The 142246-nt window shown below is 47.9% G+C and overlaps 2 protein-coding genes across 3 annotated transcripts; one reads left to right on the plus strand and one right to left on the minus strand.

Annotated features, from left to right (window-relative positions):
* Positions 1–6034: 6034 nt before the first annotated feature.
* IGFBP2 (insulin like growth factor binding protein 2) lies at positions 6035–65841 on the plus strand. Of its 2 annotated transcripts, none has more exons than XM_065841329.2 (4): positions 6035–6452; positions 61205–61428; positions 62918–63058; positions 65216–65841. In XM_065841329.2, the coding sequence occupies exons 1-4, from the start codon at positions 6050–6052 to the stop codon at positions 65381–65383; spliced, it is 936 nt and encodes a 311-aa protein (XP_065697401.1). In that variant the 5' UTR covers positions 6035–6049; the 3' UTR covers positions 65384–65841. The 2 variants fall into 2 exon arrangements, with proteins under 2 accessions (XP_065697401.1, XP_071666996.1); XM_071810895.1 differs by lacking the exon at positions 6035–6452 and adding an exon at positions 6594–6614.
* Positions 65842–69826: 3985 nt separating this feature from the next.
* On the minus strand, positions 69827–94687 carry IGFBP5 (insulin like growth factor binding protein 5). The gene is made up of 4 exons (XM_065841330.2): positions 93393–94687; positions 74963–75189; positions 74674–74793; positions 69827–74262 (listed from the first exon to the last, which is right to left on the minus strand). The coding sequence occupies exons 1-4, from the start codon at positions 93721–93723 to the stop codon at positions 74131–74133; spliced, it is 810 nt and encodes a 269-aa protein (XP_065697402.1). The 5' UTR covers positions 93724–94687; the 3' UTR covers positions 69827–74130.
* Between the last annotated feature and the right edge of the window lie 47559 nt (positions 94688–142246).

The raw sequence follows: 142246 nt of genomic DNA on the forward strand, positions 1-142246 counted from the left end.
GAGTATTAATCCCTGCTCTTGACAGGTTAGGGCTGGGACTTTGTGAGGTCTGAGAAGGTGCTGAATTTTTAGGGTCTTTGCAAAGAGGTCACCTTCTGCTCATATCCTGAAGGCTGCGACTGGGAAACTGTAATACAGAAGCTGTGGATAGTACCAGGTCCTTTAGTCACCCAAGGCCCACTTCAAACAGAGATTTGTTTAAAGTACGAATATCTCTGCAAAGACCTTCTGCTACCTTGGATTGAGATAAAGACTCTTCCTTCCCTTTCTTCAGCTACATCTCCTTTGTCCTTGCTGGGTCCTCTTCCAACAGCAATTCACCCTAGTACCTGCTGAAGTCAAGGACATTCTCCACACAAATCCTCTCTGCTCTTGTTTTATCATCCCTATAAGCTAAGTCACTGTGCCTGGCCGGCCTAGGTCAATATTTAACACTTTTTGCACCACCTCTTCCAGGTCAGCTGCTTGGTTTCAAACTGCTTTGTACACTTGAGACAAGTGAAGGCATTTTTGAGGGCTGCTTAGGGATGAGTGAGGAGTTTGGCTACCATAGTGTCCAAATCCACAAGTCTCTGCTATGTATGGCAACTGTAGACCAGACAAATTGGTGGAACCCTGCCTCCTTCCCCTGCACCGTGACCAGAGAGTATCAGTGCCTGGGAGGTGGGCAGGCATGTGAAGCACCTGGCCCTTGAGCCTGAAAACCACCACTGCTTCAAGCCTTCCAGCTAAATGGGTGGTTTTAGCACTGCTAATCTCTAATCAGTGCTGCAGAAACCTAAACAAAGTAGTTTGGACTCCACTCCAAAGCATTTGCAATTACTGGATCAGGCTTATAGATGATGCATTTAGGGCTGCTCTAAAAACATCTCAGATAGGGTAAATGTAAAGAAAGTGGCCTATAACTGACCCTTCTGTTGACATCTGAACTCTGGCCAGGATGATGCACCTGGGGAAAACAATCTGAGGATAGAGAGAAAGGCCTGAGGTGTCATGCAGGTTCAGACCTACTTCTGAGCACGACCTGTGGGGCAGCAGAAATGAGGGAGGGGATTGGAGCCAGAGGACCTCGGGGGGGTTCCTGTGCCACTCGCACTGGAACTGACCAAGTTCCAGAGAGCAAGTGCTGAGGGGAGCATGAAATGTTTGTGTGGGGGAAGAAGAACAGGAGGCTGAGGTGTAACCACAGGGCAAATAGAACAGTCGCCGTGAGGAGTGAAGGCTGAAGGGCAGGGACAGGCAGCGGCTCTGCTGGGGAGAGCCTGCAACAGCCCAGAGCTGCAGCTCTGCCCCTGCCTCCTGCGGGAGCCCAGTGAGTGCTCCGAGTCTGCTGATTCCTTCCAGTATGAGATCCTGAGCTTCATTTCAGAGAACTGTTCCCACTTCCACGTTCAACCCTTTCTGCTGACCGAGTCTGGTGGATGGGCAAAATCTGATCTTGCACCACTTAAACTTTGCTCCCTCCTGTCTGCCCTGGCAGCACAGGTAAGGTTTGCCCTAAGCTGCTGGGCACCTAACCCTGAGGAGGAAAAAGAGGTGATGCTGGCATAGTGTCAACAGAAACAACTTATTTCTGGGCCATTCTTTTATTTCCTTGAAAGCTTGCTATTTTTGGTGTGATTACCTTAGGAAGCAGCTGGCACTGTGGGCAGGCTGGATCAAGAGGGTCTCACAGTGCCTCCCTACTGTGCCCTGCTCAGCTCACTCCCACCACCTCGATTCAGTGGGCAAAGCTGCTGAATTGTGGTGTCTGAAGGCAGGTGAAGTTTCACTCTCACTTCTCCTGTGGCCAGGGGGTAAGGCAGCGTGGGGCTGGAGTATTGGGGACCTACTGTCCTAGGGGGTGTGTAGTGAGGGGACAGGGGCGCATTTCCCAAATGCCAGCACAGGGAAGGAGAGCTGTGTCTGTGTGTGAGGTGGGATTTCCCCCCAAGCTCCAGCAGCATGCTTGACCTGCTGCTGAGGGGAAAAACTTGCTGTCCGCAAGGACAGGGCATCACCCGAGACCACAAATGCACACGTCTTGTGAAGAGACTTGGCATCTCCGTAATTTGGTTTTATGTCTATTTTGATAGAGGACAGGGATCAGGGCAGAGCTCCTTCTGCTCCCCCTACCGACTCACCCTGACCTTGGGCACGTTCCCCTGCCACCCCCAGGGGGATGGATGGGGATGAGGGATGGCAGACTCCTTGCTGTCCCATTCTGATGCACTTTGCTGTGAGTTGGTGGCAATTCCCAGGTCTCAGAAACTTTGCAATCCTTTACTATGGCCAAGGTTTGCCAAATCTGCAGTGAGAAAGCAGGATGCTGCCCACCAAATATTCACATCAGGCCCAGCATGCATCCTCGTAGCCTTCCTCCTTGCAGCATTCCCTTCCTCATCACCTGCCCCTCACCATGCCAGCTCTGGGACACAGGAGGCTTTCTGCAGCACTCATCATAAAGTACTTCATGTCAGTCTATTGAAAAGGAGGCCTTCAAAAATAATCTTATTTGTTTATTCTTCTCCCTCCTTCCCCCCCCCTTTTCTTCCTTCCTCCACCTCCCTATTACCCACTGAGCTAAAAATGAGGGAAAGAAAAACGCAGGAGGACACATTGTTTTCTCCCCCTCACACCCGGAGCTGTAAAATACTTCTTAATCATTGGGAGCAAGAGGATCTCTGTGCTGGGCCTCCACTTTTTGTTTGCGAGTTTATTTTTCCTAATTCATCCTTGACAAAGGACAGAGCCATAAAAGAATCAAGCAGCACGTCTGTGGGAAAAAACTGCCCTGAAAAGGGTCAGAGCAATACTGTAGCATTTCCAAACAATTCCAAGAGCTAAAGCCTCTGTGAGATGCAGCTTCAGCTTTAACTTGCCTTTCTAGGAACAAGCCTACATCTGTTTGGCAATGCCATATTTTGTAGGGTAAAATAAACCCTTGAGAACAAACAGACCAGCTTATCCAGAGGGGTAAATGCTTGGGAACAGAGCTCACTTGTTAATCCTAAAACTGTCAGCAAAGACCCACTGGAGAAATTATGGCTGGCCACGGGCACTCAAGCTGTTTTCCCTTTGACTCCCCGCCTCCTCCCATCCCCACAACAGCTGTAAAATCATCTTTATTGTTCTGCTGGAGTTGGAGAGCGGGACAGAGAGGTCTCTCGGCCGAGGGCTGCAGCAGCCAGGGCAGGGGGAACATCTGATCCTTTGTATCTGCACCGGCGTTATTGCTTCGGTGGCGGACAAAGAAAATGACGGCTATAAAAGAAGAACAGCCCGAGCACCTACTAAAGAGGCATATGCACAGGAAATCCTGGCTCGTTCCCACATCTGAGCTGCGTAGGGTTTCTTTCCCTCCAGGATCATTATGTTAAATGTCCTCTTGCAATTCAGGCAGCTGAGCCGACAGAGCCCCTTCCCTCCCCCTCTTCTCTCCCTTCTCTCATCAGGTTTCGAGCCCTCCCTGTGGAAAAATGGTTTGTGCACAAGCAGCCTACACAACGGTGCTCACAAGGAATTTGCCCCTGCCAGGAGTTATTAATGGCACCTCAGTAAATGCCCCCAGCAAAATGGGCCACTGCAAGCATCAAGTGCGTGTTGAAAAATCGAGTTTAAATTGTCCCTTGGGGAATGACCTATTGGCCACCTAAAAAATGCAGTATTGGTTCGCTGTATAATTAAGTTCAGGCCATCTCTTGTGCTTACACACGCAAAAACCCAGATGTCAGCTTGGTACGAGTCGAAGTGCTGGGCTGCTTTTAAAGCACCAGCAGAAGACAGACCGTGGGGGCATAACATTTGCCACTGGAAGAAAACCTACTTTGAATACTTGGAATATTTAACTGACTGCAACAGATAATTAGCCAAACCCTCTTATGCTTCCAAATATAGATTCATTAGTCATATGAAAATATCTCATTGGAACCAAATGTGAGTCATTAGTGAAGTCAATGGCAGATCATAAAAAAGGTACCAAGAGCCTCCTTCCCTCCATCCCCAAGAAGCCGTGAGTGTGCGGTGAAAATAATTTGCTCCATTTTCTATTGAACATCTGCTGGCAAATCTGTTTTAAAGGGAGGCTTTTGAGGGGTTGCTTCTGTGCAGAGCTGTGCATCCCATTTTTCCCACTCTGTGATTTGTGTGAGTAACAAATGCAAGGTCTGTAATGGGCTTTTTCTACCTTTTTTTTTTTTTTGGTCTTCTTGAGAGAACTTTCTTAAGTCACTCAGGCTGAAATTCTGTAATACAGAAGAGGATTTTTTAACGTGAAGTGGAATAAACATACCTTTGTTATTTGCTTCTAATTTCAGGGAAACATTTTGTTGGCTTTGAGTTTTAGTGTCCCCTACACTCAGAGCAATGAGTGCTGCAAGCAGCAGTGAGTGCTGCTGCCAAAGGGACCCCAAAACTAGCTAGATTCCTCCAGGAGTGAAATAAGGATGGGTCAAATCACCACCCAGCTTGAGCAAGGTGCAAACAAACAGTGGTAAATGGTAAAGCAAATGGGCAGCTCCTCCACTATGAGGTATCTGCAGCACGAGAGCCAGCCAGAGAAAGGGACCATGCTTGATTAAACCTCTCTAAAACCCAAGTTATTGCTTGGGAAGACACAGGAACCAAGATGGGACCAGGTGCTTGGTGGGATTTCACAGATCATGCTGAACACTCCAGACCGTCTTCCCACCCTGTGCTCATCGATCCCACAAACGAACATATTGTTGTATAACTCCAGGGCCATGAGTAATCCTGAGCTTAAAGTTGTGCTGCACGAGATATCAACAGCAGCATTTTGCATTTTTCTTTATTTGAAAAAACAAACAATCTCAAACCAAAACACCAAAAACTACAGCAGCAAATGTTATAGTGCCCCAAAGGTGATATTCCTTTGGGTAAGGGAACTCAGACTGCCTCAGTGCTTGACTTTAACCATACAATCCCACAACGATACTAACCAAGTTTTCCAGCTTAATTAGCTCGGTTACATTCCCTTGGCTTTATTGTTATTATTTTTTATTAGTGAAAAAAAAATCACCTCTGTGTAATACCCCTTGTACTTAAATTCCCCTGTGTAGCCTGTGACAGTCAGGCAGCAGGGAGAGGACTGTGATTTCACCTGAAAACCCCAAAGCCCAGAGACCTCTGCCTCTGCACCCCTGGCTTTCAGGCACCCTCACAGGGCAGTGCCGCAGGAAAGGCGCTGAACCTGCTGCACATGGCTTTGATCTGGGGGTGTAAATGCCCTGTGGGGAGCCAGGCTGCAGCCCTATGGGTATGTAGCCCTGTGTCTCCAAGGGGGCTCACCTGACCTCAGGGTCCTGTTCCCATGGAGGCAGGTGGTCCCAGGCCCAGTGTTTGGTGGAGGGCTGGATGGTGGGACTGTCCCTGAGCTCAGGTTTTGCGCCCTCATCCCCATGGTGGGACCTGACCCAAAATGTGGCTGCTGATACCTGGCCTGGCTGGAGTCTCTGGGGCAGCAGGGTACAGGTGGGTGGGGGTTTCCTGGCTCTATATGGGGGTGTGGAGATCACCCAGTGTGGAGATTACTTCCAGCACTGGGTATCCCTGTGGGGCAGCATCTCCATCCTTCCCTGTATTAGGTGTCTCTGTGGGGCAGGCCCCAATTCCCCCTGTGGGGCAGATCTCGCTTCCCTCTGGGTTTGGCCCCACTTCTCCCAGCCGGGCAGACCCTGATAACCCGTGGGGCAGATCCTGACTCCCACTGCGGCAGGCTCTCACCCCGTGTTGGTCAGACCCCCCATCTCCCCTTTGGGCCATCTCAAACCTCCTCTGGGGTAGCCTCTGACCCCCTCGGGGGCTGAACCCCTCTTCCCTTTGGGGCAGCCCCACCTCTCCCCTCCACGGCAGCCCTGACCACAACCGGGGGGGCGGGCGTGGGGGCGGCTCTAGGACCCGGCGGCGCCGCGGCGCGCCCGGCCCCGCTCCGCGCTGTGCCGTGCCGTGCTGTGCCGTGCCGCTCGGCTCCGCTCCTCTCCGCACCGCGCCGCGCCGCCGGGGGGCCGAGCGGCGTGTCCACCTGCCGGCCCCGCCGCCCGTCAGTCCCGCCATGGCGCTCGGCGGGGTCGGTCGCGGCGGCGCGGCGCGGGCCGCCTGGCCGCGGCTGCTGGTGGCGGCGGCGGCGGCGGCGCTGGCGCTGGCGGGGCCGGCGCTGCCCGAGGTGCTGTTCCGCTGCCCTCCGTGCACGGCGGAGCGCCTGGCCGCCTGCCCCGCGGCCGCCCGCCCGCCCTGCCCCGAGCTGGTGCGGGAGCCGGGCTGCGGCTGCTGCCCGGTGTGCGCCCGCCTGGAGGCCGAGGCGTGCGGCGTCTACACGCCGCGCTGCGCCGCCGGCTTGCGCTGCTACCCCGACCCCGGCGCCGAGCTGCCCCTCCAAGCCCTGGTGCAGGGGCAGGGCACCTGCGCCCGCCGCCGCGACACGGCCGAGTACGGCGCCAGCGCCGAGCGCCCGGCAGGTGAGCAGCGCCCGGCACCGCGCACCCCGCGCAGCCGGCACCGGGGACCGCGGGTCAAGCACGGCGCACGGAGAGCCGTGCACCGAGGACGGGGCACCGAGCGCCCTGCGCTGCATGCGAGAGACCGGGTGCCGCGCACCGGGACCCGCCGTCTGCCACCAGGTGCAGGGGCAGGGCACTGTGCGCCGGGCTTCGGATGCTGGGGCTTGTGCACTGCGCACCGGGCACTACGGACCCGAGCGCTGGACACGGGATACCGGGCACCGGGCGGGCTTGGAGGGCAGTGGCGGGGCAGCGGGGCGTCGGCACGTCCAGGGGACAAAGGGATCCTAAAGAGTGTCCTAAAGGGGATTCTCCCGGAGCAGAGGGACTCCTCTGGAGGGAAGGGGGATCCATGCGGGAGAGAGTGCAGCGTGGGACAAAGAGGGCAGAAGGGAGTGGCGGGGGGAGGAAGGAGAGGATTGCATCCCTGGGAATGTGGGGAAAAAGGAGATTTTGAGGGTGCTGCTATTCCCGGGAGTAAGGCGCGAGTTTTCCTTGGCATGGGGCAGGAACCCCAAGGTTGGGGTCCGGGGGGGGGGGGGGGATGTGGGGATTGCCTTATGGGATCAGAGTGGAGGTTGGGGTCCTCTAGAGAAGAAAACCCATGGGGGCAGATAAGTGGGAAGTTTTGAGAGATAGAGCTGAGGAGGAGTCCTTCGAGGAGCAGAAGGAGGTGGAAGCGCAGGTTTGGCTTTGGTGGGGGAGTAAAAGCACCCTGGAGGGTGACGGCTGCCCCAACGATATGGGAGAGGCCTCGTGGGAAGACCATGTACTGCCTGGGAAGGGGGCTAGCTGGTGGGCTGCGGGGGCCCTGCAGTGTGGGGAGCCCCTTCCCTACGGTCGCTCTCCCAGCAGAGCCCATCTTGTAGCTGCTGCCGTGGGCGTCCTGGCCCCCTCTGACTTCCCCCGGCCCAGGCACTGGGTGCCAGGGAAAAAGGAGCGTCCCCCGAGGACACAGCCCGGAGTACGGGGAGGGGCGCCAACAGGCTCCTGACCTGTTGCTGCGGTTGCTGTGGGAGGCTCCTGGGGATGCCGATACAGCAGAGCTTGGTTTTAATAATGCCTGCTGTCCCTTGTGATCAGCTGCAAGCTCTTTCGTTTCCGTGGGATGTTGAAAATTTCCGAATCGAGTCTGGGAGTAGAAACCAACATTTTCTCCTTTGAAATCACCCCTACTTGACTTATGCCTCCTTGCTGGTTTTGCCCCTCTGTCTGTGACTGGGTCTCTGACCCTGTTTGCCTAACTAGTTCAGCAGCACGGCTTAGAATTCCCTTCCTTCCTTCTTGCTGAGGCTTTATTTAAAAGTACTCCTGGCTTGGGCTGTACCTCTCAACTTTGCTGCCCTGGAGGATGAGCGTGCAGCCGGGTACCTTCCCACACTGCTCTGGGTACCCGCACACGCTGCCTCAGGTACTGGAAGACACTGCTCCAGGTACCAGCAAATGCTGCTGCAGGTACCAGTGGACATTGCTCTGGTTGTGGGGAGAGATGTGGAGAGGGGGGGCGAAGAAAAGCTGGCAGCAGGGAAAACTTTTGCACCTTGCAGGCTGCTGCCTCCCTGTAGCCAGGCTGTGACTCCTGTGGTCCCTGCTCCTATGCCCCCGCCTGTCCCCCCCTTTTGCTCAGCTGTGAAATGCTGTAGAGAGCTGGGAGTCTGGAGAACACGTTGATGTGAAATCTTGCTTGACTACAGAATATGAGTGTCAAGGGAGTGAGTTTTACACTCTCCAGAAGAAGCCAAGGGCATTTAGATTTAAGGAATCTGGTGCTGACTTCCAGGCTTATGCTTTTACAAGAAGTTGGGGGGGTAGGGGGGAGACTATTGCAGTGATGGGTTGAGAAGTGATTTTCTGAGTTAATGCTGAAATTTTTTTCTTTTATGGACTTTATTTCAGAATTTTTATGTTACTTCACTGGGTTATTTTGCTTGATTTCATTATCCTTATTTCTTTACAATGCATGTGATTTACGTGACTCTATCTCTGTGTAACACAAACACACGCAAATAGCACAGTTTAAGGACACTTTAATGTACGTGGTGCTCTGTAATGTCCATAGGGGTGAATAATAAAATAACTGGCACATCCTTAACCAGTGTTATGTGAAACATGCAGCTGGAATATTCACAGTCAAGCATATCTTGGCAGAGGAGCTTGGACATCCAGAAAAGGGTTTGCTCTCTTCAGATTACAAAATTTTTAACAGGTTGTTGTAGCCATCAGGAAAAACAAACAAATGAAGGAAACAAAACAAAACCCCAAAACAAACAAAAAAACCCCGCCAAAACCAGCCCAGACCAAACCAAACCTACAACCAAAACCAAGACATGAATTTGCCAGCTTTGCTTGATACTCCTCTGCTCAGACTCACATCCTTGCTTCCCTTTGCAGCATGCCTGCAAAACATATACGAGGATTTGCTTTTCTTTTAAAGCAGTGACAATGAAAGCAGTCTGGCACTGGAAGAGCAGGGATTGGAATTCCCTTTCAAATGCTGATGTCAAGCTAGTTTCATGAGTACCCTGAGAGCAGGTTTTTGCCTGCAAAAGCAGGTGTTGAGGCTTTTTTTTTTTTTTTTTTAAGTGCTTAAAGGTATTTGCCCTTTTTCCCCTTTCCAGTTTGAAAAGGCTCCTTTGGCCGATTCAGGGCTGGAGTGCAGAGCTCGTGCTATTCCTAAATTAAGAGGCTGGCAAGTTTTTTTGTCCCTGATGAGAGGCAGAAGGATTGCCCAAATGAAACAAGGAATAAAACTCTGCAAATTCTCCTGCTGTGGCTCCAGCATTGTTTAGTCTTCTGCTTAGGTCTGTAAAGCCAATCCTGAAATGGTTGTAGGTGGAAAGTAACATAAACCACCACGTAGCTAGGAAGCAAGGGATGTTGCTCATTGCACAAGAGGCCTTGGGTATTTTGAAGATGTTGGGAATGTTGGAACAAAATAGCAGCAGTCTGTGGAAATCAGGCTGAGAACCCCCAGGGAGGTGAGTGCACGAACTCCCACCGATGGTGGGAGTGAGACGAAGGCTCAGCACCTCCAGGGATCAGGGCCTCTGAAATAGTTTCAGTGCCATCGGACCACACTCTTTTACAGTTTATTTCAGGTCATTGCATAACAAACTTTACGTACTGCTGACTGGAACCGCCTGAACTGGGGACAGAAGGTTGTTATTGTGCGTTGAAGCTCGCACAGAGTTCATGCCAGCCTGGAGTGTGTTTATTCTCTCAGCACCTCAGCGACATCGGCATGCTGTTTTGCAGATGGACTAAATGATGTGCCGTAGGTACACTGGGACACACAGAGCAGCAAGGACTGTCTGTACATCATGTTAGCAGTTTGTGTCCTGGCAGATAATGTCCCACTCCCCAATAGCTATCTTCTCATCAAGCAGGTCTGGGGTGGCCCAGAACCAAATGAGTCCTGGAGATCCAATGTACTTTGAGAGGCGTTTCAGGTACCATTGGGGTCTCGTAACCTCTCCAAGTCTCAGCTGGAGGGTGGAGATGCTGCCTTCTGCTTTGGCCATTATGAACTGCAATCAGGGGCTTGTGTGGTCTTGTCCAGCTCTCAGTGCACCATCCCTCTCCCTTCCTTCTGCTGGGTTTAGCTGTCACCTTGTGTCAGAGTAGGCTGGTTCAGGAGCTAATCCTTCAGAAAGCTAGCCCCAGGAAACAAGGCAGTGGTTTTCTGTCAGATCAAGGTGCAGCAGGGTGACAGTACTGCTCCAAGGTGGGAACTTGTGCTAGGAGGTGGAGCAGGGCAGATCTGAGTGATGCCAGCAACTGCCCTAAACTCTCTTGCCTGAGGTATGAAAATAGCTGAAGAATATTTATTTACTGCTAATGGAGAGAAGGTCCTAGGAATAAAAGTTGTTCCACTCTGAAAAAATGCCCTTGAGCCATTGTTCAAAGCTGACCTGTTAAGGGATTTTTTTTTTTCCCCTTTTGCCAGCACAGTTCAGTGGGGTTTTTGTAGTATTGTTTTATTTTGTAGTGGGGTATTTGTACTAATTCAGTGGGATGTGCCTCTGAACCCACTGCTAAATATTGAATTCTGCTTTGGAAACTCGCTTTTTTCTTAAAACAAATGTGTTTTTTTAGTCTGTGCCAGTGCAAGATAATCTTTCCAAATGGAAAGATAGCTGTGCAAAGAATGTAGCCCCAGGCAAACTTGAACCTGCAGGGCTGGGGTTGTCTCATTCACCTAGTCAGGGACTCCACTTTGAACTCCCCCCATATGAAAACAGCGTCAAAAGAGTTAACTGTTAAAAACGCAGCTCGTTTTAGCATCCAACTAAAATCCTTATTTGGGTAGCCCCAAATGCCACACATCCTTTCTTATGGGTCAAATGTCAAAACCTCCATTTCCCCTTGGCAGGCAGCTGCTAAAAGACAAGTTTAATGTATTGCTCCAAACGCAGACGACTCTGAGGTTGGAGGTAGCATAATGTAAGTGGAATTTTAACAGCAACTTGAAAACCATGCCAGTAATGCTATTGAGTGCATTTTTCACATCCACTGAATTGCCAGGAAGACTTCTGCTTTTCTCCTGCTTTTATAAAGAAATGAAGCATCCATCATGATCTGCCATGTGCATGTGTGGATCTGTCCTTCTGCCCGCACAACTTCTGACCCTGTCAGTCAAGGTGGCCAGATCTAGCACAGCAGTGGAGGTCCTGAAGGCACCATGTTGCTAAAAAGTGGGCGAGGGGTAGAGGACAGCCAGGCTGAGTGTCCCCTTGTCCTCTGCTAGATGCCTTTTGGGGCAGAAGCCCACAAGCAACAGGAAGGTTAGTTAAGAGTGCTGCAACCAGGTGTTCAGCCTAGGTTATACAAGCTTGAACATTAGTAGGCACCAGAGACGCCGACTGCAAGAACCAAATCCACAAGGGCGTGTTAATATGTCCACATCTACTATAGCAGCTCTGCCCAGGCTAAACTGAATATCTGCAGAGCTCCTTGCATCGGAAGAAATTATTGTAAGTGTAATGCAATTAATAACAGCTCTAAGGATGACATGTGAATGAAAAAAGCCCACAGAGCTCATCTGTCCTTGCTGCCTCTGGGGCTTTGCCAGTAGGTGCACCAGGTGTCCAGGCTCCTTCATTGCAGCTGTGTCTGGTCAAGAGCTAATCAGGTCAGGCCATGAGCTGGCTGTCGTTGTTAAGCATTAAGACAATGAATAACACCTTGTGGAGCAGCTTCTTGAAAATAATGCTACCCTCTACCCCAGTCTCCCTTGAGTTTACTGTGATGGTCATATGAAAATGGTGGTTTAGAGGGAGGGGGAAGCCTGGGAAGATTTTGAGGCTCTGGCCCAAAGGAGAAATGTGTTTTCATGCTATCCCTTGGCAAATGACCTGTTTCCTTCTTGCCCTTTGCAGTTGTTTCCTTTCCCCTGGGTTTCAGGATCATACTCGCTGAGCATAGTGTTTGTCAAGGGAACAGCAAGAAGCCCCGTCTGTGAGAAAGTCCATGTCGTTTGTTTTATCCACATCCAGGAATTGAGCTGAGGTAAACAATTAAGGAGGCAAAACAGTGAAAACTGGAATGCAAGAGGTGTGTTTGTGTATGGCTCTGTGCTAGACCTGGTTCCATAATTTATCTGCCCGATGAGCAGCTGTCACTGTTACCCACAAACACGGCTGGGTTTGTGAAGACAGGGTTTCATCCTGCCGGTCAGCAGCACTCCTGTATCTGCTTTTCCTGGTCTTGTGTTCAGCACTGGTGACCTTGGAGAATCAGCAGTTTCCTTGGTGGATTTTTTGCATTTCTGTTCAGATTGGGCAATTCCAGCTTTCCGAGCATGGTCACAGCTGCCTTCCCTGCTGGGGCTCTGATTCCTTCAGGAAGGGTCTTTTGGTTTAAGCAGACAAAGAGGAAGGCCAAGGTAAAAGGTAAAGATGATTTCAAAGCCCTTCTGTTACAGAAGGAGGGCTGAGCTTGGTGGTGTACTGAGTTTCCAGGTGTAAGAATTCCTGGTTTCTTTCCTTGACTCGGCACAATATGTAACTCCAATCCAGTGGCTGCTTAGCAAACCCCTTCTGTATCAGAGGGATGCAAACCCATGGTCATTGTGTGTACATCCAGTATTGCTTCCAGCCAGCATCACCCCTGGCTCTTCCTTAGGGAGGTGCTGCCTAAATCAGTGCATGTGTGACCACTTTTGAGGGTGTCCTTTAGCAGCACACAGTTAACATGTTTGGCTTGGCTTTCTAATGTGTCCTTGCTGTTTGCATCTTCCAGAAGAAGGAGGTTTGTCCTCTGTGGAAAAGCAAGGCTTTAGCAGATGGCATTAGCCTTGTGGAGAAAGCTGTTTTAGTGTCCATGTCTGCCTGGGGGAGTTGTGTTGTAGGTGTCCCTTTGCTGTGTGCCATGCAACAACATGCTGCTTCATGGGTGCCAAGTGTGCTATGGGATTTGGAGGCTCACCACGGTGCATGATCCTGTTGCGGACTCAGGAGAGAAGGAAAAATCCTTGCTAGGGGTCATAACATGTTGTGCAGATTCTTTTTCGCTGCCTTTTCATCCCTGCTGAGCTGATCTCGTGACAGTTGTGCCCCATTCTCTCCCTGTCCTACTGCATATCCTCATGGTCCATCATACAGGTCTTGGTCCTTGTCTGGAAACTGGGTAGGCTATTATAGGGAGTTAACCCAACCAAATCTTCACTTTTTGGGAAGAATGAGTTTTCTGCCAGTTCAGCAGATTGCAAATCCTATCCTATTATTATTTCCACAAAGACAAGCTACCTTCGGCAGATGTGGTCTACCTTGACTTCAGTAAAGCGTTTGACACAGTCTCCCACATCATCCTTGCTGCTAAACTGAGGAAGTGTGGTTTGGATGATCAGGTAGTGAGGTGGACTGTGAACTGGCTGAAGGAAAGAAGCTAGAGAGTCGTGGTCAATGGGGCAGAGTCCAGCTGGAGGCCTGTATCTAGTGGAGTGCCTCAGGGGTCCAGTACTGGGACGAGTACTATTCAATATATTCATCAACAACTTGGATGAGGGACTAGAGTGCACTGTCAGCAAGTTTGCTGATGACACCAAGCTGGGAGGAGTGGCTGACACGCCAGAAGGCTGTGCTGCCATCCAGCGGGACCTGGGCAGGCTGGAGAGTTGGGTGGGGAAAAATTTAATGAAATATAACAAGGATAAGTGTAGAGTCTTACATCTGGGCAGGAACAACCCCAGGTTCCAGTATAAGTTGGGGAATGACCTATTAGAGAGCAGCGTAGGGGAAAGGGACCTGGGGATCCTGGTACACAGCAGGATGACCATGAGCCAGCACTGTGCCCTTGTGGCCAAGAAGGCCAAGAGCATCTCCCATATGAGGAAAGGCTGAGGGAACTGGGTCTCTTTAGTTTGGAGAGAGGGTAAAGGGTGAGTGTCACGAGGATGGAGCCAGGCTCTTCTCGGTGACAACCAATGATAGGACAAGGGTCAGTGGGTACAAACTGGAATACAGGAGGTTCCACTTAAATATGAGAAGAAACTTCTCAGTGAGGGTGACAGACACCGGACCAGGCTGCCCAGGGGGGTTGTAGAGTCTCCTTCTCTGGAGACATTCAAAACCCGCCTGGACACATTCCTGTGTAACCTCATCTGGGTGTTCCTGCTCCAGCAGGTGGATTGAACTAGATGATTTTTTGAAGTCCCTCCCAGTTCCTAACTTTCTGTGATTCTGTGACCAAATTGTCGACTAAAATATCTTTACTCACCTTCAGCAGTCACTGCCAGCAAGCTGGGAGGTGTTTCTTATTCATGAACTGGCCACGTGTGACCTCATTAAACATACGAGTTGACATCTAATTACAAGTGAACATGATGTGGTAGTTATCCCGTGCAAAGGCTTAAGAGAAAGGGTTTGTGCACAGTTACCGAAGCTTTGCTGCAGCTGAGCATTTGACAGCTCATTGTAACTGCATTATTGATTGTCTTCTGTTCAGTGTTTTGTCCCTCACGTAATTTAGCTAGATACCAGGAGAAAATAAAGTCTCCTGCTGCATCAGCTTATGGTAGAAATAAATTGTTTTAGAAAGGAAAGGGTCAGTAATCACATGCCTTTCTTATGGACTGGAATACTGGGAAACATCAGGTCACTTTTATAAGCCTTAAACTATCCTTTGACATTGCAGCTTTTATTCTGAAGAAAGCTGCACTGTGCCTCTTGGCTGGTAAGGGAACAAGTTCACTGCCTGGTGCTCTCTGTAGTCAAAGATCCCATTAATTCTGCCGGCTGTGAGGAATGATTTCTTGGTATTTCATTCTGGACTGTAATTGAGAGTGACACAAAGCACTGGTGGGAATTGGACCATGTTTAAATCTCTGCTTTTCTTTACAGTTTCTGCAGATAAACCAGCTTAGTTGGGATGAGGGGTTTTCTAATGCTCTGCCCTTGAAATTAATAATGCCTCCAACACCTTACTGGCTGGAGGTGACTTTGGAGAGGAGTTTTTGTGCCTCCTTGCAGCTTGTCCTTATAGCCAGGTGATGCAGGATACCTACAACAGTGATATGCTGTTGCAGTCACTTGCATGGAGTTGTCTATGGGAGAGTCCTGTAGTCCAATAACATAGAGAAAAATCATGAAGCCTTGCTCAGTATATCTGCTTGAGACCACAGCAAGATTTCCCTGAAGGATCTTGCCTTTCAGACTTCAGCCAGGGCAGCATATTCACAGCTCTTCTGGCTAGTTGTGGAAGACAAGGTCCATGCTGATGGACTTCTCTTGGCTTGGTGAGGAAGTTGTCTGATAACCCTCGCACATTTTCCTCTTGCTGTTTTCAAACTGGAAAAGGGTGGGCACCTGATGCCACATCCCAAGAGTTCTTGCTGTTCAGTCTGTGGGAAGTGGTGGATGCAGTGAGTTGTTGAAGGCATTTCTGTGGTTTTGAATGTCCTCCAAGACCTTTTTGGTACCTCCAAAGATCAGGTGCGTGTCCCTCAGTGTGACCTGTTGCCTATAGGGTAGGGAGTGCCCTGTAGTTCAGAAGTCCCAAATTTTTCTCTTGAGGGGAGCATGACAGGTCCTGCCTGACCCCAGTGAAGGCAGAAGATCAGAATCAGTGAAACTGTCCAGAATCCGGCCATTTTTCACCTGGGAAGTTGCTTGGGGGTCATTTCCTGTTTGAGTCCAGGAGGTTTTGTCTGTGGTGCTCAGCATGTGGTTCAGCTGTGAGCTGAACTGTTGGGGAGACACAGGGTTTGCGACTGGCGCGATCGCAGCCCTCCCACGCACCTCGTGTGGAGATACTTTTTTCCTGTGGCTTTCAGCAGGTGAGTGGTTCATCTCCATCTGGTGCTGTTTCATCTGGCACTTCAAAAACCAAGCAGAAAGGGGAGGGGATCTGAGTGTGGGGCTCCATCCTCCTGTGCTGTTGGAGCCCAGAGCTGGTGCAGGGGCTCTGCCCTTTAGCCCGGGCAGGGATGTGGAGCTGCCAAGACTGTGGATAATCCAAGGTGACTGGCTTGGAGGCTCCCTAGGATGCCTGGATTGTGTCCTCTGGGTCCTGGCTGCTGGGAGAGTTTGGTATGGAGGTTGTAGGGTCAGGGTGGATGGCCACCATGGTGTTTCTGTTAGCAGTGAGGCTAACTCAAGAACCCAAGGGCTTTCCATATTTGTTTTTTGTTCTTCCTGGTCATCCTTGCTCACCCTGCAGTGCTTCTGCTGAAGACAAACTCCAGTACACTGGTCAATAATGTCTTGCTTCCTAGGGATTCTTGTCAGGGGTGCTGCAATCCACTCTCTACATGGCAGTTATTTTGCTCTTCTAGGTTTGCAGCTGAACTAGCATGAGGAAAATACTGAGTGACAACACTATAATTAATCTTACCACTGCTTTCTGAAGGCTGGCATACTTGCTCCAGGCTCGATCCCAGGCTCTGGCAAGACACCTCCTAGTCCAGCTGGTCAAGGACAACATCGTTATGGCGGAACCTTCTCCCTGTCTCCACTCTCTGGCTCCAAGAGCATTTTTTTCTGTACCATAGTGCCCACCACTAACCAAGGACCATGAGTTTGATACATCCCTCATATGTAGACAGCATTCTTGCTTCTGAACATCATACGAACCAAATTGATGTAATGGCAGGGAAGTCACTGCAGCACCATTTTGATCTGACTGTGGTGTGAATGGACAGCTAAATCATCTGCCATGATGGAAACTGGGTTGAGGAGGCCTAAAGCATTGGGTATCCCTGGAAGGGGAGCTTTTCCTTTGGCCATGGTGAACAGTGCTTTTCCATGGTTTGTGCAGAGGTGGTTTTGGGAGGATTTTGTTCAGACTGTTAAAAATCCAGGTTGTTATAGGCAGTCCATTACACAGGACATTTTGGGCAAATCTGGGTTTCTGGTGGTGTTCAGAGAATATGACCATTCCTGGGACTGGATGTTGAGACAGCATCAGAGGTACTATTTACAGGCTAACCCTCTAACCTATCACTGAATTTAAAGAGGAATCCAGAATTGGGGGAGAAAAACGAGACTATGGCAAAATAGTACCTTACACAATAGGTCATCTCCCTGTGGGTATTCTGACTCATTTTGTTGTTGTTGATTTTAGTGACTAAAGTAAGTTTATTCCATACTTCTTTTCCCTGCCAGGCCCCACAGATCCTATAACCCCCAGCTTGAAGGAGTGAGACAGATTCCATTAATTCTTTTGCATTATTGAGGGATTTTGGTTGATGAGATTTTTGCCTGGAATTTGTCTGTGGAGGAGCCCAGCTTCCCACTGCCTGCAGATGGGACCTGGAAAGCTCAGCCTCCTAGCTGGGTGGTGGGAATACAACTTCTGATGTCTCCAGGACAGATTTGGTACCCTACTCCCTTCAGAACACCTGTCACTGAGAGCATGGCCAAGGCTGGGCAGGTGTAAACGGTTGGCCTGCAGAGCTTTGAATAATGCTGAACTGCCTGTTTTGGGCTGATTTTGGAGATCTAGACCTCTGTGCACATGCTTGGTCTGGGGGCACTGGGAGGAATTTGGCATGGAGCCCTCTGAGGCAACTGTCTTGTTTAGTAAAACTTGGGCTGTGGGTGTTGGTGTGAGGAAATAACAACATCCACTTTGGTTTCTGCAGTCTCTGTCCTGGGGGCTGGCTGGATGTTGCAGGAGGCCGCAGGAATCCTGCTCGTGACCACAGCCAGATTAATGTCCATTTTGGCAGCTTTTCAAGAGTGAGGAATTTGGCCACTTTCACAACAATGGCTAGAAATTCCACATGAATTAATTAGTTTTATTACAGGACGTGTCCTTCCTGTTCCTCCAGGGCTCCCTGGAACACTGAACTCATTACATGAAGAAATGAAAATAGTCCTAAAAATAAGAACTGGTATCCCAAGCCTTTATGAGGAAGCTCGCGGAGTATACCGGCATCCTCCACCAAATGTGCTTCCCAAGCTGTGGCTTTTGGCCAGATGAGATCTAAACTCAAGTTTAGATCAGTTGGAGCCATTAAAACCGCCCAGCCTGTTCCTCAAGGGTGTCTTCTCTCAGCCTCTTGGCCCCTGTTCAGCTTAAGCCATTCATCTGGGCTTCTTAATTACTCCCACAGTTTCAGTTTGATGCTGTGTTCAGATCTGACTCTTGGATGTTGCACAGTGGAGGCTGCATACCTTCAGCCTTCTGTGTCCATGGGATGGGTTTCCATAGCCCTTGTCCTGCCTTGCAAGGACACCATTTGCTTCTGTGGTAGTAAAGTTCTTGGAAATACTCTTGGGAAAGGGTGCTCTGCATTTGAATTTTGGTCAAGGGCATGCCATAAAAATGTCAGCATGGGACTTTGGAAAGGTCAACTTGAGAGTAGTCAGAATAAGGTTAGATTGAGTAAATATTTTGGGAGCCCAGAGCCGATAACTTTCCCTTGCTTACATTTGTGGGGAGTCAGCCTGTAGAAACTTACTGCCTCTCACGTGGCTTTTTAAACAAAGGTTGTCCATGGACTCAGTGTATTTGTATTTTAATCCCATTTTAGAAGTGCTGATGTCTTGAGCTTCATGTACTGCTAAGAGGCAACTGTACGAAAGACATGCTGTTTGCCAGTTGTTCCAGTGTTTGCTTTAAGATTACTTCAGACACTTATGTTTGGAAAGGGGGTTCTCCATTTGAGTCTAAGCCATACTTTCTGCTCAGCCCCACCTTTGTGGAGCAAAGCTGGACTTGTTTGCCTTTCCTCCCCCCCCCCCTCCGCTCTTGTTTTGGATGAAATGAGTTCAACATGAGAAAACTGACCAGGGAGGTGGTAAAGTTCCTGCAGATCCCACTGAACAGAATGTGGTTCAGCTGGTGCTCAGCCCTCCTGGGAAATGTGACCCCCCACCCTACAGGAGATTAACGCCAGCTAAGCTGACGAAGGGCTGCAACACAATTTTTTCTGCATTAACAACATATGCCTGATAGAAGAGTATAAAATGATAATGTAGACATAGATTTCTTCTAAAGTCAGACAGTTGGAAAGCTTCTGTCTTTCTAGTAATGTTTGTTATTGATTTCAGTCATTCCTTTCTTCCAATTTTCTGTTTATTCTGTCCTTTTATCAGGCTGGTTTCAAGGATTTGTTACCTTAACCCCTAGCCATTAGGCTGGTCCCGCATATGCTGAAACCACCCTTTGCAGATTCAGACCATGCTGAAAATGCTTGGGCAGTGCAGATATAAGCAGGCAGGAGACCAGCCTGGCCAAAGGTCCGTCAAGCCCATAATCCTGCCTTAGATGGTAACCAGTGGTACACAAATTGGGAATTTATGAAAGGAGTATGCAGTGAGCCTTGCAAGAGTAGGAACAGTGCTCTGGAAACCCATCATGCTGCTGATGCTGCTCAGGTCATGATGTCAGGGATTTCCAACGCATAGCCCAGTCTGCCAGCTGCTCACAGAGGTACCTTCTTAATTGTGTGAGCTGCCCTCCTGACTTCTAGCAGTGGGGCTTCAAGCACCGGGGGTGGCATGCACACCATTGTCTGCATACATCTCTGCAGTGACTTGAGGCTTCGGGATAGGAAGATCTCCATGTACGAGGCCAATTTGGGGTTGCTGTTAACAAATACAGTTTGCCACCTGTTCCCATCTACTGCCTCATGCATCTGGGAGCAGCAGCCGTGGGAGAAGGAAGGTCCCATCACTTGGGCTGTGCTCAGTGGAAGCACAACCCTGCCCCCAGGTCTGTTTTTTTCCTGAGTTACATGCTAAGAGAGTTCAGCCTCTGGGTGGTGGTTGTCAGCAGTGCCCTGTTCCTTGGAACTGATGTGCCCGAGCACAGCTGAAATGGCCCAGCTGACCTAAAAACCTGCTTATGATTGAAATGCAGCGGCCCCCTATAAATATTTAACTGAGTCTATGTTTGTGGGTTTTTCTTCTTCCCCCCCATTTCTTCTCTTTTATTGTGCCTGCCTATGTAGAGACTGAATGTATATCCCCTCCGTGGCATCCTGTGATGAAGCTGCATTTTTGGCACTTACATTATGCATCTTACTTGGCCCCTGTCATCAGTACCCATGTTCAAGGTTGACACTGAGCTCAGTGTCACACGTGTGAAGACTCCTGTGGGTGTCTTTACAACTCACTGTGGGTGGCCTGCTGCCATGAAAATTACATCCTGAGATACTGCCAAGTCTGTGGTATGGTTTTGCAGTTCTTCTCTTGAAGCGGTGGACTCCCATCAGATTTAGGAAACTTTTTTAATGGAGAGAGTTCCCAAAATTTTGTCTGTGAAAGAGCTGTGAATGGGTGGGACTTCAGGCTGTGTGGCAGAAAGTGTCTGCAAAGCAAGACCGCTGTTAGTGCGGTAACACAATGAAGAAGGTGCCTCTGTGAGTGGCTGGCAGACGAGGCTGTTCTTTGGAAACCCCTGAAACTGTGGGCTGAGTGGTGCCAGCAGCGTGTCCTGAGCAGGACTCACTGCCTGATGCCAATACCTAGGGCTTGTGAAAGATGTGCAGTCTGCCCGGCACTGGAATAACCCTGAGCCTGGTTGCTCTCTTCTCTCTCCAACCATGGAAGCATGCATGGTGCCTGGAGGACATGCAGTCACAGTCTTGACAGGGACTGGGACATGGTAGACCATGTATTGTCACCATGATGGAGCTGGGAGGTTTGGCTAGGGCTGCTAGCTTCATTGCAGGAGCAATGCCATGGGGTAGGGTCACTCACCATTGCAGCTCAATGAGGAGCAAATGCAATTTCCTCATTGTGACCGTGGTGAGCAGCTGCATTTTGGAGCCGGAGGCATGGCTTTGGTTCCCCTCCAAACGCGGCCTCGTGCAGCATGGGGCTAGTGCAGTGCCATCGTGTCCTGGCTTGCGTGGCATGGGGAGAACTGGGCTTTGGTGGTGTCAGCTGGTTAGTCAGACCCTGAGCAGTCTTAGGCCAGGCTTACAGGCTTGCTCTTTTTCCAGCTAGAAACATGTATCTGTTTTAAGGCAGCCAGGGCACAGAGTAGGCAAGACTGAACCTCCCTGAAAGCTTCATAGCTCCCCAAGGAGCTGGCTCAGGGACAAGTCTTAGACACCAAAATTTGGGCAAACATATGTTGCAGTGCTGCCTGGAGACTTCTGTCCAGGGTCTTTCCTGTAGAGAGACATACCCAGGAAGCAGAAATAGCAAGCAACTAAACGTCATGGTTACATCCCTGCCATCTGAAAAGAACTCCCTATTTTCTTTTGGCTGCGAAAATTAACTTCTCTTTTTTCCTCCCGGAGCCGGCGAGCTGGCTCCAGGCGGCCGTGCCCTCGTGGCGGATGCGCAGGACAGTCCAGGTCAGGCTGAAAGAAAAACTCTCCTACTGGGGGCTTTTCACTGTTGTGTTCCTTTCTAAATAAAATGTGCAGGACTTTTTGTGAAGGCCAAGATGCAGGTCTGTAGCTGGAATAGGGTAAGACTGGCCTCATTTGGGAGCTTGTCTGGGTTTTGAGCTGTTCATTTCCCTCCTGTATCCCCTGAGCTGCATGGGATGGAGGCTGGCATCCGGCTTTTTGTTATTCTTGTAATTAATCTCATCCCTCCCCAAACGTACATCTCCTGCCCTCAGGGACAGACTGGCCATGGGCACCTGTGTTTGGCCTCTATTTGGTACCATGGAAAGCCCCACCTGGAAGTCGAGGAAACTGAGGCAGGTACCACTGGGTATATTGTTCTTGGGGATACTTATCCTTTGGTCCTGGAAGACCCAGTGATGGGATTGTAATCTCAGGAGAACAAGTTTCTTAACTGGACAGCTTGCTACTTGCTACGGTGATGAACACTACAGAAACCATGATGGTGCCATGTGTCACCTATTTTGAAGATGCCAGGCTAAGGAAAACACTGAAAAGGGCCCAATGCAAAATCCCGTGGGATTTTTTGGAGTTTATGTTAATATTCTTTTCAACAGCAGAAGCCTGGACTTTTGTGGGATGAGAGCCCAATGGATAAGGAATGATCCAGCAGTTGCTGAATCCAGGAGCAGTCAAGAGATTGGTCTTCATTTGCAGAAGGCTTTTGAGGGCCTTCTGGGACTTCCTTGGTGCCGAGAAGAAAATACGCACCATTATACCCATGCTGACCACATGCATTCAGGCCATGGTGTTCATCCCAGTCCCTCTTACCTTCTTCCTTTGCTGCTGTTTTTTTTTCCCCTAGGGCCCTGTACATTTTTACCATTTCATTTTTCTGATCAGCAGGTTAATTTTCTTCCTGCTCTCTTTCTTCCTCATGTTTTCTCTTGCTGCATTTCTGCCAGCCTCACCTTCCCTCCCCATGCCTGCTCTCAGATTTACTTTACGTATTTTCAGCAAGGTTCCAGCAGGCTTATTTGGACCTGTCTGGCTTGACGAAGACCTGCTGAAACCCGCCGTTGCAGCAGAGAGGGCAACCGTCAGGGGTATCCTGCCGGGGTGGGAGGGTCAGGTGTAGGGCTCTGCGTGAGCATGTCTGGTAGCTGTGGAGGTGACACGCTCTGGGCTTGGGGTATGATGAAGTCCACATGTTGGTTCCTGCTTGGGGCTGATCATTTTCGTTTGGTTGCCAAACCATTAAAAAAAAAAAAAGGCAAAATCTATAAGGTTTTATTCAGGTAACTCTGAAATATTGGCATTTTCTTCTTGGGAGCACAAAGCAACCTCAAAACAAGCTTGCAAATGGAGAGCAGCAAAAAGAGTTTACCATTTGATGTGTTCGGGGAAGAGCCTGGAAGAGCACAGTGATCGTGTTTGGCTTAGTGAACCTTCTGAGCAGCAGCTGCAGGAGCCCCAGGATCTCTGGATCAGCAGGTGTGGAAGAGTTTAGTCCTAAATGGCTGGGCTCTTGCTGGGTTGTGTTTTCATTGCCGATTTCTGAAATTATGCCATAAACGTACCTCCTTGGTGGAACTACTCGTATGCAGGCTCACCTCCACACAACTGTCCCCAGTACTGACTACATACAGTCTTATATTTCTTTCCCTCCTAAAAGGGCCAAAAAGAAACCTTGGGTTTGACCATAAACAGATCATTTTAACTTGGTTGCTGTTATTGGTGTGATCAAACCCAAACAAAACCCAAACCTGGAACATTTTCTGTATGTCTGGTTTTATTTCCTTTCATCCAGGTCATCAGCCAAACCAAAAGGCCCTAAACAGACCCCAGGTGTTCGCTCTGTCCTGTTTTTCATGCAAACCCACAGTTGCTTTATAAAAACGTGTGCAAGAATTTGAACTACTTTGGGGTTTTCCTATTCACTCTCTTTCTCACAGGCATTTGGAGAGAGCTTCCTTTTCTGTTGCAGCTGTTCTGAGATGTTTTAGTCCTGGCACTCTCCTTCCAGGATGGGGTAAGGAGGAGGCCATCAAGACAGTACAGAGAGTGTAGTGTGACTGTGAACCCGTGAGGCCCTTGGAGGTGCTGGAGCAAAGCCCTACAATGATGTTTTCCTGAGGGACTCATTGACCCTCTGGATGGGGTAAATGTCTGCATCTGTAGCCACCCCTTTTTGCCCCTCCTGCAAACTGAACAGGGCTTTCCTGGAAGCTCATCCCAAAGCTGGGGCTGGTGGCTTGCTGTCATGTGAAGCAGTGCAAATCCAGGGTCTGGACCGTGCTTGGATGGGTGCTCACCCAGTTTCAGAGGGTAGGGGAGCAACTCCGCAAGGGAAGTTTTCCCAGGTTTCGGCGAGTCAAGTGACCATCAGGGCATGTGGGCTGAGAAGGCAGTGGACCTTCATCTCTTAGCTCCTCTTTTCCGGTTACCTGAGGCCCTGTCTCCTCAACATGCAAATTCCTCTCTGCTTTGCATTACCCATAATTCAAACCGGTGCAAATTGCTTTCCTTCACCGCTGATATCTGTTTTCTGACTTAGCATTTCTGCTGTTGTTGAGTTTTGGCCTTCACCCTTTGGGGGCTGGCACCCACTGAACCCAGCTGAGAATGTGGCCTTTTGTGCTGGAGCTGTTTGCAGGAGCCGGGGAGCTTTGCCTTCCCCGCTGCGAGCCGTTTTGGCTGGTGAATGTGTGTCCTTTTCTGGTGGGGAGGGATTTAGGGGTGAGGGGGAGGTGAGAGCGCTTCTTGTGCTGGAGGAAAAATGATGAATGACTCTCTTGTGCTTCTGAACAAAACCAGGAAATCGGGGGGGGAGGCAAGCAAAAAAGGAGGAAATGAGAAACAGTAAAGAGGCCTCCCCCACCTTCATATAAGCAATCACTCCACAGCATCTGGAGCCCAGTAAAAGGGCCGTTCCCAGGAGACCTTGCACTCACCGGCCACACAGATCTCCGTTATTGCAAAGGAGCCTGGGGCTTGCACCCCCACCTCCCCTGTGCCGGCACCCCAAACCAGCATAACTAGGGCAGACCAAAGCTTGGTTTCTGTGGCCATCAGTACCAGAGGTGCATGTGTCCAGCTTGGCTGGGGGGCCATGGTCTGGATCCGGCCTGAGGACATGGTTGCCTTGCTGTTGAACCACCCGGAGCACTCGACACAGTGTTTTGCTGGCACGCTGCCTTGCAGCGTCACGTTACAGCCGTGCAGACGATGCGATACTCTATCTGGTGTGAAATCTGCTGGAGCAGAGTCACCCCTCCTGCCCTCTTCCCCCAAACTGTTTTGGATGCATTAGATGTAGCAGGGATGAGTGCAGAGCAGGTCACTGGTCATTGTGGTTTCTGTCTGATTTTAAGGATGCTCAGAATGGAGTTAGTGTCTCGAGAAACCCTGACGTAAGTTATTTAGTTAAAATGATGCAGGAATACACAACTCTGGTGGCGCTGGAGGTGATGGCACTTCAGCACGAGCCATGGCTTATAAGGTCACCATGCAGAGCGTGGTCCAGCAAAGCTCTGCTGAGGCTTGTTCTCGCATAGCCACATCCACCTCTATCCCTGCAAGGTGTTCAAGGCAGGTGGCTCAGTCTCAAGAAGCTCCTTCACTATTAAAAACTGTATCTGGTAGAGACCTTAACAAGCCAAACACTTCCTTGCTGTAACCTCACTGGTGTTACTGGTTTACTCATTGTGGAAGGGGCTTGTTGGCTATGGGAAAACTGTTCCTGAATGTTGCTTTAAAACCATAATATAGGTTTTGAAAGTAGAGACACTGTGAGGGGAGCAACTCTCATTCACTTTCAGCTGGAGCTGACTATAGTGTAAGTAGCTGAGAATCCTCATCATGCTGGCCCAAACACCAGCTGCTAATTTGGTTCTAGCTTTTATCCCTCTGTTGTCTCCGTCAAGTCCCACCTGAGTTTAAATGTTAGGTGGGGACAAGCAGGGAGCCTGGCTGTTTCTCCTTTTCAGGCTGAGGCTGCAGAGGAGCTCTTCTTTGCCTGCATGTAGATCTGTTAGGTGTGGTTTGCCAGCTGTTGTCCTTTGTGGTGAGGATGATGACATGGCATTTGGGTCCTGCTTGGCGATTTTCAGTATTCAGGTGTCTGTAGGAGAATTGTTAGTAACAGTATTAATGCAGGTACTGTGGACCCTCTATCCTGCTTTTATTTCTTGTATTCAGAGAGTATATTTTCAACCAGACTTTAGTTCAGTGCTTCTGTGGCCCTGTTCTCATTCTTGTGAATCTGGAGGGTATGATGCATCTCTGAAGGATATATTTGCTGTCCTGTGTGAGCATAAGGAGAGAAAGTTTCCTCTCATGAAAAGATCAGTCTAAATCAGCACTTTGGATATTTGCAGTTGCTTCGAAGTTCCCACTAATCACCTTGTGAGCAGAAGGGGATCCTCATCCTGTTTCACAAATGGAGTGTCCTCAATATGTAACTCTGCTTGATATGTTCCCAAAGGACCTTCCTTTTGAGGGGCTAGGGACAGGGATGGCTGGACTTGTGGAAGGGGTTGTGAGTGCTCACGTGGAGGAAAAACAGAAACACTCTAGTTGCAGAGGAGGTACAGACACCATGCTGTTGTGGGAGAAGACAAAGAATAAAATGAGGTTGTATCCTTGCAAAGTGGTATCTTCAGTTTTTCCCTAATTAGTTAATGGTGGTGTTGGAGGCAATGCTAGGGATTTGGGCTGTTCAGCTGGGCTCAAGAGGAAAAGCAACATTGCTCTTAAGCTGAGAGCAGCTCTCAGGGTTGTGCAGTCTCTAGAGGGAAGTGCCAAGAGGGACAGCACTGCAAAAAGTCTCAGGTCTTCTTTCCACAACCCACAGGTTAGTGCCAGCAGTGCCCATAGGAGCCTGGTGAGGAGTGTCTGGTCCTTGAAGGAGGGCAGTGTACGATTTCCCCCATACCTCCTTTTAGATTTATACCAGTGATGCTTTTAAAGCAGGGTCCTTGGGTGGCCACGGAGGGGGATGTGCTGAGTCAGCAGTCGCTGCTGCTGGATCAGACCCTGGGCAGGTATGTGAAGTTTTGGGGAAGCTCTGGAGCATCACAGCCTCCTCTGCTGGCCACCCCTGTGTGAGTGGGACCTTTCACTCTTATTTGTGCTGCCACAAATGGGCAGTATTTGAGCCTGGTGAGCTTACTTTCTCTGGAAGTGACTTGATCGGAAACCCTGGATGACTGCTGCATTTTGGTCCCAAGCCCTTCAAACTAGCTGGGTCCGCTCAAAGGGAGAGAAATCTCTGCGCTTGTGTTCCTTGGGAAGAGCTCCTGGGGGAAGTCTGACTCCTCTGTGGTTTACGTAACACCATGCTGAGGTGTCTGTGTGTCCTGATGTCTTACTAATTTGCCAGGGATGATTTTTTGAGGTTATTTTTAACAGATGCATTGTGCAACTAATGAGCTTTTTTATTGGTGGCAAACAAGCTGAGCCAGGCAGGAATGCTGCTGAGGCTAGGTGGGCAGACTTATCTCTCAGTGCTGTAGAAATAACTTGTTCAGTTTTTGCTTTAAAAAAAAAAAAGAGAGAGAGAAGACCTATGTTTCTCCTGTGGCCTGATGTTATTACTCCCCTGTGGAAGTGGCGGCAGAGTGGCTGAGGTGCACGCACTGCATCTCATGGCCTGATTTTTGGGTCTAAAGTTACTCTCTTGCCGGGAGGTAATGGCTTTGCCCAGTGTAGCTGGGTTGTACAGGGCCCATCCTGCCCTGGTACGAACAGCTGCTCCCTGCAAAGCTGTGGGATGCTCGGGGCTAAATGCAGGGACCTGGTGAGTTTTGATGAAGGCTGTGGAAACTGGTGTTTCTTATACTTCTTGCTTGATAAGCTCAAAACTGGCTGTGGACACACTGCATTACAAAATGTTTTCACAACCCTTCTGGGACATGAGCAAGGTCGTATCAGAAACCTGTACAATTAAGGGACATGTGGGTACCGCTGCAGAGTGTGTGGCAGCTGCCTCGAGCGTGCCTAGAGTTGCTCAGTGTCTGAGCCCTGACCCATCACCGTGGGGCTGAGGCCGGGTCAGCTCCCAGTTTGGTACAAGCCCCAGCACCCCAAGCTCAGCCCCTGTCCCTGCAGAGTGTGTGCCACCACCGTCCAGCCTACACTCAAGTGAAAAGTATCAAACTTCAGCAGCCAAGAAAAGAGTGCTGACCTATTTTGGACACTTATTTATATTCAAGTTGCTTCTCTCTGTCTCTGTGAAAAAGTTTTTGTGACTCCAGTACTTTTAAAAAGGTTTTCACCCTCCCATAGCTTTTGTTTTTAAGAGGATATAATCTTAGACTAACATCTGCATTTTCCAGTATTCAGAATAAATGTCTTATTATTTCTTTTAGTTTTCTTGCTGAAACAACACTTTTACAGAGCAAAGCCAGCTCGGTAATACAGAGAAGCCTTTGGTTGTATTGTCTCAATTTTTACAGGTCCTCTTTTTATTTAAAGTCTTTGCTACAATCCAAAGCATTCAGACCAAAAGAGGAAAAAATGTTGAAAATATGTCACTGCTGTCTCTGACATGAGCCACAATGAAAATACATCTCATGTGTAGTCACAAAAATTATGGAAGGCTGTTGTTTTTAGTTTCTGGGTTTTTTGTCACTAACTCACTGTCTATCACTTTGCTGAAATCTTGATCATCTTCTCTTGGGAGGTCTTATCGGTGAAAATGGTAGGCTGGTGGTCGTGGGTTTTTTTGTTTGTTTGTTTTTGTTTTCTTTTTTTAGAAAGTTTTCGTTGTTTGTTTGCTTTGTGTTTTTTTTTTTTTTGGGGGGGTGGTGGTGTTTGTCAGCTAGCTATTGTCTTAAGTTTATATGCTGCAGTTCAGAGTTAACTTCTGATGTCTTTTAGATGGAAACTGTAGTGTCTATGACAAAATTGTATCATTGGAATAACAATGAAATTTGAACTGGTCTCAGTGCTGCTGTGTGCATTGACATTAGCTGTATACTTGTTACCCTGCATATTTTAGGACTTTCATTTATTACTGTGAACAGCAGGAATCTAAGTTAGGCACTTAACCACCAGGAAAAACAAAGGCAAATGCTGAGGGTATGGTATCCATGTGAATGAGTGACAGTTGTTATAGTCCATTGTATTCCGTGATTTTTCTTACTTTAATGTAGGAGCTTGATGCAGTGACATGGCAGTTGTAAACAACATCTGTCCTGAGCATAAGGAATTTCCCTGGAGGTGACTTCCCTGGAGCCAGCTGCCCCTGGCTGGCAACTTTAGCAGAGCTGGGGATGGAGAGCACTTTGGGGAACACATATCCTATGCATCATATACCAGGTCTGAAGCCTCAATTTTCCTGTACTGGAAGAACATGAAGAGATTTTTTTTTTTCTTTTTCCTTGAGTCCCTTAGAATTCAGCCCCTTGTACTTTTGCTTAATTGTCTTCACGGCACTGTTGGTGTTGTGTACACGTGTTGGCTCCACACTTTACACACCAGAATGTCATCTGGGAAAACTTCTGATAAAGTTACTGGGGGACACTTTTAGTTTCTGGGTTGTCGGTTTCTTGGAGAGGTTTGGATCCAAATCTGAGGATTGGGTGTTCTTCTTTCCCTGTATGGCTGCCACCATATTTGCCTCTAAGTAGGAAGACTGATTAAATTACAGTGCACCTCTGTTAATGTGCATGTATGGCAGTTCCCTTAAGTTTCATATGAGGGTGTTGGTTTTTTTTTCCTGTGGTGAGTAATCATGCTCATACATCTAGAGGGTTGAGCAAAGAGCAGTGCACAGCAATTGCTAGATATGCATTTCAAAATTCCCCATGGAAGACTGTCTAATTAGATTTAATGAGCTGGCTGGTGAGCGTGCACATGCGTGTGTGCTTTTCACCACCTCTCTCTAGCTAACAGGATCAGAAGTGCTCTTGTGTGAGTACGTGGGAGAGATGTTTTTGCACTTGCAGAGTGCAGGATTGAAGCAGACTTTTACCTGTGTTTCTCATGTCTGTGCTGTAATAAGAGACTTCCATTGTGGAGGTGGAACATTTGGTAATGCGGGTGGTAAATTGGAAGTGAGGTTTGCTGTGGTTTCAGTTGCTTAGGTGAGGAGGGATGGGAGCAGAGAATCTTTGATAGCTGATATTCCACCCTCCATAATACACTCCCAAGACCCGTTGGTGTGGGGGACAGCAGAGATACAGTAGGTCATGGGACCTGTGCCACTAGAGGTCTTAAGGTTTCCCACCCCTCCATTGCTGGTGACAGCCCTGAGTTGTGTAATCTGGCGTTTTTGCAGGGGTCACAGCTATGGGTCAGTGCTCTGTTTCCAGGAAGGACCAGTCTGGGTAGAGAGCTGTGCTGAGAGGGTGGCCATTTTAATGAGGGATTTCTCTTTGTGTTTTTGCTTTTTTTTTATTAATTAACCTTTGTTTTCTGTCAAGAAAGCTGTCCCCAGGCACAACTTAGTGAGGCAAACATGCTTGGACAAAGGGAGCATTAAGCTTGCACAGAGGGAGGGGAGAGGGTTACACCTCTAATTACTTTGTGTGCATGTAATTTTTTTTTTCTTTTCTTTCGCCTCTGGTGACTGATGGGTCTTGAAAGGACTTGCCGGGGTTGCTGTGTGACTCACCGGGGCAGAGCGTGTTCTGGGCTGAAGCTGTGGGCTGTCTGGGCCCTGGTGACGAGGGCAGGCAATGCCCTTGTGCTGGTGTTGCTCACGCCTGAGTCAGCGCTTGTGCAGCACGGCTGCTCCCAAGCTGGGGGCCAGGCTGTGGGTTTTGCTGCTCGTGCCCCGGCCGAGCTGAACGGGAGGATGGAGAGGTTTGGTTCTGCCATGTGAGCGCTGTCTTGAGTGGGGTGGTTTGGAAGCACCTGGAATGGCACCTTCTGGTAGCAATGTACCTTTGTGGGTGCTCAGAGCCATCCTGAGCAGAAGATCTGAAGTATGGAGCTGCAAAACTGCATCTGCCAACCAAGGGGCAAGAGAAGGAGACAGTCCTGAACCTCTGCATCTCTATCCCTAAATAGGGACACAAGCAGAGAAAAAGGGTTCGGTGCTCTCCCACTCTTCTAATTAACAGCAGACTCCAGACCACCCAACCTACTGTCTTGTCCCTTTCTCTGTCTTCATGCCTGGTCCTGGAGCTCATGATAGACACGCAGGCTCTCCTGAACAAAATGAGACCTGGGTTTGGCTGGGAGGGAGTTAGGGCTCATGATGTTCATGTGGAAAGCAAGAAGAGGGAGGAAGGGAAACTGGGGTGGAGGTGGAAAATGGTGAATAAGCTGGTGTTCAGGGAAGAGGAAGAGAAACTGAGGATGCCCAGGAGAGGGGAGAAGGAACTTGTGGAGTGGGCTGCAGTCCTGGCCCTTGAAGCCAGTGGGTTAGGAGGGGTTGGCAGGGAGTTGGGGATCTGGTTTTAGGCAAGTAGTGTAAAATATGGTGTGGAGTTCAAGGAAGGAAACTCCAAAGCCAGTGAGCTTGAGTCCTAAAGATGCCACTGGAGGGAATGCATTTTAGCCCGTTTTCTATAAAGGGTTTTCCCTTTCCCACTAATTTTTGGATCCATTGACCAACTTCCTGCAGGTGGCTTGGTGCAGAGGACTGACTGATGATTTCCGTCCTAAAGGTTTGGTGGAAATCACTGGCCAGGTAGAGGAGGAAGGGCCCTGCTAATACCCGCTTGGAGAAGAAGGCAGTAATGTGGGTTCAACTACTCTATTAGACATCAGCGCAACTACGTGGGTGCTAGTGCCCAAGATGCACTCATGGGTAGCACTGCTCCTGAGGTGGCTCGCTCTCCCTCTGGTTAAACAATGCACTTTCTGCACCAAAATCATAAAATCATTTAGGTTGGAAAAGATCCTTAAGATCACTGAGTTCAACCATAAACCTGGTGACTCAACCACTTCCCTGGGCGGCCTTATCTGATGCTTGACAACCCTTGCAGTGAAGAAATTTTTCCTAATATCCAATCTAAACCTCCCTGGTGCAATTTGAGGCTGTTTCCTCTTGTCTTATCACTTTTTTGGAGAAGAGACCAACCCCCACCTCTCCACAACCTCCTTTCAGGTAGCTATAGAGAGGGATAAGATCTCCCCTCAGTTCAGGAGTGGCTTCCACCCCCTTCTTCTACCTTCCACTTTCCTGTTCTCACCAGGTGAAATACTTCAGACACACTCTCCTGGTCTTTTGGGGACTGCTGCCTTTGAGGAAGGGTCATTTTGGCTGTTGTTGAGAGGATACTGTCAGCCCCAGGAGTTTGGAGTGGCTGTTGGTCCTGCAGGGTATGAACACCCTCCTGTGCATCTCAGTTGGCCCTGGTAGGAGACAGGATACAGGGCAAAAATGGGCCTTTGGTCTGTGTCCGTTTGGCTACTTTTAGGGTTGTCTTGGAATATAGTGAGACCAGTATGTCTTGGAGGCAATGTGGCCAGAGAAGATTCTTGCAGAGTTAGGTTTTGCATATGGAAAAAGCCTAGCCCTGCCATGGCAGCTGGGAAATGCAGGGGATGGGGCCCTTCCTCATGCTTAGGTGGTTCCAGGTTTGTGTCCTATAGATTGAGAGATTGGGCTTTCCCACTTCTGGCCATGCCACTCAAAAACTCGAGTAGATCTTAACTATTGAGACTTCCCCCCCTCCCCCTCCGCTTTTCCAGCCTTCCCTTCTTCATTTCACCAATTCCTCTTTCCTGCTCGGAGGTGATCCCATGCTTTAATAAAGCTCAGTGTTTCCGAGAAAATACTTGTCAGTGGATTTCCCCCCCCGCCCCCTCCTATGAATATCTCCTACACTGGGTTCATTAGTGAAAAATTGTCTCTAGCAAAAGGGAATGAGCATGTTTGCCATTTCAAGCAAATTTCTAGTCTAGCTGGGGTGGGGAAATCTGTCTCCCGTGTTGCCTGTTTGGTTCCCTCAGGTCTTCTCTGCTGATGGAAGATCAGTTGCATCTTACAGCTTGCAACAGGGTTATAAACTCTTCCTTTAAAACACAAAAACAAAAAAAAAACCCCAACCCACACCCTCCCAACTGTCTGGGGGTTCTTTCATTAAGTGGAGCTGAGGGACTGCAGCAAACTACCTCTTCTGCAGGAATCCCTTTTGGCTGAAAGGAATTATTCATGTAGTTATGCAATCCATGTTGAATTTTAAATTTGTCAGAGTTTTCCCCTGCCCCCTCCCTTCTGTCCACCAGCCCAACTTGGCTCCTGCGGAGTCTCTTCATCGACTGGCAGGCTTTAGAAAGAGTCCTAATGTGTAAGTGCAGTCCTGGTCCTGCAGCCCTCCGTGCTCCAAGATCTTTGCTTGCAGCAAGTGGCTGTGGTGCAGAATGTGAGTCTATAATCTCTCCCAGTTTAAGGTTACCCCTGCCAGGAGGGAAAACCATCATTTTTCATCACAAATTCTTTTCTGAGAGGCTGCGGTTGCCTGGTGTCTTGGCTTGCCTCCCTGCATCCATGTGGGAAAACTGCTAGTGTTTCTGAGCAGTTTTATTCCTTGCAGGAAGAAATTTCAGAAGCAGAGGACTGCGTGATCCTCTGCAGCCATGGCATGAACATGGTCCCAGCACAAAGGTATTGGGAAAAGTTCATGAGCCTTTACTTCAGTAATATTGGCTCAGATGGGTGGTGGCTGAGCTCAGTGTTTTATTTTGCTTCAACAATTTCAGCTGTGGGATGGAGGTGTTCACTTCTTATCCTGACGTAGGAGAGCTCTGCATTTGCAATAGGTACCTGAGCTGCTGCTGGCACCTTATGAATCTCAAATAGGAGCCTACCTGTGCTACGCATCGGTTTAAAGTCATAGTTTGGCACAGATTATTGCTTCATGACTTTTGTGTAAAAAATAATCCTCCCCTTCCAGGGAACCTATAAGGGGTTTGAGTATATGTAGGCATGAGCAGTTCTGTTTGATGTATTTATCAATAATCTGGATAAGGGGATTGAGTGCACCCTTGATCTTGCCACAGGACACAATGGTTGCAGAGTATCTGCAATGTGAATATGGGGAGGGGGTTCTCTTGAGAAAATGGTGAGTGTGGCTCCTGACTGCCTTCACTCCCATGTGTTTCCCCCTGGAAGAGAGGGGTCTGAGCCGTGGGGTGGCCTCGTGCTGAAGGAGCCGTGTGGTGGGTGATGCCTGGGCAGCACCAGCACACATGTTGGCTCTGAGTCATGTCTGTGGGATGTGGGCTGGAGCTGAACTGCTCTGAGATGGAGTGATGTGGAGTATTTTTTTCATTTTACTCCTTCCATTCAGTACTTTGCAAAGATCAGTGGAAGGGGCTACAGATAACAAAGCTAGCTGTTGCTATTCACAAAAGCATCTTATTTCAACTCCCTAGAAGCTCCAGCAGAAAATGTATTAATAATGAAAGTTAACTTGCTGTTCTCATTCCCAGGGTGCTCATGCCTTAGAGATTCACCAAAATGGTGGAATAGGAAGATCTAAGGAAGGGTGTACATCTCCTGGGGCTGTGGTCAGGAGTCTGCAGAACTCTTTAAAAGAAATATGGAACAAAGCCAATAAACCCTTCCCTAAAGACCACTTTTGCTGCTCTCCCTTGGTGCAGCACAGGCCTTGAACCTGACACCCCCATCTTTCCCTGTGCTTGTTTCTGTTACTAATTTCTCTTGCTGCAACAAGTGTTAAAATCCCAGCTGGTAAGCAGCAGACCTGGGCTGTGTTTCAACCCTCCTTCCCCCCCCCTTTCCCAGGGGCTGTCGACGTGCCTGTGCTTGCATCCTTTATGCTGTGTCTGCCATCCTGACGCAGCTTTTGCCTTTCTTTCTCATTTTTGAAGGGTGCTGGCTGGGGATGTGATGTGATGTGTGGTGCAGTTTTTCAGGGGTATGTCAGCCTCGACAATGTTCCTTGAAAACTCCCAACCTGAGGAGAGCAGAAAACTTGTGAGAGTATTTGAATTGCTGACTAGTTTGGTGGCCTCTTGGGTGATGTGGCACAGGGGCGAATGCTGCTCCTTGCTGACATGAGTTGAGAGGTGTCTCACTTGCAGAAGGTCCTCCTGAATTCCTCAGTTGCAGTGTGGTCAGCCCATCCAGCTAGCAGGCTCCCCCTGACCTGCTGTATTTTGTTTGGATCATAAAGTTGCTTTAAATGAATTCAAACTTAATTCCTCATGCTCGATCCAGCTTTGTCCCTGGGTTTCCTCCACATGGGATGTGCTGAAGTCACAGACATATGGGAACACCTCCAGGCCTGGATGGTGTTTGGGGCATCCAGTCTTTGGCCTTTCCCTGGTGTGCTGCCCGCTGGCATCGTGCACGCAGGGACCACATCTGTTTGCTGCAGCAGCTGGGGACAGGTGGCGAGCAAGCCTTGCCACAGGCATTGTGAGGCGAGCAACTGGCTTTCTGCTTCCCTTGCGGGCTGCTCTACAACACATCTGTCCCTGCTCGTTCCTGCCACCGCCTGAGCCCCAGGGATGGGGAGGGTGGGCGGGATCCCTGGTGCTGCTCGAGGGCCTGACGCCGAAGTTCTCAGCATCTTCACTTAGCACAGGCAAGTGCGTGCATGTGTCTTGTGAGGCTGGGTTCACTGTGCCAGTTCTTTGCCTCTCCCCCACACCTTAAAATTCCCAAATCTTATGGTTTTGATCCCTGCCATGTACATGCATGCTTCATTCAGAGTGCTCATTACAGTCAGAGGGCAGATCCTTCCCCCTTAACATCTCTGCAGTGTGCCATGACATATTAACTCTGTAGGGAGGGTATCTGGGTGACAAAGTGCAAACATCATCCTTGTTTAGCTCTTGCACTCAGTAAAGACTTGCCTTTCTTGTTTTAAAGCAATGTACTGGCTGTCCCATTTTGAACCTGGGTTTCTTCCAAATGAGCCTTGTGCGTGGGCACGTGTGGATTATCTTTGTCTCTATGGCTACCCTGAAAACTTTTGAACCAGAAAATTCACTAGAGGGATTGTGCTCTCAGATACTTGTTTTCTATAGCTTTTATGAAAATCGTTGCTGGGTGGTGGGATTGTGCCTTGTTCATGTCTCCTGATGGGTTGTAGCAGAAACTCAGCCAGTATTAGATATTGGAGAACAACCAACCAACTCTCAAGCACAACCTCAGGAAAAAGCTACATTAAAAAAACCCTTTAAAAATCAAGCTTTGTTAGGTCTATCACTCCAGTGTATTAATACTAATTAGGTCATTTTACTAATTACCTGTTCATCTTTACGTAAGGAACAATTGATAGCTTACTGATGGGTCCCAGCTGGAACTGTAGATCATGAGAAACAGACCTTGAGAGTCACGTGTGGGCAAGAGAGGACTGATTATCACCTCCAAAAGCTCTTGTTTTCTAGGGTTTTAAATAATTTTGGCAAGCCCTAAGGCCAAACATGGAATGGAGAAGTGTGCTCTCTGATGAGGGTAAAATGTGCTTTTTAAGAGAGAATTAGTGCATATAAGCTATTCATGGATGCGTGCTTGCTAAGAGCTGTTGTCAACATTTTGAGAAGATAACAAGTAACAGCAGTTACAAATATCATCATCATTATTATGTTTTGGCTTATTTCAGGCACCTTCCCAGTTGGGGATTTGAAGATGTTTCTAATTAGTCAGCATTTCTGGCACTGGGAGATGGATTGCTGATACTCCTGTTGCAGTGATGTCTGTCTTCTGGGCCTCTCTGGAGCTTCTCCCAGGGTGAGCATCGTCTTCTGCTCTCCTCAGGAAAGTCACATGCTCTGTGATGAGCATGAGGAGCTAAGGCAGAGGACTGGAAGGGGAACCTCATGAACCACCCTGCACTATCACATTTCCTGTGGGTGTTAGGTCTCTTAGAAGGGAGACATTCGTTGGAGACTCATTGGCTTGTCTTACACCATCAGTTGGATGTACCAAAACCTTTTTCTTTCTCTGCCTTGTCCAGCCATCATGGCACAGAGCTACTGTCTGGCACCAGGACTTCTTCCGGCTTTGTATTGACTCTAGGTGCTTCCATGGTAGGCTGGACTTTGGGGATGGATAAAGCTCAGGAAGGAAGGATTTGATGGTAAGCAAACATAGAGCCTCTTGTCAGTCTTTCTGCACTCACTGTGAGAGTCAGGTCCTATGGGTGACTTCTCAGCCTGTTTTTAAACATAAGTGGTGACATTCCCCATGTTGCAGTTGTTCCATTGCATGCCTGCTGTAATAATCTTTGAAGCTGTTTAATCTATTTGTTGTTAGTTCTGTGAAAATTGACAGAGATTAGACCATTTTAATACTTTGAATTTGACGTCAGAGGACTGCATGGAAAGCATTCATCCATGCTCGTCCCTTGGACAGCTGGTCTCCTTGGTTCTGCTCCCTGGAGCACCCACCATCTTGGGCAGAAGAGGTGCTGAAACTGGCCTTATCCTTTCCCAACCCTGGAGTATTCTGGTAGAATTCTGGCCATTTTAAGGCAATTGTTTTTTTTTTTCTGGCCTGTCAAACCGTTTCTTTCCTATTCTCTGTGTCTTCCTGAGAACTGCTTCTGCTGATGGCAGATTGATGTCTATCGGACCTTCCTGGTTCCTTCCTCAGCTCCCTGAGCCAAATTCCCTTTCTCCAAGTGTTTCTTGGTCATGCAGCACAGCACAACACTCAAGTTCAGAGTAAGCTGCTACAGAAACTGCTGTAGTCCTCAGAGGTTCATCCAGGTGGGAATCCTCATTATGGAATGGGTTTGAACTAGTGCTTCTTTGGCATCAGAGCAGAAGGAGGGACAGGGTCACAACTAATGTTGCTCTCAGAAGAGGGGCAGCGAAGGCTTGGTCCAAGGTGTGGAAACATGAAGGGGAAACAAAAAGAAGAGGGAAGAGTGTCCCTCCCTTAAAAAGCTGTTGTTGCTCAAAGCAGGGAGTGAAATAACATTAGATATAATTGTTGTGGCATGAGTGGTGGAGACAAGACAACAGAAACCATGGAGTTAGCTGCCTCTGGACATCTGTACATGAGTGAACACCTGTCTCAGGAAGAAATTCATTTGCCCTGGGAAGAAATTAATCTGTATGGGAACTGGTTAGGGCAGGCTTATTTCAGCATAAGGTTGCATCATGCAGCCTTTTTTCCCTCCCCTTAGGCCATCTGGGGATTTCCTGGAGGATGTTGTTCATGCTGCTTTCTCTGTGTGCTTGAGATATCTCTAGTAGGTGCTTGTGAGCAGCTGTGTTGGAGGAGCAGAGAGCTGGCCAGCTCATTAAGGGAAAGTAGGTTCAGAGCTACTGAAGTGATTTGGGGGCATTAATCAGTGGAAGATAAGGGTTGTGTTTTTTTCTTTTCATTGCAGCAGCCTATTGAAGGCTCAGTGTCGTCTGGTGGGATAGGAAAATGGCTGCTGGATTCATGGAAGTGATGAAATGAGATTCCTCACTGCCATTGGCAAGGGTCCTTTGCCCTGCTGTGTTGCTTCAGCCAGGTGCTGTCATCCTCTTGTTATTTCATTTTGTGGAAGTGTCTATGACCAGCTGAGGAGACAGGGGAACATGAGAGACCAGGCTGCCATCTTATACTGCTGTATTTTTCCTTTCTCTTTGCCTTGTCCTCCTTCAAAACCCATGGCCATTGAGATCATGCAATGGAGAGCAGGCAAGAGCATTCCTTATGGTGAGAGGAACAGCCAGTCTGGACTTGCACAAGTCAAGTTGCCTGACCCTGGAGGTATGCTGTCCATTGCATTGGGGAAAATAAAAAAACCAAAGGCAGGGGTCCAGAGCCTGGGACTGTATTCCCAGTTCTTCCACTGATGCCCACATGATATTGAGCAGGTGACCCTCAGTTGCTGCAGCTTCCATGTTTACTGTATGTAAGCATTGCAATGATGCAGTGGTGATTTTTGGAGAACTTAAAAACCTTGATGCATTCAATTAGAGTGAAGGATCTGGCCTGGAGGACTTCCCCATAATGTGGCTGGTTACTGCAGCCTTTAAGTCAGCCAGGCAGCAGGAGCAGGTGGATTTGAGGAAGCTCAGCTTCATGACCTGAACCTGAAGATCCATATTAGTTAATCCAGTTATGAAGCAATGAGATTAGGGGTGCTCAGCTCTTCCCTTAAAGCCTGACTGTTTCTCTTTGAAGAAGTCTTTAGGAGACAAGATTATCTCTAAATGGGTTTGTTCAGCAAATTTTGTGCTGGGACTTTGTCCTGAAGGGACCTCTGGTCAACACATTCATCTTAAGTGATAACAATAGCATTTGATGAAGTGGCTCAGGTGTAGAATTAGATTTATCACTTCTAGGAGGCAGTCTGACCTTAGCCTCCAAGGTCTTATGGTTCTTTCAAACCTTGGTCCGTCTAAAGATGTTTGCTGACTGGAAGCAACTTGCTCCCACTTAATAAATAGCTCATTACTGCCTGACTTTTCTCAAGGGCAAGTTGGAAAATACTGTTGCCTCTTACGTGCCTAGGTTCACGTGCATTTTGGCATGTACACCTTTTTGATATGAAAAACAACTGCATTGAGAAAATGCAAATTACTTCTGCGAAATTGCTGATTCCTGTTTTATGGGAGGAAAAAAAAAAACACACAAGACACACCCAAATCTTTCCTGAAAGTCCTGAGTTTGAAGAGTGTCCAACCTCAGCCACACTAGGTAATCACAGTGCCTTGTGCCAAGCAAGAATAGGAGTTTTTCAACAGGTAACAAGGTGGTATGTTTAGGTGGATTGTGCTTGGTGCTGTGGGGAAACAGCTGTGTTTATCCCACCCTGCTGGGTGGTTTGGGGTGGGAGCCAGGTCAGGGTAAGCATCCAGAGAGAGCTGTTTTTCCTGGGTTTCTATATGGGGTCAGCTTTGCTTCATCTGCATAGCCTGAGATAAAAAGCAAGTCAGGTGCACAGCTCAGGGTTAATGCCTGGGGTTGTCTCAGTTGCATGAGTTTTTTTTTTGTGAAGAGGCAATCTTTAGAATGGGGCAGCTGAGGTCATTACCATGGTCCTTTTCCTCTCAAATTTCAATAAACAGCTCAAGCCTTTACAGGGCTGAAGAGAGAAAGAAACTTGACTTTTTTTTTTCTCCCCCTTTTCACTTTAACCTGTATGTGCAGGTATAATAGTGTGTCAAAATAAAGTGAGATTATTTATGTGGCACTAAAACCACAGTCAGTGTCAGAGCAAGGGACCTGCACATAAATATCTATTCAATGTGGCTATATGGCTGTCCTTGCCATAGTTACAAGGACTTCCTTCTATCTGTTGGCTTGATGCTAACAGTCATGCTGTCAAGGATGGGATTTTTATGATCTCTTTTTTATAGATGTGTGCTGCTGGATAGAGTGATAAAATTACTTTCTCAAGGTCTCTTAAGGAAGGGGAAGCAGGGTTGGAGGGCTCGAATCCAATTCTCTTGAATCCCTGTTCATGAACTTGGCCCTGAGACTGTTCATGGGACCTTTCTGGTGTCAGATTGACTTCCCTGAAGTCAGCTATGTTGCACCAGAGTAAACTGACTTAAACAGATTATGACGAGGGCTACATTAGCTGCTTTCAGTGGGTTAATACTGCGAAACACAGTACACAAAAATTGGAGAGGGAGGAGGAGCAAAGACGGTCCTGAAAGCAAAGCTCTTTGGCCTCACAGTCAGTAACAGAATGGACACTGGGACTTTCTTAGTCTACCAGAACCCACTTTTGTTTCAGTCTAATTCATCCTCTTTCATTTGGATTTCCGCTTTTTTCGGATAACATTGATTTTGGTGAAGAAATGTGCCAGAGCCCCTAACTTCCATGACAAGTCCATTCACAGTCCCTCACATTGAGACAACACTCCTGACTCCATCTCAGACCAAAGATGAGGACACCAATAGCAAAGACTTAAATGATTTTCAGTGAAAGGTTTCTGTGGTGGTGTTTTTGTGTGGTGGTGTGTTGCTTTCTTTAATAGTATCCTCAGAAAGCAGGAGGATCTGGGTGGCTGTGGTCAGAAGTCGAGGGCCGCAGAGTTGATGACAGCAGGAGCGCTAACATGTAGACTATATGGACTGGTAGTGGTACTGTTCGAGCTGTTGTAGTCTAAAGACGTAGGCAAGAGAAGATTCGTATTAGGCTGGTGGCCAGGCTTTTGGGTACACAACTTGAAGTCTGGAACAGAGACAGCAGTTTTCAAAGCTACATTCAGTTTGAGAGCAAATACTCAGAGCTTAATGAGGTAGGCTGATCGGGCAGGTTGTTGGAGAGAGCGGTAACTCATACCTGCATATGAGAGGGGTGTTAGCAAAAAAAAAAAAATTACCTTCTATGTGAAAGAGAATTTATGATCGGTTGAACATAGGATTAGCTGGAAGAAGGCAGGACAGAACTTACAGCAGGCAATAAAGCCAATTTCCCTGTTGAAACCAGGATTTCTAATATCTACCAGAGTTATAAATGCTTGTTTTCAAGTTTGCCTTTTGAAGGTGTTTTATGGGTCTCTTTTGAGGAGAGGCTGCCCAAATAGAGATGTACCTTTCCGTAGCATCAGTAGCTGAGTTGTGGGACTACTTTCCAGAGGATGCTCTGGACAGTCAACATTTCTGGGTGCTCATGGAGAGACTGGGAAAGTTAATGGGGGTTAAAATCCCCTTAACAATCTTCTGTTGTGGGGGATGAGCCTATGTGGACCTGTGGCCTGAGCTGGTACAATTGTTCCTGTGATGGGCTGGTTGTTTTGAGAGACATCCTGGTGATATGACCACTTGAAGGTATTTGCAAAATACCTTAGGAGACTGCAGTTCTTTTAAGTACCTTGGGAAATAGCCATGGAAGGATAGATAGACCTGTGGACTGTGAAATGAGGGGTGGCAGAGGTTGTGTGGATGGATGTCTCTGTAATGTTATTAGAAAGATAAACGTTACCAAAATAATATTGCTGTGGGAACTTAGGAATGTATCTTAATATCTAGGAATACACATTGGCAAACACATTGTATTAACAAGGTAAAACATAGATATTCCTGGATGTGATAGCCTAGATTTTTCCATTAAATAGTAACAGCACCAGCAAATGGAGGTGCTATTTTAGGTTTTGTTTTGGTAACTAGTGTTGATGTTACAGGAGGGCCTGATTGTACAAAGGAATCTTGGACTTAGTGCTCATAAAATGGATTCCTTTTAAATTAAATGGAAGCCTAAACAAAAGTAGGTCTGGAACTAGGATACTTGTCTTTGAAAGGGCAAACTTTGAAAAATGAAAAAATCTGGTGGATGAAGTCATCCGGGCAGAGAAGCATGAGAACCTGGATGCAGAGGATGTAGAGCCTCTCTCTAATTCAGAGGTGCAGAAACTATCTGGACCAGGGATCCCAAGCCAAGGAGGAAAACATGACAGGAAAGGGCTCCAGGCTGAAGCTGGTAAATAGCCTCCTTAAAAAGGATAGTTGGGATTAAACAGACAGTCTGTAAGGAATTGAAAAAAGACTAATCGGCAGAAAAGCAATGTCTTAGAGGTCAGGAAGGGTAGGGATAAAATGAGAATTGCCAAAAGTCAAGCTGTGTTAGGCCTGGCAAAGGAAACTAAAACAAATAGCAACAGGTTTCTCAGCTATATAAATAAAAAGAGACTTGAAGCTGCTGTGCAGAGAGGAGCAACTGGAGATTAAAGATGATCTAGGTATGGCTCCAGTATTAACTGAACTTTGCTTCAATGTTCAGTACAGTTGGAGGGGATGAGTACATGGAAACCTTGAAAACTGAGGGGAAAAACCAAAGTGAAAAAATTGTTTGAAACTGGTCTGAGAGCAGAGGTTAGGAGCACTGGCCCCACTTTCTGAAGGGACCAGGACTGAAAAAAAAAAAAATTAAAAAAAAAATCACTGTATCATGTATAAACATTTTTAGGTCATGGTGGTAAACAGCAGACAGGGACCCAGTATTTCAGATCACCAAAGGCAGGGGAGTGATTCAGACAAATACACACCCATTAATCAACCTCAGCTATGGATGACACTGGCAGATCTGGAGGACAGAGTAATAAAGACTTGAAGGTAAACGCCAAGCGGATGAAGCAAAGGGGATTCATGCCAGGCTGAGCTCATACTTTTGTCTGATACATTGCACTTTTCTGAAAAATCAGTTATCTAGTCTGTGTGATCTCCCATGGAGCAGTAGATACAAATGCATGTGAGAAAATACTCCTTAAAACAGGGACCAGGAGAGTCAGTTTGAGAAGTGGCGAGGGAGCAATGGGATTTGTTTGGGGATGGTAGGATGTGGCTGCAGAGGACCCCAGGGATAAGAAGTGAGGTTTGAAATATGGCCCTGGTGGGGTGGAAACCTTAGGTGTTGAGCGCTTGTGATTGCGCTGATTTAGGTTCATTGTCATGGACAGAGGAAGTCTTTAGGATAAGTGATGTGGAGGGGTGACAGGGTCAGGAATGGGATAAAACTGAATAGCACAGAGTGCTGGGATGGACAGTGAAAAACCAGGCTGGAGACTCTGATGAACAGGACTTTTGCTAGCAAAATCTGTCAGTGGGTGACTAAGACCTGTATATTTTCATCCATCCCAGGGTGAGCGTGGATAGCCACTCGAGTCCTGCTTTGCAAAAACCACCCAGGCTCACCCAGTATCCAGAGAGAAGCATCCCACATGGGGAGGGAAGCGTTAACCCCTTTGAAAGCAGATGGTGAGCCCTTGGCTGCAGTCATGAGCTTCAAAAAATGTCTGTGGGCAGGCACAGGTGCAGGGACCAGCTCCAGGGGAGCTGGAGCCATGGGGAGGGCTTGGCAGGGGAGGACTTGGCTGCTCCCTTGAGATACAGGAGGGAAACAAAGACGGGGAGAGGGAAGAGTGCCGTGAGCTAAAGAGTGTTGGCATGAGAACAGCATACCATAACTCAGCCCTAATAATATCCCATACAGAAAACACAGCATCGTCTGCTGGCTGCAGCACTGTCCTTCTAGGACATCTTCTCCAGGTGAAAACCTGGAGGGCAGGGCAGATGCTTTGCTGTTCCCAAGGAGAGTGGTGCGATGTGGCTCATGGCAAGTGCCACATCCTGTGGCTGAGAAGGCCCTTGCACTGATACTAGGGAAGATTTTTTTTCCTTAAACGAGATTTATTTTCATTTTTAAACGCTTTTTAGTTCTGTTCATGGGACCAGCAGGTTTTGTCAGTGCACAGGGAAATATAGGGCCAACTTTGCCATATTAATGTTCCTTCAACTGGCAAGAAAGATGTTTTCTCGTGGGAGAGTGGTTGTTAAGGATCAATATTTATCCACCAAATTAAAAATAAAATGGTGCTCTCAGAATTTGGGATCTGGTTCAAAGTGCAGCTGGATGCAGGCTAAAGCAGTGTTCCTCTCTCACAAGAAGTTACTGAATTTTCAAAGGGAATGGAGATGTAGAGATTTTTTTGTTTTCCTGTCGTTGTTAATACTGTTTTATAGGTGTAGGACCCCAGTCTACCTCTCTGTTTGCCTTTTTAAAATAGATTTTAATGGTAGCAAGCCAAGCAGCTGACATACTCGTACCTAAAGCAAGTTTCCATGTATTCATTTATTTACTGAGACTTTATCGCTCGGCATTTCAGGGTAACAGAAGTGTCCTATGTGTTTGTTTTCTATAGGCTCTAGAGTTTGCCCTGCAGCCAAGCCAAATTACTCCAGCTTTGGGGGGAACTGAAATGAGGAAATCTGTACTTTGTGACATTAGACTTTCATTGAAAGGGGATACAGGGAATGGAGAAATAGCAAGTGCTCAGAAAGTGAATATTTGAAACAGGGAAATGGAGGAAAACTGTAAAACAAAGCCCTTGTAACTAGATAGTAACTAACTAGATAAAAAGACTAGTAACTAGATAATTATATAAAGTTAGGAAGCCCTTGAAGGAGAATCAGTTGCTCAGGAGGGGATATCAGGTACTTTGTTGGAGGCCAACAGCCCTGACAGAAACAGGGAAAAGGATAGCTGGCATCTCTGATACTTCAATTGCAAATGAAACCAAAGCTGGCAGGAGAGAAATTGAGAGGTGTCTCATGCCTTTAAGGTGTCCAGAAGGCTCTTCCACAGCTTACAGTGGTCCTTTGTAGCTTTCTGTAGAGTTATTTATTCCTGTGACTCAGTGAGGGTTGGATTTTAGGCATCTGCTTCTCCCCACCACCAAGCTCCCCCAGTGTGGCTGTGCTGTCTTTGGGGCAAAGGAGCAAGATGCACGTCAGACTATTTATGGCTCATTCTACAGTTTCATTCTGGGAACATCCCAGGGAGACTGATGGCTTTTTCGGTGCCAAATATTCATCATCCTTCTGCCATTTTCCAGTTAATTTGTCTGGATGACTTCTCCAATGACTTCTCAAACTTTCCACCACCTGATGCTCTATTAAGAGTTTGTTCCTTTGTCTGTCTCTGGGGCTGTTTCCCTATATTGATGCTGTCTCATTTCCCATCTGATTTAAGGATTAATGCTAATCTCAGCAGTTGTGGCAGCTGATCAAGGCGACTTTTGTAAGGAATCATCATCTGGAGACCTTCATCCCATGTTCACCAGCTCCACAGTAGCAGGTCTGATCTGAGCGCTGCCCTTTTCTTTGGTGGAAGTACTCAGTTTTGGGATCAGTCCATGCAATGTCAGGTCTTCTCGTGCGTGCATCCGTTTCATGCTTTTGGGTTCATTTTTCACAGCTTTAAGGCCAGAATGGGGATTGTCCCATCCTTGAGCCTGACTCTTGGTCCAGTTCACACGACAGATTTTTGCTGTGTGAATTGCTGTTTGACTAAAATATCACAAAAGGCATTCAATTTTAACTTTAAAAATAATTCACAACAGCAGATGCCATAGCAACTCTTCTGTAAACTCTGCCAGTGGCTAATTAGTTGGTTCATCCATGTCTGTCTCATCTAGTAAAGTCTTCATCTCAGTAACGTTGACTATTTGCAAGTGTTATTAATTACTTTCTGATTTTCATATACATGTGAAGTCAAATTTTCCCTGGTTGTTTTTTTCTTTTTAATATACTATCTGACCAATTTATCCTGCATTCTTCTGTGGTACTCCATTACAGTTGTATTTTAGGAATGAATAAAAGCCTTGTGGGGAATTTTCTCTGCAGGTTTTATTCACTTTTGCTTTTCATTGTTGATTAGCAGTTTCCATTCTCCTCTTCTCTTACTCTCCCTTAATAATAAATATTTTTGCTGCCCCATCAATTTACATAGTATTCTGCAGACATCAAAATAAGCAAGGTCCTGCCACACTGATCTATGGTCTTTCCATGCTCGTCCCATGCTGCTGGGGGGTGGCACTGGGAGCAGAGATGATACAGCTTTGCTGTAGATGACCCAAATACTGGAGGTGCTGGGTGCATTTTGCTTCTTTGGAGTCCCTGCGAATGGAAGGCCTTCCAACTTCTCCTTCAAAGAGAGGAGAGGACATCCCCACGAGCAATATTTCATGCAGAGAGAGTGAAAGTACTCTGGCAATTTGCTTGGCTTGTCTAGAAGAGGTGGATTATGCAGTCTGGTCTGTGTATGGAAACAGCAATTGCAGTTAAAAACCCACTGGTCTTTCGTTCTCTGTGTGTTGGGCTGTTTCATGATGGGACACACTGACACACTTTGCAGGGCTTGCTCAGCTCCACTGCATGGGGCTTCTCTGCTGGGGCAGAGGACCCAGCCTGCTGCCAGTAACATGGGACCGGCCAACTCTGCTGTGTTGGCTGCTGTCACACATCCAGTCTTTGAATGCTCTCTCCCTGCAAAATTTGCATTACCACTCCTGTGAGGTGTTAAATGCCACTGCTGACTACAAACCCTTCCCTTCAGGGTCACCTGCTTGCTGCACATCTGGGCACACTTCCTAAGTGATGTAGGAGGGAGATGTAGTAAAATGTGTCTATAACTCAGCTATTGCAGCTTTAGGGTTTTCTCTGGTCTGGAAGAACTTGGTGATGAACAGATCTGTGGCTGTGTAAGGACAACCCAGTGAAGCCAGTAGATATGAGATCAGACCAAGGATTTTCTTACCTTAGTATTCAAAAGGAAGAGTCAAATGCAAACATGGTGGTTGCAAGCACATGTGGCTGTCCATCTTGAGGCCTGTTCAGTGAAAATTAGGTTTATCTGTTTGCCAAGAGCAACACACTTTCTTCCCTTTGCCCCTCAGCAAATTTTCCAGCTTTAGTCTGGCGCACATATCACTGTTTATTTACGAAGGCAAAGCATGGTGAGGCCAAGGGAGCAGTGTGAGAGGTTGGGCTTTATGAAAGGTGGGGATGGGGCAAGGCAGAAAACAACTAGGAAAAAGCAGGTGTTTTGGTGCAGCATTTTAGAGTGAGACGTGTAATGTTCAGGGGTAAATAGCTGGTTAATCAATGCCAGATCATCTCTTGGATGTCCTCTAATTACTTCAGCCTGTGCCAGACACTGATATCCTTGAAAACTGAAAAATCCCATTAGAAGGTGTTTTCATTGGGGCCCAGCCAACATGCTTCGCAGGCTTTTGAGAAAGAGCAGCCCATGATGAGAGCAAGTGCTGATGGGCTGAGGCCATCGGAGCGGTGACGGGGTGGCACTGAAAGGATCTGTTTCCATGTTGGGGTGCCATGCACAGCTTGTCAGGAGCTTGCAGTGAATCCCTCACTCTGGGGTGTTGCCTCAGCTCTTCAGTAGGACAGGCAGCAGTAAGAGCTGCTGCTGCTGCTGTTTTCCATGTGCTTTGGCTTTGCTCCTGTGCCTTTGGCTTGTGCCAAGGCCTTCTGTGTTTGTGAAAAGGCTGGGCATTTTTCTTCGTCTTTAAATAAGAGATGTCTTGGCTTTCAGCCGCTTGGGAGGGCTGTGGTTGATTTCAGTAGCGTGTGTGGCACACAGCAGGTGTATGCCGCTTTCTGAAGGTCACCCCTTAATTAAGGGGTAGTCAAAACCTGTTTCAACAGAGCATGAAGACCTGCACTTTGGTGTTCAGGTCTTTCTGCCAACTTGTTCCTGTGGGCTGAGATGGAGAGCTATGAAACTGTGAATAGGGGGAGGAATGAGAAGATCACTATTTTTCAGTTTCATTTAGCATTCCATTAGAAGAAGTAGCACATGTGGAGGAGCAGGACACATAATTAAACCATGAAAGTCACTGCTGTAGGAATCTGGAAGTGTCCTTGATATAAATGTCTTCTAAAAGGAAGTACAGAAATTCATAGAGGGATGGCTGGCTATGAAATGGGAAGATCCATGTGCAGCCTCTGGCTTGGAAAGTCCCTTTGCCATTGGTTTCCAGGATCAGAGAGAAGATATCAGTCCTTACACTCCTCCTAACATCTGCTGCTGATCACAGCTGTAGCTGCTGGTGGATCACGGAGATTTGGCTCGGTGCTGGAAGAGCACAGTGGTACCTTGGCAAGGAGATGTGAAGAAGAGTCATGTGCTGGGGCCTCAAACAGACTGTGTGCAGCTGGATGGGTCTGCTCTGCTTCTCCCTCAACCTCTGTGTACATCACCCTCTCTGTCATGGTCAGCTTGTGTTCTGGACTCATGACTGGTTTGATTTCTGTAGAAGGAACCACCCCAGTGTGCTCCCTCCTCTCACTGGTGAGCATCTCTGCAGATGCCCTCCACTCTCCCCTCTCCATGGCTCCCGGTTGAAGGGGGGTTAACATGGGTTACACGTAAGCCATACTCAGCTCACGGGGCACATGGACTCTGAGCGGAGGACACACAGTCTGGTTTCAGGTTTTGCTTTTTATGTACTGCAGTATCTAAATTCTCTGCCTTCCTCAGCTTCAGATGATGATGTGTCCTTGTGAGGATTATTTGGGATGGTCTTCCCATGGGTAGAGCCCAGCGGGATTCAATTGGAAAGCCTAAAGAGGGATTTTTTTTGATAGGAATAATGTCTCTCCTTTGTGCATATGAGCCTTGCTGCAGGAAGGGAAGAGGACAGGGAGAAGTTTAAAAACCTGTGAGTTGCTTAGTGCCTTCCTCCCAAGGAATCCACAAGAGCTTGTCCTTTTAAAGACGGGACTGTTTTCCTCTCCAGTGAAACAAGAGTGCCTGGGTAACTCTCAGACCCACAGCAACACCTACTAATGGTTTGGGCTAGGAACTACAGAGCCTAATTACATTTTTGACTGTCTTTCACTTCACTATTCAGATGTTTCTTCTCCTGGACTTGAAGTCTTGTTGGACTGGGGCAGGAAGGACCAGGGGAGCTCATTTGGCTGCTGCTAGTATGCCTTGCTTTTTGCTTGCTTCAGGGGTGGCTTTTGTGTTTAGACATCTGAGAAAAGATACTAGGCAGCAGGGATAAAAGATGGTTGGACTCAGCATTGCAGCATGAAATCAAACTGGAACATAGCATTAGGAAAGCTGACAGTGCTTTGAATATCTTACTCTCATAGGAAGGAGGACAGGCAGGGCATCGATGCCTGCTTCCATTGGAAGAGTTGAAAGCCCGAGCTTACAAGATGTCATTCTGGCCGAACAGGACTCCCTTGTGGGTGGGGGGCAGGAGAACAAGTAGCTGATGGTCAGGGCAGCACATTTGGGGAGATAGATGGTGGGTGAGGGTTAGGAACATACCTGACAAGGCATGAAAATAAGTGGTGTCACTGAGTAGATTGCCTCTGAGTGTCCAAAATGGATTGTGGGGATTGCTGCATCACTTTTCATCTAGCCTCATACTCTGAAGCTGCAGTAGTCCCGGTTTCAGCAGGTTGTCCTGCTTTTAGCAGGTTTGAAGCCTGTGTGTGGGGCTGTGTATCCTGTGTTAGCATAGTGCATCTGCTGTGCATGTGGTGAAAGCCACGCTGCCCACTGAGCAGTCCCAGCCTCCGTCTGCAGTGAGAGAAATACTGTCTGGGGCACTGCTTTTAAAGCCAGGCTTTGGAGATGCTGCTGGTACCTGCCTGTTAACAAATCATAGCCTGAAAGCTGAGGAAAGATGTTGGGCATCCCTGGGAAGATGCTGCAGGCCAGCAATGGTGTCCTGACTCCTTCCCACAGAAGGGACAAGTCCTGTTGTTCTCCCAGTGGCTGGGAAGCACTTGGAGTGGATTAGTGGGAAAACAGCCAGCTTTGCAGCCAGTACTCCTCTTAATTCCCAGCTACTGCGTGCCCTGCTTCTCCTTTTCACAGAGAAACACAAGCATCTCCCAGAGTAAGAGCTGGCAAAGGGACTTGCGGGTAACCTTTTCTCTGTCTGGGGGCATGAAGGACCTTTGCGCTTCCTGGAAGGCATTTCAAGCTCCCCATGCATTGGATCCAGGCTTCCTGAACTGGGCTTTTCTGTTGTTCAGGCCACCTGGAAGGATGTGCCAGAGGAGGCTTGCAGCGTGATTGTTTCTGAGCGGTAGCTGGCACTACCGCAGCCTGTGCTGCGTGGATGGAGGGGGATGTGGGGGCTGTGTTTTGATCCTGCTTTTCCTGTTTGTTGTAACTTGGCAGAGGCGAAGTTTCAGAGACTGCAGGGGCAGCAAGATACTTTTTCTTTTCTTTTTTTCTCCCCAACGTGTACTGCAACACCTTCTGCCAGTAACTCTGATTTTAAATATTTATTTATTTATTTATTTATACGTATATATATATATATATTTTAATTTTTTTTTCCCTTGGGTGACAGAGGGAGAGTGGGTTGAGGCTCTGCAGCTTTGGAGCACATAAACCAGAATACTTAGGATGGGGTTCATTGTCTAGAGGGAACACTTTCCTAAAAGCAGCCCCCAGAGTGTGAGGAACTGTCAGAGGGGCTTTTGTTCCTGCTTCAGGTGGGCTTTCAGTGGGAAAAAAAAAAAAAATTAAAAAGAAGGAGGAAAAAAAAAATTGACAAAACCCTCTCCCCAAGGCCTGTTCAGCAAATGGAGATAAAGCAGCACTAAGTCAAGTGCTCAATTAAGCCAGATGTACGTGCTTTAAAGCATTAACAGATGTTACAACAGTGGCTCTAATGAAGTGGAGTTTTACTGACCAAATGTGACCAAATGTGCCCTTTGCTTCCTGAGGGGAATGGTGCAGCAGCGCTTTTGTTCTGCGGGGTGGTGAAAGCCCTTGGAGGGTACGTGGGTGTTTGGGGCTGATGTTTCCCACTGTTCTCTTGGCTTCTGCCCCCTCGCCTCTGGGATGGCTGTGGTTATGGTGCTTTTCAGTTGCGGTGGTCTCTCTGAGAGCAATGAGGGTGGGTTAATTATAGCACTCCAGGGCAATTTATCTAATGGCAGCCTCCCATATTAGTGCTCCCAGGAGGCTGTGGTGGCTCCCTTGATGTGCTTCTTCCCCAAACCCTATGCCTGGGGAGTTGCATGCCCTCAAATGACTGCCACATTTTGTTTTGCAAATTTGGGGGTTCAAAAATGCAGCAGAAAGGTGTGAGATGCTTTCATCTCTGAGAAGATGGATAAAGGCCAGGTAAAACCTGTTGTTCATATGTTGTACAACACCTGCAATGTACAGGGTGAGTGATACCTGGTGCATAGCAGCCATCTGAGTTTTGGTTGGGGCGGCTTACCCGGGCCATGCTTAAACCTTGTGCAGGGTATTTGGAGAGGGATTTAAACGTGTGCCACAATCTAGCTGAAACTGTCCACTGTTCTGGGATAAACTCCATGCAAATGCTCATTCCTCTTGAAGCCAGGGAATTCCCCAGCATTTTCTTGCAGAAGCTCATTTTTTTTTTAACTATTTGACTTTGTTAACACAGGCGTGGACGGTTTGCTCTAAACGGAGGACCACCCCACCACCATATACCAGCAGTTCCCCACTTTAAAAGGCTCTTTGCCACTAGCCTGGGTATCCTCCAAGCCTTTACATGGTAGCCAGGTCCTCCCGCCATGAAAGGGATGCTGTGTAGATCACGTGGATGGCAAACACACCAGGGCATGGCTGCTGAGCAAGCTGTACATGAAATGGTTTCTGTAGCTGTTTGACTGAGTGGAGAGCTGACTGTTGCATATCTGAGCTTTCCTTCCAGTGATTTAGCTGGCTTATCACATCTGTCTCCATCACCGTGTTTTGTGGTGGTCTGTTATTTAAGCTTTGCAATGCCTCCCTACATGGGAGTGCAGCCGACTGATCTTCCCCTTTCTTTTCTTCCTTCCTCTACCACAGTTTTATGACTCTCTTTTCCTGTCTTCTGCTCAGCGGGAGTCTGCATACTCCTGAGGTTGTAGCTTGGGCAACTTCATGGGTGGCCCAAAATACAGAGTCCTTTGGAAACAAAGTGAGAGCCAGCCCTTTTCTCTATAAAGACAAGAGACCAAAGCAAGGACACAGCAGGGTGAAGCAGCATGCTGCCTTGCACTGCTTCCCTCCCACCTGCGTGGGAGGAAACTTCCCCTTCCAAAGGCCAAATGACGTTGGTCTGGCCAATGCAGTAGGCTCTGGAGGTTGGAAGTCACTGAAGGACCATAAAGGTAACATGCATTACTTCAATGTGCATGGCTCTTGTATGCCATAAACAGTTATTATGGATTAGCTGATTTGCAGTAAATTGCTGCCTTCCAGTAGCCAGCCTATGAACCTGAGCTCTTCATGGCATTACTGTATGTATGCATGTGTCATTCAGCAGTGGGACAAATCTGCAAGTCTTAATTTTGGCAAAACTCCTGTTTATTTCAATAGCAGTGTTGTATCAATAAAAACTCCATGCCTAGAGAGTGACAGTTGCCTTATTTCAGTAAATGCAGATAGTAAGATAAATAGTAAACATGCATGATAAATATACATGCAAGGCCAGGTTCAGTCCCTTCTCACAGTGTACTCTGACGTGTGGGTTCAGATTCAGCTCTGCCTTGACCTGGGAGAAAGATAAAATGAGGGTTAAAGAAATCCAGCAAGACGACTGCAAAACTGAGTGAAATACTGCCCCAAGAGCAGATGAAGAAAGTGTTTTGACATAACCTGAAACAACTGCAGTATTGTTTAGCTGGAACATCAGATGAAAAGAAAACCACAATCTGTGAGTGGCTTAAACGTGGGATATGGCAACTCAGTGATAGCTCCCATGAGGAGGGAAGGACAGTGTCTGAGTGCTGGAGGCAGGTGGGAGATGCTGGTGGGCAGTAGACTCACAACTAAATTACAGCAGATGTTGCCTCTTTCCACCTACAGTTCAGTGCTCTAGTTTTATTTGGAGGCATTTGTGCTTTGTACTTGGGGAATGCAGGTTCCTGGGGAAAGATCAGATGCAGGGTTGGCTTTGAGGGCTGATGCTCCGCCAGGGAACTGCATGGGGACAGTAAGTACAGCAGACCCTGAGGTGACACTGGTGGTAATTGCTGTTGGGCTCTGGCAAGGTTTCTGAGGAGAAGGTAGGAAGGAATTACCATAATAATAGTGTATTTTGAAAAAGGCAGACTTTGAGGAAATGCACAGTGAGATTTTGGTGCGTGGTGAGGGAAGCCCTGGACTGAACTGCTATCTGGAAAATCAACTGTGGAAAAGTGAGATGTTATTTGAAAACTAGTAATACAAATGACTGAAGTTCATTCTGTTTGTGTGCGATAGTTATGATAACCAGAGAAGCCAAAGTGGCTGAGAAGGGAGTGGAACAATACTGGAGATAGGTGGGAAACGGCTCTTGCACGCAGGATGGGGCCCTGCTCTGACCTTTTGGGGTTTTAAGCCTTTTTTTGCTTTACCTGTAGTTTATTTTTCTTCCTGATTTTGAAGCTTTTCCACCTTTCTGCAGGGCAGGTGGTCGGACACGATTCCCCGGTGTGCAGAAATACTCTGCTGTAGGCTGTAGGCTGGTCATGCCCCTGTCCAGAGCCACTGCCCCATCAACCATTGATCTCAGTGGGTGTTATGATCCAGCACCAAACAGCACAGTTGGACTTCCAGAGCCACAGAACATCTTTCTAGTGAGCTAAACCATCATTAAGGAGCCAGAACAGGTAGAGGGTGTTGCCAGAAACAACACCTAGACTATCTCCTGTAGCTTCTCATATGATAAAGACCACAAAATTTCCCTCAGCCACCTCTCCTTGTAACACGATGTTTTGTATTTGGCTAAAACATCCTACTGAAGAGATGTGTTACATAGGTTTGGAGACCCTGATGGGCAGATTTGAAAACTGCTTCCACTAGCACATCTTTTCTTGGTGCAGGTTCAAATTGATTTTTGACAGTTTGTCTCCAGGTAACTTGGTGTTTGCTTGTCACTGCCTGCACCCAGAAAGGTAATAATCTTAAAACAGGAGAAGAGTCTGAACAGGTCCTATATGTTATACTTTTTCCAGAAATGTTTGAGGGAGGTAAAAATGTTTAGTGTGAATTTGGAGGAGAGTTTCTTGTTTGTGATTGCATGTCCATCAGATCACCAGTCCTTCATCAGCCCTTTCTGGCAGGCTGCAGCGTGTTACACATGGGTATCAGTCCTGTTAAGATTCACAGCTCGTGAAACTCTGCTAGTGTCTGGCTCTCCCACAGGAGAGGTGCAGCATCCCAGTGCCAGAGATCATCTAGATAATAATTAACATGCAGGCACCCTCACAGAGGCTGTGGTAAGGAGAACTCATCTGTGCTTGCATAGTTGGGACTGCGGGATGCAAAAGCCCTGTTGGGCTTGGACTGGGGGTCAGGCTGTGTTTCCGAAAACAAACTGGGGAAATAAAGGTAATTCAAACATAGCAGTAAAACCTGAAGGAAATGAATGAAGTGGTTTTGTGGTCTAGTTTCATTCTGGAAATTCATGGGAACTGAGAATTTAGGAGCTAAGCCTGTACTACAAGTCAGTGCAGTCTTTTTGGGGTGGCTGGGGCACTGAAGACCATATGGATGCCTGTAAGTGACTAGGGAAGGAAAGCAGAGACTTGGCCTGGTGAGGTTAATGGCTCATTTCGTTCAGGCAGAAGCCCCTAATGACTAAGTAGCAGCTAACTCTGGGGATTTTACAGATTGGGTCAAGGTCAAATCGGAAAGCTGCAGTGCAATTAGTTTAAGCTTGGAAGTGTTTTCAAGTTAATTCATTTGGTTCTGCTGGGAAGGCTGCAGCTTCGTGGAGGGCTAATTGGAGAAGTGTGTTGAAAGGGTGGAGATACGGTTCACTAACAAGGGGGAATGCTTTTATGGTGGCAGGGAGCTCGGAGACCTCACTCAGCAAAAACCTTCGAAAGATGTGAAGGTCTTTCCCCTGAGAAAACTGCCTTCACATGTGTTGCAGCTAGGCACATGCTCAAAACCACTGTTATCAGCCACAAGATGAGACCCTCTGGCTCCTCAGCTTTTAGGTGAGTCTGGAGGGTCTCTGGTGGAGGTGAGTGTTGGGATGCTCAGCAGCTCCATGCTTGGGGGAAGAAACGGGTGAAAGAGAAGCAGGATTGCAAGTGGAAGTTGGGTAGATGAGAAGACTTAAAGTGTACCCCTGAATTTCTGAGGGACCTGAACCGTGTTTTCCCTTATTGCTCTTGGCCTGCAGTGAATGGCTGGCATGGGAGGGAACAGGATGTTGCAAACACCACTTGAAGGCTCAGTGTTGGAGCAAACCTCCCCAGTGGTGGTTTGTGCTCTGCTGGGTCCACACAGAGCAGGCTGGTGATATGCTTCGTGGCCCATCAGTTGAATCATTTGGAAAGAAAGCTAACAAAATAAACCCTGCTATTTCATCTCTCTTCAGCCTGCTGCACATTTCCATGAAATGCTGGAAAGTTACTATTTTTGAGAATTGTGTCCCTGTTTGAGATGTAGTTGGCATTTGCTGATGTGTTTGTAGATATATTGGGAGGTGGAGGGGGAGGAGCACTAATAGGGAGACAGGCAATCATGCAGAAACACATAGAGGCAGGCTGTGTTATTGCACAAGTCCTGTATCCTTGGGAAACCAGTCTACAAACATGATTAAAAAAAAAAAGAAAAGGCAAAACTCTTTGAAGTAAAGCCTGGGGGAGGGGGCATCTTGGTCCTCCTTTCATCTGACATCAGCTCCCATTCAGTATCACTTCTGTGCTTGCTCTAGGCTGCCAGAGGAGTCTGTGTGCCATGGGGCACAGGTGCACTATAGGGAACTGTGCAGTGGGTAGAGGATTTTTCTCTGGCTCTGGACCTGGGTGGATAAAGGAGGGAAAGTTGCCTCCTCCAGCCATGAGGAATGGGCAGACAAAAGAGTGAAGCAGGCTGCTGAAAGCTGCACTGCACTGAGTCAGTGTCCCTGGCGCTTTGGAGGAGCACAAAGCATTTCCTGTGGGACACCCAAGCCAAAGGAAGGCACTGGGTGCCCCTTGGATCACCCCTTCATGCCAGCTGCTCAGGGCAGGGAGAGGAGCTTGCTAAGCAACCCCTGGCCAGAACATGCTGTTCCCTGCCTAGTCCTGCCCTCCGTGCTGGTAGAGATGGGCTGAAAAGATCTTATAGCAAAAATAAAGGGTGTTTGCAGAGCCTCAGGGCTCTCAGCCCCAGAGGATTTCAGAGTTCTTTGTGGACATCTTATCACAGAGGTGAAACAAGCTCTTGGAGACTGATGCAGGAATTTTTTGGCTGTGGTGTGTGATTGCCTCACTGTTACTGAGCAAGCTGGCATGATGAAATAACCCTGGGGAGTGCAGGCAGGCAGAGGATCCCAGGAACCCGCCCTGAGGAGCTCCTTGGCAGATGGGGAGATGCTCCACGCTGATCTCCTTCTCTGTGTTTCATGGGAGCCTGTGATCCTGAGAGATTTGGGAGACCAGCCTTCCTGCCGGCACTGATTGTGTCCTTTCTTATGCTCCTCCCCTGAGCATCCATGGGTGGCCTTTGTGGGAGATGTCCTGCAGCAGAGAGGCTGCTTCTCTGCTCTTCATCCCATTTGCATCCCTTCTCCCATTGCCTCCTCTCCTACACAGCCCATTGCTAGTGCTCCCTCTATAGCGTTTCACAGAAGACTGAAACTTGAGCAGCTTCTGGAGAAACTCCTTTGCTTTTGGAGAGCTGCATCCAGCCGGGCTTGATTACGCCTGGGGCAGACCACGTCCTGATGTCTCTCTGTTTCCCCTCCACTGATGTATGCTGTGTTGTGGCTCAGTACTTTGCAGTTTGGCAGTGGTAATCAGGAAACCCTGGGTCTTTTTTTTTTTATGAGGTAGGGTGGGCTGGAGGGCCTGGGGAGGACTTTGTTCCTGGCAGCCCATGCAGCAAGGAAATTGCAACGCCAGTATAATCTCTGCTGGCAAACGTTTTCTGAGGTGTCCAAGTTCCAGGTCAACAACACCCACATCACAGCTGTTGCACAGGAACCTTTGCCCAGGGCTCTCCTAGAAATACTTTACAGACCGATGAGGCAGAGGTCACTGGGGCTGTGGTTGGGGTTTGTCTGCTTCTTCCCCACCTTCCTGCAAGTAATTCTCTGGCCATGGCTGTTGTGCATGTTAAAGGTCAGGTTTAAAGGCCCTGTCTGCTCTCAGGCTGTGAAGAACAAGTGCTTGGGCTCCTGGCAGCCCGGGATCAGGCAGCTCTGCTCCTTGGTGTAGAAAGTGGAAAGCAAAACCCAGATCAGGCACTTAAATTATCCTGAAATGATAGAACTAGTGGCTACAAGAGGCTAAAAGTGTTGTAGGGAAAAAATAAAGCTAGATGGGACAGAGAACACTTCTCAGGGTGAAAAATCACTCTCCGGATGCTTCATTCCTGCAGGCCTGCATGCTGTTGCTGCCGTGCACAGTGTGGTACCAGGGCAGGAGCACAGGCTCCTGGGTTCGCTCACTGATTCCCTGCCTGACTTTGGGCAATGCTCTCAAATTTTTCCATGCCCTTGTTTCTTACTGTGTGCAACCCAGGATGAACACCTCTTTCTCCAGGGTAATTAATGAACTGCAAAGTGCTTTGATGTCTTCAGAGGGAAAGTGCTGGCCCATGGAGGCTGTGATTGCTGCAGGAGGGAGGTGTGAGCTGGGACCTGTGTCCAGTGGGGCTCCAGGCAGGTTTTAAGGCCATTTCTGTGGGTCTGGGACCTTAATCAACCGCTATGTAAACACCCGGGGCAGATAAACAAGTACATGTGAAACCGTGCGGGCAAGCTGTCATGGAAGGAAAGCAAGTGCAGAGAGCAAGAGAGCAAGTGCTTGGAGAGGGTGGCTGCAGTCCTTGGCATGGTGTGTGTTCCGTGTGATACAGCCTGGCCCTCTCATGCTAAGTGAGTGCTACTGGCTCGATCCTGTCCCACAGCCCAGATATGCTTTGGGGCTCTTCAAAGGGATAAAGATATATTTTTAACTTCAGTCAGCTGCCTTTTTTTTTGTGTGTGTGTGTGTGTGGTGCTTTTTTCTTCTTGTATCTCTGGAAGTGGCAGGTTGTTTATAAGCCCCTCTGTTTCTCAGCCATGCTGATGGAGGTGCCTGGAGATCTTAAACCAGATTCCCAAAAATTTCAGCACGGGAAATTGGTAGCCACTTTGGAACATGTTGGCGAGACTGCAGCTCCCTACAGACATTAGCTGATGGACATTTGAACATGCTTTCACCTCAGCCAAGTCCTCGCCCTATTGAAGCCAATGGGAATTTTCCTTGAAAAAGACCATAAAGAAATCATTTTCTTGGCATAGAGAGAGGTGTTTCATGAGCTTCTCATCAGTGTTCAGGAGAACTTCAGCTATCTGCTTTGATTCTTGCTACACTTGTCCCACCCTGCACAAAATGCTCTACCTTTTGATCCAAAATAGCACAGGAGAAGTTTTCCACATGCCATAGGAAAATGGAGGAACTATAAAACTTAATTGTTTTGGAGTTTGGCACCACTCTGTTCACAGATATATTTAGCATGAATTGAAATTGGTCAGCAAAAGGGCGTTTTCCAGGATGACAAATGGATTAGGGTTGTATATCTGAGGCAATTGCATACCTGCCCATCCCATGCCGGTGGGGTTGGTGGGTGACTTAGTTGGTTCGTGGATAGTCATAAGCAAGCACGCACAACTTGCTTTTTTGGGGCAGTTTTTAAAAGCATTATCTGGCCGAAAAAGGCATTGTTTGGCTCTTGGCATGCTCTGTGTTCTCCCAGCCCCAAGGCTTGATGTCTCCACTTTTGTTGTTGCTACCCAGCCCACTTGCTCTTTGAAATGTGGTTCTCACACCTGATGCTTGGCCTCCTGCTGTGTGTGCAGCTCATCCGCAAAGGTAACACCAGTGCTTTGCATGTGGTGCCCACCTCTTCTGTCCCATCTCCCTTCACCAGTGTTTGAGCTCTCCCTGCAAGCCTCAGGGGAGGAGAGGGAGGAGAGCACCTCCCAAGAGCAGCACTGGATTTGGGACAGGGAATAGCTGTGATGGGGCTTCAGAATCAGCCCCAGGTGGGTCAGTCCAGCTTGGCAGCAGGGCAAAGGTATGGCTCACTGTGGCTGGCTTGGCCTTGGAGAGCTTGCAGCTGATAGCAGCTTAGACCTTCCTGTGATAGTGTCTGGGGAGCCAAGAACAATCTCTCCTGTCCCTGGGTGTGTTCAAGCACATGGGCTTGCACACTCTGCTCCCATCTGTGGTTTTCTTTGGGCTGACATTTGTTAGCATTGGAAAGTGAGAAAAATGAGCAAAAATATTATCAGAAGCAGGTTTTGTGAATGAATCAGCAGACAAGAGGCTTACCAGCTCGCCTTCATTTACTAGCGCAGTGCTTATTTGGGCAGATGTCTATATATTTTAGTTGGAGGCAGGAAGGAGTGAGAATCATTGGGAGAAGGCATCGGTTCCAGTTTGCTGCTTTTCTGTCAGTTTGTACCATCAATTTTTCTGAATGAACCAGTGGATTGCAACGTGTCTGAGATGCTTCCCTGCTGCACTCCCGTTCTTTTGCTGTTGTTGACAGCTTGGTGGACACCAAGGAGAGGAGCACAAAAGATGCTGGAAAGCTAAAACCCTCCTAAGCAGCTTGTTGGGTATCAGAACCTGGCCAGCCTTGCCCGTCTCTTGCATAGTGCTTTTTCATTTGATCCTGTCTGAAGAGCAGCCTCATGGCCTTCTCTCTTCTCACTATGTGTTTCTAATTAACGGGGAGACTGGTGTATAAACAGAAGATTCCTGCTCAAAACATTCCTTGTTGGGCTGCTAGGATGACAGCCAGATGGCAAACGCCAGGCAACAGCCCAGACCTTGAGCTTGCCCATCTGGCTATCAAACCTGGTCCCAGTTCTCATCTGGAACCAGTACTGAGGAAAGCCATGGACTTTGCCAATTTGGTTTTGCCCATGTTTGCTTTTCACTTGCTACCTAAGCAGCTAAAAACCTGCAAACCAAACACATTTAGTATTTCTGGGAAGTGGGATGATCCCAGTATTGGGAGATCTGAGGCCAAAATGGTGAGGAAGTTCAAAAGGACACTGGACAAATCCACTGAGGGATGAATCTGTCAGTGGCTTTTAAATCCTGTGGGTCAAACTCAGTCTCCAGCAATGAAAGTGCTTTTACTGCTGGTCTGCAGCACAGATAAGGAATGGTCCTTCTGATATGTGTCCCCAAGCAGCTGCTGATGGTCTCTTGGGGATGGCATGCTCAGCTGGGGTGGCTCTTTGATCCAGCCCACTTGGACCATTTGGTTGCCATCAGTCTGCAGGCTGCCGCACATTTGCTGAGTAAGTTCAGACAAAACTTGTCTTGCAGTTCCCCCTGTGTGCGCCTGGGGTTGTAACACCTGAAAAGAGCTTGGAAAGCTGTGGCAGAGATAAAACACTTATGACTTTTCATTCTCTGTCATGACAGTAGAGCTATGCCCTGACAACACATCACGATGCAGCTTCTGAAAAAAAAAGTTAGAATCTGTAAATGCTCTGTGTGCGTGGTCTTCCACGAAGCACGAGAGATCCAGAAATTAAGCACTGTTACACAAGCTAAAACCTTGCTTGCCCTCTGTCATGTACGGTTTGATGTGATTACTTCTATATAAGTGCCTGAGTTTTGTAGCGCTGGAAATACGAAATCAGAGGTGGCGGAGAGAATGCTGGTGTTGGGAGGCTGAGTGCTAAAGTTCCTCCTTTGCATATGCTAAAAGATACTTCATGTTTGTCACCACAGTAGGACCAGAATGGCCTGGTCTGTCACTGGTGTAGCACCTGTGGAGCTGCTGAAGAGTTCTCATATACAGAGATGTACTTAGCCTGGGATATTGTGGTGAGAGGTGATGTATGTGCATGGGTTGACTCATAATTTGGGCTCAAATGACCTTTAGAGGTCTTGGTCCAAGCCTCTGCTTAAAGTAGGGCCAGTTTCAGTGTTAGATCCAGCTACAGTGCTAGACATGCTTGCTCAGCCAGCTCAGACCAGGCACCAAGGAGGGGTCAGCTGTCACCTTCTGGGCTTCTGGAGAAAGCAGGAGGAATTGATCTGTCTTTGTCACCGCGAAGTCCAAAGGGACTGGTGTCTGCAGCACTGTGACCATTGTGTGAAAAAAGTCCAGTGTTTATCTCCAGATTTCTGCTAACTGATTTTGAAATTGCTAAATTCACCAGGGGTTGTGCAGCTTGTAGCAGTGGCAGAGTTGGGTCCAGGGTATGTGAGGCTGTCCCATGGTCAGCAGAAATGGCAAAATGCAGGAGTAGGTGGAAGCTAAATGAGTAATGCACTGTATGACAAATGATGTGAAAGATCATGCGGCAAGGATGATCACTGAAATGACAGGATCTCTGAGGGAAATTAGGTGGCTATAAAACAAAGGAGAGGTATTTTTGAAAGCAGGCCTGAGAATTTATTTTAGCACATTAATATTGAGTAAGTATTCCTGGAGATACTCTGGGGGATGATAGATGGACTTAAGGTATTGTTACTAATTACTGTGGTTTTGAGTTTTGAAGTATACTTGGCATCTCCAACCCAACTGGACTTCTGATGGGAAAATTACATTCTTCGGGAAGTAATTTAGAAGGTCAAAAAAAACGCAGAAAGAACCTCTCCAGCAGCTATTTCCCCTGCTCTCTAAACTGTCTTTTTAGTGTGGTAATAACTCCAGAATGAAAGGATCTATTCTCACCTTTCAGATGAAAGGGCTAATGCAATTTAATTTTTTTTTTCATGCAACGATTTTATGGCTTGGTAACCAGCCACACTTGAAAGCAATCCAGGATGGGATGAACACGTGAGAGAGTGCTCGGCTGAGCTTGACCCTTTCCTTGTCTGCCCTGTCTCCTGCAGATAATGGTGATGACCGGTCCGAGAGCATCCTTGCCGAGAACCACGTGGATGGCACCCCAGGGATCCTGAGTGGAGCTGGTGGGAGGAAGCCCATCAAGACAGGCATGAAGGAGCTGGCAGTGATGAGGGAGAAGGTGAATGAGCAGCAGCGGCAGATGGGTAAAGTCAGCAAGGCCCATCACAACCATGAGGACTCGAAGAAGTCGCGGCTGTCGACGGGCAGGGTGAGAAGGCAGGGACTGTGGGGGGCTAATGGCAGCTGCAGGCTCACTGGGGAAGCGCTGAGTGCAAAAGCCTTAGTGATATTTGCAACAAACTGTCTTAAAAAGAAAAAAAAAGAGAAAGAAAAAGTGGGGGAAGGAGTGGAGGGAAAAAAAAGGAAAAGCAAACGTTTATTTTGGCCTGAAGCTGTGGCTGAACACACCATCTGATGAACTTTGATGTGCTGGCAAGGAGGTGTTATTTTCATTGCAGCTTCACCTCCTGACAGCAGAGCTGGGGCAGGGGGGTCCTGCTGGCTCAACACCCACCTCTGCAGGGGTGTAAGCTGCCCTTTGCCCAAGGACTGGCTTTCTCACACCCTTTGTCCCTACGCAAGTGCCAGGGATGGCCCAGTGGGATTTGGGGGGTGGGAGAGTGCTTGTTGCAATGCAGTCCCAGTGCATATTAGGGGGGTCCCAGAGCCCCCGAGGAAGGGCTGTGGGGCTGTCATGTAGCAGGGAGAGTGCCCAGAGTCCTCCTTGTACCTTGCTGCCCTCCAGTCCTTGGCTGTGGTTTCCCTCTAGTGGGCAGCTTGGTCAAGGCAACGAGATGGGATAGTGATGAAAGGCCACCACAAAAGGTCTGTAATACATACCTCTATAAACGTATGGGGTGTTTATATCTGGGGAGTACAGGGACAGAAAAGAGCTTTAAAAGAGAACCTTCAGCCCTTCCAAGGAACAGGCACAGCAGAGGTTCAAAACAGTGCGGGCACCATCAACTTAGGGAACTCCAACACTGCTGCTGATCCTTTGTGGAAAAAAACCAGCCAAACAAACACAGCAACTCCAAAAGCAGAGAAACAGAGAGGTATGGACTCACTCTGGCTTACATCAGGTGTAATTCAGCCAGGCTGCCTTGGCTGGGAGCCCTGACTTGGAGCTGCTGTGGAGCAAGTGGGTACCTCCAGAGGCTGGTTGTGCTGGGTGCTCTTGTTCCTGGGGCTTCCCTTCCACTCCCATGGGGTCTCGCATGCTTTGAGTTGCAGTTCTGAGCCAAAACAGCATCACAGGTGTGGGGTCTTGGCTGCGCTCACGGAAACCCTCCTGGTCTGTCTGAACTAGTTGTGCTTCACATCACTTGTCATGACCAGTGGGACCCAAGGGAGCATCTCTGAGGCTTCTCTTCCTCTGTGCCTTCAGGGCCTGTGACCTGGTGTCATGTTGGCTCCTGGCCATGTGAGGCATGTGGCACATGGGAGAGATGTGTGTGTCTCCCTGTGTGGATCTCCACACAATGGCATGTGTGGACATGTAGCACTCTGATTTTGGGTTCCTGCAGGTGAAGTTTGTAGCAGGACCCAGTAGCAACGGGCAAACCTGTGTTAGGAGGAGGTACACATGGGTGTTGATCCCTCCTGGTGTGTCTGTTGTCTGAAGTGTTGACACTGAATGGTACTGTTGCCCTGATTATTTTTTTGGTTTTGTTTTCTACTTTCTGGGGTCTTTTCAGACCCCTTGTCAGCAGGAGCTGGATCAGGTCCTGGAACGTATCTCCACTATGCGGCTTCCGGATGAGCGAGGTCCACTGGAGCACCTCTACTCCCTCCACATCCCCAACTGTGACAAGCATGGCTTGTACAATCTCAAACAGGTAAGCAGGCAGACCCAGAGCTCCAAGGCTGGTTGCATGCCCAGCAGGAGCCCTTGGCTTAACATGGGGTCACACGCAGCTCAGGGCTGGGCTGATGTGACTTTAGTAACACGTACGTGCATCTGCAACCACAGGCTAGCAAGTGGAGACGAGACCCACATCTGTGCTTGCCTTTGTGGAGTCCAGAAATGGAGTATTTGTTTAGTTCAGAGCCTCTTCTTCCCTGCAAGGGGTGCTTGTCTGTCCATGTCTGCTCTCATGTGCTTTGAGCCAAGTCTTGTTCTGGCTGGGCCCTGCTACAGGGGAAAAGCAGAGAAGGGCTGAATGCTGGCCAGTCCTGCAGATGAAGCAGAAAGCACTTCTTCTGGGGTCAGGAAGGTTTCTAGCACACTTTGCTGTTTTTTCTCCACAAATTGAGGCTGGTTCCATAGCTCCAGGAAGGATTCCTTCCAAGCGAGGTGGGGTTTGGGGTGCAGCATCCATCTGAAAGTATTTACAGGGCCCAAAAGGACTCAAATGACTTTATGTGTGTCTGAATTTTGACTTCTTGGCTTCATTCATGCAAAACCAGCAGGTGTCAGCAGCTGAGGCATAGGAAAAACCTCTTTGGGCAGCAAAACATCAACTTGTCCAGGGTTGACTGGCAGCCACATGTGAATAGTACCTGGATATGAGCAATCCTTACAGCTATGTGTAACTGAGAATTTGAAGGGGACCTCAGAAAACCTGCTGTTTTTGTGGTTAAGCCTTTTTCTCAGGGCTACTTTTACCCCTTGATCACGAGCATTTAAAAAAAAGGCATTGAAAGAAGTAGGATGCTCTGAGATAATCTCTCTCCCTCCCTTCCTTCTTCCCTGTTCTGCCTGGACCCTCATCTTGTGCCTCCCCCTGAGGAACCCCACGGGCTGGCTGGATCCGCCAGCAGGAGCATGCTTGGAAAGGGTGCATGGAGCAGGGCAGGCAAATTCCCCATAAGGAGATGAGCCATGTCTGGGGAATGAGCCTGGGCAATGCAGTGATGCATCGTCTGCTATGAGAGAAAATACGGTCTCTGCTGCTCCTTGTGCCTGAGGAACAAGTCTGCGTGCACTGAAGGGTGCAGATGGGTTACACAGTGGTCACTGCTGCAGAAGATAGAGGGGACAGAAGTCACTTTCTCTTCTCCCCACAACCCTGTCCTGGATAAGAGCAAACAAGGCGAATGTGAAGTGATACCCCTTTCTCTCCCCGCCTGGGTTCCTGGGGCTGAGCATCAGCTCCTTTTCATTTGCTGGAAAGCAGATGCCAACAAAAGCATTCCCACTTGCTCCCACCTCCTATGGGCCAGCGCTTGGGTGGAGGGTGCCTGGATGCACTCTCCTGCTGGGGAAGCTTTTTATTCCTCTCTTTTTATGATTTTTATTCTCATGAGCAAGGCTGCATTTTGACCTCAGTCCAGCTGCAGAAAGTGGCTTGAATTCAGCTTTACAGAGTGCATGCAGAGCCTGACATCCTGGAGTAACCTCTCTGTCTTCCACCTATTCAGAGATATATCTGCTGGGGATGGGGGGATGAGCATCAGATTTTTGAACCTGCATCTGCAGCCCTACCAGGACAAGAGGTGAATGATAAGCTTCTCTCCAACCAGACCAGGCTGCAGGGTGCAGAGTCCAAGTCCAGATGCACATGGGTCCCTACTTCTGTTCTGGGACAGAGTGAAACCCTGCTTGGAAACATGTTTCTGTCTGCCTGTGTGGGCTTTGCTCTCATATTTCAGTTTGTTTAGCCCAATTTGCAGGTGAGAAGAAGCTTGCACAGCTCCTCTGTCAGTCTGTCCCACCCCTCTTCCCCCAGGGATTTTTGACTCCATGGATGACTCTACAGCTGACAGAGTGTGATGTACCTCATGGGCAGTTGTCCTCATGGTTGATTAAAATTGGCTTCTTGGCCCCCAGGGGAAGGGGTCCAGCCCTCAACCTGGACTACTGGAGCAGCACAGACCCTGGGGTGTCTGAGTGAAGTATACATGAATCTTGCCTAAATTCAAGCTAGTGCCAAATTGCTGGAGCAACCCCAACTCTGCCTGTGTTTGGGCTTTAGGCTGGTGGGGCTGGGAAGTGGGTTGTTTTGTCCCTCCATTTCCTCAGCTGATGCCTGTCCTGTCCCTCTCTGATGTAGTGTAAGATGTCGGTGAACGGGCAGCGGGGCGAGTGCTGGTGTGTGGACCCCATCCACGGGAAGGTGATCCAGGGCGCACCCACCATCCGCGGGGACCCCGAGTGCCACCTCTTCTACACAGCCCACGAGCAGGAGGACCGGGGAGCACATGCCCTACGGAGCCAGTAGACGGACGTGATCCTGCTTGCTGGAGGCAGTTCACCATGGCCTCGGTGCTGGATTTTACAGAGGTTTCAGCGTGTCTCTTTAGGCTCTGGAAGAGACTGGGGTTGTGTCCTGTGTGCTGACCTCCTTCTACTGCTGCCTGGCTCCTGGGGAGGGGAGGGACAATGGGAAGGGAAGGGCGGTGGGGGGGTTGCAAGGAGAAGGGACTGCTTTCCTATAGCCTTTCACCCAACATAAGCCAGAGAACCGGTCTTTTTTTGCTCCTCGCCCTGTGGCCCTGCCCTCCCTGCTGCTTTGCGGCATCTTCCCGCACCCTCCAGCACAGAGCATTGTGTGCTTCCCAATACCTCCCAGGGGACAAAACCCCTTGCCGTGGGTGGGAGGGGGCCAAAAAGCAAAGGAAAACAAAATACCCTTTCCCCCTCTCTTTCCCTCCTTTCCCCAAGACCAAAGACTGTAAATACTGTGTCTCCTGCCTCTTCTGTCCTGCCGGTCCCCTGTACCCCAGCCCAGCCATCAGTCCTGGTGTGGGATGCAGTCTGGGAGGGGGGAAGAAGGGGAAAGAGGAAAGCCCCTGGCTAGAACATGCATCCCCCAATGAGTCATCATCAAGGGAAAAAGTTAAGGATGAGGCAGCCCAAGCCTTTAAATACCCCTGGGTGCTGCCATTCCCAGTGCTGGGGCACAGCCAGGCCTACAGGGACCCAGCTCCAGTCGCTGGTCCAGGTGGATGTGGCCTCTGGGTGATGGTGAAGCTAAATGCTTGGTTTTCCAAGGGGTTTGAAGGGCTATTGCCCAGAATTCCTTAGAATCAGCTTATGCAGAGGGAGCTAAAGTGAACTTGTTGGGGCTGCTTGGAAGGATGCCTGTGTAGATTTAGGACAAGCCAGGGAGTGTCTGTCTCGCTTTCTCTCTCATGCATTCTTTTTTTGTAGATAGGAAAAAAAACCCATCTAAAACCTGCACTCCCAAGCAGCTGCCTTTGTCCCTCCATTTTTGCTTGGGACTGGAGTGAGCATCTGCTATTCAGCACACACTTTTTCTTCTTCCTTTTTTTTTTTTTCTTTTTTGGTAAGTAATTTACAGTGTATATCTTGCATTGTAAAGGGCCTGACACACACGTGCCCCCTCTGCTCGTACACACATCTGTGTAGATTAAATCCAAGAAATTCCAGGTGCTCTGAGAGGTTTTGTGCTGGATGTGCTGCTCAGAGGAGAGATGTTTCTTTGCTGTTATTTCACCTGTTGATTTCTTTCTGTACAGAACACGATGATGGTGAGAATAAGTAACTTCCCTGTTGCCTAAGCAAGGAGATTTTTTTTTAATTTTCTTCCTTTCTTATTTGTTTGTTTGCTTTCATTTTTTTAATATGGATACCATTTTCAGATCAATTGTGAAAATCCTATCCTTGCAGAAAAAGTCTCAGGCTTTCCTTAAATGAAATTGGGGTGGGGGGGAATAAAGCATCTCCTAATTATTTCTGGTAAAAGCTTCTGAGTAGCAAGCAGCCTCCAGGTCCCAGGTCCCTCTGGGGAGTATGGTTGAACAGGGTGGTGGAAGGAGGAAGGACTTCAAACTGGATGAGGAAAAGCAAAATCCCAATAGGCTCTGTCAGAAGGGGAGAGCTGGAGTTTGTTACTTTTTCCTCTCTTCTTGGCCCCACATTTCAGATCCCAAGTGCAAAGGGCACAGGTGGTCTCTGCAAATTAAGCCCCTCACAATTTTTCAGGGGTTTGGATGTGGCAGTGGAGGAGACAGGGTAAGGAGCCCCTTTGGAAAGTTTGGAGCGGGGGTGTGTGCACATGGATGTGGATGTGTATGAGAGGGACTGAGAGCATGTGAGAAATGAAACACACCTGCATGCAAAGCCAAGTAACTGTAAAAATGCTACCCTTTTTCTGTTAACATCTGAGGGTGTTCTGCTTTTTCATGTAAACCTTTGCACATGCTGGCTCACATCTGCAGCTTGTACTTTTTGTTTTGTTTAGGAATCAGGAAGTTTTGTGTTTTTCTCTTTTGGAAAAGCTGAGCTGCATAAAGTTGGAATAAATTAAATGGGATGCCAGAAAACTGTCATCTTCCCCCTTCCCACTCCTCTCTATTCACAGGACATGTTTCCTGATGCATCACATGTAAAATTTGGCCTGTTCGGTTTTTGTTCTGGGAGTGTTTAAACAGTGGGTACTGGTCCCAGTTGGATGCGTGAGGAGGAACTGGTGTCACTGATCTGTTGGCCTCTTGCATTCCTGCTCCACACATGGTACTTTGTGAATCTGCAAAATGCAACAGTGCCCCCCAGTCCTTTTGAGTTGACATCTGGCTGGCACATGTATGGAGACCATCTCCCTCCCTCACAGCAGCTATATTGGGTGGAGAAGGGTAGTTGTGTCCTGCTTTGCTGGGTGGAGAGAAGGGCAATGTGAATGCCCTGTCTGCTATGATGCTCATGGAGCTCCCTGAGCTGATGAGAGGCTGCATGACAATGGTACTTTCCTGCTGCTTGTGCAGGGGAGCAGCTTTGCAAGGAAAGGTCCCTCCTCCCCAGTGCAGGGACCTCAGGAACCTTGGCAGATGCTTGGACAAAAGAGAAGGGAGGTCTGCTCTTTCCAGCTTCCCAGCCTTGGAATTTCAGGGGCTTCTTGAGTGGATAGGTGCATCTAACCATGCTGTTTATTAGCTGGCATGAATCATAAGGGCTCCTTTAAGTATCTTGCTGTAGTTTTGGTTCAGGAGATGCTGTGTGGGAAGGTTATGCCAGTAGCAATGTGGGGCACAAAGATGCTCCAAATCAGGTGCTGCCCAGGCAGAGGGGCCTGAGTGCACAGCCCAGCCGTGCCTGGGACCACGCTCCGCTTCACGGGCTGGAGGTGGCCTTTGCACCTGAGTCAAGACCCTGAGGGGTGCAGGAGCTCAACCCAGCAAAGAGGGCTTGCAGCCAGCCAGGCTCCTTGCAGAGGGGCAAGGACACAGCTGTAATGCAAGGGGAGCAAAGAGCTTCTGGTTGGGTTTCCCCAGGGCTGTGAAACAGCCTCGAAGGCTCTTTGTGCATGTGTGTGATGGGTTTCACTGCTTAGATCCTGGCACTGGGGTTTCTTCTGGGCTGCCTTTGGTAATTACTCTGGTTAATCAGGTCAGGCACTGGGACCTGGCCAGCAGCACGTGAGGTACTAGTCAAAATGCCAGCAGCTTTGGTGTACAGACAATAAACTATCTATGCTGTCAAACTACATTTGTAGTATAGCATAAAAATTATACAGAAGTATAACATAAATAATACTTAATATAAATAATTAGTATAAGGCTACGTAGTTGTATCTATGTATAGCTGTATCGTGTGGGTAGGAGTATGATTTGCTAGTGCAGTATTTGGGAGCGGGGGGCGGGGAAGAGCACAAACTTTCTGGGTGGAAAGGCCCATTTTCAGTGCCTGTGTGGCGACAGGACCAGCGGCAGTGCCTCCTGCAGCGCCCCCTGCTGGCGGCTGCGGCGCCGTGCGGCTCCTGCTCCGCGGGGGGAGCGGGCTCAGCCTTGCGGGGTAGCATGGTGGGCAGCGGGGTGCAGACCCCTCTGCGTCGCTGGCTTGGGGCAGCAGGTTTGGCCCCAGCTGTGCTTTGGAGTGACAAAGCCACCGGGGACCGGGTGGCTGTGCTAGCCCCGAGTGGTGTAAATAGGATGGGGGCTGCATGTTACCACATCCCTGGCAAATCACGGTCCCCAGTAGGGGCCAAAGGGGATGATTTTGCCTCCCACCCTACTCTGGGCACATGGGGTGATGGTGGCAGCCAGGCAAATGGGGGGTATACGGGCACAGGAGGAGGGAGATGCGGGGGTGAGTGAGGGGATGAAGAGTGATAGCTGCGTGGACAGAGGGAGAGGTGAGATCCAGCACTGGGGAGGACACAGGGCAGCGGGATGGGCCACCAAGGGCTACCACGAGGAGTCTGAGGGCCACAGTCGGGCTGGGCTGCCACAGGGATGTTCCTGCCCACTGGGGCTTTGGGGCAAATCTTCCCAGATTGAGCCCAGGGAGGTATGAGGGTCAAACATCAGATCCCAAACTGTGGCTGTGATAGCAGCTGTGTGCTCAGCATCACCAGCAGTCAGGCCCTCTCCCCCCATAACCCAGCTGAATGCAAGTGCTGTCCCCCACTGCCACATCCATGCAAATAAATTGATTAAAAAAAAAAATAGAGCAGGTCTGCTTTAAGGATGCTCTAAACTCAAACTTGCAATTTTACCACTGACTTAACACATTGCTTTGGTATCAAGAGCTCTCCTAAACCACTGCCACCATGCTACCCTGCTCCCTGTACCTCCATGAGCACTCCTATGGAGCTGGCTGAGCCCCCTGGGACAGAGGACAGCTGGCTGAGGGATGCTCGAGGCCAGATCTGTGCACTGGTGGGCCCCGGCATGCAGATGCTCTACGAGGGTCAGGCACAAGCTAACTGAATGCATAACTTTATTAAATAAATGCTTTGTCATGAGAAAAGACAAAGATCAAAGAGTAACATAAATTATAAGTTGAATAAATAGTATACAGCAATCTTCACTTTTTTAATAAAATGTGAGATTTTTTTTAAGTACAAAATGCTAAACAGAGCATTAAGCTCTTCTTCCATTGTCAGTTTTTCACAAACTGCTTTTTTTTTTTTTCCCACCAGTAAGATTATGAGTATTTCTTGTTTACTGGAAAAAAAAACGACAACAAAACCAAAACAAAATGAAACAGAGCTACCGTATGTATGTAAAGCTATAAACAGCTACCGTAAAATGTGTAGTGAATATTGCTTAAAGATAAAAACCAGGCAGGAAACTCGGAATCTGGTGTGTTTTAACAACTGCATTACAATGGTGGGTAACGTGCGCGGTGACATCTGTCCCAGTGGCAGTGGGGGGCTGTTGGGGCTGGGGAGGGGGGCACAGTAGGCAGGGCTCCTAGCCAGGGCCAGGACAGCACTCTGGAAGCGAGGTGAACCGTCGGTCCTTAAATATACAATGCTCCGTTCGGGGAAAAAAAAAATAAAAAATCATCATCAGCAACAACAACAACAACAAAACCCTAAAAAATAAGTTTTCATGGGCAAGGGAGGGAGAAAGAGAAGGGAGAAGAGGGAGCACAGAAATAGTGCAAAATGCTCTTGTACTAGTGGTTTTCAAAGTCCACTGCAGTACAGACAAGGGGTAGCCCAGCCACTGAGCGCTGATCCCTGGGGAGATGTGGTGGAAGGGCTGTCCTGAACCCTGCGCCATTCTTGTCCTCTCCTTCCCAGCCAGCATCCTGGATATGGGAGTGGGCTTGGTGCAAATACGTCAGAGACCCCCAAACCTCACACCTTCCTCTGGTGATGCACGAATCACCAGCATGTCCCCATGTGCCTCAGCCCTCTCCGCCCTGCCCATCTCCCGAGTCTGCCTCTTTTGGTTTTCTCACCCCAAATGCAAACGGGTGTTGCTGGGTGCTGAGAATGGAAGCACCTCGTCAATGCCACCCCAGGGGGTGGCCAACCCCTCCTGAAGCTGCTCTTGTCCCCAGCCCAACCCCGGTCCTAAATATTAATCCAGCCTGTGAACAGCCTCGTCTGCCAGGGATCCTCAAAGGAGCTGGTGGCTGAGGGGCTGCTTGGTGCCCTATCCCAGGATCCAAGGTGGCTCAGGAGGGCAAGGGTGGTGCAGCCCCCTTCTTGCATCCTCCTCCCCCCAGGTTCGTGGGGACAGGACAGATGGTGCCGTACCAGTGCTAGATGTGCAGAAAGGAGGGAGGCTGCACAAGATGTATTTTGGTGCTCTGCACCCCTCAGGGCCATGGCTGAGACAGGCTTTGTAGGGGGAGATCGGGGAGGCACCTTGTGTCCCCCTCCTGGTGTCACTGTGGTGGCCACATCATGGACCACCACTGGGCCCCCAGCTGGGCTGTGTCCCCCCGTGAGCTGACCCTCACCCTGCAAAAGCATCGGGCCTGAAAAGACAAGGTCTGCAGGGAGCTGCCATCCCTCTGCCCACTCCCATCTAACCCCGGCAGCATATCTTTCTCTGCAGCCAAAGGCTCTCAAGTTTTGGAAAAATCAAACAACAACAAAAAAAAACAGGAAAGCAAGAAAGAGTGAGAGTGAGGGAAGGGTCCTGGGAAAGGTGGTACTGGCCTATAACAGTCAGGAAGATTTTTGTATGGGGATCAGTGAGCAGAGGAGATGGGGGAGTGGTGACAAGGGTGACCTGTGGCCCTCCGGGTTGGCACAGGCTCCTCCTTTTCCTCCACCTGCCTTCTTTACCCCATTCTTCTCCCCAGCTTCACCACACCATTAACCTCCCATGCTGGTCCAACCAACCCTGCTCCATTCAGCCCTGCAGAACCCAGAGGGGTCCCTCCCTTGGCTCCAGCACCTGCAGTGCTCCCCTCCAGCAACACAGGGGTCACTCCACTCCTGCAGGTTTTTGGGGTGACAGATCTGCATTTGGTGGTGACAGAGGCCTCACCCAAACATGCCCCACTGGGTCTCGGTGGAAGTCCATCAGAAAAACTCACCCCCACCTTAACTCTGGGGGAAGTAACTGTGGGGCATCCAGTCCTGCCCTCAACTGGGGCAAATGTCCTGCTGGGCGGGGCCCATGGGGTGCTCAGAGGATTGATGCCATGCTGTGAGAGGCTAAGAGGGTGCCCAATCCACGATGGAGAGGAGCCTCTGCTGGAGCCCCTTGATGTCAAATTCTCCTTGTCCCATCCCTGCTGGCAGGGACTTGGTGGTGCTGCAGACTCCTCTTTCCTCCCTGCCCAGCTCCAGCATGCTCAAAGGGGCTTTGGGGCTGCAGAAACCTCCCCCCTGAGATCAGCCATGTCCTTTGGGTGGTGCTGGCTGCTACCTCCAGCCACAGTGGTGGGATGTGGTCCCCAGTGGGCACGTGTTCACCCACTGGGACCACAGTGACCAGACCTCACAGCTTGCTTCCCTTCCTTTGCTGCAGCATCTCCTCTGAGCACTAATATCCTGGAGATCCTTGTCATGGCGAAATGAGAGGCAACAGTCCCAAAACTGAATGTAAAAATTAAAAACAATGAAAAAGTCAGGAAGGCAGCTGAGGGCTGTCCCAGCACACCTGAGTCAGTGGGTCTCCGTGGCATGGTGGCTGCTGTCACTCAACGAGGAGCTGGATCCCAGGCTAAAGGTGAGGACCCATCACAAGATCTTACTGCAGGGTGGTGGGAATCAGCTGTGGCAACATATGCAGTATCCTCAGTGTGAAAGGATGGAGATTGGCATTTTCCTACCCACAGGGAAGGCTATAAACCAGCCTTAGCAAAAATCCAAGACAAAAACCAAGTGTAGTTTGTTTTTTCCCCTGGAGCAAACTACATTTTTGGCTGTGAAAAAAAATAAAAAATCTCCATAGTTTTCTTCCTCATGGTGGCATAGCGTGGTGAAGAGTTTTGGCCCCAATCCCCCTACCCTCACGTAGGTATGCTTCAGTCTGAACAGTGATGGAGTATCTCTGGGGTCAGCTTGGATGGAGCCCTTGGTGTTGGTGGCGCCCTGATCCCGCAGACACTGATGCTCCTCTGTAACTCTGCTCCTGTGCTTAGTCCGGGAGGTTATTTTTTTTTGGGAGCTGGCAGCATCTCTCCCCCTGCTTACATTTAAGCCCTCCAGATTGCAGTTTTTGAAGTGAAGTTTTGCAAGGAAGAAAAGCGACATCCATGCACACATGTGCTCACATGCACACACAAATGCTTCCACAACTGGATGGACAACAGTCAAAGTGTTCCGCTTCTCCAAGAAAATATTTCTGAGCTCCATTTAAGAGGAACTGGATGGAAAAGGCTGTCTTTCCTTTTTGGAGGATTTCTTTTTGAAGTCCACAAATATTTTGGGGGGAAGCATTCATGCTGTTGCAGGAGCTGTGTTTCCCTCCCCAGCTCATCTACAAACATGAAGCCAGCAGCTCCATGCCTCCTCCCGACATGTTGAAATCTGCCTGGATCCAGGGCGGTCGTTTGAGACTGAAGTCAAATCAAATTGACTCGAGTAAGTCCCAGCAATGTGGGATGTAGACTCTGGAGGACTGGAGTGAGGAGGGGGAAGGCTGGTAGCTGGCAAGGTTTTCTCTTGAGACTCTTTAGAAAATGACTAACTAACCCAAAAAAATAAAAAAGAAAAAAAAATTAACCCGCCTGAAATCCATACTGGAAAATCACCGACTCTGAGAGCTTTGGGGTGACCTCTTCTGATGGCAGGGGGGCGCAGGTTGTGCTGGGGAGAGATGCAGGATGGCTTGGGACGGTGTGGCGGCCGCGGCTGCCTTGTCTCTGGCTCTGTCCTTTCCTTGCTGAGTCCTTGTTGTCAAGAGGCTGCTGTAGATTCCGAGTCCTCAGTTTCTTCAGAGTTCGTTTCTCTCTTTTGTCTTTTCTTTTTCTTCTCCTTCTTTCCTTTTTCTCTTTTCTTTTCTTTTCTTTTCTTTTCTTTTCTTTTCTTTTCTTTTCTTTTCTTTTCTTTTCTTTTCTTTTCTTTTCTTTTCTTTTCTTTTCTTTTCTTTTCTTTTCTTTTCCTTACTTCTTTCTTTCCTTTTCTCTTTTTTCTATTTCCTTCTGTTCTCTTTTTTCTTTTCCTTCTTTTCTCTTTTTTCTTTTCCTTTCTTTTTTTTCTTCTTGCATGAGATGAAAGGAATCGGAGTCCCGGGGCATGGGGAGGTGCAGAGGGGAGGGTGGGAAGGAGCCTGGGTAGGTGGTGATGGGGCAGAGGGAGGGGATGCGACTTCACTCCACGTTGCTGCTGTCGAACGCGTGGCACTGCAGGTCTCCACTCAGGTAGTCAGTACCCGGCAGCTTCATGCCGTATTTGTCCACACACCAACACAACCCACGCTTCCGGCCTCGGGAGGGTTTGCACTGGGGAGACACCCAAGGGCAGAGATCAGGAGATGGCCACCAGTCACCACAAGGGCTCCCTCGCGCTGGGGAACAGGATCAGACCTGCACTTTGTATCTTTCACCCCTGTAATGCAATCCCCTGGGTAGGACCTAGCTCCTGCTCTCTGCTTTCTGCACATCTACATCCCTACATTCCTACTGCTACCCCAGCCCGGGGCTCTTGGACCTTTCCTTACCAGCTCCTTCAGGACGCTCACTTCAAACCAGATGGCGCTTGAGCCATCAGCAAGGGCCACCCACCACCTGGAGATGCTCGCAGCAAGCTCCCCACCAGCCCACCAGATGAAAAAAACCTCCATCCTTTCCAAGTGGGGCAGCAGCAGGGAAAATCCTCCCTGAGTGAGGAGCACCCCTCTGCAGGGCTCTTACCTGCTTCCTCTTGTAGAAGCCCTTTCGGTCACAGTTGGGGAGGTGGACAGCGCGGGGAACCATCCGCTGGCTGCTCTTGAGCTCCTGCAGGGATGCCTCCATGTGCCTGCGGCAGGGGCCCTGCAAGCAAGGAGAAGATGAGAAGGGGAGCACCCTGCAGCAAGGCTCCACCTGTGAGTGTCCCCAGCTTCCCTGTCCGCTCACACCAGCATCCGCTCCCCATCCCACAAAGCCTTCCGGCAGCCCCCTGCCCACGGGAGCCCCGCCGAGGGCAGGAGAAGGCACTCACCAGCTCAAACTCTTGCCGGAGCTCAGGGATGACAACGCGGGGGTGCGCTGTGTTCTCAGCCATGCCCACGAACTTGGCCAGGGTCAGCTTCTTCCGGCGGTCCTTCTTCAGGGCCTCAGCCTTGAGCTCAGAGAGGCGCCCATGCTTGGGCCGGTAGGCCTTGGGCGGGTAGGTCTCCTCTGTCATCTCTGATGTGGTTGGCTCCTCATGCTCTCGGGACTCCCGTTCTAGAAGAGGTATGAAATTGTCAGGTCTCCATGAGCTGCTTGCTTTTGCACAGAAAGCCTCCTGCCCCACCTCAGAGAACATCTTTGCACCAGCCAGAATGGGAACAAATGACCCAAGAAATCTCTTTCCCAGTTTCTGCCTACAGTCTTGCCTTTATCTCACTGCGTGGGACTTGGCATGGCTTTTGTGTGACCCCTGAGCTCAGGACAGGAAGGTGTCTGAGGGCAAGGAGGAGTTCGGATGGGCCCCTACATACAAAGTCACCATCGTTTGCAGTGTGGCAGTGGAGAAGGACTGCTGGGAGGGTTATCCCATGCCCAGAAAGGACCAGATGACACGGAAAGTGTGGCAAAGAAGTCCCTCTTTAGCCATGATGAGAGGATCAAGTGACAAATTCATACCCTACCCCACCTTGCAGATGCATAAGCAAAAGCCAGGAATGCTCCAAGATGAATCAACTCCAAAGTCAAGGTCAATCCCACAGCAAAGCCACCATGTGGCTGGGCAGACACTTTTGCAGCGATACCAAAGATGCAGCTGACAAGTGCTGGGATCTCCAGGGTCATCAGCCTGCAGCCCCATGCCCATTGGACCCAACCAGCCCCTGTTCACTGCTACACACTGAGCAAAGCCCGAGGTAATGCTGCTGAGTGGTGCAGCCTGACCGTAGCTGCCACCAAAGGTACAGACAGCAAGGGAGGAGCGCGTTTCGGCTCTGCCCAAGGCCGTCACCTTCCTATAGATCCCCCACATCGCCACAGTGTGACCTGCACCAGCAGGGTGCAGTCAGGAGCCCTGTGCGGTTATATATAGGCGCGAGATGGTGACAGTCTAAACTTAGATGACTTGTGACATTTAGTACAGCCACTAGAGTGAAAAAGGGTTATTTCTGGACTGAGTTTGAATACAGTTTAAAGCTCCTGAGGCTCCTGGTCTCCCAGTCCCTGGTTCCCGGCAGCCCCATGCTGTTGCCAGATTTGTGCTTGGGCTGGTGAGCAGGTACAAGGGAATGCACCATGATGGGAGGAAAAACATCAGAGTGGCTGAAATCCCTCCCTGAACGTTGTGTCCTGTGACTTTGATGCCAGTGAACCCAGCTCATCCCCTGTGCAACCCTACAATGAAAATAGTGGGGCACCAATTTTGCCCTTATTTGGAAGACCGTTGTGGGGACAAAAGAAAACAAGTCAGGATGAAAATAAAAGTGGATAAACTCTCCCCCAACAAGGCAAACAGGAATCTCCCTGCAGGCTGGCAGCTCCCTGGAGCTCAGATGCAGTGCCAGTGGGGAGGAGGATGGCTCTGCCCCACCAGGCTGCTCAGGGGTGCCTGGGAGATGCCTGGCAAGTGGGGATGGATGAACAGACACACTGCTCAATGGCAGGTGGCAACACCAGCCTGCCACACACACACACAGAGGGGTGGCCTTGAAGGTGGCCAATAGTACAGTCTGGTTGCTGGGGCCCCAAGCCTGCCACAGCTGCCAGTCTCCCCTCCCTCCTTGCCAAGGCAGATCTGTTCTCTCCTGACAGAACTGCAAACTTTTCCATGGCCACTTATGTATTGAAGCAGCCCCTTCTATTTTCTCTCTTTCCACAAGAACAGAGCTGGGTCAGCATCCCAGACTCAGCACCCTCCTAACTGCCCGCAGCAACATCAATGATGTAGAATACCTCCAGGAGTCACACGTATCCCCACGGAAGGATCCTGTTGCCATTTTACCCCACAATGCTTATATGTTTGGGTTTTTTTCCTTGCGGTAGGACTCAAAGGTCTCCACAGGTTGGGGGTCCTCTATTAGAAGAGGATAATGGACAAAGGATAGGGAAGAAATTGATTAAATTAGGAATGACGTTGTCCACCCAGGAAATGACGCCATACAAGATGCAGTAGAAAAGCATCCTTTGCCACAAAGATGTTGTGGCAATCCGAGGTCCAAAAGCAGACTGGAGACACCCACAGTGACCAAGGCCTTTCACAGCAATGAAACACCCTGTGATCTGCCCCAGGAATCCCCTCTGGCACTGCCTGCCAGGGCTAGACAAGGCAGAGCCGGGGCACCTCCCTGGGCTGCCCTATGGTAATTAAGGGAAGGGGAGGATTCCCAACAGTGCAGGCAACCCTACAATAACATAAGATGGGCACAGCTTATTACCTCTGCAATAACAAATCTGAGAGGCACAGCTACATCACAAACCTAAAATAACAGAACAAATGGGGCAAGACAGTGAGAATTCAGTCAGAAAAGCAGCTCAGTCTGCTCACATGTCAGCAGCTTCAGCCTCTGCAAACACTTTATTTCTCTGCTTCCAGCCAGCTGCCACCCAGCCTGAGCCGGCTGGGAGCTGGTGACACATGTGGAGCCCTTTTGGCCAGGGAAGATGGGAGCCACAGGAACCCAGTGCCCTGCAGAGGGAGCTTGAGGGCTGGCGTGCAAGGAAAGCTGCACAGCTTCCAGCACAATTCCAGCTCTTCTTGCAAGGCTGAAAAAGCTCCTGGAGCTGACTCCCTTACTCTCCCTCGCACACACGGGTCCCTGTTCAAGCAGCGATACAACAAGGGATGGCTGTGGGCTTCTCAGTCTGCCACTCAGCAGCAGTGTCTAGTTTGGGTCTTTATTTCCCAGTGATAAGCCCATGGATGTCTTGGAGGGATCTCTTTCCTCCACCCTCTGATGACTGTTAGCCTGATTTCCACCAGCAACAAGGCTGAAGCAGTCCCTGCTCATACACCCGACTATCCGTTCCCTAACTTGACACTAACAAGGCAATTTTGACAAACTGAAGAGCAGAGGTCTCTGACACATCAACTCTGGAGAAGCTCTCGGCAGCTGGTGAGGGACTTTCCTGGTGTCAAAGGAAAAGGTGTCCTGGGAAAGCCAGAGTCAGGCCAGGCAGCACCCATGCAGAACCCTCACTCTCCACCTCCTGGCAGTCTCACCCACATCAACCTGCAGCCACCCAGTGCAGCCATGACCAGACACCCACATCAGCATCTCCAGAGCTCCTGCACCTGCGTGCCCAGCCTCACACATCGGTTTGTTCATTAACCTCCATCTGCTGCCCTAGGCTGGCCTGTGGCAGGTAGCATTGGCACAGCTGTGCATCTGCTCCTGAAGAGACACCGGCAGGAGCAACAGGAGCAACGCCCAGTTTCCCCAAATGAGCCCTAATTGTACCTGTCTGAGACTCAGGAAGGAGGCTGAATTTCCTCCTCCCTTTCTGTCAGGATCTGGACCACTGCGCAGCCCCTTCCTGCCCACTCCCCTCTGCCTTGCCAATCTGGCAGTTGGGTTTCAGGCTGGCGGCTGTTTGCAGAGGCAGAGCACCTGACATCTCTGAAATTCAGCTATGGGCACAAGACACAGGAAGGACCCACTCACTGTGTTCCCAGCTGGGGGACAGTGGGAAGCAGGAGGGGGCTCACATCTCCATCCCTTCTCCCCCGCTCCTCAGGACAACCTCTCTCAGTGGAGGTCCCAGGCTCACTGGCCACACAGAAGAATGACGTTGCTGGGCAAGCTGAGAATCCCTGGCTAGCCTGCAGGTGAGACCTGGGTTGTAACCAACTCAACAGGAGTTTGAACCCTACAGCCAAAGCAGGAGACTGAACTCAACTCAGAGCTACCCTATGGCTTTGTGTCTGGTCCTGGTGCCACAGTGGCCATGGAGGATCCAGGGAAAATGGGGAGAGCATCTGAAGATGCTTCTGACACAGGTGAGGCTGGAAGGACTGTGCTGTTGATGTCCTAATTCATGCATGACCCTTGGGAGACAGCAAATACCCAAAGCAGAGTGTGTGTTGTCCTCAGGGCTTAGGGCTAAGTGCCCTCTCCCCACCCCAGGCTGGCCGGAGTGAGCTTCGGAGCGAGAGCCATTTCCAACCCTTTCACTCTGCCCCTACAAAAGGGCCATGGAAGTAAGAAAATACCAGGCACAGTTTCTTGGAAGTTGCAAATTGCTCCTGTCTGTCTGCCTGCTGTCCTTGACAGACATCACCCAGAGCAGCCCATGCACCTTCCTGCACCTGGGCCAAACCCTGGGTGTTCTGTGCTCCAGACATTTTGGATGTGTGAGGTCCCCACTGGGTAGGGGTGTGTGTTCACGGATGGGTGTGGGGCATGTGGGAACACCACCTTCCTGCCTGCTGACATTACAGCACGGAGCAAGAAGCTTTTGCCAAATGGCTAGGAGGCTTGAATTTTCATAACACATTTTCATCGGTTTCTGGCAGGAAAGTAGGAAAAGTATCTAGTGACCGCTGCTGCTAATGATCCGTGCTCCTTACATCCACAACCCACCACTAGAGGACCTGCTGTCCTGTTCACCCGCCCCCACCCCAAGCCACACACACCTAAGAAGGACAAGCACAACCATAGCACAAACTTGCTAAACAGCCCTCTTGATTATTATGATTATTATTATTTACAGCATGAGCATGAGCACTAACACAATACACTACTTAAGCAGGGGATCTCAGATAAACCTATAGCATAGAAAAGACAACAAATGTCAATGGTGGAAGCCTTGAGAAGTTGCCCAGTTGTTCCTCTGCCCCTAAACTGGGCCACCTCTGTTAAGAGGTGCTCATTGCAAAATGGAAATTAAGGCTTGCGTTACCCAGAGCTGAAAAATTGCCAGTTATAGAGCAGCACGTCTCCCACTGAACAGCTCAGTGCAACAGTGCACAATGTCTCTGCTCCCTCCTGGAGGTGGATTTAACCCCAGGAGGAAATGCCACCTCCCAGTATGCCCATGAAGGGAATATCCTCAGCTGCAGGACTTCACTCCATCCTGCTTTTCCAATGGGATACTTGTGATTTTGGGCCCTGGTGGCAGCTGTGTTTGGAGAACCCAAGTTTCTCCTGACAACACTGCTTACAACAATGTGGTGTTTCCCAAACCTTGCTGGGTGATCTCTGACACCTTGGTTTTCTTTCTGGGAGGAGAGACAACATCTTGGGATAAGACACCTTGGCAGTTAATGATGACAACAGAGAAGGGAAAAAAATGTACAGGAGAGGCTAGGGGAGAGAGAGTGATTTTTCTGAAGTTCCCATCGATTGGAACCCTGGCGCGCTACTCAGAGCCAGATTCGGACACTCCCTCTGAGGTTCACCCATAACAACAGCTGCCTGGCATGAACAGCCTGCAGACTCCTATCTATGGTAGCTACACTATCTGCCCAACCCCATGCTAGCTTCTTACGTCTTCCTGGTGGACTTTATACACACACGCAGGCAGAGGCAATGATTGCTGAAATCTATGTTTGTCTTCTTCCCTGTACCTGCCAGAGGGAGGGGATCCTCCCATTTCTCTTTCCTCCCCCATCCTTTCTGGTACTGGTTCTTGCTGGGCAACACAAAGCAGCTTCCCTGGGCTCCCTGTAGCTGGGAGAGGAGGAATATTGGTGTTGTCTCTGAAAACAGCTTTTGCACTTGCAAATCACATTAGAGATGTACCTATTTTTCTTCAGATTGGGTCTTACACAAGAAGTCTGTGCTCAGGTCACTGCTTGGTAAATACCCCCATTCTGTGCTTCCCCCAGCTGCCCTCTCCACTTGCCCGTACTCCAGAGGGGACACGCCTGACCTATGCCAAAACCTCCTGGGATGGACAAGAAACTTCCTCTCCAGCCTGGACTTGCACCTGTGACCATGGCAGGAAAATAATAATCCCTCCCTTCTGGTCAGCACACAGGGACAGCATTCCTGAAATGCAGGCAGGGAAGGAATAATGCAGTCAGGGAAGGAATGATGCAGGCAGGGAAGGGATGCAGAACAAGAAGGGTCATCTCATCTCGCGCCCTTTGGCAGCTGGAGAGCACAACTGAGCAAAAACATTCCTGAGCTCCCCAGAGGCCACCAGGATCAGCCCAGACAGAAGGGAGCTTTCAGCGCCCTAATGCAGAACAGCTCATTTATGTTCCCATTGCAAGCACAATCCCCCAACACAGCGGTGAATGACCCCAGTTCCTTGTCACAGCCCCACGGGAGTGGGCAGCGGAGCTGGCTCAGGCCGTGATGCCCGGGGCTGGGGTCACTGCTCCGGACCACCGCCCCGATGAAGTCAGGCAGTGATCTCAGGCGGTCGCCCAGCCCGAGGCCATCTGGCACCCACCAGAGGAGGAGCAGCCAGGTCTGAGGATGCAGGCTCTGGCCAGTCCCTGCGCTAGCCCAGGGCGTTGGCCGCTGTGGAGCCAGCTGCAATGTGCCTTGGACTTTCGACGAACTTTTGTGCTTTAGTGGGGACTGGGCGGCAGGCCGGTGCGGCTGTTCTGGTGGGGCTGGCAAGGGAACATGCTGGTGATGCTCACTGGCAGTGAAAGACTGGGAGGAGACACCACACACCGAGAAGGACAGAAAAACAGCAACCCTGCTTGGACGGGACAACCTTTGCTGACTGCCACCCCACCAAGTTTCAGCAATGCACAACAGGCGTTTACAACAATCTGTGTCAAATAACGCCCATCTGCTAACACAGAGGTGTTCAAGCCTTGCTGGGTGGCTTAACTCCATGTTTAAGTCACTGCAGAGATGCTGCACCCTCCAAATTGTGATCAGCCACATCCTTCAGCTTGAATGCTGATTTTAGGGTGGAACGACATATCTCTGGAGGCTCCAGTGTCTCCTCCTGTGACTCCAATGGTCTCACTTAGGCCTCCAAAGGTCTGAAGTTAAAAAAAAGATAAATCCCACCACCTCTTCAGTACTGGTCCCCTTGAAGCTCATGAGACATCTCTCACAGGTGGCAGTGCCAAACTATTTTACAAACACAGGAGCACTGGTAAGAAAACCCAGATCTATTTCCTTTACTGGGAATTAGGTACCTCAACAGCTGTCAAAGGCAGCAAATCACCTCTGTGATTTGCAGAGTGTGAAAGGAAGCCTTTTAGCAGTTAAAGCATTGTGAGGCACCCACAAAAACACCAACTCTACCATGCCCAGTCCCCTACCAAAACCATATGATCAGAGTCCAAATAGTCTACAGACAAAAAGCAACACAAGCTTTTGGAAGGGAGCTCTGGGGTATGCCAGTACCTTAAATCCCTGCGATAGCATGGTGAAAGTTGTTGGGACCTCACTCTCTTGTCCCACAGAGACACCTTTTAAGAGAAGGATATGGATCAGCGGGATCAAGATCAGAGATGGAAAAGCAGCCAGAGGGCTGCAAAGACTCAAACCTAGGTTAAGACTTATTTCCATTGTATTTAACCAAGGCCCAGTAGGATGCTTGGGAACAGTTCAGGAATACCCGAGGAGCTTCAGAGAGTGGGCATGGATGGCAGAGGGACGTACTATATGTGGCCTTACTTTTTAAAGTTACTGCTCAGGCTTTGCTGAACCAGCCTGGAAGATCAGCTCTTTCTCAGGAGATTAATGTCTCCTCAGCAGAAACCTGCAGATGCAGATTCTGCTGCATCAGCCAGGGCTCGCCTGCAGAGCGTGAATATCAGGCGCTCAGGCTGCCCCCAGGTTCATGTAGGATTCATGGGAAAGGGAGATCATCATCCTGATGACCTCGGTGTCCTCATACAGAGCTGGATGGGGGAGAAATGCGGCTCAGCATGTGGGAAAGGAGCTCTCAAGGGAACTAGGTCATGTTTTGGTCTGCTCTGAAAGCGTAGGACCTATCTGTAGGAACGGATCTCTGGGTCAGCACCACTTCTCCGCAGTGCCAGCAAGTGCCACGGAGGTGGGAGAGGTGCGGCTATGGGAACTTGAACCGTAAGGAAGGATCTGCATTGCTGTGTGCCAGATGATACTTTCCTGAGCTGCCCTTCCTTGCTGCAGCCACAAAATAAAACTCACTGGGACCAATGCTCTAGAGCAAGGAGAAAATCAGGTTTAGAGGTAGGGAGCTCCATGACATAAGCTCCTTCCCTGCACATTGCCAGCTGTTATTTCAGCAAGCTCCCAGCACCTGTCCTGAGCTACAAGAGCCAAGCTGGGGCATGAGCTGGAAGGTTAAGCTGGCTCTGGCATGGGAGGTACAAGCAAGGAGTGGGGCTCACTGTTATCTTTGACCTGTCTCTTTCCTTCCAGAGAGCTCCCACCTCTAGCTATGATCAGTTCTCAACAGAGGCTTGGGAGGTAGCAATGCATATACAGGACACATCAAGTTCAGGTGAATGTCTGGGCATGTGGTGGACAGGCAGGGTGGCCAGAGTCTTGGGGTTCCCAGCAACAACCATTGAAGTGCAAGAGGGAACCCAAAATACCTTACCAGTAAGAGCTGGGAAACTTTCCAGAGCGTCTCCCTCTGGTAAGATGATGAACAAACATCCATCCATTTCAATTAAATGATGCTGATGTGCATCATCTTGCACAATTGCCAGCACTGTTTCTAGATAGCTGCTTGTATCAGCCCAACAGCTCCTGAACAAAGTTATCTTCTAGGGAATTGAACTGGCAAGTGAAGGGGAAGGAAGTATTGCAGGATTAGATTTACATCAAGAAGCTCCTGTTGCTGATGCACTGATGATAGGAAGATAAAACATATTTCCTTCACATCATCTGGAGACTGCAGATGTTCCCCATTCCATATGCTGAAACTGCAGAAGAAGCTGAGAGCTGAATAGAAGAATTACCCAGAGAAATTTAAATAAATCTCTTTCAGCATCATAGTGACCAAGGCATACTTTTCTTTCCTGGAAAGTATGAAATCATTCAGTCTTTCTTAGTCTTGCATCTTTTCCAACAAATCCACCCTAGTGGCAGATACCATCGGTTGTAATAAAGGTGTCAAAAACCCCACCAGGCTGCCAAGGAACCAAGAGCAGAAAAGAGCAAAGAAGGAAGGCTCAGGGAAAAAGACTGCATGACAGTCTCTGCCTAACTGACAGGAAAGGTGAGGAAAATCTGAACTAGCTCCTGACAAGCATCCTTTAACTGTTTACTGGCAGTTTCTCTGTGGGGCTTATCTGTGGCAAAAAGAGAGGAAAACCCTTCCTAGAAAACAAACATGTTTTCACATCTTCTGCATGAAAACAAAAGGGTGTGAATCAGTCATCTGGCTACCAGGTGGGAAGAGATCACCTGAAAAAAATCTTGTTGTGTCCTCAGGAATGAAAGAAGTGTGAGGAGTTGCCAGAGAACCATAATATAATGAATCAACTATCATAATTGTACGAGAAAGAAGGGGACAATGACGACTTTCAGATGCAGGTAGCTCAACAGAAGCGATAGAGGAAATAACACATGGTCAGAAGTGATGGAAGAAGAGCAGGTAGCTTTGCCGTCTTGGACTACGTGGAGCCTGTCTCCAAAACTCAGCTGAAGGCGAGTTCCAATACACATGAGATGTCAGGAAACCTGTATTTGAAAGCAGGATGCTGCCTGGACACTGATACTATTTGGTCACTGAAATCCAAATGCGACAAACTGTACTAAAGCCAGGTGTTAAGAAAGCTTTAGAAACAGAATGGTAACCAGTAAGAGTGTTGCTGGAGGCCATGAAAAGTTGAGATATCACTGGATATTGAAGCATTCTACCCTGAGAACAATGTACAATAAAGGGGAAAACTCTGTATTAAAGGAGCTGATACTGAGAAGAGGATGACCTACCAGATGTAGCCTCCTGGAACGGACTCTGGGAGAGGCTGCTCCCACTGGAGGCTGGTGGTCTCTATCACAAGATCCATCCCCACTTACGATATTGAGCCAGCCTCAACGGCAGCCTGCAACTGGAAGAGCCAAGAAAGCCAAACCCTTTGCTTCCCCCAAAGAGAGGTGAAAGCACATCAGGTGGAGCCTGGAGATTCACCTGTGTTAGGTGCTGGATGAGAACTTGTCCAACATCACAAGTATTTCAGGAGTGTAGCTGTGATTGCAACCTCCAGCCTAGTCTGGATTAATTTCTAGGCCTTGAGCCTGACTTTCACAGCTCTGCCTTAAACCAGATGGAAGAGATCTGTGAGATCATCCATTGCTCATCTCTGTGTCAGCATCAGATGACACATTGTTACATGTACCGACCAACCTGACTTTTACGAGCTCCGAGTGATAAGGTTTCCACCTCTGCCCTCAGGACTCCTTTCCACTTCCTCAATGACTCCTTCTCTCAGAAAGCTTCTACCTGGTATAGCCCTGGAGATTCTTTATCCTCTTAGTCCACCTAAGTAGTATGACAAAAAAGTACCAGAAGTTTGATATTCACAATATTGACAAGCAGAAACTTGCCCAGGCTTGACCCTAACCGATTACTCTTGCGTTCAATAGCCATTTCACTCCCTGTACTGCACCTCTGTATACACCAAACAATTCCCCTTGGTACAACATAATGCAAAGATGCTTTTCAATTTAAAAGAAACGTGTATATGTATCATAAGTCCATTGATGGAGCAAGAACAAGAAAGACAACTGATCACCTTCTGCCATGGGTCCAGAACCTTTCTGGAATAATAAATTACCTGCAGCACTTCACTGTTTTTCATGCAACCTCAAGCCACCTCTGTTCTTATAAAATCAAATAAATGAACATGGAAACGGTTACGAAATTATATGGTAAAATCTCGCCCATTTCTGCTACTTCTTCAGGAAAGGAGGAGTGCCAAATGAAAGTAAAGTGACGGCCACAGCCACATGTATGTCTTAATAGACAAACACATGGTGTGGCAGCACCATAGCTGACTGCTAGACAGGTGTAAGATATGGAGTCCCTTCCTAATAAAACTTTTCCAGTGTCTCCTTTAAATTAAAAGGACATTGGCTAACTTTGCCCCCAAAGTTACCTTTAAGATACATTCCCTCTCTTGTTTAGCTAGGGGATCATTTCCTTAAGTATCTGTCAAGATTACCTTCTTGCCCTTAAATAGCAACCAGATCAGTTATCTCCATCAACATAACAATTACCTCCATCAGTGACACCAGCTGTGTCCTTCCAACAAGCAAACAAACTCAACTGCAACAACAGCCCTCCAGGCAGGCAGCTGCTAAGAGCTTTCCAGTCCTACTGAAGCCAACAGCATCTTGAGCTTTGGCCTCACAGTCCTTCAAGGATGGAGGTAGCTGGCTCCCATGGAGGGGATTAGGTAGGTGCCTATGATGCTCTGGGCCTAGAGGAAAGGTGATCAGCATCTTGCAGGATCAAGCCCTGCAAGGGCAATAGGGAATGATGTGCCAGTTTGCTGTGGGGGTTACTGACCTCTCCATTTCCACATTCTGTGTGAAACAGACAGTACCATGGGGGTGGAGACATGTGGAAAAATCATGGGAATATCAGATGGGTCTGTAGAATGAAGGTAATAATGAGAGAAAGGCTTTATGCAAACACACATAAGAAGGGCCCACTGACTCCATAGGCATAAATTTAAGATGCCTTCTCGAGGTTTAGCCTGCTGACCAGAGTCCCTCTGCAGCCAGGGGAGGCTTGGATCTTCCTGCAAGCATAGCTTAAAGCAGGTGTGATCTTCCAGACAGAAGCTGATGGTTAAAAGACATGGACTGACGGGTAGTTAGCACACTTGCCCTGGAAACTCCATAAACAGACAGGAGATCCACCAAAACATGGTGAGAAATGGCTTCCCTGAGAGCAAATTTGCTCACATCAAACCACTGAGAGTTCCGAATTTCTGCAAACACATTACACTGGCTCCCGCTGGGATTAACTGCGAGCAGTGGATTGACACAAACACTAAGGGGCCCCCTCAGATCAGTAGCACCAAAGAGCCACCTCAAAAACAACATCTTGCTGAGAGTTGCCTTGGCTATACAGCTCAAGGAATAGCAAGTGTCTCATGGGTGGGCAGTGATGAGCAGGTGGGGGATTTCACTCCTTCATCACCAGATGTGACACAACCCTTCCTGGATGGGTGGAGGCATCAAGCATGACCTGTGCCTGGAGATCTCAAACAGACAGCTCTGGAGCCACGCCACTCTGTGACCCTTGGGCCATGTAGCCCATGGTCTCGCCAGAGGAGACCGAGTGAGGAGGCTCTTTTTAAACAGACCTGGAGAGTCTGGGTCTTAGTGTATCCCAGCATATGTCTTCTCCTTGCCAGCAGAGCCTCCTCTTGCTTTTGGCTACGCCTGTCCTGAGGATAAACAGATAATATCTTCTTACCTGTAAAAAATCTCCTTACAAATGACTAGGTGGTTACTATGCTGGCTGCCAGTGAGTTCACCCAGGCGAAACTCTTTTGATCATCTTTGACCTTTTCATGCACCATGTCTTCAGGTCCTGCTGCTTCTTCCTCAACACTGGAGGTTATTCCAGCTGTCCTCAGCTTGCCACATGTCGGCAAATTTTCCATCTTTTCCCAGTTCAGTTCTTCCTTCCTGCTTTCCCAAAGGCCAGTTGTTGCAGCCTGGGTGAAGTGTGAAGGGTTCCAGCGCACTTGGTTCCCCTGATGCTGTCTCCTCCACTAGTGCCACCAGGCACCACTGCCCCCTCACAGGTCCTCCAGCCCTGTATGGGGCAGGAGGTAGACCAGCTGCAAGCCATAACCTATCTACACCTTCACTGGGATACCTGTCACGGTGTTTAATTAATGTAGACTTAGTCTATCCAGAAAACACAACCCACTTCCAAACACAGGGGGTGAGTTTGGATCCACACAGCTGGCTGGGAGGAGTGTCTTGTCTCTATCTCCTTCCTTGCCTCCCCTTGTTTGATATGCTCACCTGCTGCATCTCGTGTCTCAGCCCTTGGTGGGAGGATAGGGTAGGCCGGTCAGGAAACCAATATCTGATCTTGATGGCAAAATACCCGTGTGCCAGTCACAAGCAGAACTATGCACCTAAGAGAGGTTTCTGTGTGCTGCCTGGAAACCATTCTGCCCCCAGAGACAAAAATGTTCTGTGTGTGTATCTGCACACATTAAATGCTTGTGCAGGCGTGTGTGGGTGTGTGAACATGAGTACATGTGTGTGTATGTTCACATGCATATCTTTCCTATGCATATTAATCCTGCTGCTCTGCAGCCCACATCGAGGGGCAGGTGTCTCCCACCCAAATTCCCCATTTATGCCCAAGCTTGAATTTGCACTCCTAAGAGCTTGATTAAAAAATAGGGAGGATTTGCTGTGCCATGGATCCTTTAATTTCCCCTGTGACTTAACACAGGTGAAATGAGTTGCAACTGTTTTTAGCAGCCGTCCCACCAAGCAGAGGAGGATAAGCCCTGGAGGGGCTGAGGTTCCTGACCTCCTTCCTAGATTGCTCCTGGGTTTTCCATTTGGGTGAAGAGAGCTGGGAACCTCCACTGCTCCTACAGCTGCTCCTACATCTGCAATGCCTTTCGATCCAGCATGGGTAAAACTTCCAGCGGACGTTAGGAGGAACCAGAGCACCACACTTTGTGCGAGGCAGTGCCTGCTCGCTGCTTCTCCCCCTCTCTGTTCTCCCCGGCTGCCCTGACACACGTGTGCAAAGCTACACGACCAACAGAAACCAGGGGCTGTCCTGAAGCTGGCACAAAACGTACCCAAGCTCTCCAACAGCTCTCTTCTGAGTCGGATGGGATAACTCACACCACAGTCATGCAAATGCTTTCAGTCGCACACAACTGTGCTCATGCCACTCATGTGCCAAAGCCCCGACGGTCACCTTGGGCGCAGGATGCCGGTACTTAAATATTGATGGGAGGAGACACTCAGCCTTCCTGCAACATCCCTCAGGTTTACAGAGACTCCCATTTCAGGCCAGACCCTGCTCCCTGCTGCAGCAGCACAGGCTCTGGAGGGGCTCCCTTCCTCCACCTGGAGCAGGTCCAGGTTGGCTGCAGCGCCGGAGCTCGGGACCAGCTCTATCACGCACGCACGCACAGAGCCACGTCTTCTTGACGGTTAACTCTGCTGGCACCTAACAGGAATTTCATTTGGATCAACTACTTAATATTCTCCCTCCTTCCTTAGAAACTAGGCTGCCGAAAAATGTTTCCAGCCAAGGCCCCTCCTTTCCTGTTTGAACCGCCCCATCCTTCCCTCCCCCATACACACGCACCGCAGAAACCTGGCTCTTTTGCTGGCACCTGATGGATTTTTTTTTTTTTTTTAAGTATATTGTTATTGTTGTTGAAACTTCAGATCAAAAGAAAAATGGAGATTTTCCTGTTTGAGATCTAAGGCTTTGCAGGCCTGTTGCTACTAGCTTTTGCCTCGACAGCTCAGGAGCTGCTTTGCACAAAGGACCTGCCGCTCAGCACCAGCTGGGTCCCTCCCTGAGCGACACCTGTTTGCAAGCTGGTGCATCCCAAGCATGCTGCTCCCACAACTCTTGCCCTAACCCTCACCTTGGACCTTGGCATGGGGCTGCCCACCTGCCCTGCTGTATCCCCATTGCTTGCCGCTGAACCCCCTCATCCCTGAACACGGAGCTGAAGAGTGCAAGAAGGAGAAACATGGTGCACGGGGAATGTGTCAGGAAGGGATAAAGAACTGCACCGAACACAAGCCGCAGGAAACGTGGGCTCGGCAGCACTCCTCCTCCACCTACTTCCAGCTGACGCAGCAAAGACAATTTTCTTAGGGCTAATTCTGCAACCCCCCCCACCTTTCCCCTCCTGGTTATCATTGGCTCGCTGCTTCGTGAGGAAGCTTGCCAAGTCTTGCTCACTTTCTAGAAAGAGAGGAGGAATGAGAGGAGAAGGAAATATTTGACCACCTTTGTTTTTCCACGAGCCTTTTTAGGGCAGCAGGCTCCAATCTGTGCCCTCCGCTCCCGGCGCTTGGCCTGACCTTGCTGGCTCAGCAGGAGGAAGTCTGGCGGGAGCATGGGGGAGAAAAATGGAAAGACATGGTGTATTTCAAAGGAAACCTAAACAAAACAGAGAAAACCCAGAATCCTGCAGCCTGTGCCATAAATGAAGCTCATTCATGTTTTTTTTACCAGGAACAGTCAATTACAGCCATGATGTTTGGCTTTCGGTAAAGGACAGTCTGACTGTTGTGCCAGGAAGGACTACAGGGACTGTCCCGTCAGTACCTACACATCCGTCTACTTAAAACAAGCCTTACCAAAGCTCTTTAATCCCACACTTGCTTTCATTTCTGACCTCTCAGCAAACCAGGAGCATATCCTGCCCAGCAGCTCCAGCTTTTGTCAGTAGCACTGTGCCCAGCTTGCAGATGAGGAAACTGAGGCATGGTACCCAGGAGCGTCTTGTCTCCAGGCAGAACATCTGGTCTACGGGAGAGCCAAGACCGGCCTCCCAGGCCTGGGCTCTCGCAATACTGCTTGTTGAGTCTCCACCTCGACTATAAGGAGGAAAGCATCTGCAATTTTAAACTCAGCCAGCACAAGAGCAGAAATAGATAGAAATACAGTTTGATCTAGTCCTCGCTGCTGTCACATAGTTTATTTTGCAGAGTGCTGATTCTTTCTTAGCAGTTCGCAGCTCAGGGCCAATTTTGGTCATTGACAGATTGGAGGCCCAGGCCAGCTTCCCCAGCGCACGGTCCCTGCACTGCTGGCCAAACTGGCAGAGGCCAGAAAGTTCAAGTCAAACTTAATTTCTTTCATTGCCCTGTTGCTTAGAAACACGCCTATGAAAATATACTTTGTTCTCACACGCTACCAGTCGAATGCCAAGAGAGTTTTTTCCTTCTCCCATCCTCAGGAATTCCTGATTTATTTTTTATTTCTTTTTTTTTTTTTTTTTTTTTTTTTGCAATTGCAAAATTCTCAGGAGGACCCCAGTTCCCCACAGCTTCCTGCAGCAGCCTTTGTGATCCAGGCTCGTTTCCCGGCTGCAAACAAAAGCCATCAAAAGGAGTCCCCTGCGGCACTCAGGGAGTCCAAACTGGAAGTGCAGGTGATGCCAGGGGGTTGGTTTTACAACAAACCTGCAGCCTCTTTTCTATCCCTCACCTTGTTCATTCAACAGGTGCTCACCATCCCAAGAAAAAGGAAAGCAGTGATGTTACAAGGGGATCGGTCAAAGTTATCATACAAAGCACCTGCCAAACGACTGGTTTCCTTGGGAAGAGCAGAGCAGATGGAATGAAAGGAGATTCATGCTGGGAGTCAAGCACTGAAGGTTTTGCGGGTGCCTTCAGTCTGCATGGGGGACCCTTGGCCCCACTCTCCAAGCCGCCACCAGGTTTCAGCTGCACAGCTTTACCTTCCTGACCACACCGCCTGCCCCTGGCCACGCACACACACACGTACAGAGTAAATAAACACTGGGATGACACGCTTCAGGACAGTTCGCATAGCTCTGCTGCCAGCAGGTTATTGCCTGGCTTCCTGGGCTCCACAGCAGGAACGTGGCTCCTGGCTTCACCCTCTCCAGGCCCCCTACCAGCCCTCACCTCTTTCAGCTCCCTGTCACAAAACCAAGCTCAGCTTTGCTGTTTCTGGATGATTTTAAGGGAGCTTGGACATTTGTTGCCATTTGAGGGAGAGGGGAAGTTACACACACAGGATTTGGTTTTGCTCTGAAGGATGGAGCATAGCAACACAACCACTACCTGCAAGAAGCAAAGGGGAAAAATAATAAAAGCATCTAGATTTATTAGGTGTTAGAAAGGAGAAACGGATTCCCATTGAGAAGGTACAAGCAGAAGCTTGCTAATGAGCAAAAATTACTTTTTCATGGACTGAAAAAAAGTGAGGGGCTTGTTTCTGGGTTTTATTTGCCAAGTGGTTCCCCAGTCTCCTGGACATGCAGACATCCTCCCTACCTCCCCTGCATGCCATGGCAGAAATACAGATGTATTTTGGAAGAATATAGGGAAAGTGTCCTTGCGCATGCTACAGGATCCAGAAATGGGAGTTTAATGTGTGCCAAAGTGAAGGAGAGTTTTCTTTCGCAGTTTTGTCACGTGCAAGGTGCAAACAGTTCAGAAGCTTGACTTTGCACTGGTGCTACTATGCCAGCCTTCATGTTTGCTTTTAACCTATTATTTGTGATTATTAGCCATGCCGTTATTATTTTCTGTATTTACAGATTGCTGTCCTTAATGCACCTGCTCTCTTCACCTCCCAGGGCTAAACCCCATTGCCCAACAAGGACGTCCAGCAGTGGGCAAGCAGGAGAAGGCTGCAACGATCACGAGGAGAAAGTGGGAGGCTGAGCAATAAACCCAGGGGTGACTGAGGACTTTGGGGATGGGGCAGACGGTTGCGACGAGATGTCCCATCGTCTCCTGTGCCTCAAGCTGCAGAGACCAGCTCAGGCCCCAGAGCAAGGTGGAGGACACAGTGAGAGAAGGGGGTCAGGAAGGGTATGAAGACAGGGATGCAGGAAAGATGTAAGGGATGCAACTGGGGAAGGACTGGGGTGCAGCTGTGACCGAGAGGGTGCATTTGAGAGGTGGGGGAAGAAAAAGTTTTACATTGGGAATGGGACAACCCAGAGGTGATGATGGAAGGCAGGATAGGGTAGGCTGTGAGATGATGCAACAGGAGGTTTGGATAGGGCATTGATGGAAAGAGGGATGGGAAAAGCAGCAGAGGGCATGGAAGAACAGCTCAGGGGGTGGAAGAATACCCGGAAAGATGGAAAAGCAACTGCGGGAGCTGGAAGAGCAGTCAGAAGGATAGAAAAGTTGCTGGAAAGGTGGAAAAACAATAGGGGGATGGCAAAGCAGACAGGGGAAGTGGTGGTGGTGGTGGAGAAGCAGAGGGAAAAGATGAAGAAGCAGAGGGATAAGATGGAAAAGCAACTGAGGGCTTGGAAAAGCTGCTGGTGAAAGGGGTGGGGAAGGGAAGGAACGGGGAAATAGCTGGAAAGATGGAAAAGCAGCCCAGGTGCGTGTATGTGTGTGTATGACAGAAAAATCAGGCAGAAACATGGAAAAGCCACCAGAAAGATGGAAAAGCAGCTAGCGGTGGTGGTGGTTGGAAATGAAAGAGCAGCTGGAAAGGCAGAAAAGCACACGGCGGGGGAGGGGGGATGGAATAGCAGCTGGGGAGAGTGGGTATGGAAAAGCAGGCAGGAAGACGGAAAAGCAGCCGGGAAGGCTGAAAAGCAAGAGAGGGCATTGAAGAGCACCTGGGAAGATGAAAAAGCAGCCGGAAGGATGAGAAAGCTGCCGGGAGGCAGTGAAGAGCAGCCAGTGGGAGGGAGCAGAAAAGCAAGCGGAAAGACGGGGAGCCGGAAAGGCGGAAAAGCAAGCGGAGGGGGATGGAAGAGCACCCGGAAAGAAGGAAAAAGCAGCCAGGAGACCGTGGTGGGGTGGAAAAAGTAGGCGGAAGGAGCGGGCAAGGCGGAAAAGCATCCGAGGAAGATGAAGATGGGAGAAGCGGGGGTCACTCACCGGCCTTGGCTTGCTCGCGGTAGCTCTTCTCGCTGAGGCAGACGGCGGTGCCGTGGAGCAGGGCGTGCAGCGGCTTCTCCTCGCCCTGGCGCGGGAGGCAGCGGAGCCCGCGGGCGCAGCGCTCGGTGTAGACGCCGCAGGGCTGCCCGGCAGGCAGGGCGCAGGTGAGGCAGCAGCCGCAGCCCGGCTCCTTCACCAGCTCGCAGCCCAGCGGCGGCGGCGGGCAGAGCGACAGCGCCTTGCTGTCGCAGGGCTCGCACTGCACGAAGGAGCCCAGGCACCGCGACAGCCCCAGGCAGGCGCCCAGCAGCACCAGGAGCCGCAGCAGCATCGCGGCGGGGATGCTGCAGGACGGGGCGCGGGGGGCTGCCGCCGGCGAGGGGGCGGGCGGCGCTTGCTTTCCGCTTGCCCCTTCGGGGGAAAAAAAAAAATTAAAAAGTTTCAAAAAGGCAAAGGGTCGGAAAGCGCAGCCCCTCTTGCAGGTGCCCCACTCTGGGGTTTATTCTCTGGGTGCGAAACCCCCCGCTTTTCGTTTGGCGTTGGGAGAGGGGGGCGTCTAGGTTTGCTTTTGTCTTTTTTTTTTTTCTTTTCCTTTTTCTCCTTCTTTCAGCTTTTTCTCGCCTCGACGGGGAATTCGCACCGCGATCCGCGGCAGCGCAAAAAGAGAGGGGGAGGGAGGGAAGAGGGAAAGGGAGAAAAGCCTGCAGGGGTTGCACAGCCTACAGGTTGCAGAGGGAGGCGTGGGGGAGCCAGGGGGGTTTGGGGAGGTGGGACGGCGATTTCGCACACACACGCACGCACACACACTCTTCCCAAAGGGCTGGGAGGAGGCAGATCAGGAAGGGATCAAAGTTCCTTGAAAACCAGTGTTCTGCTATTAATGCATTAAAGTAGTCAAGAGGGGGGAAAAAAAAAGACAGGAGAGAGGGAAGAGGGGATGCAAAGCTCCCCTTGCCTCTCTCTTCTTCTGCAGGAGGAAAAAGTCTCTCCCGACGCAGCGAGCTGCTGGGAAGCTTAGTATGAAGCAAAGTTGTGTTTCGATCGGCTGTGTTCAACCCTCCTGTTTTCCAAGATTTTCAAAGGCAAAAAATGCGGGGGGGTAAAAAAAAAAAAAAAAGGCAAAAAAAAAGCAAAAAGAAGAAAAGAAAAGTTTTCTGCAAAGTTGGAGTGTTTTGTTGCGGAGTCTGCAGAGGAGCGGTAAAAATCAGGGGGAAAGGGAAAAAAAAAAAAATCCACTTTGTAGATCTCCCAACACTTTTCCCCTGGAGAAGTTTCTAAAGAGACTGAATACTGCAGAACAGGCTGTCTTTTAAATAGACTGCCTCTGGCTGCCTGCCAGCCCCTAGCTGCAATTTGAGATCCCAATGACACCTCAGCTTGACTAGGTGCCAGCAGCGAAGGCCCTATCAGTGCACACTGGAGCGGGTGGGGGTGGGGTGCGCAGCTTCTGACTTCTGGGCTTCAAACCGCGGGCAGTGATCAAGGATAACATTATGAGGAGAGACAAGGGGAGGAGGAGGGGGAATGGGAAGCCGAAGATGGGGAGGGGTGAGATGCGGAGGGGGGGAAGTTCAGATCTTCACGGTTTAAGCCGAAAAGAAGAGAGAAAAGTGGTTGCAATTGGGTTGCACAGGAGCCGGGGCTGCAGGGAGTCTGAAAAGAGGTCAGGGTGCTGAGTTTGGGGAGGAAGGGGGAGATGGAGTTAGCACGGCCTGATCTTGCAAGCTGTGGCCTGTCCTGGTGGGGCAGGGACCCCCATCCGCTGCTTGGACAGCTGGTGGGCTGAGGACCCTCAGAGAGGGGGGAGCCGGTGCAAACACCTACCTGCCAGCTCCAAAAGTGAGCGCAGCAGTGAGATGGCTGGGTCCGCGCCAGGGAGGCACTGTCACCTGCCCTGGTCCAGGAAGGAGCCTTTGTGTGTGCAGGGTGCCCAGCTCGCCCCTCCTGCCTATCTGCCCCTGGGCAAGGGGTAAAAATGCAGCGAGACTTTGCCCAGTGCCAGGGTGCACCCCTGGCACCCCCAAACAGCAAGGGTTAACGTAGCTGGAGAGTGAGCAGGAGGGAGGGCTGGGCTGCTTGTAAGAACTGTGTTAGATTCCTCCTTGGAAAAGTTCGCTGTTGCTTAGGGCATGCCAGAAAACAAGGGGAATTTTGCCATGTGCAGTCCAATTTGCACGTTTTAGCTCATTCTTCTTCTGCCTCTTGCCCTGCACAAAGTGAGGAGGGACAAGAAAAAAAAAAAAAAAAAGCACTTTGCAGTGCTTCTCCTAGGTCCTGGACAGCTTGGGGTTTGTTGTCTTTTGTTCCACCGCTGCATTCCTAAGGGTTACAGTTCTCCGGCCCTGGTCCTTTGCACTTGCCTCCTTGAGTGCTCATTCATTGATTGCTGGGAACGGGGAAGCTGGAAGCTTGGGGAAGCGCATCTCCAAAATTGCAGCATGCAGCCCCGTGGCCTGCCCAGGCAGCTGTGCACTGGGATGTTACACCTGGAGCAGAAGGGTGAGCTGAACCCAGCCAGGAGGAATGACTGAGCGAAACGGTGGGAGTTCACTCTGGAGGGCAGTCACAGGGTTGTGTACCAGGGGACTGGGAAACTAGAAGGGATCAGGTGAGGTTTACATGCGATTCAAATCAACCCCCCTTCCACATATACACACACTCCTCCAAAACCTAATGTTCCCCAGATTTCTTTTTAGATCACTCATCTGTGCAGCTGCATTGCATGGATTTTACCACTAGAATGCACCCTTATCTATGGTAAGAGGACGGATGGTTGCTTATGAGCATTAACTCCTTCTTCTCCAAAATTTCCACCTTAAGACTTTTTTGCATCTCTCAGGTGTTCCTTGTTTTACTGCTTTCCTACCCCATGTGGACTCTGTAGTAGAAATCAATACCCTCCTGTCCTTCCCCTATGCCCTTCAAAAAGGAAAGCCACATTTCTAAGCCTTTTAAAAAATTAGTTTCTTTCCACCAAGAGGTTTTCCAGAAGTTTTATTTAATACTACCTGAATCTATGCTTAGATAACAGTTAACTGTCAAAAAACAGGCACCCTTAAGGTAACAAAAGCCACCCCCTAGGATTTTATCTGGAAGTGTTTTTAAATAGTTTCTCCAGTTGACAGGACTTTTACAGCATATTAATTGCATCCTGCCGCTGATTTTTATGAGAATCTGCCACTGGTCTGAATGGGTACTTTGCAGAAAATAGCACTGGGCAGAGAGCAAGCACTGTTCACCTGAGGATCTGGAAGCACTTTGTAAGAGGGCTTAGGGCAGGAGAGAATTTACTTTCCTTCTTCTCTCCTCCACCCCTTAAGAAACAGTGTGCCCCGTATATTAATATTAAGACAGCAAGAGTATCTAGAGGGGTGGAGGAGAGGTTTCCCTCCCACTCCAACCTGTGAGATGCAAAATGGTGAGGCATGTAGAGAACTGCCTCCATCCAGCCCAGCTGCAAGCCCTGGCATAGGAGGCTTGGGCATGGCTGGATTGCCATGGGGCAGAGATCCTTCAAGGGATCCCTGGGGAAGCTGCTCTAATTTAGGCCTGTCCGGGAACTTTCTTTTGGGCTTTCAGAGCAGGCCAAAATCCAGGTGGTGTGCAGTTGTCTAGTGGCCACCCTTATGTGCGGTGCTGGGACCTTCATCCACAAAACCGTGCCTGGAAACTGAGTCATATCCTCAACCAGGAGATGACGAGGTTTTAACTGTGAGATGTACCCCGATGGTGGGTTTTCTTCCTCATTATGAAAGTAGCCTCAGCCACAGGGATCTTGGGGCTATCACCTGCGTTGAACCACGGAGCCCAGCAGTCAGGATGGAGTTGCAGATGAATGCCTGGTCCATGCCCCTCACAAAGGTTATCTTTTTGGCATCTTTTGGTGACACTCCAAAAGACCCCTGCAATGCAGGGAAAGCAACAGGGCAGTGTTCAGCATGTGGCTGGTCGTGAGCTGTAGGAGAGCCTGCATCTAACAAAGATCACATTTCTCCTGGCTTGTGCTCTTCCAAGGGAGATCACAATCATGTTTTATGTTTATAAGATATGTTTTTGTATTTTGGGGGGGTGAGCAGAGAGTGTTCAGAGGAAACCAAGGTTTCCATTAACGTCTTCTAATGTACTTCATTGCTATAGGCTCCATGTGTTACATATGGCTCTGCTGCAAAAAAAAAAAAAAGGAAAAAAATAATTATTTGGAAAGCAGTTACTGTTCTTTACATCTCAGATATGTCACACTTCATTACAATACTCTCTGTAATGTACAAAAGCACTGACTTTCCTGGGTATGATAAAGAGGATGGAACACATGCTTTAATCAGTTTGGGCTAATCTCTGTGTTTTGGAGTCACTTAGAACATCAAACAAGTTCAGGCAATCTAGAAAGATTAAGAGCTGAATCACAGATATGACAGTGAGATTTTTTTTCTTCTCCCTCAAAAACCACTTTCCAATTTGTGTAGATCTGAAACTCATTAGCAAAAATAATGCTTATACAGGGGAGTGTATTCTTTTAAAATGTGCAAGTATTGTAAAACACCAGCAGGTTCTGAAATCAGGTGCCTGAGGCATCATTATGAAAAAAAGCCAATATTTCATCCTTGGAGGGAAAGATGACAAGTGACAAAAGTGGAACTGATGGGGCAAAGCTGAGGCAGCAGTGTAGAGACAGAAGATGGGCAACAATAGGCTGGTGCAGTTATTGACACTATTTCACTTTGCATGGAAACCACGTTGACTGTCAGAAGTAAAATGTGATTTCTTCCCAAGATATTTGTCCTTCCCTTGGACAGTGCCATCTTACTTGGTATAACCGCAATAAATGTTCACAGCTTCGTGCTGGGAGCCCCTTTCCAGCAGGTGGGAGCAGCCCGTCCTGCAGCGGTGGGTGTAGTAGAGCTAGTGAGGGCTAGGTGGCATACTGGATACGTTGGAGAGTCACCTCCAAGGACTTCCACATCCAGAAGGGCTAGGCTGAATGAAATTCTCTCTTTGCAAGCAGCTTTCTGTGTCATTAAAAAAACAAAGCAACCGATGCTCCCAGTGAAGACAGCATCGATGTTTTGCTTTCTAACATGCCTCATGGGGGTATCAGTTTTAAACCGCATGTAGAAATGGAGTCTCCCCTCACCAGATCAGTGCCTGGGTGTTCTGTGGGGCTGTGTTGGCTCTGTTTCACATTATCAAGGCTTGGCTGCCAATATTTCCAGTGGTGGCTGGTGACTGGGGTGCCTCCATCTCCCCATGGCCCACCTGAATCAGCTCGCAAGGTGGGGGTGTTTGGTGAGGGACATCAGATCCTGAACATCAGAAGGTCCTCGGAGTCTTTCACAAGGCTTGAAGCACAAAGGCTGACTGGATGTTTAAATGATAGAGGCAGAAATGGCTCAAGGGACAAATTCCTCTTGCTTGAGCACAGACAGAATTAGTTTTTCTGCTAATGGGGAAAAGACAGATGTTTCATCATGAGCAGACAATGGAGATTCCCCTTTGCACCTTCCTGGCCAAAGCATGGAGCAGACGCCATTGCATTGCTGGGTGGCTCTGGAAGGACCTGAGAGTGGTCTTGACTGCCAGACGAGCATCTTGGTGTCCCTCCCAGCACACATGCGTGGCCAAGCATCTAGCAGGTACTGTGACACTCCCACTCCCACCACCATGCATGCCATGAGCTTGGGCCTGCTTTGAGGTCCTGCTTCCCCGAGTCATCAGGCAAGAGCATTCGAGCTCTGGGGAGGAGGATGGCCCTCTGCAGGGACGCTGGATGACCAGGCTTCAGTTTCCCTGGTCTGTATAACAATGGTGATGAGGCTTCTGTATCTCGGAGGGGAGCAGTTGGAGATCTTGCTGAGGTGCTTTGCAAACTGGAAATATCCCCGTGATTCGCTCGCTTTCCACCTCCACCTTCCTTCACTCCATGCTGCCTGCATTCTTTTTTTGTTATTAATTGTTTTGGATTCAGACAATGCCTCTCCTTTGGCCTCAGGCAGACGCACTGGCTGAATCACTAAAACACTTTAACACACATCTGCTGAGGCAGCAAAACCAGTATCTCTCTCTTTCTTTCTTTTTTTTTTTTTCCTCTTTCTCTGCCTCTCCAGTATCACAGTCAAAAGGTGACCGAAACACAAAGTAGATCTGGAATTCGCTGAAAAGGGAAAGTGCTCCCAGCTGATGCACAGAAAACACCTGCATCTAATAAAAACAAATGAGAAACATCATCAATAACCAGAAGAAAAAATGGTGTAAATAAAAGGAAGAGTATAAATTCAGATGGTCTCTGGGAAACTTGAACAGATGCCCCAGCCTGCTGTCTTTTGGAGGTATTGTCTAATTATTTACCTTGTAGTGCAATAAAATACAGGGGGTTGCTGTGCCTCTCTGGCATAGACTAAGGAGCTTTAGAAACCTTGCTGTGCAGATGGATGCCATGGTGATGGGTGACTCAGAAATACAATAGATTGTTGCTGTGGTGGGAGAGGGGCATCTCCTAGAATAAGCGGTTGTCCTCAGAAGGATGCTCCTTTCTGCCCTTGTAAGGTTTTTTATGTTCTTCTGTAAGCGCTAGGATAATGATTTAGGGTAGAAAATATACTCAGAGTTGACAGAGAATCCAGACATCCCTTCTAGGGTGTGCCAGGTGTGATGTGGGGTGCCCTTTGTCTCTGTGATCATGTACCTGCTGCCTGGTCCTGTGAACTGGCAGTAAATAGTGCTTTACCTGGAGGAGATGACTCCTGACTCTGACCATCATCTCCCTCCAAGCCTTCTGTGCACGTTTGTTCCTGAACCTTTGCATAGCGCCCGAGGAGTTGGCGTGAAAATAACCTCTTGGGCCCTACTCATTTTATTTTTTCTTTTTTCATCTTTCAACCACTCTGGATTCCCTCCTGCTCTGTGTATGAGCCAAGATGGATTTGGGCTTTTGATCTCTTTTTGCACTGCCACGTGTCTGGAAGTGCTCTTGTTTGAATCAATATCACCACCAGGAACACATCAAAACCCCTGTCCAAAGGGCAGGGAGGTGTTGTTTTCATGGAGAACACCGTGGGTGGCTGTGCCATTGTCAGGAGTGGGTTTGGATGGTTTGAAGGCTTTCTAGAGATGAGGAGACATGACCTTTACAGCCTAACTCTGAAGAGCATTCAGAAACCAGGCTGTCTCTTCTGCTGAGGTGCTGCAGAAGTTCCCAGGGACACTCATACTGCTCTGGGATTTGGGGTTGGGGAGAACTGGCTGTTCTCATTTATAGCCCTTTTGACTAGGGAAAACTCTCCTTTCTCCTCCCTTTCACTATCACACCTTGGTTTCTTGCAGAGCTTTCAGCTGGTTGAATGCCTGTGTACAGCCTCCTTCATTAAATACCCACAAATGAATAGAGCAGTTTTATCATTAAAAGCAATTAAGATCTCACCAATCTAATCCAAGCTGGAGTTTAGACCCTCAGCTTCCAGGTTGTGAAAGGAAAATATTCTGTCTCCATCCTGTCCCAGACACGTGCATGGATTCTCATCCCTAGAGGTCTGCAGAGCACTGTGGTGTCAGGAATCTGTGTAGCATTTTGGAGTCTTGCTGAGACACGGGGAACAACAGGTTTTGTGATGAGGATGTAGGCTCATGCAAGACTGGATGGAGACTGACCCAAACCAGAGGGGCCCTCAAACACTGCTTGGATACATCCTCTTCTTAGCCGCCAGTAACTGGCCTGGATGTGGGCTCATGATTATATCCCTGAAGTAATTCCCTGGACTTCCCCTTACCCACAACTCTGTAATTATTCATAGTTATTTTCTAATGGCTGTCCTGCCACTTGTTTTCTTTCTGGCTTTCTTCTTCTTCTGAGTAATGAAAACACATCAATGGCCTTTCTCCAAGAACAGTTATTAAAGCGATCACCCCTGCTTATCCCCCTCCCCTCGTTTAAAGCCTATCAAGCTCCATTGGATTTGTGGCCAGACTTTGCATCAAATTACTATTTTGAGGTTGCCAAAAAAAGCACAACCAGAAAGTCTGGAGGGGAGGGGAGAAGAAGAAGAGAGAGAGAAAGTTATAATCTTCCTGGATCACTATTAATTACATTTACAATAATTACACTTTTCTGGACGGATACACTCCTGACAAGCAGGAGGATCAGCTCTTGCGGCAGAACCTGTGTGCTCATTTAGGCCTTTGCTATTCCTCTAGCGCAAGTTATAGAGTCATAGAATGTCCTGAGTTGGAAGGGACCCACAAGGATCATCGAGTCCAATTCCTGTCCCTGCACAGGACAACCCCAAGATTCACACCATGTGGGTGTTGTGCAATTGCTTCCTGAATACTGTCAGACTTGGTGCCATGACTGCCTCCCTGGGGAGTCTGTCCCAGTGCTCCACCACACTCTGGGTGAAGAACCTTTTCCTAATGTCCAGCTTAAACCTTCCATGAACACACAGATACTGCTGGGGCACCTGCATCCCCAATAGGATGGAGAGGACAATGTGCGTATGCAGGGAGGGTGGATTTCTTCAACCCCTCGATGGAGAGCTTGCTCGCACAAAGGGATCCTGCCTCAGCTTGCCAATTCTCCACCTCCTCTGAGGCTGAATTTCAGTGTTAATCCATTCCCCTGACAGTCCAGAGCACGACAGAGGCTGGGTGCAGGATGAAGGACTGGGGTGACTGTCTAAAGCTGTTACTCAAGGCAAAGAAGAATTAAGGGATGCCCTCTCCTGGCTGTGGGCTGGGCTGTGCCTCGTTCAAATCTCCCAGGGACATGCCCTTGTGTGGATGGGTCTAATGGATAAGCACAGTGATTCAGAGCAGCCCCTGCAAGTCAGACTGCTCCTGATTTATCCAGAGGCGTATAGCCATTAGGGAAGACAGCAGAGATGTCGAAAGGCATTTGGGACTCCTCCAACCAGCCCCTTCTTCTGGTGCCTCTTTCTAAGGCCACTGTCCTCCCCAGTCTCCTGCAGTGCTGAGATCCCTGACAACTCTCCCTTGCACTGTGGCCCAAGTTACTGTCTCCTCCTGTTGCCTGTGCTTGACATTTCCTGCTTGAAATGCCCTCTCCTATCCTAAGCCAGAGGTGTGGGGACCCAGATACTCATCCGAAGCAAAACCTCAAAGGCATTAAAGTAACATATTTTGGCATTGAATCAGTTATCAGCATTTTCAAAGCTGTCTCACTTCAGAGCCATCAAAAGTTCTGGATCCCACATATTCTCACTGTAATGTGATGTATTTTATGCCTTATACCAAGTGTTCTCCCTAAAACAGCGTATCACACAGACCACTGAGATCCCGGAAGAAGCCAGGTCAATGGAGGAGTTGGCTTTAGTCGATGAGGACTGGGTTAGGGAGCAGTTAAATAGTCTGGGCATCCATAAATCCATGGGTCCAGACAGGATGCATCCGCGGGTGCTGAGGGAGCTGGCTGAAGTCATTGCTGGACCGCTCTCCATCATTTTTGCCAAGTCTTGGGAAACAGGAGAGGTGCCCGAGGATTGGAGGAAAGCAAATGTCACTCCAGTCTTCAAAAAGGGCAAGAAGGAGAACCCGAGTAATTATAGACCGGTCAGCCTCACCTCTGTCCCTGGGAAAGTAATGGAACAGCTTATCCTGGGTGTCATTTCAAGGCATATCAGGGGTAAGAGGGTCATTAGGGGCAGTCAGCATGGCTTTACCAAAGGTAAGTCATGCTTGACCAACCTCATAGCCTTTTATGAGAATGTAACAAGGTGGATGTATGATGGCAGAGCGGTGGATGTGGTCTACCTTGACTTCAATAAAGCCTTTGACACAGTCTCTCACAGCATCCTCACAGCTAAGTTGAGGAGGTGTGGTCTGGACAATAGAGTAGTCAGGTGGGTTGCAAACTGGGTTAAAGAGAGAAGCCAGAGAGTGGTGGTCAATGGTGCGAAGTCCAGTTGGAGGCCAGTATCTAGTGGAGTGCCTCAGGGGTAAGTACTGGGGCCAATATTATTCAATATATTCATTAACGATTTGGACAAGGGAATTGAGTGTACTATCAGCAAGTTTGCTGATGACACTAAGCTGGGAGGAGTGGCTGACACGCCAGAAGGCTGTGCTGCCATCCAGCGGGACCTGGACAGGCTGGAGAGTTGGGCGGGGAATAACCTGATGGAATTTAACAAGGGAAAGTGTAGAGTCCTGCATCGGGGCAGGAACAACCCCAGGTTCCAGTATAGGTTGGGAAATTACATATTAGAGAGCAGCGTAGGGGAAAGGGACCTGGGGGTCCTGGTGGACAACAGGATGACCATGAGCCAGCACTGTGCCCTTGTGGCCAGGAAGGCCAATGGCATCCTTGGGTGTATTACAAGGGGGGTGGTCAGTAGATCGAGAGAGGTCCTCCTTCCCCTCTACTCCGCCCTGGTGAGACCCCATCTGGAATATTGTGTCCAGTTCTGGACCCCTCAGTTCCAGAAGGACAGGGAACTGCTGGAGAGGGTCCAGCGTAGGGCAACAAAGATGATTAAGGGAGTGGAGCACCTCCCTTATGAAGAAAGGCTGAGGGAGCTGGGTCTCTTTAGTTTGGAGGAGACTGAGCGGTGACCTTATTAATGTTTATAAATATATAAAGGGTGAGTGCCATGAGGATGGAGCCAGGCTCTTCTCGGTGGCAAACAATGATAGGACAAGGAGTAATGGGATCAAGCTGGAACACAAGAGGTTCCACTTAAATTTGAGAAAAAACTTCTTCTCAGTGAGGGTGACAGACACTGGAACAGGCTGCCCAGGGGGGTTGTGGAGTCTCCTTCCCTGGAGACATTCAAAGCCCGCCTGGACACCTTTCTGTGCGACCTCACCTAGGCGTTCCTGCTCCAGCAGGGGGATTGGACTGGATGATCTTTTGAGGTCCCTTCCAATCCCACACATACTGTGATACTGTGAAAAGCAGAAACACCCACTTACCGGTGGGGAAACATTTTTTATACAACATCCACTTCATCTCTGACCTGTCAATCCTGATCCTCAGGGGTAACCTAAAATAATACTGACTCTTGAACTAAGATTCATAGCTCTCTTGGCTGTGACAAATCACAGCCTCAACAAGAGATGTTTGTTTTATGGCATATTACAGCTTCCCTTACAATTTACCCGTCCCCCAGGATCCTAAAGGCAATAATTATCTGTTTGTCTGTCCATCCAGGACCAACAGCCTTCCTGCCTCCCCTTTTCCAGCATCCTCCTCTTCTCTCTACTTGCTGGCTCCCGTAACATAGACAGGCACAGTCATCCCAGCAGAGAGCCATGGTGGTGTTTGTAAGCCAGGGACAGATCTCCCTGGCACCCCTGACAAATGCTGTGCAGCAGTGGCTCCCCTTGTTGTCCTGCTGTGTGGTAGTAGCAAAAGTACAGAGAGCAAAAGCTGTAGGGCCCTGCTACCAGTTTGCTACCCTTGCCTCGTTCATTGGGGAGGCATTTTCTCCCTCCAGTGAGACATCCTTTCCCTTGTGCTTTTTTTCCTCTGGGAAGCATCCTGAGTCCCGTTTCTGCCCTGCCGGCTCTGCAGATGACCCAGCAAGAGTCCTTGCCACCCTCTGATGAACAACCCTGGGGCACGCAGGTGAGACCAGCCCATAAAACCTATCATCATTTAATTCAATATTAAAAGAAAGAATAGAAAGGTGGTATGAAAGCGTATGCATTAAAAAGGTAGTTGAGATAAGATCAGATACAATCCAGGAGGCAGTGAGGAAAAACAGAGTCTGTGCCCAGGACAGAAATAGTGGGGCATTAAACGTACAACTGTTTCTTGGGCTCTCAGAGCACACCTCAAAGGCCTGACCTTGGTCCAAGCCTTCATTTCCTTTTTTTTTTTTTTTTTTTGAGGGGGGGGAATCTCCACAACCTCATATGAACCCAGTTTCACAACGTGGAGCAGGCATGTAGCTTTCTCTGGACTCTTCCTATTTTCCTTTTGCAGCCATGCCGTGGCAGGCTGAGAGAGGGAAAGCAGACCCTTGTGCCTTGTGCTGGTGCTGACTCCTCAGAAAAGCCATCAGGAGGTTGAGTGGAGCACATGGGTCTCTCAGCAGGAGCCAGCACCTTCATGGGTCTGTGCTGGGAAATCGTGGTGATTCTCATGCTTTTGCAGCCTGGGGAAATGCAGTGACTCAACACACTCATGCCAGTGGGTGACGATGCATGTAACAGCATCAGGAATCAATTCAGTATTCCCCCCACACGTTAGGCTGACAGGAACTCTCTCAGACCAGAGGCATGCTCCAGCACACATGACGTCGTGTCTTTGAAGACGCTTCTTGCCATGGTCTCGGGAAAACACCAGCCAACTGAGTGCTGCTTGGCAAGAGGAGGGTGATGGGAACAGGGCAAGGAAACTGAGCCCTCCTACAAAGGGAAATTCCAGGAGAACTTCTCCATAGCTGTGGGTCTTACATTCCACAGGAATCCATGTACCTTTCGTCACCATCCCTCTGTCAGCAGCAAGTGTGTTATAAATGATGCCTTAAGACACTGGGCTTCCTTTAGGGCAGTTAATTTTCACATTTCAGATGGGAGCCTGGGACTGAACCACTGTGTAAAATGGGCAACAGAGGGTTAAGGGCTCAACTAGACAAGGTAGACTTAAAGAACATAGTGCCATGAAAAACAGGCAACTTACAATGGAGTTAGAAAGAGGACCAGGGATCTCCCTCTCCTGCAACATAAGAAAGTTGGAGAGACCTGTCTTGGTGTTGAAATGTCACATGAAGCAGCACAGCATCCTGGCAATGATGCTAACTCTGCCGACATTCATACACCAGAGTGATGGATTCTTCCTCAGGACAGGAACTTCATCTGGGAACAAAAGCCTATGCACAAATTTAGGCCAAAGGAAAAAAATGGTGCCTCCCACTTGCTTTCATTTTCATGGCCCATTTGCAGCAGCCTCTTCAATCTTCCTGCAGAAATCCCTATGGATAGCCTGATCCAATATAAACTTTACTGAAGCAGCTTTCCCAGGTGGCTGGTTTCTGTAGCTATTCTCTCTGCTCTAGCTCTACCTGAAGCACTAGATTGGGTAGATTATTTTCTGATTGATTCTCTGATTCATTGCTTGTTTTCCCATCTCTTCCTTTAAGACCTGCTTGTCTGCCTCTTAAAGTCTCATCTTTTCGAAGAATGGGCAAAGTTTTCAGACCTTGCATTGTATGTCTCTCTGTCCACTGCAACCTTCTTAAATCTGAACATATTTCAAGTGCAGTGGTGCAAGATGTTGAGGGGACCTTCATCTCCATCCTTCCACCATTTCATCGTCAACTTTACCCACACTCCTCCAAATCAATGTAGTAGCCTCTACACTCTACCTATGTTTGCAGACTCCATCTTGCCTCTCTTTACACATCTAAAAACTGGTTGTCTGGTTGAAGGTAGTTGTTGAGCTCTTCCATGGTTAAAGATAGGTGTGGGGGATCTGAGCTGTCCCCAGACTTGCGAGTTTTGGTTGATGTTGAGAAATCCTTGTCCTTTCCAAGGTAACTTGGTTGACTAGAGACTGTTCCAGTGCTCGCAGGGCTGATGCCTTCAGTTCCTCCTCCAAAACAGCCTGGCTATCCTGCCCTGGACTCTGCTGCTTTTCCAGCAGGCTCGGGAGCCCTTTGGCTGATAGCCCCTCAGCTTCCAGGAGCAGGCAGGGTCGGATGGCTGCAGTCACCCTGGTACAGCTGCAGCCTGCACGGGATGCCTTAGGCTCAGTCATGCCTGCGTCTGTTCCAGCTGCTGGACGAGCCAGAAAGGCTGCTCTTTTAGCTGAAAAGGGTAGCTGGAAAGCGGCTTTAGACAAAGTTTGGACTCAGGACTTCTGTTCCTGGAGCTGCCTGGATATGGTTTTAAGCGAGCGTGATGTAAATGGCTGCTGAGATACCACCCCCCAAAAAAAAAAAAAACAACAAAGGAAGGCCTCTGTTGAGGGAAAAGATTAGTTAAGCAACTACATTTCCGGTACATCAGATGGCTGAAGACACACAGGTTTCCCAGGCACCATAAAATGAAACACAGTAGGAAAGAGGAAAGCGATTAATGGGAAAAACGTCACAGTCTGCTCTCAGCCAGAGCAATCGCACCAAGCGTGATGGGACTGCACCAGTAAGTTATTTGGCCTTGAATCTGTTAAATGAGGACATTACCAGTGCACCAGATTACACAGCCTAGTTCTCTGAAACGAATTCTGCTAAAGTAGAAAGGATTTGTTAGGAGGCTGCAAGGTCAGGAAAGCAAGATTATTGGTTTAGCAGCCTTCTGCTGCGCGGGGGACCCCAGGCGATGGCAAGCACAGCTCTGCCCAGTGTTTCACATCTTTCGCTTTGTCATTTAAAAACTTGTAAAAAGAAGAACGAGACGTTCTCCTTTCTTTCGCTTCGATATTTGCACAGTTGGAGTCATTCTTACTCTGTGCGCCTTTTTTTTCCTCCTCCTCAGAAAACAAGTGCTTCAATGCCCTTATTTTCTAAATAAACTGAACATGCCCACACAAGTGCACCCACGAATATTAGCAACCCAGGGCGCATGACCACAACAACGAACCATTTTGTAGTGCAGTGTTCATGAATATCCTGTTCAGACCAGCTGAGCCCTCTGTTCATAAACAGCTCTGTAGTTTCTGTTAACCAGCAGCCCTCCAGTAACGATCCGTTCTGTTCAGCCCTATACCCTTCTGTGACCTCCCGATAAAAGACCCCACTATTGCTGCGCAACTTGGCCACAATTAATCAGTGTAGCTCAGGGCTTGCAAATTACTTCAGCCTTGCCAGCCACTACTTCTGAGTGACCCTACAATAACAAACTGAGATCCACTGCTGGCAAAATAGTCAGCTATTTTTGTTTTTTGCAAATGTATCAAAACAGCTCTTTAAATAATAATAATAAATTTTTTTAGCCATTTCAGAAACTAAAACTTATGGTCAGAACTTTGATTAACATGAGCACAAAGAAACACTAATTTTGGGGAAAAGGCAGAGATCAGTTTTAATAGGCTAATTGTCCAAGGAGGAAAAAGGAACACCCAATGTCAGTCTGGAGTATCCAAGTCCTGTGGCATGGCAGAGATCGCAGCCACCCCTCCTTACCCCCCATGAGGAGGACAATATCCATCTAATGCCTGGGCATGTGTCTTGCTTGTGTGATACCCCTCCCAAGGTCTAGGAGATCCTGTGACAGATGTGACGAGGAGCGTGCTGGTAGTTAAACAGTGCAGACAGTCACATGCTGGTGCTTGAGCCACTGTCCTGATTAACTTGCTTGTGCAAGTGCTGCAACAGCCTCCAGTTTGTGCTCCCCGCTTTCTCGGGAGGATTTGCTGGTGGCTAATACTGTGGCTGAGTCACCTTTTCCTATAGCGGGTACTTAATTTCCAGTTCTCTCCTTTATCTGGTTGCCAGTTTTCATGAAAACTGTAGAAATGTTACATCTTGGAGGACCCCACAGTGCTGACAGATGTGGTTAAAATGGACCAGTGGGTTGAAAAGCTATTGCAAAGTCATGGAGACACAGAAAGGCCCATACTCCTAAGCATAAACACGACAGAGCGCTGTTCAGTCTGTGGTGTCTGGTGTCACAGTATTGTGGTGGCATTTTCACCGTGTCCTTTGTAAGTCTCTGCCAAAGTCACAGTCTGGAATTTGTCCTATTTCACCTTGTTTTAGCACCTGGGGTTGAAATGAATTTTAAAACCAGAGGGAAGCACAAAGAGCTGGCACACAGTGAGGTCCTGGCTCTGATCTCTCCAGAGCCACTGACTCACTCTGTGATCTTCGGCAGGGCTGTTGACCTGCCTGTGCTTTGTGCTACACAGCTGGAAAATGGAGTAAAGAAAAAAAAAGCAATGGGAACTGCACTCAAAGGAGCAGATGCAAAGATTTTCTAGATAAACAAATCACCCAACCCCTGCCACTCCAGCCCCCCAGTCCTCCTCTCATCTTTGCACCTGATAGTTCAAGCAACAAGCGGTTTAAAGTGGAAAGTCTGGGGCTGTGTTTTCCTACATGTTCTGGATCTTCCTTTAACTGTGAAAATGTTCAAAGTGAAAACTTGACCTGGCAACAGTTTCTGAATGACCTCGCTTTGGCTGTGAAATTCACTTCATCTTTGCAGGAGCAGATTTTTATAGTCTTCTCTGGTAGAGGAACAAAAAGATTTTTTATTATTATTATTATTTTTCTTCAAGAGGAAACTTTATACAGACTGTGTGTTATGCTTTCTCCCAGCGCTCAGGGTCAAATCAGCAGTTTTCACTGTTCCCCACTCACTTTATATCACCCAAAAAAATAAATCCCTTCCCCGCTCTCTGACTGCAGATACTCTACAGCAGCAGAGAGGACGGACAGAAACCCAAGCAGACAGCATGGCATTTCTGCCATTGCAACCATGCACAGTAAAGCAAAGAAGTAGGGATTCACGGAAACCTTGTGCTACCCAGGGCTCCCAGATCCGAGTTCCTTCTACTACAAGCCATGGTACTGGAGATAATCAGCTCCAGTGCATTCACTTCAAGCTGTAACTCAAAAGTGGCCGAAGACACCACTAGTGAAGATTTGGTAATACCTGCTCTCCAGGTCACTCACTAGTGCAGGATCAGAAGCTGTGACTGAACATCTGGGGCTCAGCTGGAGATAACTTCAACCTCCTCAAGCACCCTATGCCAGAAGCCCTCTGCTGAACACTGCAACAACTTGCTGCAGGAAATTTTTGCCAGGGCACTGTATGTGCACCAACCATGTACCATGTACTGGTTAAGAGCATTTATATTTTCCGAAAAGGCTTCACTGTGCGTGGCAGTGGTTGTTTGCATGTGCAGGCAATTCACCTTGCAACTTAGCAAGACCCACAAGTGCACGCAGCACAGGGCATTAGGATTTATGTGCCTGCATACTCTTATGAAGTTGAGCCTTAGGTGGAAAATAATTCTGAATTATGTGTTAAGAAAGCAACAGATATGCAATAAGGGCTAATCCTATTCTGAAGAAAGCTTCTCTTTGTCTCTTGGTCTGACACTTGGAAATGAAAGCCTAGTCTCTGACCTTGACTTTCCCTGTGGCCACAGGCACATCTTAGCCTCAACTTCTTAGCCTCATACAGTGGGCATAATAAACATTTTCTTTTCACTGTCCAGCTTGTACCTGCATTTCCTAGGCTTGGCCTGGGTAATAGCATGTGCCATGGCCATTCCCAGTAAGGATTGTGGAGGTGGCTACCACAGCATGGAGGAGAGAAGGGAAGGGAATTTGTTTGCGAGTCAAGCTGAACTGACTTGTGCCAGGCAGAGTCTGGAGTATTATCCAAGATCTCTTAGTTACAGGGATATATATGGCCTGCATTTCCAGAACTGTAAATGAGACATCACATCATCAGGGTTGAGAGAGTAACACTGAGGAGAGGGAGACAGGCCAAGGACATATTACAGTATTATCTTATTATTCCTTTACACTCTTTTTTCAATCAGATGGTGTTCCCCATCCAGCATTTTACACATGATTATGAGCTCTTTGGGGGCAGAGACCATCTTTTAGCTGCATTTGTGCAGCCGCTGAAACAATGAGGTCATGTCCTTGATGAGGATTTATGCATGCTAGGGATGCTAATGATGCCTAGATGCTCGCAGGAAGGGCAAAGGAGGGCTCCCCTGCTGAGATACTACTCGACAGCAGAGCTGAAGGTCTGTTTGCTTGTATCACTCATTTCAAGTTGGTGAAGGTTTGGTCACAGCCATCTGATGATGCCTGTGTGATATTTTGCAACCAGCCAGTTCATTCCTCTGCCAGAGGTGTTCCCACATTGGGAAACACTCACCAATAGCTTCACCTGCATAAGAATTGCCCCTGCCACCAGAAGGTTTTGTGCCTACATCTAACTGAAATGTGAGGTCTGGGGAAAGTTGTCAGAAGTATCTTTAAGGTGATTTTTATTAGGTGTTGGATGTCCTAGTTGAGGATTATTTTCCCTCTTAAAGGCTAATGTAGGAAAGAATCACACCATCAGCTCAACCCTCCCATGAACTGCTGGCAGACTGTGTCCACGAGGGGAATGGAGGCGGTGGGATGAGCCACACTAGATTGTGGAGTGTGGCCAGATGTGCTGAGGAGTTTGTGAAGCCTGTTGCTTGCTATGGGTTTGACACATATGAGGGGACTGCTGTAACTGATCTGCCTGCAGAGCTGGAGCTCCTCACTGTTGCTTTGAAATCTTCTCCTCTTTCTCCCTGCTCCCTCGCCGTGGGAGGCACTGCTCCATCACTGTGACACTGGTGACTTTCGGGGCATTCTCTGTGCTCTCCCCACACTTCCAAGCAAGTTTTTCTTCTGCAACGTCTCCAGTGTCAATGCTTGTCTTTCTGTCCATCTGGATGACCTACTGTAGCCGTTCCTTCTGCTCACTGTTCTCCCGATCACTGTGCTCCACACTGCCTTAGCCAGAGGAGCTAAGGTGTGTTAGGGAGGGAGGAGAGCAGAGCAGGGAGACAGGAGTTGTAGTGGCCTGAAAAGGCCATTCAAAGGCACCCAGAAGGAGTCACTTCTCTGTGTGCAACACCCTGACCCATGCTTTACAGCTATGATCAGGTACTGATGCAGAAGTGCCTATGGGGAGGCATAAGCTGCTCTGAGTTGAAGCTTTCCAATGCATCTTGCCCAGCAGAGTGGAGCAGAGCAGAAAGATGTATGGATGCTATGTAGCTCTGAGAAGTGAGTGATAGAAGTGGCTCATTACACACTGGCCTGTGGCACATACTGGGCTTCTTCACGCCTGTGCTCAGGGACTTGACAGAGGGGGTGAGCTGGTAGGAGAAACATAGCCATCCCTACTCTAAATCCACTTTCCTGCTTGTCCTGGGGACTGGAGACTTGTTGGGTCACATTTCTGCAGATCCCATGTAGCACTGCTACCTGGTGCAGACAGGGTAAGATCCTTGAAAAGCTACCAGTGTGTTTGACTGCGCAGCTATGGACTGTCTGTCAGCCGTGGAAATCAGAGCATTCATGAAGACCTTGTCGACCAGCCCTTCAGTTCTGCGTGGTTACTTCTTACAAAACCCTCTGAAATCAAAGACAAAGAAATCAGGCAGCCCCTGCCCAGGACAAGCCCCAGTGACTAGATAAAAAGGAACAATCCCCAGTTAGCAGACGGTGCAGAGCCATCTGTGCTTATACATAATCTGCTGGAAGTGGACCACGTAAGGAGAGGGAGCCTGGTGTCAGCTTCTTGTGAAATCTGTGGCAATGGCAGGACAGCAAGATAAATGTTTGACATGCTTATGGCAGGATGAGGGTCACCAGTCCCACGTGGGCAACATCATGTTAGGCAAAGCAGGAAGGGTTGTGGGGAAGGAGATGAACTGGAAATTTAGGAGTTGTATTAGTATGGTCATGATTGTGGCTGGAATATTTGCTCAGCTGAGAATGGGAGAAGCTGTCACAGTTGTTACATCAGAGGTGGCAGGATGGGAGGGTGGGGAATGGGAAATCCACTGAAACTATAGAAGGCAGTGACTCTCAGGGTTATATCCAGGAGGGAGCAGGTGGGGGTAATTTCCATCATGAGCAGTCCTGCAGTTCAGTGCTGCTCTTTTCCTTCCCCCAGGGAAAGGAAAATCTGGTTGAAGGGGGCTTTGTCTTCTGTTTTGGACAGCTTTCGATATTTCAGCTGCTTTATCGAAACTAGTCTACATTTTGCAGGATCTCTTCCTGTAGCAGCATTTCCACATCACTAATCACTTCTTCTTGTTGTTGCACAGATCTGAACTGGTTTTGCTTTCCCTAGAGAGAGAAAGAAATGCATACTATTATATTAACTAAGAGGTGAGGTTTACACTGCATCCAGCTGTGCCTGGTAGACAACTGTACAGTGTGTTATGTTTCTGTCTTGCATTATCTTTCAGGTTTTGACCACAGTGGTGCAAAGCAGAGATCCTCAGCAAACAGCATGCTTAGACAGAGGGACAGAAAGAGGGCAGCAGCCTTGGAAAATGATGCTTTCCTCCATCAAGTGCTGGGTGATTGTATGAGACAACCCCAGATTTTGGTATTTTTTGTTCCCAGTAGTGCCTGGAGTTTCAGCCCATTGCAGCCTTCTGCACTCACACTGGTTTTCATGCTGGCTCCCAAGTCTTCCTTCCAGCAATCAGATCTGCTGCATGAGGTTACATTCAGGCCTCAGTGATAATGCCACACTCACATTTTCCAAGGGCTGGATTGAACTATAGATGTGGCTGAACCTGGAAACAAATGTCCTGGTATGCACAGAAACACTGTTGTGCTGATTTTTGGTTCACCCGCCATGTGCAGCCGAGGTGCTGGCAGGCAGTCCATGCTTGGTGCCCGTGGTGCTTTCTGGGACTACAGCAGAGTACGCAATGCCATGGGAGGCTGACTTCTCTTGCTGAGAGCGGTTTGTGATTAAAGCCCATAAAGTGACCAAAAATTGTCATCTCTCTTTAGTATGAGATACACAACCAGACGGGAAAAGGTAGTAACTGCTGACTTTGCCATTTCACTAGGCTATTTGCAGTCTTCCAGCTGGCTGTCAGCTCTTACAGTCAAGTTATTCTCCAAGCTGAGACCCAGAACCTGCTGGTTTATCGTAATCCAAACTTGTAATGAGTAATTAATTTCGTCTTGCTGTAATTTATGTTAATGAAACAATACTTATACCCATCAGAAGGTCTTGGTGCAAGTGGCAGGCGGACCTGGTGCTTGAGACTTGGGTTTTGGTGGTGCCAAAAGCAGCACATGGTAACACAGGAAGAGGCAAGCTGACATCTCTCTAGCAACGACTTGCAAGGAAATGGGCCGTAGCTCCTACCAGAGAGAATTTCAAACAGACTATTAGCTGTACTGGGGACAACTCATGCCAGACTATCAGTCCTATTTTCATATCCCATCTGATGACTCTGTTGGGTTTCTGTGTTGAGCTTAGGCTTGGTGTTTCCCCCAACCATGCAGAGCTGAGTGGTTTAGCAGCATGTGCATGCGGTTTGTAGTTTTTTAAGTTATGAGATTTGTAAGCTATTATAAACAGAAATACCCAGCCAAATCTTGCTGCCTGACGGAGCTATCAGCATCTCTAGGTGTGTAGGAGAGGCCATCCTTCCTGCATGTTTATTTGTAACATGAGAGAAAAAGAAGGAAGCGTAGTAAAGCTTAGTATCATATAATTTATGGAAGAGTGACAGCTAATTTGCATTGTAACTAACACATCCAACTGCAAAATGCAGTCACTTTCACACATGCTCCAGGATTCCTACTACATGATCTTAGACACATGGATTTCATGGACAATGAGTTTTGTCGAAGCCCATTACAAATAAGGAAGAAATGTGATGAGCCTTGTAGGAAGTTTTGAATGTTTGTGTGAGAACGTTTGCATTACAAAAGGCTGCTATGAAAGATATCACCATGGGAGCTTGGGATTTCTCTGCTGAAAGGTTTGTCTGTCCCTCCTGTGAGGTGGCTAACTGAACAGGTCCATAACGGATGCTGAGAGATGGACAGGAGGGCACTGGCTGAGAAGAAGATTCTTAAAGAAAGAACTGACTTTGGGATAAAGGATCTGGCAATCGGGACAAGGATTGTGATAATTTTACTCCAGTGGACCCACTTACAAATCCTCCTATTGCTGGTGATTTTAAATCCTGCTAGTCAAAAGTAAGGATTTTTAAGTTTGTCTTTCCATAATATCTGGAGAAGTTGTCATAGCACTGCCTGGTTTGTTTTTTTCTGTTTGCTTTTAGGACAAAAAAGCTATCCTAACACTAAGGCCTATTCCTGGCTTGTTATCAGCCAAGCATGACAGTGGAAATCTCTGTGTTTTGTTATCTATTTTACTCCCCCACTACAAGGAGCAGCCTGTGATTCGAGTGTGCTACTGCCAGACCAGGGGACTCAGTGCCTCTGGTTGCTGGTAGCCAGCATGACACCCGGCTGTGGCTCATGACAGCTCCTTGGGCTGAGGTTCAGGCTCCAGATCTGGAAGAAAGCCCTGCATCTCATTCCAAAGAGCATCACTTGATTTTCTTCATCACAAGCTAACTCAAAAAAATGCTCATAATTCCTCCCTCTGGGCTCTTGTGAGTGCTGGGGTGCAGCAGGGACACAATCTGCCTTCATTTCCTAGGTCCAAAAGCACAGACCTGCTGAAGGAGGAAAGCGCCATGGACAGATAAGAGGACCAGCACTGCTGTGCATATAAACACCACAGGTGAGCCAAAAAATGCTGCTACAGGTCTACCCTCAGGCTGAGAATTCGGGTCTGGGCTGCTCTTTCATGATTCCTTCCCCTTCTTTCTCTTTCGCCAGATAATATGGAGCAAAATCAGGACTTGCACACCTTGTGCAGAGCTACAGTGTCTCCTTTCAGCTGCCATTCCTGGGACGGGTTTGTGTTCGGGGTGTCTGTCCTGGCTGGAGGTGGAGGCACACCCTGCTGAAGACACGATATGACCAGTGGGCTGCACCTGGGACCATAACTAGTCACACTTGGACGGGTTTCTGCTTTCAGACCAGCCTGCTCCAGCCAGCTACATGCATCCTCCAGGCAATTTTAATGTTCCTGGAAAGCCCTCCCAAAAACAATCACATCATCCAAATCAGCTGAACATGTGGCCCACTGAATAGCTGCCAAAATCAAATCCATGCGCCTTTGAGAGGTGCTAGGGGAATTGCAGAGACCAAAAGGCGTCACGTTAAACTTGGAGAGAGAGACACGCTGTCTTTGGACAAGCTTCTTGATGAGTCTGCCCTTGGCAGAAGCCACCAAGCCCATGTGGAGAAGAGCACTGCTCCGTGGTGCAGGCGAGCGCCCTGGGCAGCTCCTCTGCCTGCTTGCTTTTCCTTTTGCCTTCCCTTTGGTTACTCAGCTGCTTGGAGAAACACTGGCCACTTGAGGCCAGTCTCTCCAGAAGAACTCAAGCTCTGCTGAGACCACCCAGCGGAGGAGCCCCTCTCCTGCTGGGTTTGGTTACCAGAGCCCGTCTCATCCTTATTCTGTTAATACAGTGCCGAGAACAATGGGACCTCAATCCCTGCTTTGGGTCTTAAAATAACAAATAACAGCATCATCAGATGAGGCAATCAGGGCATATTTTGGGAGGATGCACTCTTTCCTTCCAGGAAACAAGCTTGTGGAACAGCTCAGCCCAATTGGCAGCCTGAATATGAAACCTGTGCAACAATAATGTGTTGAAGACCTTCGTCCCCACTCTGCCTTCCCTCTGCACTACACCCGTTGCATTGCTCTTGACACTCATAAAAAGTTTTTTCAATAACCAACAATATCAGTGGCCCTCAAGGATAATTTGGAGGGTACGTCATTCCCACCTTATTACTAGATCCAGAGTTTCTCCTAGGTTCTTTACTGAACAGCTTTTCCTTGTTGGCTCCTGCGAAATGTGCTTGTATGTTGCCATTGAAGTTTTAAAAGAAATGGATGAAAAACATGTGACCCTGTGTCCTTGCAAAGAACTTATCTGATAACAATCTTCTCCCATTGCTGGTTTGTCAGACTTAAAAGCCAAAGGAATGTTAGTAGAGGGGAAAAGGGACACGATGTCAAATCTCCTGTCTCCCCCAGCCAACCTCCCTTCCCATCTAACATTTGCCAACACTGGGCTGCATGCAGAAAAAATAGAGGCTATGCCTGCCAGATGGCTGATGGTTAATGGCACCGTTGTAAAAATTGGCCAGAGCAGCTCAGACAGCAGCCCTGCCACCCATCACAGCAGGAGACAAGGGCTCAGATGGCTGTCATTCATCTCCAGCCATAAAGCCTGATCTTCCTTCCAAGATCCAAAAGACCTTATCCTGCCAGGTGAAAAGCTCTCTGCAGTCTCCTGATTTAAGTAGGAATTGGGGGTTGCTTGGCATCTCTCAGGAACCATCATTAATCCTTTTGGGTTTGTTGTTGTGGGATGTCAGAAAAGGGATGGCTCTGATTTTGCCAGGGTAGGCTGTTGGGGAGAGAAGATGCTGAGATACCTACTGTAGGCCTTCTCTGGGTCTGTCAGCCCTGATACATTATTAGCTTTTTTTTAACTTCCTTTTGCCCATTTTTGCTTTTTTGGATTACTGTCAAGGAGGAAGGTTTTTATATTGGTTGAATTTATACCTCAGTGACTCAGCACTGTGCTTAACCAAAAACTCAGTTGCCCCGAGGAGATACGGATGGAAGAAAAACTTGTGTGTGTGGGCAGGGGGCAACTTCTTCTCCAACCTCAGCCATTCTCACACTTTGATTTAGGAAAGCCTGAAGAAAGCTTTCTTGCTTCCTCCTTGCTTGTGCCAAACAGAAGCAGGACAAGGTGTCGTGCCCTGACACGCAGAGCCATCTCCTTCCTTCATGCTCAGTGGCTTTTCCCCTGGTGCATGTGAGGAGTTCTTGGAGAACAGCACTGCCAGCTGGTTTGTAACTCCAGAATTTGTCAGCTGATCACTATCTTGTCTCACATACCTGTCTAGTACAGACCATGTGTGGAGTATTAACTCCGCAAAAGAGTGACTGAAGCATGATGGCTGTGGAGCTGAGCTTTAACTTTTTCACTGCAAAGGTCCGTACTCACTGATCATAGCTGCCATACATTAGCACTACTGATGCAGGGGGATGTGGAGCCATCCATGAGGATACACGAGGACTGAGGTGGGCACCCATGGGGTGGGCACCAAATGGAGCTGGGGGGGTAGGGCAGAACTAGTCAAAGAAAGCAGTTCCTTCTGCAGCATGTAGTTGATCTATCAGATGCGTGGCCAGAGGATGTAATGGATGGAGAAAAGCTTCTGGGGGAGAGTGAATGAGCTAATGAAGAAGAAATTCATTGGGGATTAATAAATATGCAGAGACTAAACATGTTTAGGCAGACCTGGAGGAAGCAGCATTTATACTTCTGTTCTTACTTTCTACAGGCTACAAGGCTGGATGTAGATGTAGTCAGACCCGGCTCAGCTGCCCTCATGTCCTTATACAATCTTCCAGCTCCTTGGCAGCTGCCTTAAACTGAACATCGCCTGGGATGGACCACTGACCCTAAGTATGCCCTTCCTGGAACTGCCGTGAGCGTTCATAGAGAATACCAAATACTTCCCTCTTGGTCATAATTAACAGAATCAGGGGAGAAATGTTATTTGGTAATAAGCCAAGATGTTTACACACAGCTGCTGGTCCACAAAGCAATGTTGCTTAAACTCACTGGGGGAAGTTTCCACACTAACCACGAGAATTAAGTGCTCTCCCTTGGTTCCTCACATGCAAAGTGTGTGCAGTAAAGCCTGCTTTCCTACTACAGGCTGTATGGGGCTGGGTGACCATATAGTCTCACTGCCTTCTCGGTATTTTGCTCCCACCAGACTAGATGTGTGTAGTGTCCAGCCACCTCCATCTAATCCAGTGCCTCCTGCTCCATGGTAGGTATGGAGCAGGACAGAAATTAATAGATTTACCCTGGTGTATTTACTGGACCTGACACTGCCATCCTGAGGCACTGCAGGGATTGTCAGAGATACAGAGAGAACAGCCAGGGGACACATCAGGGGTTTTAGGTGTTGAATAGTGGGAAGTGTGACCTGCCCCAGGCAAGGGTCAGGAACCACTTATCTGTGAGGTCATTGGAGTGGCAGCTAGAAGATACTGCTGGCAGCACCCCCAGGCATACTCTGGCTGTAAAATTATCTCCTTTTAGTACCTTCAGTACTTTCAAGCATTTCTGAGCATCTTCCTCCTGTTCTATAATCCCACCTAAGGTTAAACTCTGGGATGACTTGGAAATGAAGAGGCCAAAGTCCCCTTGTAGTGCACCCTGAGAGGGCAGGTTGGTGTTTGTGCTGCCACAGAGGATCTTTGTTGTCTCCTTGCTCCAGAGGAAACCCACAAGGCTGAACTTACGCAATTCATTTGGCAAACAAGGCTGTGGTGGGATTGTGGCTTTGTGACCAGAAGTGACATAGGATGGGAAAGTCCCCAGGACTCGCACCAAGAGCAAAAGGGACAGATGTAGAAAGAAGATTGTTTTTATGGTGACACAGAACAGGAGGATCTACCAACCCGTTTATAGGCTTTGAGGGGAGAAATATCACATCAGGAAACAGCAAGATCACTGTGCTGTCCCACAGGGTTCTGGCACAGCTTTACCAGAGAAGTAGCAACCCAGTAGGTTAGAGAAACAGGATAAAACGAAGGAATTCAACCAGTGAATGGTATGGTTAATGTTACATAGGAAGCCAGTCCCAAGATAGGGTCAGACTCATCTAATTTTTAGCTGTCTAGTATTTAGCTATTTGCATCAGCAAGCTGTATAGTTTAGGCAATGGAGAAAGATGTGTATCTTTAAGGAATATTTATTCCAACCTGTCCCAGGGGTGGAGGGTGTTCCTGGTTGGAAACGCCTGCTTTTCTTCATTAACTGAATAATCTGTATGGCTACTTAATTTAGGCACCTAATTTACAATTGGCTGAAGTTGCTGGGATGATCGTCAGTGTAGATAAGAATGAGTCCTTCCATCCTTCTTCATCTGATTCATTACATAAATATTCTCCTGGACCATATTTAAGAAGATACAAAAGTTGTTTTCACCATGTGAGTAACAATAAGAAGTACTTGACAAGAGTGCAGAGGACCCTAAGGCCTTTATGGTGTGTTGTAGACAAAAGAATTACCAATGTGGACTGTTTTCTTCTTTCTTTTGCAACTAACAGAAGAAGAAACAGATTTCCAAGAACTCTGGTTTTAATGTAAATGTGTCAGTATTTTTGAGGGGGATGACAGAGCCTTTTATGAAACGGAGATTTTAAAGGCAGTTTGCATATACAAAGATCTCACCACAAATGGCTTCTGTATAACTTCTACAGCATGTATCAGGCTCTTCTGAATACAAATCCCCATTTTCTCTGTGGAAATGTTCCTCATATTTGTGATAGAGATCACTGCAGGTCCAGAGCAACTGAAGGCTATTAGTTTGCTTGATGTAGCACAGGTAGATAGAACTTTATTTGTTGGTCTAAAATGCTCTTCAGGGAAGGGCAGAGACACAACCCCAGTGTACACAGGCTGAAGCCAAGATCATAGACATTGAATTCATCTGAAGGAAGAACAATCTCTGGTATGAATCAACTAAGGCTCTAGGAATGAAGGTAGGATGAGTCAGTTGCTAGTCTGGGATTGGAAATCGCAAGTGCTGCTTTGCTGTCCCTGGAGCCCCGCTGTGGTGGATGGGGCAGTCCTGTCCACTGGCTGGTCTTCAAACTGGAGCATTGACTCAGCAACGTCCTGAGGCAGGTGGCAAAATTTAAACCTTATGAATAATCCAAGGAGTTCCCATGAGGATCCTAAAGAACATCTTGCATATTTCAAGCTTGGCATGCACTTTGTAAAGAGGTGAAAGTCCCTTATTCTAGGAGTATGATGAAAGCACTAGGGACTGCTGTGTCTCAGTCATAGTCTTATATTCCTCTCCTGTTTTTTATTTGTTAATGATCTACATCAGAGGGCTCTTTTCTAAGTCTTTTCTATGTGGAATTATTTCCATGTTTCTGCTCTAGATCTTTTTTGTTTAGGTTATATATCTTCAGAGGGCTGGTGATTCAAACAATATTTGAGGTCAGGGGGTGATGCTATGCACCCAGTGGCATTTTAGCACTTTCAGTCATGTTTTCTAGCCTCTTCCTAACAGAGTGATGTAGTCCCTGTTGGCCACCAAGACCTTGAGGCTATGAAGGAATTTGGCACAAGACTCAGGGAACAACTCTCCAGATTTCCCTTTAGAGGTGTTCTTTTCTCAGCACACCTCATTTCTGTCTCACTGAGAAGCCAGTTTGCTTTCACTGAGGTCTGCAGAACTTTGTATGGTTTCCCTAGGGATTTACATGCATGATTTATACAAAAAAATGACTATTGCTGGGACAGAAGGTGGCACAGAGCAACACTGCTCAAGTATTTCTGGTGTGGAAAGAATGATTCTCTGTCAATCTCGAATCATGAAAGGGATTCAGGAAGAAGAACGCAATTTTCCTGCAGTAACTCAGGCAGAAAAACAAGGCTGATGAGCCTTTTCCTACTAAATGTAGGATAGAATTCTCCAGTGATGCAGACTGCTGCGGTCTTTGCTTAAGTCTTCTGTCCTTGGGGTGCCATCAGACAGAGGCAGGGTGTTCACTTCCTAGCACTTAATGAAGAAATAGAGAAAACAAAAGAGTATTTTACCATGGTCACTGCTCTTTTCAGCACCTGATCATTGTTTGACCATCTCCATTTCAAATTATCCAAAGGTATCCAGGACGACTGATTCTTCCAGTTGAATACCCCACACATGAAGGAATCTCCCTGGTACTTTCTCTTCTGGCAGATGTTGCTGTCCTAAGTTCACTTTTTGAATCTCACTGGGAAAAAGGATGCTCCTAATTATCTCCTGCACCAGGGTGGAGTAGAGCTCTGGAGGTGTGGAGCGGCCTCTTTTCCCACTTATTTTTTATGAGATATATGTCACTCTCTCAGAAACACTATCCTCTGACTCAAGCAAATTAAGTGGTGATGTCTCTGAGGAGCTGTGATGAGGCATCATCAGGGACAGAAGAAACTGATGCAGAATGTTTGAAATGCAATCAATTTATATGACTTAAGACAAAAAAATCATTCACACTTGCACACATCCAACTGGCAAAGCCGGCCCGTACCCAAAGAACAGCCCATATAGTTGGATCCTTTCTCAACCACTAAAAAAATACCAAGAAGAAAAGAACTTCACTTCTTTGGTTAGCCTGAAAACACATGAATATTTAGAGGGACAATTAATATCCCAAACACATGGCAACTCCTTGCATTGCCTGGGGATGCTCTTGGCTTTCCAGTAGAAAAGTTATTAAACCAGTAATGGGGGACTGAGTATATCAAATGTTTATGAGTCTCCAGTTTGTAGGCCACACAAAACCAACTCATACTGAGTGTTTTGCAGTATCATCAACCCATTTGCAGAACTGTCGGGTTGACCCCAGGTATGTGACAGACGTGGCAAGAAGCAAGAAAGAAACAAGAGTGGCAGTGGGGTGGGGAAGAGGTGAAGAAAGGATGATGGGTGGAAAAGGAAAAGATACAGGGTGAGGAATGTAAATAAGCGTGTTCAAATAACACAGAACTCACATAATTACATATCTTCACCCAAGTCCTTCACTCTCAAACTGACAAACTAATTAGAGAGATGCATTTTACAACTCCCTCAGCCTCCTACAATAAAATCCATACTCTTCAGCTTGTCTGGATAAATTCTGAGGAGGACTCCAACAGCATGTTCATGTTTGCAAGGGACATCGTTAGTGCATAGTATGGTCAACTTTGTGACTGGAGGGACTCAATTTTTATCGGTAAAGGAAACAAACAGCAAAGTCTTTTTTTTTTTTTTTTTTGGCTATGGGCAGTGCTGAACTTTGCTGTCAGCCTGAACCATATGGACATCTGGCGTGCAAACAAATTGCAGCCCAGTCGAATTCTGTCTTGTAGTTAAGTTTGTTAGTCTCTCCATCTTGCTTGCTTTCTCTTGCTCTTTCTTCCTTTCTCTATCACTCTTTCTTTCTTTATTTCTTGCTTTCTTTTCTTTTTTTTTGCTGTCTCCATCACCTGATTGTGTAATAAATTAGTGTCCAGCCGCCTTTGATTAATCCCAGAGGGAAAGAATTGGAAGGCTGCAGTGTGATGACACCCCCACAGCTAACAGCTAGACTCATAAAGCATGTTCTCATTAAAGCATTTCAGTTTTTATGATGGAAACGAATCCATCACAGCCAGACCTGTGGTCTTAAATACATTTTCATTTCTACTAGGAAGGCACTGACCGTGACAGTATACGGTCAATATATTCTCAACATGCTTCGTGATCTTTAAGTGTCAGGGATGTTTACAACAGCTCATTAAATCACTGACAGCTGTAAATACCACACAACAGTCCTCACTCTTTTCTGATTACTGAAACAATGATTCTGGGTGGGAGAGATATGCTGATCTGATGAGTTTTAATTAGTCTGGACAGAACAGGCCTGAAGTTATACAGTAGGATGACAGTTCAGAGTCCCCCTTCAGATTTCATTTTCTTTCACGCTTTATCTGTGTGACACAGCTCTACTAAAAAGAGAGGTGATGTGGGCAACCAAAGGTCTCCTTTTGTTGAACTGTAGTTCCAGTGCCAACACTAATGCCTTTTAAAGACCATTTCCAGGAAAGAAGGAATCACTTGTAACTGTTCCCAGCCTGTTCCTCCCCATCCTGTTCTTGAGAGGACTTTTTCAAAACCTCAGCTTTTCTACAGGATATATTTCTGTGTTTGAAAGTGAGGAAGACAGTAAATGCATCACATTTAAAATGAATATTGTGATGGATTTTAAAGAAGATAACATAGTAACTTTGTAGGTATTCATAGGGGGCTCCTCTAAAGGATGTGGGTAAAAAATACGAAAGGTGTAGTCTGAAAATTTAAAAAATGGGCTATGTCCAGAGTTGTCTGTGTGGTCTCAGATGCCCACAAGGGTATGAGCTATGGTAGTGATGGTAGTGGACACCCAAGCCCAGTCAGATTTAGTCTGAGATTCTAGTGTTCTTAGATAGGTCAGGGAGCAGAGACTTGTCAGAAAACTTTCAATGTTATTTGTTTTGAGCAGATTACTTATATTTTAAAGTTTCATTGCTTCATTATAAAGAAAAAAATCTCCTGTCCTATCCACCTCCTCTTCTTCTGAACTCTTTCCCTGAATCGGCCATGATGGTACTATAGATTCAGTGAAGAGGCAAAGATGTTTCTTGGCAGAGGAAATCCCAAACTGAAAAGTTTTATGTAGAAGAGGATCCTCTTTCATAATTTATTTTTAAATTTTTGTTTTGTTTTGAAATTTATTTTTTATTACTTTGTAGCCATGATTGCTGTCAGGCTCATTACCGGCCCTCCCACATGCCCAGTGGATCGTAACAGTCTTGGCTTGGCCATGCATTCCAGCTGAGCTGGGGAATGGTGAGAGCTGAGTGGTGTGCAGAGAGTAACCAAGAGAAATATGGATTTTTATCATCCTTCTAGATCTTCAGAGTACTGCATGAACTAAGGTTGGTGCTGGTGATTGGTTTGGGATCAACTCTGAATCATTGCTAGCAGGGTTCCTGGCTGGAGCTAAGGAAAGCTGGTGAAATGTGAATGTTTGGAACCGATTATTAATAGAAGAGGAAGAACAGATGGTATCTAATCCAAAGAGGGTAAGCAAGACTTGCCTGGATCTGCCTTTGCTTCAAAACTGACACATTTATTGATTGTGGCAGCAGAAGAGCTAACTTTTGGTCACAGAGAGTGAACTTTATTTGCTCTTCTTTTTGCTGAGGTTCCAAGTTAAGGTGCTGTTGCCAGTGGGTGGAGTGGTGAAACTTATATTGCATCTGCTATGGCTAAGCAGAGGACCTGCATTTCCAGGGCTGTCAACTGAACCTCCTTCACACTACAGAGAGCACTTTATAAATGCCAAAAAAACATGAAATGCGATCTTGCTGGAATGGGGATGTATCCAAAAGAACTGCGCTTTGGGTTGTACAGCATTCACAAGGAGTCAGAACAAATATCCAGACTTCAATGCGAGACCAATCAGAGCTGCTCAGTCCCTGTGGAGATGAGATGTAGAACTGGAGAATGTAAACAGATGTGGAGACATTTTGATGCATTTCTGAAAAGAAAAATTACTTTCGTGCTGCTATATTTTAGAGTTCACTCCATGTCCTTCTCAAAATACGATGCAAAAAGCAATAGTCACTTCATTCTCATTTCTCAATCTGTCTGGAGAGCAAAAGACACAGTCATCTAGTAGATGAGGTAACAAGAGTGCCTAATAACTTTAGAGAAAAAACTCGTAGAGATTAAGGCACTGAAGAAAAAGGAAAGAATCATCATGAAAGTAATAGTCTGAAGGAAATCACTATGATAGACTGAGATATTGGAATAGCATGTACTTTTTGTTTATTATTGCAGGCAGGTTGATTAGTACATGAGAGATTCCAGCACAGCCTCATCCAGCTAGAATACAGAATGCAAATGATGAGTATCCAATTAACCCAGTGTGGATAAAAAGATTCCATAAAAACAAGAAACTATGGGATACAAAATACACAGAACTTCAGCTTTCTAGTGCCATCCTCCCTTTTCTGCAAAGGAGAACCACTCTGTCAAAAAGGGAAGGAAGGCTGGAGTGGTAGAAGTCTGGAATATTCTCAGCATCTGTGGAGCTGACTTTTGCAGTGAGACAGATGATGTACGAAGAGCAAAGAGCTTCTCTGTAGCTAAGGGTATTGCAATGCTAAGACCTGTTGTTCAAGGATATGTCAACCAATTTCAACTAACTAATGTGGCCTGCTCAGGCCAATGTTATGGACAGCAATAAACAAGAGGACGCTGTGTCTCATCAGTCTCATGGATATAACTTTCTGCTTACAGCTGTATTTGGCAAAGGTCTGTAGATAGTTACGGACTTTGAGTCAGTGGCTGGGCTTGGATGGGAGCCTTCTGGCTTACAGTCCTGTGCTCTAACCATCTAATCTCTCAGCCCAAAGGAAATTGCGGTGTCCCTGTGGGCCCTTGGTAAGACACCACAGCTTTGTTTGTTGAGCGCTTAGCTTTTGATGGGGATATTTGAACATTTCACAGATGATAGTCAGTGACTCTCTTCCCTTTTTCTACCTGGAGGCTGCCAAAGGATGGCAGCAAAGAGGCAGACGTTAAAGGGACACCAGGATATGAATGAAGGGGATATGTGCAATAGAAGAAGTGCCAGAACTGCTTTTTCTGTGAAATACCATCCTGGAAAACAAACTCTCTGGAATCCAATATTTTCTGCAGTTTGGTGCTGATAAAAAATGCCGCACTGGCATCTCTGCAACATGATACTCCAAAGCAAGAATATGGTTTGTTATTACATCTGTGGCCAGTAGGACTTCATGGTAGTGGAGGAGACGTCCTCAGCTATGGCTGAGCATTTAGTTTCCATGTCCCTTCTGTCCTAGAATGGCAGTCAGCAATAATTACATCAGTGGTTTCTACCCTGCAATTCATAATCTCTGGGGACTATACACAACTCCACAAATTTGTTCCATGCGAGCCCCTTCTAGCAGGATGGTGACTTCTAGTCTCTGCTGAACTTGATGTAGATTCACATGGGAAAGCTAGAAAAGAAATGCCAGTTCATTGGAGTGGCCACTGCCAGACCAGCTTTCTGTAGTGAGCCTTCTACAGTTGAAAACAGTTCTGAATTGACAAAGAAACAAACATAATGGTCAATCTGAGACATGATTTAGTGAACTACCAGCCATCAGATCTAGAGAGAAAAGGAAAACGGATCACTGATAACAACTGTTATGCACAGGAGTGTTAACAATATCTCCTGGTGACACAAGAATATGGGCCAGTGTCCTTTAAATCTGTTGCAAATTCCTGTTATCTAAGCATACTTTTCTGCAGAACAAGAGAAGAGGCGCTTTCTTTTTGTTTTCATGTTTAACAGAGCTTCTGTGCCTGACATAATCTTTACACTTGCCTCCCCAGTTAAGTCTCTTTTTTCTTTTCCTTCCCTGGTGTTTGCATGAACTTGGTGAACCCTAATCACGTGTGGCAGTGTTTATATTTGCACAGGCTGTTCTGCATGTCTGTTTGTGTTGCCACCACATCTATATGGCTTGGCAGCAGCCCCACGGCTGTGTTTCAGCTGCATATAAATCAGCTTCCTTCCATCCCCCTGTGTCTCCATCTGTCTGTCTTCCCTGATTGCTCTAAAATGTTACAGGGCATGGGGGTTAGCCCATGGCTGAACCCTTCAAACAGAGATGGTACAAAATAAACCTCAAGCTTCTCCTCCACAAATGTGATTCTTCAAGGTACAGAGATGTGGGGTGTTTATGTTTTTGAAGGGAGAGGAGAGGCCTCAAAACAAGACTAACCCCTACTAGTGTAGTTTTCAGGTCTCTTGGTTCCCCAGAAAAGTTGGTGGAGAAGCCCTGAGGTCATCTCTGGACTATGGAGCTAATCATCCCTTATACCCTCATTACTTGAAGATCTCCTCTTCCTCACACAAATTTAATTTCTGCTCCCTCGTTAGTTATCATCTTAATTTTATTATTTATATTAGCATTACTTCACTTATTTCATTGGAGAAGGAGATGTGAAATAGGTCCAAGGATTAGTGGCAAAGGGAACTGGAGGTACCTGTCATCCAGGGAAAAAGATGTCAGACCCTAGTACTCTCCATGTACAAAGACATTTCTCCAGAGATCTCTTCCTAAACAGAGTTCACAATGGGGTTAATTACATATGCAACTGATTGAACTGCTGTGAACCCTGGAAATAAACTTCTAGCCTACAAAGAGTGTTCATGCTTATCTCTTGGCCATGTCTCTTCTTTCAGGGAATGGATATCCCAGAAAATGGAGCATGTTGTCTTTGGCCATTGGCATAGAATGTCGAACTCAGCAGAGATGACAAGGACTAATTGGAGAGTCTATACCTCTCTTACCTATTCCAAGAAAACTGAGAAACACTAATAGGACAAAATAGGTGGGAGAGGAACAAGACCCCCCTGTTGTTGTGATGTAGTTCAGTCAGGTGTCAGATCTAAAGAGCAATGTTTTCTCACCATATTTATATTGGTTTGGTATTCTGGCTTGCTTCTGAGCATAAAACTGAAAACAGGCTCTTCCCTTCTACATGTAAGTGCTAGGAGGGCTTTGCGTGGATGCTCTAGTTTCAGAAGGAAGAAAGTGCCAACAACCTAATCTCAACCTAATCTCACTAAGTGAGAAAAATAGTGAATAACCTTGAATTTGCCTCCCAAATCAGCCAGATTCTTCTTCACACAGGAGAAAGTGCTTATCCATACCTAGCACAAATTGATTAAAAATCATCTGTGACCGTGCGTTTGTATCTCTTTCCAGTCTTCTCTTAAACTGGGAGATGTTTGGGCTTGGTGCTCTAGTTTTGTTTAGCTATTTGGCTCCAAATTTGAAATCTTCAAAAGTCGTGTAAAGGTGGATCTAATGCTTAATTTTATTAGATTCCAGAGAATGATGGGTAATGCGTGTTTTGCTACACAGATAAACCCTTAGTAATAGGATTTATTCTATTACTACATCTGTCTAGTAGTGCTTTGTTACTAAATCTTTGTTAGAGTGTGGGGACGGCTGTGATAGTTTTGATGGAAGTAACTGATTTAGAAGTTCAGAAAAGGCAGGTATCCCTGTGACATAAATGTGCCCTCCTGTTGGGCTTCTAGCTGAAAGAATATCTAGGTTGTTTTTCAATATTGCTGATGTCCCAGCCGCATGTCTGACTAGATGTCATAAAAAATCAGACTTGCAAGAAACCTTGCACAGTATCTATCCATGGAAATCTCATAGAACCAGAATGCTTTGAATGTTCACCAAAATATTTCTGGAAGAGTTCCTAGGATGCCAGGGAAAGTATTGACTGACCACAGAAAATGGATATAAGTGCATGGCAGCTTGCTTTTTTTTAGGGGAAAATGTAGTAAGGATCAAACTGAGGGCTATACTGACATATCTATATTTACATATTTTTTATTAAAAAGGCTGGAGGATAAATTTTAGTTCTGTGTTGTCCAGTCTGTAAAACGGTGCAAGATTAGGACATGACTGAAAGTACAGGGCTAGGTCAATTTGGATTCAGCACTCAGAGAGCAGAATAGAAGCAATCATGCATCAAAAGACAACAGTAGGCTAGATGACCATGAAGAGACATCCTTCCCACCCACTGGGGACTTCTTTGCTCCTTAGAATAAGATGCAGCTGTTTGGGCTTTAAGACGGAAAAAACCCACAAGAAAGTATTGATCTGGACACAAATCCCTAGCAGGGACTGGTGAGGATAGAAATCTGGAAAAGTAACAGAGCTGCACTACAGCCAAGTTGGGGGCTGGGAGAAACACCCCCTACAGAAGGGATCCAGAGATCGCTACTGAGGTGCCGAGATTGAAGATGTTGCCAAGAGTGGAAATAAAAGTGGTTCATGCCCATCAGACTAGCTCCAGGAACCTCACGTATGCCCAAGAGCATTAGTATGTGTGCCGAGCTTTTTCGGCTGGAGACGCGTTTACAACTTTGACTTTTTCAGGTTCGTGCACTTCATAAAGCCACGATCATATTTTACTGGGCTTTTGTAAAAAGGCCTTTTAGCTCTAGCAAAATTCCAGCTTAAAAGAAGAGGCTGAGATTGAGAGACATGCAAGAAGGGAGAGACAAGAGAAGGAGCCTGAGAGAGACACGTAAAAACCAAAGGGCAGACTGAGGGTAAAGCAAGAAATAAGCCCCCATAGAAAACTTCTTGGGCAAAGCTGAAGGTGAGGCAGAGCTGTGTAATGGCAAGTATCTAATTTGGAAACTTTAAATTTACCCATCAGACTAAAGACCACTGTACAGCTTCAGTAAGCCCCCCAGATCCTACTCAACTAGTCCCCGCTTGAACCTGGAGCAGGATGTAATCCACCATACCAGCCATCCCACCAGAAGCATCTTGTTAGCATTGCTGCGGCCGAGAAATGAGGGGGAGGTGCAATGCAACTAAAGATGACAGGGAAGGAAATACATTTCCCATTCTATCCAACCTGGGCAATTCAGAACTGCGTATTTCTGAAACACCTTCCAAAAGCAGGAGAAGCTACAACAGGAGAGGCTGTTCCTCAGCATTCTAATATTGCCAATAGTAACGCTAGTGTCCCTAGCGGGATACACGGTTTTAGGGGGAATGTGCCTTAATATCCACTATGCTTTGAGAGAAGTTTCCCCTCTCCTGAAGAGTTTGGCAGCAGGTATTAGATTCCTTCTCACTGATTTTGGGATCTCATAGTCCAAGCTTAGAGGACCTGGGGTTTTCTAAAACACTCCTAGTCTGCAGTGACTCTGAACGTATCCATCTCCCATCAAGACCGCTGGTGGGGTGTGGGTGCATCCCCCATCAGCAGGAGGTGACTTTGTTCCTAGGGAGAGGAACACCAGAGCAGCCAGGTCACTGAAGCCAAACTCTGCAACACTAAATTTGCTCTCCTAATGGTCCATACAGCATTCACATCATTGCATGCACCTGCCATGAACTCTTCCCAAGTCTCTGGAACAGATGTGACTCTCTTGCAAAAGAATCAACAAGCAAAAAAGAAAACAAACCTGAAAGCTACAGTTTGCAGTGTGTGAAAAACCAGGAGAGATCTGACATGTAATTTTTGTCCCACGTCCTTCCTATAGTGGGAAATGTTAGATGAAATGTTCTGGTCCTCCAAAGAAGTAGGCCATGCTCCGTGCAGCATGGAAAGGCAGCCCCTGAGACTCCTCATGATCCCCAAGCCTTCGGTGCTGGGATCAGCACAAGGAAAGGTGCCAGAGAAAAAGTATGAGATTACCTCTCAGCAAAACCCTTTGGCCTGAATCACTGACATCTTTGATTTAAACAGTAATTTAAAACATGCATGATGAGAAGTCAGGGAAGGCATCCAGAAAGGCCTGGGGTCCAGCCAACCTGGCGTGTCTGCCAATTTGCTATTCAGAAGGCAGGTTTGCTAGGAAGGGGCAGGATCATGGCTGAAACCTGTCATAACCTCAGCTAAGCCACAAGGCCCTCATCCAGAAATGACCGGTGATTGCCTGGCACTGCTTGGCTAGATGCCTACAGCTCTGGTCTTTAGCTCAGCTGCTCTAACGCAGCGTATAGAATGATCAGGGAAAATCCTACCATACTCTTCAGCTGATCAGAAAGTCCTGCTGATGTGTGCCCTGTGGGCTCCTCTCCAGGCTGCTAATGAAATAGTAAGGTTCAGTGATGTAGCTTGAGAGAAGGAAGACAGGCAGCAGCAGAAGGAAACAGAAGAAATCTGGATGAGGGAAAGGACAAAAGGAGCACAGCAGCACATGTATCTCAGGCAGCTTCTTTCCACTCGTGTCTCTCCCAGACTGCTGGCTTTCCCAAATGACACTGCTGGCACCTGCCTCTTGCCATGGGGAGACAAAATAGAGCAAGGTAAATCCATTTTAACTGACATGTCCTAATTGCTTGATCTCAAAGAAAGAAGTATATGACTAGATAGAGATTTCCCACGTTGAACGCTGCTGTGAGATTAACTCAGGTCCATTGCCAGTGAAAGCCCAGATTTAGAAATATCAGTGATTTCACTTTGGTGAATGGAGAGGTGAGTTTTGATCCAGCTCTGTGGCTCTACCTTCAGTGTCTGGTGATTAAGGGCTAGTTGGGGTTAGATGCCAATAGCTTATTCTCACACAAATTATCTTCTCCCCTGCTAGGTAATTTCAGATTCTGTCCTGATACTGATTCTGTCACTTTTTCTCCTGGGTCCGGTTCAGGTTGGAAACTCATTTCTTGGGGAGGGCAGATAGAAGAAGAGGTCTCTCTAACTTTGAATCATATTCTGTATGATCATGACTCGATGATCATAAATCCTCCAGGGCTTGAAACCTAACAAGGGAATAAAGGAGGAAGCTCTGTCTCTCTTAGATCAAAGGGATTAAAAAAAGGTTGAGATGTAAAGGAGACAAAACTTGCTGCAGGTTATGTGAAAATCAGAGCTCCCATACAGCTTGCTGAAGACTGCCAAAATAGGGTTCTCCACAGCCATCCCATACCTACGCAATACAGCTATGGGAGCGGTTCTAGATAAGATCAGGCTCAAAGAGCATGCCTGGCTCTGTTTCTTCCAGGAGAGCAATATGGAAACCCGATGCTGGGAAACCATTTTTCTGTGCCAGGAAGGAGGCAGGGAGTTGTTGTGTGCAACCATTTGGGAGCCTCCGCTCCCACGCATCCTCCCACTCACTGAAACCCTGCCAGGATGGCAAGGAGGAATGGATTTACATCCGGTAAGTCAAATAAAAAGATAGATAAATAAATAAATAAATAAATAAAATTCCACCCTTCCTACCTTGCTCAGGTAAAGAAGTCGTCTGCTCAGGAGGAAGTCATCTGCAGGTGCACAGAGCTGGGCATTGAGTGCTGACAGTGTTGGTAAACATGACATTTATTCCCTAGGAGAGAATTTTGGACTGCTCTTTGTGAGACTTGTCATTCACTGTTTCCTGTTCTTACTCATGAAATCTCTCTGCTGCATGAGCTCACCAGGGTCAGACAGCACTGGATAGGTCCAGCTTGAGTTTCCCTGATGTTTTAGTTCTCTTTTTGATGTGTTTGTTCCTGAAATGTTTCAGTTCACTGCAGAAGGCTATCTGCTTGGCTAAATGCAGCCCCGTGGCAGTCATTTTCCTTCTCCATTTGCCTGCACTGGTGGCACTCCAGTTTCCAAGCATTTTGTCAGATGTCCTCTGCAAATGTCAGATGAACATCCACCCAGCTGAGCTGGTTCTTTTGCCATAGTGAGTGGCAAATTGCCTGGGAAAAAAGCATAAGAAAGAAAGTTACAACACTATCCATTCTCTAGCTGAGACCTCCTAACTCCTATTAATCAGGTCCTTAAAGGACTTGCTGAGGAGGCTGCCCTGTAGACTGTTGTGCTTAATAGGCACCATACTCAGTGAATCCTCCCCTTTCCTGATTCTGACATCCTCAGCATTCAGTGGCAAAGGAACTTCTCATAGGAAGTGCACATAATAGGAAAAAATACCTCTATGCCTTCCAGCAGCGCCTTTGAACTCTCCCAGACTGACCCTCCTGTTTGGGAGCTGGTCTCCCACAACCATTCCTTCCTCCTTTGCCATGTCTTCAGCTGCCCACACACCTGCAAAAATGCAGAGAATAGGTCTATAATCCATGATTTGTTCTCATGAATTCTCTCTCAATAAAATAAGCAGAGATCTAGCATTAGCCCATCCACTCCTGGAAATTCAGGAGGGAGCTTGGTGTCCAGGGTTGCCTGGGGATGCAAACACGTGACAGCAAAGAGGGTCTCTCTTTGCGTGCTCTCCCCAGGCATTCAGTTCCTTCTCAATTCCAATAAAAACCCCCGTTTCCTCCATATACCACCAAGCAGCAAAACTAAGTCACTCAAGTGAAAAGTTGTTTTTCACTTCGTCACATAATGTGCCCAAGTGATGTTTCGATGGAACTAAATTTGTCTGTGTCCTGCTACCAGGCTCCCATAGAAGGTAAGTCAAGGGCTGAGGATGCAGAAGAGTCGTGATCAGGAGATTCCCATGTACCAGCTAGTTCAGTTTAACACAACTAATAGCAAACTGCAGCTGGAATAAAACTGAGGGTAGCTCTAGTTGCTTTAACACCTCTTATGGGGGCCACACAAGCTTCTCTAACCTTCAGAGAAAGGAGAAAAAATATTCTGTACTGTCTGTTCTTATGCCAGCATTTTCCTGCCTTTTCACAGAGCAGCAGACTTGTTGCTCCTTAATTCCAGTGTAGGATAGGAGCTAAAGCCCAGAATTCCTGCACCAGGGAATGTTCCAGAACTGCTGCAAGAGCAAAAGAATAATTTAAAAAACGCAGATAAAAATTTGATACAAAAACTGGAGGTAAAAAGCATGGATTCGACAGAAGAGACACAGCTTCAGCTACCTGTACCTCTGTTCGTCTCATTCCTTGACCTCTTTCTCTTTGCTAATATCACTTCCCCTCATCCCCCAGAGGCTGATTGCTCTTTCCTCAAATTATCTAAACAGCTGACATGGAGATATTAAACCAAGAACAAGTGTTTCCCACCCGTGCATAGCTGAAAATGGTCCATTCGTGTTTCAGACCTGAAGAAGGACCGGTGAGCCTGAAAATGCATCTGTTTTCCTAACTCTCCTGGTTACGCTAAGGAGAGATATTCCCTTTCTTTGAAAAAGCCACTTCTAATAAAAATAATTAATTCCATCTCTGAGCGAAACCTCAAAATGTCCAAATTTGCTGGAAGTGGGTTTCTGACCTTTCGACGTGAAAGATGAGCTGGCACATTGCCCTGGGAAACCTTGCTTTCAGGCGAACGGTTTGACAAAGCCAACCTGTTCCTGCAGAACCTCTCCAATCTGGCCCGTGGTGTTCCCAGCCAAAAACCCCCTCCTGCCCCGCTCCAGCCCTCTCTGTTACAGCCAGAGAAGAAAGCATTACTGAAACAGAAGGATCCCTTCTTGCTTTCAGAGTGGAAATGAAACCAACATTAGCCTATTTACAGAGGATCTTCATGTGAAGGCTCAGGCCAAGAGCAAATGCCAAACAGGCCTGGGGTTAGCTTTTCCAAGCAGAAAAAAAAGCTATAAACGTGGCCTTAGAAAAAAAAAAAAGAGAGAGAGAAAGAAAAGAGGCAGATTAAAAAAAAAAAGGCAGGTGCTATTTCAGCAGAGTTCCCGACTCAGCAACTTTCTTTCAAAGCTTTCCAGTACCACTGTTTGCTAAGTTGCTCTGGGCTGGGCTGCAAGGCAGGCCAGAAAGTACATGTACGGGCCATTATTGCTGGGCTCGCTCTGAATAGCTTCTAACCATGTTTGGATGCTGCTGCATTGTCTGAGCCTCCTCCTGGCATCCTCCCAGGGGGGGCTTCTTGTTTGCACTGCCACATCTGTTTGAAATTCTGGCACTTCTCAGCCTGAGAAATATGGTTTGTGGTGTCATAGCAACCATTTCTCTTGATCTGACAGGCAAGGCGAGGTTCTGGAGGCCTGGAAGTGCTCGCCAATCTGGTTGCAGTGGATAGAAAGCTCTTGAGGCTGCTGATCACACGTATAACCTCTGATTTTTTTTTTTCCTGGGTTGCTATACTGTGCTTTAAATCACTGTGTTTGTGTCAGTGGTTAGTTCAGAAGTCTGGATGAGACCATCAAAGGTGCTTTTGAAACTTCAAAGATGTCCAGCTTGAACCTCACTTGCCGAGTTGCAAAATGCAAAGACATGACAGCTCCCAGACCAAAACCACCTTTGGTAGCAGGCGATTTGGACAGAAATTTGCCTTTCTGTTCCTGTGGTAAGGACATTGTTACCTAAGAGAGATTTGCTGAGCACGTCTGTCCTTTATCCTGAGGAGGGTTGCAAGGTGGAAGATGCTGCATGTGCTTCTCCAGCAACTCTTTCTCAGAGCAATATGGACAGAGCCACCAAATCTGTCCTCGAGTGTCTTCAGTGCAATCTACAGTGAAGGAAAGGTGCCAAGGCTCTGACCAGAAGATAGGTGGGTAGTTCAGTTAATCACTACTATTGTTAATGAGTCAAAGAATCCTCTACCTTTGGGTTGGGCAGTGTTGCTAATTAGCAGGCAGTCATCTGTATGAAATGTCTTTGCTGATGAAACACTGGGAACTGGAGTGCCACTTGGCACAGGCAAACAGGGAAGGAAAATGACTGCCAGGGCGTTGCATTCAGCTAAGGGGAAACTTTTCTGCAGTGAGTCTGAGCCCTTTCGGAAACAAAGTAATGAAAATAAGATCTTCTCCCAGCAGAAGCCACGCGGATCGGTCCTTTCTCAGTTACCCCATGCCCTGTGCCGTGTAACTACACCCAGGAGCCAAGGCCAGGCTCTCCTGCCAGCGCTCCCGCCTGTGACACAGCTATCCTGCAGTGTCAGCAGGAATGTAAATGTTTGGCAAAGACAAAGGGAATGGAGCCACCTGAATCTTTTACCCTGGAAAGGAGCCTGACAGGAACCACAGGAATGTTCCTCGAAGCAAACGGTACCGGAGAGAAACTGAAAAGGATGAAATCCTTGACACCAGTCATGGGCTCCAGGCTTGAGGCGCTGCAGAAGAGGCATTGCAGGGGGATATGAAAGGGGAGCTGAGCACCAAGGAGAGGTGTCTCTGAATGCGGTACTGTTGGGATGGGTGAGCAATTTCCCTCAGGGGATGCACCTAGCCTTCCTGAAGGGACCAGCTGCCAAGTGTGACTTTCCTCTGCTCTCCCACAGGTGTACAAATGAGCGGTGTGGGTTTGAACAGCAGTAGGCTGATCTGAAAGCAGAGCATTTGCTGTATAACTGACTAGTGGGTCAGAGCCAGGTTATCCCCAAGAAATGGACTTGGCTTGGCAAAGACAAGTGAGTATTTGCAGGGCTGTTAAAAACTTGTGCTTCCCCAAAGAAAAGCATTAGCAAGCCGGGGAAGAATGACAGTGGATCCAATTAAAAACACATGCCAAGGCAAAAGACAGAGAAAAAAGAAAACAGATTTTTAAAAAAATGTCTTAAAAATATATAGTGGGAGAATCCAGACTTGTTTTCCATAAATGAAGAGGCAATCACGGTGCAACACAGGTGTCCAGGCCCGGAGGGAAGGCAGGGGAGAGGGCAGCCAGGCAGCAAAGAGAATAATTACAGACTCCATTGAGGGTATCGGCACTTATTTTGGGATATGAGTCCAGTTTTGCTATGAGGACTCTATTTGGAAGCATGCCATGGGGGGAACTCTGAGGAAATATTGGCTATCACTAGCCACAAGGGTAGGAGGAGCTGGAGTCTCTTCCCAGCTCTGAGACTGACCTGCAGAGTAGAGTGTACCCCAGTAAGCCCGTGCCTCAGTTTCCCCACCGAGATTCTCCCCTGATAATGCTCCTGATCAGCTTTGTCAGATGTAAAGCAAATGTAAAAGTTGGAAAGATATCATTCTGAATATGCTAAAACAGCTAACAAGTGTTCAGATCTTCCTTTATGAAATTATTTCCTCAGGAGGCACCATCCTCTGATCTGATCATCCCAAAGACTTTGCAAAGCCACCAGACAGTCAATCATGGGTGCAAATGTGCCCATTGAGGAGTGATGATTGTATACCTTTGTTTAGAAAATGCAAAAGCTCCCCTAACCCAAGTCCAAACCAAATCTTTCTCCAATGACTTGGTACAAGATAGACCAAAAAAAATTTATGGTATGTTTGCTTTCCCTCCTTTTTCCTCTGTTTTATGTCATGCTTACCTATCAAAATGTTGTTTCAAAATAAAATAATAGCTATTTGGGAGCAAGGACTCCTGATGTACTGGTGTCTGCTGCTGAATCATCACCATACCATACTCCTTGAGCTTGTCTGAGGCTTCCATAAGTTCTTCCTCCTTCTACCAAGGGTTTCAAAGAAGCTGTTAGTGAACCCTAGGTTACTTGGGTGAGGTTTGTGTCTGGGACAACCCTATCTAACAGCAAGTCTGCTGCTGAGAGGGGTGGTCCCACCTCTGCACTTGAGATGGCTTACACAGGTCTGGAATAACAATCTTCTAAGTGAAGAAAATTAAGATGAAATGGTAGTTTTCTGTGAACCAATGTGGCAGTGGCTGTGAGACGAGAGTGAGGAATGGGTAAAGGGTGAGGTATGAGCTCTCTCAGACAACACAAGATAGAGAAAACTGGAGGGTCTTCGTTGTTCTAATGTAATGAAGAGGTGATGCAGAGAAGGTGGAGGAAGAAGAGGATTTTGCATGGGGAAAAAACCCTGCCCATCTTTTAGTTCATTGGATGCAATAAAGGACTTTATTTTAACTGTCTGTGATATGGGGGATGCCATCTGAACTAGTCTCTCCAGCCACATTTATGGAGGAGAAATGGACACTTTCAGATACAATTCATCTGTGTGAATGTAGGCAGTTACTTTTGGATGTGGTGATCCATGCCCAGGTCTCCACTGACTCCACTGGTTACATCCCAATGGGCTGTAGAAGATGCTTAACAGCTGTCAGCACCATCTCAGATGAGTCCCATCCAAATTCTGTCAGTCCTTGGGCTACTAGCCAGTGCCATCCCACTACCTATGATTACAGCTTAGGCCAGAACTGTGATGGAGATGCAGGATGCCCTGCACAGCAATCAGGGCAAAGCTGCAGCAAGGATGTAGGAAGCGAGGTATACCCAAAAAAGGAGGTAAATATGACCCGGGCCTCTGTCTGTCACCAGAGAAGAGTTTAGATTCTGAGCCAGAAGGAATTTCTGGGGGTTGGATATAGCTTAGGGTAGGGCAGTGCTGTGGGGTGATCTGTGAATGAAAGGGGAATCAACCTGGTTATGCCTTAGGGATTAGATGTCTTTCAGATGGGCTGATTAAGATTTTTTTTTTCTTCTGAACTTACCTGACATCAGCCACTCTCAAGATTCTTGCAAGGTACTTGGCTAGAAAAAGTACAGGTGTGTTCCAGTGCAGCTGTGCCTGTTCTGCTCAGTTAGAGGCTTGGAAGGATTATTAGCTCTTCCAAGAAGAAAGCCATTTGCTCTGGGATAGGAGAGATTGATGGAAATGAGGAGGGATTTGACCTAGAGGGCTTGTATGGTCTAAGCTGATCTGGGAGCCAGCAGGGTTGTGGCTTTTCCAAACTCCTGACTCAGCTTTTGACCTTTGGCAAATCATTGACCTGAGTCAGAGCAGCTGGAAAGTTGAATAAAACTTAGTCTGGCAGGAAAAGTAAAGATGCTGCACTGAACTCATCTGTCATTCTTCTGTATTTGGGCAAATTTTGGTTTAAAGATATACACACCCTAAACTGACATGCCTTCCTCATGGAATTGTGTGGCTTTGGATCAGCCCTTCTGTAGCTGCAATGGAGTAATGTAAGGAAAGAATGGGAGATGAAATGAACTGTGATTGGTTCTGTGAGCAAAACATATGTAATTTAATAAAGCAGAAATATTGACAAATTTTTTTAACCATCCAGTTAGGATTTCTCGTGGGGACGTAGAAGAAATTCTAAAGAGAAGTTGCAAAAAATAATTTAACCTTCTTTCTTTTTATTAGGTTTCAGAAGGCAGTGTTCTGTTAAGGAAGGATGGGGCTGGAGGAGCAGTAGTGGGAATAAAGCAAAGGCAGGGGTTCCATGTCTGGTGTTATTGCTGATTTCTTACGTGGATTGGGGCAATATGCCCAGTCTCATCCCGTTCCCATACTCCAGCTGTAAAATAAGGCAAACGTATTTGCTTGGAAAAGTTTTGAGACTGTCCATTCGCATATACATTTTAATATAACCCAAGTAATCCATGAAGTCAAATGAAGTAGATGCTCTGAGGCCATTGCAAAGGGAATCAAAAGCTCTAGAGACCTCTGGATGGAAGATAAGAATTTCTTCTCTCCTAATTTTTCTTCTCTCAAGCACTTCACAAACAAGAATGAAAACCTGGCCTTCCTACAGCCATATTTCCCCCACTGTTTTCCAGTTTTAAGTGAAGGTTTGCATCAGCTGTTATTTGATCCACTCTCTTGCCTTGGATTACACTGGAATGTTAGGTACAGAAAGACATCTGTGTACATCACTAAGTGATGTGGTCTTGAACACTGCTGAGTTCTCCTTTCTGCTGTTCCTTACTTCAAGTCCAGTGGTGTTAAATGTGAGAAGTTACGTCTGTCTGAAAACCAAAGTAACTATCAATTTGCGTTGATCATCTGCAACGCTGTAGAGTGGGACTCACAGTTATTCAGTGGAACTGTGCTGAGCAGTAAAGGTATAGTGATTCCATGAAGAGGTCTGATAGTAAAAGAAGATTCATGGAAGAGATGGGCAATTAACAGAAAAATGCTGGTCCAAGAATTTTGAGGGCAGTGAATCAGAGAGACAGACATCTCCAGGCTCCCTCCATTTCACCAGGTTCCCTAACCACATGCCGTTCATTAGGACGTCCTGAAAGCGTTTGGCCCATAAATGTGGGACTGCCTTCCCTTCTTCACTGACCCTTTAAACAGTTAATAGCTCTCTATATCTTCCCTGCAGCAGAAGCAATTCCCAGACATTGAAGCATTTCCATTGCAAAACACAGCTTGGGATTCTGGACTCGATTATTTGTTTGGAAGACATAGACAAAATGAAAGTGTAGCAAACTCATACCAGATTGGATCCACTTCAGAAGCTGCCAAACAGCTGCCAGTGCTGTCGGGTCAGAAGAGCTTGCCAGGCTGTTCCCTGGGGCAGGGGGTAGGTTTTAATGGGGGAACCTGGGATATGGAGATGAACTGTACAGCTATCCTGGAACAGAATATGCTGTCTACTGCATTTTCCCACCCACAAGTATATAAACATGCCCCCTACCCCCCTTTCCAGGCTGAAATACAGCTGATCTAGAGCACATCCACAGCAAAAATGCCACTGGGCAATTAGCAGTTGCTGCAGCACAGTTGCTGCAGCATCACTTCAGACAAAAGAATGTACACAAGTTTGGGACTTAAGGAAGAAAAGAGAAAAAAGAACAGAAAGAAAGAAAAGTTTGTGAGATGCTTCGTAGCTCAGTGCTCTGATAAAGGATCCCTATTTCTCTGGGTCACACCTTTTGGTCCCATCCTGCTCAGAAACGCTGGACAGTGAGTGGAAGCTACTGTTTATAGTCTGGGAAGAAGGAAGCACTAACTTGCTTAGGTGGACAGGCTTACTGCCTTACTAAGGTAGTAAGGTAGATGTTGGCTGTAAAAGTAAACTCTTTGAGATGTCCAGTCCGTTGGAGATCTTCAGCTATAGAACAGGACTTTTCTCTTGCCTCTTTCTTAAAAGAAAAAAAAAAAAAAAAAAAAAAAAAAAAGAGGAAAAAAAGAGTGAGATATCTAGCTTGGGCAGTTTGGCAACTTTTACTAGACTTAAATGAGTTAAAAAGAAAGAAAAAAACAAGCAAGTTGAGTGGGACACTGAGGTTCAAAATCCTTTGCAAAGAAACATTAAAAAAACCCAATAACAAACAAACAAAACAAACAAAGAGAGGATCTTTACTGGCTGGATTTAGATCTGAAAGGTTTTTTGTTTCATTGTCAATACATACAAAAGACACAGAAACATCTTCCTCTCTTCAGGGACTTATGAGAGCTCACCTTGTAAATGTGTCCATTCAGAAAGGTACAAATCCTTCCATATGTTGTTAGGAACATATGTCAGCTTCCCTGATCTCACATTTGCAAAGGGACCTCTCCCTCTCTCCCTCTGTTATCAGAGATTAAGCAGAGACAGGAGAAAAGAAATCCAAGAAAAGTGAGATTAAGTTGGTAAACTGCAATGCAAAGGGCATTCGAAAAACTTCCTCCAGGGCTGCTTGAAATTTTCCATCAGAATATTTTTCAGTGGAAAATTTGCCTTTCAATAAAAGCAAAATTGCTTTGTGTTAAGACCAATCTCTCAACAAGGCCTCAGAGTGTGGCAGGAGGCCTGGAGATTCAGCTGGGAAATCTTCGGACAGTGTCTCCTGGAGGCTGTCGCTGCAGAGTTTGTGACCTCGTCCTGCTCCAGCGGCTGGGCTGGCCACGTGAACTGCTTTTCTCACAAAGAACCGTGGTGATGCGAGTTCCATGGTGCGTGGCATTGTCTCAGCAAGAGAAGGGGCCATTCTGCACCATGAAAGATGTGGGCAATCCAGGAATGTCAGCACACAGGGAAGGACAGGGACACAAAGCATACCAGCTCCAGCTCCCATGGGGAGCACTTCTGAACAGAAATGGAGGGCTCTTGGCCAACCATTTTCATTGTTTGGTGAAATCTCAACATTTTCCACGGGAAAAGAAAACAAAAAAATAATAAAGAACAATTTTCAGCCCAACTTTATCCAGACAGGGTTTGAGAAACCCCAAGGACTGAGTTTCTGTTAAGAGAATTCTTCCAGGGAACCCACAGAAATTGAGAGTGGGAGCCACATACTGCTTGGGACTAATCGGACCATTAGACTAGGGCAACAGGAGGGGTCAGGGAAGCCCATCCATGTGTGGTTCAGGTTTGGATTGTATTAGCAATTATCAGGCAATGTCAAGCCACATAAGATGGGGCAACTAAAAATTTACAACGGACAAGTCAATATATTTGTGTTTAAGGCAGAGATGTATGGTGGTTTTGGCAAAGCCTATCATGAAGAATGAGATAGTGAATGTCTTGATATTAGAATAACTCATAATGAGTTGGATCCTTTAGATCTTGCTGTCTCTGAGAGACTTTCTACTCTCTCTTGCCCCAGAAAGCCCCTGTTAAATCACCTATTTCAAGGGCTGAGCAGGTTTTGAGC

The sequence above is a fragment of the Patagioenas fasciata genome, chromosome 7, assembly GCF_037038585.1.
Source record: "Patagioenas fasciata isolate bPatFas1 chromosome 7, bPatFas1.hap1, whole genome shotgun sequence".
Taxonomy (NCBI): Eukaryota; Metazoa; Chordata; class Aves; order Columbiformes; family Columbidae; genus Patagioenas; species Patagioenas fasciata.

Coding starts and splice junctions, on each gene's coding strand:
- IGFBP5 (XM_065841330.2), bottom strand. CDS start 93,723: ATGCTGCTGCGGCTCCTGGTGCTGCTGGGCGCCTGCCTGGGGCTGTCG. Junction 75,190..93,392: donor CCGCGAGCAAGCCAAGGCCG/GTGAGTGACCCC, acceptor TACCTCTTCTAG/AACGGGAGTCCCGAGAGCAT. Junction 74,794..74,962: donor TCCGGCAAGAGTTTGAGCTG/GTGAGTGCCTTC, acceptor CCTTGCTTGCAG/GGCCCCTGCCGCAGGCACAT.
- IGFBP2 (XM_065841329.2), top strand. CDS start 6,050: ATGGCGCTCGGCGGGGTCGGTCGCGGCGGCGCGGCGCGGGCCGCCTGG. Junction 61,429..62,917: donor CGCGGCTGTCGACGGGCAGG/GTGAGAAGGCAG, acceptor GGGTCTTTTCAG/ACCCCTTGTCAGCAGGAGCT. Junction 63,059..65,215: donor GCTTGTACAATCTCAAACAG/GTAAGCAGGCAG, acceptor TCTCTGATGTAG/TGTAAGATGTCGGTGAACGG.